Source organism: Pezoporus wallicus, unplaced genomic scaffold, assembly GCF_028554395.1.
Source record: "Pezoporus wallicus isolate ANWC-B61680 ecotype Strahan unplaced genomic scaffold, APGP_CSIRO_Pwel_v1 contig_1739, whole genome shotgun sequence".
Classification (NCBI taxonomy): domain Eukaryota; kingdom Metazoa; phylum Chordata; class Aves; order Psittaciformes; family Psittacidae; genus Pezoporus; species Pezoporus wallicus.
Window position 1 is genome coordinate 1,010,247 of NW_026637351.1, and position 121,896 is coordinate 1,132,142.

The 121,896-nt window shown below is 42.1% G+C and overlaps 1 protein-coding gene across 6 annotated transcripts; it reads left to right on the top strand.

Annotated features, from left to right (window-relative positions):
- Positions 1 to 27,039: 27,039 nt before the first annotated feature.
- AGPAT3 (1-acylglycerol-3-phosphate O-acyltransferase 3) lies at positions 27,040 to 119,726 on the top strand. Of its 6 annotated transcripts, XM_057405040.1 has the most exons (12): positions 27,040 to 27,313; positions 65,043 to 65,107; positions 68,909 to 69,025; positions 71,810 to 71,932; positions 105,452 to 105,679; positions 110,094 to 110,263; positions 110,452 to 110,613; positions 112,975 to 113,128; positions 113,587 to 113,689; positions 115,892 to 115,967; positions 118,030 to 118,228; positions 118,937 to 119,726. In XM_057405040.1, the coding sequence occupies exons 5-12, from the start codon at positions 105,502 to 105,504 to the stop codon at positions 119,023 to 119,025; spliced, it is 1,131 nt and encodes a 376-aa protein (XP_057261023.1). In that variant the 5' UTR covers positions 27,040 to 27,313; positions 65,043 to 65,107; positions 68,909 to 69,025; positions 71,810 to 71,932; positions 105,452 to 105,501; the 3' UTR covers positions 119,026 to 119,726. The 6 variants fall into 6 exon arrangements, with proteins under 6 accessions (XP_057261023.1, XP_057261024.1, XP_057261026.1 ...); XM_057405041.1 differs by lacking the exon at positions 68,909 to 69,025; XM_057405043.1 differs by lacking the exons at positions 68,909 to 69,025; positions 71,810 to 71,932 and having other exon boundaries at positions 105,453 to 105,679.
- The last annotated feature ends 2,170 nt before the right edge of the window (positions 119,727 to 121,896 follow it).

The following is a 121,896-nucleotide window of genomic DNA, read 5'->3' on the forward strand; positions in this document are numbered from 1 at the left end:
ACTTAATTTTAGTGCACATAACTTTACATGCATAGTGGTGGGACCTGAAGAATTACCACTGAGGAAAACTATCTATCTTGGTGTTCAAGAAAGTTTCAGCTAAACCCACAGCAGTTGTTGAAAACATAAATGGGTAATTAAAAGACAGCAGGAAAGAAAAGAGGGAATAAAGTGGGTTGCTTTGCCATTCTGTAGAACCATGGTGTGCTGTCATCTTGAAAGGTTCATGTTGCTCTGCTCATGTCATCACAGGAAAGATGTAGGAAGAACCTGGAAAGACAGAGAAAAAGGTGGCAAAGCTGGCAGGAGTTGTGGAGCAATTGCTAGATGAGTAGAAATGAAAAAGACAGAGACAGTTCAGTCTGATAGAGACAGCTAGTGAGAGAAGATATGACAGGGGTATGTAAAATCAAACACACCACAGAGGAAGTGAATAAGGAGTAATTACTTGCTCTAATCATATTCAGCAGCTGCCAAATCACTCAGATGCTGCTGGCCCTTCACAGAGACATGAGAGGTTGAGACACAGCCTTGTTCAAGACCACACAGTGCAACTGTGGCAGAAACAGCCACTTAATCTGTCTATATGTCATTTCCCACATCCCTAAATTAGGAATTTTGTGTGAAGTACTGAGACTTTTGAGATAATATTGTGACATGCATGCAGATTGTTCAGGAATCCTGAATGATGGTGAGGTTGGACTGGCTTGCAAGTTGGATGAGGAGAAGAGCAATAATCAAAGTGCCTCTTACGCCTCGGCCAGAGTCAAATGCAGTTCTGTATCCTGAATTCAGGGATTGAGTTCTTCCTCTTGCCACTGAATCTGTAGGAAAAATTTTGAATTTGAACTGGCAATTTTGATCTGAAGCTAAACTTTGTGCTTCTCTGATTGCGTGGACATGCACAAATTCAAAACTGGGCAGAAGCAAATGGGTCAGGGGTCATATGCTGCAGAGGGAACCATACTGAACAGGTGACTAAGATGCTTATCAACTTTGTAACAACATTTATTCATAACACTTTTGCTTTGTTACATACATACATAACAAAAATGTTGCTTTAAATATTTTAGAGTGGATGTTCCAGCTGATGCTGGGAGACCTGTGCTTACAAAGTCTGTTCCTCTGCAAAGGACTGTGTGTTGTGTGCCACTTCTCATTGATAGTTCACAGAAAGAGACAGAGAGAGAAAAAAAGAGAAGAAAATAAGGTTCAACTAGTGAGTCTTCACTTCCCACTGCAGTGTCATTTTTGCTGTTTACATTCGACATCATGCTAGCTTAGGGGTTGTGTACTGAAGGAAATCTTGTATTTCCTGTCAGAAAGAAGTACCTGCAAGGAGTGTGATAGACTTAAGGTATATGGATAACTATTCAACTGTATGAAAATCAGTGATGGGAGGGTATCATCAGTATTGAAGTATGATTGATCAGACAGTACTGGAAGAGAAAGGCCTCTGACATCCATACACTCTATGTCCTTTTCTCTCTTACTCTAAAAAAAGCACTTTGCTCTTCAGTACTCTGCTCATTTCAGCATGACTCTGTGGGGAGTGAGACACTCTTCAGCTCATGGAAAGGCGGACTTGAGCCATTCAGTACTGAAAGCATCATTCCTTTGATATGTCCAGGTCCAAACATAAGTTTTCAGGCATTGACTGGTGCTCATGCTTCCTAATGAGGGTAATCTTGGGCATGTAACATGCCAGCATGATGAGAGGAGTAAAGAACAGTCAGAAACAAGAAATCAGTTCCCAAGCTACACTGCAGGTTGTAATTTTGACCAAGTTTGGTTTGAATTCCTACATTTCAGTGCTGCCTCTTAAGAGGTCTGTGACTCCCAGTGTTTCCAGGGTGAAGTTGGCTGTTGAAGTGTGCTTAAAAACTTAATTTGAGAGTGGGCTTTGAAAGATTTGCATCTTTCATTTCATAACAATGCAGAGTTTGGCTCTGAGCAAATAGGGAAAGATGTCTGGGAGAAGGCTAAGGTCATAAGAAGAGGATAACAGCCCCAGGATAGTCATTAAGAGTAAACATACAGCCTATAGCAAGACTGATGGCTTCAGATTAATACAATGCAGAAAGAATAAAAATTGCCAAGAATCAAGCTGGGATAAATGTTGCAAAGGATATTAAAAGAAATTGTAAAAAATCCTAAACAACCAAAACCCATCAAAAACAATGTAAAAAACGTCAGATATCAGGAAAGTAAAGAAGTGGGACTGTCACATGGTGAGGGCAGGATGGAAATTTATACAGTCAGTTTGTCACCAAAATGAAATGGATATTTTCTTTCGTTCTCAGCAAAACCAGTGAGGAATACAAATAAGGAAAAAGCAGAGTGACTAGTGGGAATGGGAGCAGAAGACTATAATTTCTCAGATGAAAGCTGATTAGAAGCTGCTCAGCATGCGTATTTGCACAAAACGTTGGGAACAGTGGTGTCTGAGGCTAGTGAAGAAATGGCACACAAACTCTGAACATCCTGCCTTAGGGCAAAGGCAAAACAAAAAGAAAGGACCCATTGAGCTGATCTTACAGTGCACAAGACTTTAGATGGTTTGTTTTGTTGTAATAGTAAGTATGATGAGAGATATAACAGTATTATAGCAAAGCTAAACACTCCATCACATTTACATGATAGCACACTATCCTGACAGCTGTCTTGGGAAGATGGCTGTTTTCCCCAGCCAAGAGAAATACCCAATTGGAGTGCTGCAGAGTATGATACTGTATTAGATGGAAAACTGTACCTTTGGAGCTGAGTGAGAGTTGCCAGGGCAGCCAGTGACCAGCTGGGAGGAGGAAATGGGCTCGATTGAAAGGGGAACAGGGATGCTTTCCTCATTCCTAGTAATTCCTAGGTGTCCATCCTAAGAATACCAACAAATCTACCCAGGACTGATCTCTGTGATGTTGGTACACACAGAAAAGAGAGAAGTGCTGTGCCTTGCAAGTGAACAAAAGCAAGATGGGACTGTGGAAGTCAAGTCCTGCAGTCACAGGTGACTCCCACATTTAGGCACCTAAGTCTCACCAGCATCTCATTCACATGGTTTTGTTCTCGGACTCTTAGCTGAGGGTTGGCAGAATTTCCATTCAAGGATATTTTAAATCTGCCTTTCTTCCTTTTTCCCATAGAAGTGATTTTAGAAGGCTTTCTTCCAAGTGATAGGTTTTGAGGGCATTGTTCTTCAGGAATCCCTTAAGCAAGAGTCTTAAAACTTTGCAGAAACATTTTACCATTGTTTCACCTTTGACTTCTTTTCATCAGTTTTGAGACAGCTTTGAAGAATAAATAGCTGTCAGAACAGAGTGCACACCACAAAGGCCATCAACAATCCGTAAGAACACTTATAGTGTGGAGCTCTATAGTTTTCATTCACATGTTGGCAAATGTGCTAATACAGTATTTTTCCTTTCCAGAAGGGAGGAAAGCAGTCCTTGCGTTTCGCCCACCTGAATATATAGGACAGCAGAGTGGTTGATCCTGCTGGATCTGAAAGTTCCTGTCTGGTTGTCTCTGTTGCTCAACATTATGCTGCTCAGCAGGATCATGAGGCTTGCAGAAATAGCTCTGGTTTTCCATCATAGGCAGCAATATCGTATAAGATTTGCCTCTGCTCTGTTGTGGTTTTGTGTTTGGTTTTGTGGTTTCTTTTAATCTAAATGATAAGACTAGTCTCCCTGCCCCATGACAAAGATACTTATTTTCTAGGCTTTAATTAATTCCTGATGCAGTTTAAAGACAAAATTATCTTTAATGGAGAAAACACTCTGAGATTATATAATGATTCTGTTCTTTATTTTTCTTACCTGACAACACACTTATCTTCTCTGTGGAGAATATAATTATGCAAAGAATAATTATTTTTCTCTGTTAAGAGAAGACTGAGGTGCCAGTTCTACTGATCACAAATGGAACCCATCTGGTCTAAGGGAAAGTCTCCTGTCTATTGATGGGAGCTGGGGCAGCCAAGTATTTGTTTTCTTCAGAGAAGTGTGAGAGGTCTTGCAGAGATTCTTTCTGGGCAATATTCTAATGTCTTAATGTCCAAACTGTGAACTGGCCAAACTGTATAAGCCAGTGGCTTCAGACCAGCCCACTGGTTGGTCTTAAAACATGTCAGAGTGGTACAAAAAATAATTGAAAGGGTTGAGTTAAACTAAAATAAACCATGCACACATGAATGCGTTCTAGTAAAAATGGGGAAAAGAGAAATAGGTGCATTTTGGTTTTGCTGGAAATGAAAGTCCTTGTAGTAGTGATCCTGTGCAGGTGCTTGCTGGTTTTGGCTTTTCTTCCCAAAGAGGGAAGAAGTCTATTAATTAAAAAATACTGAGCAACACTGCTATGAGTGTCCAATGAGAAAAAATATATGGGTTGCAAAGTTTTGTGGCACAGCCTGTTGTTTGTTGAAGCACATTCATTTTCTGATTCTTCCAAGTCCCTTACCCTCTGCTACATATATTTGCTGTGGACCAGCTGTGATTCCTACAACAGCAAAGCTATCAGCAACTCAGGTGCAGAAAACACTCTGTCCAGACCTCTCCCATTTAGCATCCAAATGTTACTCAGTAGTTAAAAAAATGAAACGGCAATCCTTCACACATAGAAGACATGTCTCTCGCTGTATCAGCAAGCCTACATCATTTCTCTGATATTTTGAATAAGCAACTTCCTCTTGCATGGGTTTGCTACCACATGGTGTAAAGCAGTTGCAAGAAATAATATATCCATCCTATTATTCCAGAATGAGACTGCTGAAAAGATGTTTCTGTCTTTTGTGGCTCAGGAGTTCTCACCTTCTGAAAATCATTGGGGAAGTGCATAGTTATTTTTTTCCTTCCATATAGCATGAATAATATGGGAGGGAGAAAGATCTCAATTTAGCCAGAAGTACAATAGCTACCACAGATGACTGTGTGGTCCAGAGTGCTAATATGGATAATGAGAACTCAGTAACACTACTGCATAGCTGAACTACTCCATAATTTCACAAGCTCAGATAAAAGTAGGTAGAACTGCCTTCAGCTTGTGAAAGCATTAGCTTTAATGCCTTGGCCAAGCTGAGCCCTGGCTGTACTTCTATTTGATATGTATCAACATTTTCGTCTGAGGTGATGCACCATCATGCATACATAAATATTTAAGATGAATTGTGAAATTTGCCATTCCTTCTGGAAGGCCTATCATTATTCTGATAAAAATACTCCACTTTTACTGAGCAGAGAAAGCGATTTTCAAAGCCAGAACTTGTTTCTACAAATGCCCTGGCAAGTAGAACCATAAAGCAATTCTTCTTGCTGACTACTGGGAGCCATAAGTTTGCATTTACACAGCCTGTTCCTTAACCAGACTGCTCACATTTCTGCAAGCCCATGCTGGTTGCAAACCAAATAGCACGGGTATTATTTGTCTCTTCTTACCAGTAGGTAAAGGGAGCAGTGATGGGTTCAAATATACACAGTCACAAAGCAAGTCTTGGAAGAAGGTGGGTTCAAATGGGGAGGCTTTTCACCTGCTACAAGAAGCTGCAGCAGAGATATAAAGCTTAAAATCCCCCAGCAGGCATACAAATAAGGATTAACGTGGGTCATTTTCTGCTTAGAATTTGGCTCAGCTTCTTGCTATAGTACTCCACTGGGCAGCAAGAAAAACCTTTAGCTTAGGTTTACAGGTAAGAGGGCAGGAAACCGTGCAGGGTCTCAAGATGGTTGTGGAGGTCTTCAAAAGGACCGGGAGGAATGGGGAGTCAGTGCACTTCTCTCAACAACAGGAGAGAGGTGGTTAATCCTGGATCACACTAAGGGAGGAAGGGAGAAGCCCTGGAGATCCTGCGTAGCTCTGGGTCACTCTGGTGAGCAGCTGGGCACAGTACGGTAGGTCCTCCATGGGGAGATCTACCGCTTTGTCTCATTCAATGAGCTCAGCTAAATGCCTTTTTCCTGCTCCAGTTATGACATGTCTCTGCTTTAACTGCTTTGTCATAAAAGCCCTTTCATGCCTCACATTAAAAGATGGGAAGATGCCCAACAAGATGGTAGTTGCTCTCGAATTACCCTGAATCTCAACTTCCAAAAGAACAGGGAAGAGCCATTGAATCTAGGATTACTCTGTACCTCAAGTGGAGAAAAATGACTGATAACCCAAGAAATGGGGTTTGTGTCTTGTATATAACTATCATGCGATATTGGAAATTATATTAAGCATTAGGAAGACCTAAGTCAAAACAGAGGAGGCACCGAGCATAAGAGGAGACTCTGCAGGAAGTATCTGTTCCAAAGGACAATTAAAAGAAGATTTCAGAGGGGTTTGGCAGGTCACAGCCTGATGCTTCAGTCATCTTGATGGAAATCTGGCTTCTTGCAGCTCTGTTTTTGCTGCTGTCATCAGATGAAGGCAGAAATGGGAAATGCCTAGGAGAAAAGGATCATTTATCTTGTTGCTGTGACAGTTCCCAAACACAGTGGTCTACAGATGAGATCAGGGTGGGAGAATCAGGATCAGGGGACACAGCCCAGCCCTTCCATTAAAGCAGCAGAAGGAAGAAAAGACCTGGGAAATGGAAGAGATGGACTTGGAAAGCTGTCAACTTTTAAATCCTTTTCATTGCTTCAGATACTCCAGATATAGATATAAATACAGAAATAGATATAGATAAGTGCTAATATAAAAATCAGCTGATAGGTGTAATCATTTAGGAGAGTATAAAGCTATGAGTGAGGGGACTAGCTGGTGAATAGATTGGGTCTCAAGAGTTGTGAACCATTTTATTTGTCTTTATGCTTTCCTTCATGTAGGAAACCAATGCAGCAGAACGCAAAGTGAGGTCTTAGAGAAATGTAAGGGATTTTATATTAAGCAAAACTGATTTCATTCACACTCATTTTTGGCCAGATTTCACCCTCTATGCTCATACCCTGTTACAGTCATGCACAGTGAGGTAGATGTGCATGCGTGCTCAAGTGGTCTGGCTGAGGACCACATGTATGAAATGTGGAGAACAAGAAACACAGGCTTGCAGACCTGGTTCATTAGTGACGCCAAATTGGGTTTGGACAGGCCTTTATACCCATTAGGAGTCAACTGAATCACCCTTTTGCCTCAGAATTTTGCTTACTTCATCTTTCATGAACATTAGCAAAATCTGCTGTGCTTTGCCTGTGCTTCCATTATTGGGGTATCTGAGAAGTACCACCAGGAAGAATGGCCTCTGCAATATCCTGTAGTTTTGTTGCCTTCCTCCTGTGGGATCTGCTGTTGACAAATGGAATCACCTGTAGTTGTGCCTGAGCACAGGCCTTCTGGTGTTGGCATAAACACCTTCACTAGTGCATCATTGCTGTCAGTCTGTCCTTGAGTACTAGCAGAGGCTGTTTTTTAAACCCTAGTTTTGGTGGTTTTGGGTTGTTTTTTTGTTTTTTTTTCTGGTGTTTTCACATACATATTTCCATTTATGCTTCATTCAAATTAGACATCCACAGATGAGTAACTTTTGCTTGGTGGTGGACATGCTGTGTACATTTGGCTTCCCTATCACCTCCCAGTAGATGTTTTAAGAAGTCCCTGGGCTTTTTGTGTTTTTTTTTGTGGGTTTATTGATTGATTTTTTTCACCTGGTTGAGGATAATCACCTCAGTTTTAAGCAGTGATTGCAGTGGCTCTGTAAGTCAGGTTCTCAATTCTGACTGTGTTTATGTGGTTGTTTTGCTGGCTTATATGAGGTGAGTTTGTTTATACTCTGACCTCAGCAATAAGCCTTAAGGTTAAACTCAGTTTCTCAGTTAGGCTTACTTATGTTGGGTGTAACACAATGATGATGAAGGCTCTGCAGCATCTTGTTGTTTGTTTGCCTGTGTACAAAGCCCTGAGTGGAAACAGCCTTTGAAAACAGGCAGGCATGCAGCTGCTTTTCTTTTTCCCTAAGGGATAGTACAGGGTTTGCATTAGGGCCGCTAATGTGCTGAGTTGTCATGTCTTTTCAGTCACTGGGATAAGTTGTTGTTCCTTTGCCTTTGTTAAAGAGAGCTTTGCTATCGTTGCATGTGGAGGGGGCAGATGAGGTATGCCAGCTGCTTCTTGCAGCTAAGGGACTTGTAGGAGTACGGGGATGCCTGCAGCTCAGGGACACTTTCATTATCCTGTCTTATTTGGAGCAAATGACCAATGCCAGTATTTGGTTGGCTTTTACCTCCCTGATCTTGAGGACTGGGCCCCTGCATTTGGGGCATATTTAATAAATGGCTCCATAGCAGTGGGGCTGGCTGCTTAAGTGATTACTGCCACATACTCTGTTGCTCTTGGGCCACTTATGCCTACCCCATTTTGCCTTTCTTTTTAACTTTTTTCTGCAGTCAGATCAGATTCCAGGTTTGGTTCCTCACAGGACTGCACAGACAACTTCTGTCAGCCCTGCCTGAGGGGCTATTACAGGAGGACTGGATTGGTGTTGCCAAAATTCCTATTTGCAAGCTTCTCAGTGATTTAAGCTACATGTTCCGAGGAGAAACACTCCTGCTTAGGGGCTGCAGGGAAGGTTAAGCGAAGTAGGCAGCTGGGTTCTGCTCCCTTTGCTTGTGGGCTGGGACTGTCCAGCAGTAGCCAGAGAAAGGTTGGTTCCACTTGTCAAAGCTCTGCTGAGATACAAGATGGTAAAGGTGGTACGACCATTTTTATATTCAGAGCAGGGGGTGTGAAGCAGGAGGATTTGTCACTCCCCAGGTATCAAATAGCTGTCTGGGATGGCTAATGGTGTTGATGGGCTCTTCTCCAGGTGGTCTACTGGACTTGGAGGGCTGTTACCAGCCTCCTGCCCCCTTTCCCTCTACAGACAACGAACTTTCTCTCAAAGCTCCTCTTGCATAAAGCCACCAGCCTCTACCAAGCCTTGTCCTGGTGATCAGTGCACAGTGTGGTTTCTGAGGGCTGCCCAGGAGTTCTGTTTTTAGGCTGTTTGCTTAGTTGCCAGTTATGGCAACTGCCCCAGTGGGCTGCTGCTCAGCCTGGCATCCAAGTGCATTTGTGCCTGCACCACTGGCTTGGCTCCTGCTATGGTTCTGCCTTGGTTCCCTGGCCTCCCCCTGACACTGCCCACTTCATAGCCCTGTGGCTTTGGCTTCTGACTCACACTGACTCCACTTTTATTCACCCACCATGCATGCATAACCTCTTGGCATTATTCTGCTTGGCTTCTGGTCTGCTTTGTACCTTGTCAAGCTCCTTGACGTCCTGCTCGTTGTTGACTGTAAGCTCCTGGTCTAGTTGCCCTCTTCCTGGGTAGGAAAACCTCTTGAAAGAGTTTTCTAACCACGGTTAACTGTTTACTCCATCAAAGGTCTATATGCGTGGGGGAGTGAGGGCTAGTGCATGTGGAAGGCTTGTAAAGAAGGTGGGAAGAGAGTGAGGGAGTGCAAGTGGGAAGCAGAGGGGCATGGTGTGTGTATCTTTGGAGCTTGTGCCGCCTTCTTGGGGTTTTTTGATGCAAGATTTTTTTTTATTTTATTTTTTAATTAACAAAGTCAAGGGCAGTTTTCATGCTCGATAGCTTACAAGCCTCCTTCTTAACATAGCAGTGTGACAGATACCAGATGAGCTTGTGGGAAGAGTCCACTGTTTTTAGAAGTAGGTCCACATGTACATTAAACAAAACTCAGACTTGTGACCTTCAAGTGAAAGACCAAAAGCCAAGCAAAGGTTTGTTTAAGATTTTGTTCAGTGTGGGATTTGTTGAAATAGTATCTCTGGAAAAGAGGATGCACAAACAATATCGTGCCACTGGATTGCTTTCCCTCCACTCAGCCCCACAGGGTCAGCAGAGGATTATTACAGACTGCTGCGAGGTTGAGGTTTCATGTGGGAAATTTATCCAACTGGTAAGCTCTCTGCAGTAACTAGTAACCCTTAATAAAAAGATACATTCTCTGCCCTTTTTAGAACGTGTATTTTAAAGGTACTTTACGAAGGAGAAAACCAGTGTGCAGCTGTAGCAAAATGGAAGAAAAAATACTCCCAGAAGTGACAACAGTTACATTTTCCAGATTCATTTTCCCTTTTCTCTTGTGTCTGTATTTAAAACACAAAGCAGGGAAATTCTCTGAGGAACCTTGAATAATAGCCAATTTTAATGCAGAATCCTCCATGTGGATCTACTGGGTTGTAGACAGTGCAACCCCTATTATCCTCAGAGGAAATATCAGACCAGCTTCATAGCTGTCTAGCCCTCCAAATTAAGCCCTCTGCAAGAGTATGCATAAGCAGCCTTACACTAGGAATGTTAAATGGTAGTATGTGACTCTGCAATCCAACAACAGACTTACATTAATATTATGAAATTATTGTTTACATTGCAGTAATTCCCAGATACTCCCGTTGAGAGCAGAGCCCCTGTAGTGCAGCTCAGTTGTAAATTAAAGTTCAATTTAGGCCCTGGGAAGCATACTTGCTAAAGCAAAAGAAAAGGGTCCCTGCTGGTGTATAGAAGAAAGTTTAATTGCCTTCTGCATGGATGTGCTGCATTACCTCAGCTGAGGGTACAACCCAAAGGAGCTGAGACAGAAGGGGCAGAAATGCCAAGGGCTTGGGCTGGTTGCACACACAAGCAGTGTGTGCTTTGCCCTCCCTCTTTATATGTCACAGCTAACGTCATCCCACCTCATCCACCATTTCCTTTGAACTTCTCTTCTCCAGCTATCCCACGTAAGTTCATTGATTGGCCTTTCTTTCTCTTGATGCATATGCTCAGCTCCCAAAGGAATGCTTCCCTACCAATGACTTCTCCAAACAAGACTGTCCTTTGCCCACAGTGGGAACCCTCTTCAGCTGACCCCTTTCCCACCAGAGCTCCTTCCAGCAGGGATTTTGTGGCAGCCAGGGTGGGGGTTCCCATATTTGACACACTTGAGAGGTGGGCCAGTGCCAGCCTCCTAAAGCTCAACAAAGAGGAGTGCAAGGTCCTACATGTGGGTTGGGACAATCCCAGGCACAGTTACAGGTTGGGCAGAGAAGGACTTGGGGGTGTTGGCTGATGAGAAACTGAACATGAGCTGGCTTCAGTGTGTGCTTGCAGCCCAGAAAGCCAAATGAATCCTGGGCTGCATCAAGAGGAGCGTGACCAGCAGGTTGAAGGAGGTGATCCTGCCCCTCTACTCTGCTCTCGTGAGACCTCACCTGGAGTATTGTGTGCAGTTCTGGTGTCCTCAACATAAAAAGGACATGGAACTGTTGGAACAAGTCCAGAGGAGGGCCACAAGGATGATCAGGGGACTGGAGCACCTCCTGTATGAAGACAGGCTGAGAAAGTTGGAGCTGTTCAGCCTGGAGAAGAGAAGGCTGCGTGGAGACCTCCTAGCAGCCTTCCAGTATCTGAAGGGGGACTACAGGGATGCTGGGGAGGGACTCTTCATTAGAGACTGTAGTGATAGGACAAGGGGTAACAGGTTAAAACTTAAACAGGGGAAGTTTAGATTGGATATAAGGAAGAAGTTCTTTACTATAAGGGTGGCGAGGCACTGGAATGGGTTGCCCAGGGAGGTTGTGAATGCTCCATCCCTGGCACTGTTCAAGGCCTTGGGCAGTATGGTCTAGGGTGAGCTGTTCCTGCTCATGGCAGGGGTGTTGGAATTAAATGATCTTAAGATCCTTTCTAACAGAAACCATTCTGTGATTCTATATCCCCAGGGAAGTACTGCTCTGAGCCTAACACCAGCATGCTTTAAGGGCTCAGGACCCACGCTCTGCCCCAAGAGACAGGGTTGCTGCTTGGAGAAAGGTTTTGGGCAGTGAGCAGGGAGGAACTCACCCACACCACCACGGATTGCTGCAAATCTTCTATTAATTATGCTGAATGAAAAGCAAATACAATGAAGTATTGTTCAGCAGGCTCTCACCCTGCGAATCATAGCCTTTCTCACTGAGACAGAATAAGGGAAATAAAAGGGGAGTCTGGCTTAATTTTTTTTCCCTATATTACAGAGAGCTCAGACATGACCGCTACACAAGCAGTACCCCACTGTTTAAATGACAAGTTAAAGCCCCAGGGTTCAGGAGCCATGCCTGCTTTAAAGTACCACAGTGCTTGATTTTGTTTTATGTAAGTTTTGCAAACGGAGCTTGTAGAAATGTCTTATTCCCTTTTCTCTCTTTGGCTGCTGATGTGTAATGCTGTAAGATGACTGGTTTCTCATAGTCCTATGAGGGGAGAAAAAAGATTAGTAAGAAAATATTCCAAAATATATCTGACTGTACTAGGGTGGAAATGTTCTTTCTCCGAGTCTGACTGCTATCACATTTTTTGTTGGAATTTGTAAAAAGTACATTATTTTTATCTTCCTAGGTGACACAACATCACCTTTGCTACCATCTCAGCAACCTAGCAAAATCCAAGCTATGTTTTTAGCTCTGCTTCTTACATGCTGTTACTCACGAGAGCTGTTCCACTGGTATTCTTCATTATCAAAGCTAAAAGTAGGTCCCTCTAAAGAAAAAAGATGCTGTCAGATAGGAATTTTTATTAAGCAACGGGAGTTTGGGGTTTTTTGTTTGTTTGCTTGGTTTTATTGTTTAGGAGACTCAGGAACGCAGCTGCTTCTTTTGCACACAGTTTTCCTGGGAGCAGATCACTGCATTTAATTTAGTTTTGAACCTTGCTGCACAATTAATACTGCCTCAAGACTAGAAGCAAATCCCATGGAAAATCAGGATCCCTAAAATTCAAATGTGAAATCCCTTTCCCCAAAAATATTGCTTTTGACCAAATCCATATTAAAAAGAGGGCTGTACATGTTTGTTAGAAGAGGCTAAACTCTGGTACTGTTCTGAAAAGCTGCAATAATAAGGTGTAGAAATAACCTACGGAGTGCACTCCATGTGTTGGTAGTCCTGTGAGGTAGTCTGTTCTCATGTGGATGTACACTTCTTCTGCCAGTGATGATCGTGCCTGTTTGCCCAAATCCTTGGGCTCTAGACTCTAGCAATGTGTTTCCACATTCTCTTTTTATTGGGTCTTTGCCCTGATTTTTTACAAATCAAGGCAGACCCCAGACACATTTGCACTTTGCAAGTCTGGGTAGTGCTATTATTTCATCTTACCTTGTGACATCATCATTTGCATTACTCACTGCAGGAGGCTAAGGATGCATTCACTTATATTGGGATAAGCTACTGGCCAGTCTCTACTAGAATGCTGCTTCTTTTTCTAAGCACCAGTTGCCAGGTTTTCAGCCCTCCTTTTACCCTTTGTCCAATTTCATCTATTCTCTCCTTATATTATGATCTGTTTTAGCCCAGCCTATTTGTGACAGGTGGGAATTTGGGTGCAATTTTTGGTTAAACTACCAGGTTTACATCTATAGATTTGATGATGTGACAGTTAATTTCAACTACAGACCTCCCATTTGTCTTCTGAATTATTTACATTTCTTTCTGTTTAGATATATGTGAGAAAAATCTCTACAGAACATTGTAATTTTACCAGTGATCGTCTGCATATTTCAGTGTCTCTCACACATTTGTGATTTCAAAGAGACCTGTATTTAATGATGATGCCTCAGTAAGGGGCTGCCAATATTTTGACAAGCAGTTCCCACAAACATTTACCCCTTTAACCTGTGACAGATCCTGCAAAGCACCTTGAGCAGATGAGTTAGCACAAAAAAGGGATTTGCAGATTACAAACTGCATGGCGTTTTGATTAATGATGGGTAAGCATCTCTACAATACAATCTGTCTTCCCAAAACTCTTGCTAGAATCATGCCTGTTGGGTGAAAAGCCACTCAAAAAAAAAAAACCAAAACCAAACCAAACACAAAACCCCAACACAGCTTTTGTGTTTTGTTTTTGGTTTTTGGGGTTTTAATTTTAAGATTGTCAGAAGTAGGAAATCTACCATTACTATTGCTACAGCAATATTTCTAACAGCCAGAAATGGGAAATCCAACATTAGGAAGCTTGGTAGTGGTTATCTATCCTCACATTTCAGATTTCACTTGTCATTTGTAGTCTGTATTTATAGCTTCAGCTAATCAATTGGACTTTTTGTCTGGTGGATGGAAAAGCCCTCATTTACCAGATTTCTGTTCCTGTGTAAATAGGTATTTAGAGCCTATGATCTAATTACCATTCCCTCCTTATTAAGCTAAACAGGCTGAGCTACTTGAGAAATCCCAAATCTTATTTCTTGCCCAGTCATCAAGAGCTGATGTATAGCACACTAAAGACATTCTTCCTGTCATGTCTTTGATGCCTTGATTAAATTTGTATTCCAGCATGATTTTGTGCTAAACCAATGTTTATTTGGTGGTTCTTCTTTCCCATTACTTGTTACCATGTTGCTCTCTTGAATAATTCAGCCAAGTTTACTTTCTTTGAGGATAGGTTCTCATTCTGCTGCAATAAGGCAACCCTGAATGTACAGGTTTCTGTGTACATAGAAGTTGGAGCATAAAAACTGAATCCCTCAGTCCGCATCACACTTGCTAGCTGTGTGGTGCTTCCAGAGCCATTGGCTGTCCACCCTCCTTCTAGTAATTCAAAAATTGGTTTCATTCAGTAGCCTCCAAATTCCCAAAAAGTCCTAACATTTCTTCAGTGTCATGTGAGGCTGTGATCCTGATGCTGGTGTGCACCATTACAAATGAAAGGCCTGTTAAGTTTGGAAGGCTCTAGGACCTGGGTTACTCCATGACGCTCAGCCCCAGAAGAGGAAGAGCACTACTTCTGGTCTCTGCGTATGCCTTGGGCAGGATACTGGTTTCCTTTTCTTAGAACGAACATCCCAACAGGCATCACCTCTCTTTCATGGGTAGTCAGATCACTGTTTTGAAAGCGGACTTGACTATTCCTTAGTTTCTGTTGGGCAATCACCAACAATTTTACCCCATACCACTCTCCACTGTCTTTGACCAAGTGTCTCATCAGTTATTATTTGCTTCCTAATGACTTCTAGCTGTGCAGAGCTCCCCAGACCATCTTCCTGCAGCCTGTGGGTCTCCGTTCACCCCCCACCACACAAAATACTACCTTGTCAAAATACATGGCTGGCAAGTTTCACTTAATTCTGTTTCTTGATTTAGGGGAAGAGAAAAAAACATGAACATGACATTCGCTTATTCTTTCTGACAAGGCAATTAGACTGAATTAATCTTTCTTAAGACCTGTCTTAACTGTTTCTGGTTTGCTGCAGTACATTTGTCCGTATTGCTGGATTTGTTTTGTTATTTGGTTTGGTTCTTTTTCTCTGAAAGAAGTTGCCCTTAAACTCCTGACTTAATAATTTCAGACTACTTTGAATGGCAGCTTTTCTAAAACAACAGCTATAAAATTTAATGCTGTAAGGGAACAGTTAGGTATACTATATATTATGATCATAGTAAGCATATATTCTTCAGATAGTGAACACAGAAAACTTTTAATTCAAGACTGTAGATATTTCCTCTTATCTCCATGGCATTTCAAAGCATAACTTAAGCAAAACTCCTCTCTTCTGTGTTATCCCATGCTGATGGCCAGAATCTCCCAACACAGGTACAGCACTTGATAGTCCAGCAGTGCTGGTGAAGCTTTGAAAACTTATTAACAACCCAAACCCAAGCAGCCCAAACCGGCTGCACCTCCTAATAATGGTCAATGCAAAGGTTCCTATTGTTTTAATAGGTGATGAATTGAGCTCACAGGAGCAAGTTTGAGTTAAGGAAACAGCAAGGTAAAAAACATCTCTACAGACATCCACTGTGAGAAGGTGTCTGTATCCCCACTACCCAATAAGCAAGGACTGTCTATATGGGCCAGCAAGTGGGCCAGGGCGATGGAGCACTGCTTGGTGAGACAAGCCAGTCACCAGCAGCTAGAAACACAGCAGGGAAGGGTAGGCTCACGACATCAACAATCCTTGAGTGAATCTACGATTGCACCTCCATTTAACTAGTGAGAGTGCTGCACAGGGGAGGCTTGGGAGAATTTCCTTAGAAGCAGTCAAATGGCAGAGGAGGCATTTTTCAGGCACAGGTATCCCACTTTACTTTATAATCAAATAATTAACACCCACTAAAAACTAGGAAGACCATTCCAATTTAGAGGTAGGTAAATAAACATTGAGATGTTGGTGTGCAACATCCACTGATTTAATAACTGCTATCACAGCAGAACCAAGGAGCAGTTAAACCCAAAGAAAAATTATAGAAAGAAGAGTAGATTTATTTTTAAAGTCTCCAAAGAGTAACTGAAAGCATCCCCTTTGTTAAATATGTCTTAAATTTAAAGCAAGGAAAATAATCCATGCTAGTAACAAACTACCTTGGGATCTTTTTGCCTTATTGTTTCTCCCTCCTGGCAGAATTTGAGCTGATCTCATGCCTTTTAATGAGCCGTCTCTCAGTTGGAAATGACAATTTCTACTGTTTTTCAAAAAAACCCCATGTTCAGACTGTGTAATGAAAGTCTAATCATCAGTACTTGCTCAGTAAACTGCATGGTGGAATATATTGGAAGGAAGTAATGCCTTGTTGATCAGAGAAAAAAAAAATCGGAATACACTCTACCTTCTTTGTACTTTCAACTGGAAAGCTGGTCTGTACACATGTGAAATAAAAACAGGTTGATATAACCTGTTAGGACAACAATTTGTTTTGTTTCAGGACCCAAACCAGAAGGTTTGTTTCTAGAGCATATTTTATTGCCACTTGGGTAAGTTGTGAGAAACCAACGGCATGCCAGCACTGGACTTCTAAGATGACCTTGCAGTGTGTTCCTGGCACACTGCACAGAGAACATTGCTCTGCTTTACTTCAGATTTCTCATCCAGGTGGAAGGCAGAAGAGGTTGTGATCGATGGCTTGTTTTGACTGACTTCTCTCTTGCTTTGTCACCCCTCTTTTTTGCAGGTGTATGGTGCAAACCCAACCACAGCAGGCAGTCCTGGGTGAGACCATGGCTCTGTGCAGCCTGGGCTGCCTGTGAGGTGGGAGATGCAGTTTGCTCATCCCCAGCCTACATAAGTTTTCTGTCTCGAAGAGTAACTGGGGAGCAGGGAGCCAGGAAAATGTATCTGCATATGTTCAGGTACGTGTGTATGCCCAACCTTTAGCATTTCAACAGTTAGCATTTTAAAAGCTCTGCTGCAAGAAATACTGCCGTGTCAAATTCTGTATGAGGGAAAATCCCATTTTTGTAGGTAAAAGTTTTTCATAGGTTAGAAGTTCTGCTACACAATAATTCTAATTTTGATTCCATAGTAATTTCAATCATGATTTAAGGCATCGTTTGATGTTCACTGATTTGTATAATCAATCTTAAGCTTTTTTTGTCCTTCATCTTTACGCTATTTTCATTTTTCATTTGGAAAATTTATTATTGCATTAAAACCATTAGAATAGGTAATTTTGCAATCATATATAGTCTTACAGCACTTCATACTTCTTCCTTGCAAGCAGAATCTGTATATATACTTACTAAAATAATTAACTACTTTAACATACATTTATCCAAATGCTTTTTTTCTGCATTCCTAACGTACTGATTAATACGTCAGTAAGAAAAAGAAAATTAATGTGAACTAATTTGTGCCAAGCACTTTTTAATGAGTTCCACTCTTCCTTAAAAATGGGATAAGTCAGTATTTTATATTTGTGATGTATGTGCTGTAGAACCTTCTCTGGTACCTGTCTGCATTTAAATTATTAAACAAAGGAAGGACTACCCGCTCCTTTCCTCTAACTTAGAAACTTCAGAAAGTATTTTTCTTAAGTAATTGGACTTCTTCACATTTTAAGAATCTGCCAAGAGCTTGTTCAGTCACTGATAAAAAGAATGTTTCAATTACACATATTCCAGTACTGAACAGCTGCTGATGTCAGTATCTTGCATGTATTCCTTTTTTTTTTGTTTCATGTTTTGAGGATACTGTCTTTTTATGAAATTCTGTTGAGATGGCAATGCAATAGAAGCAAAGCCAGAGCATGCTGCTGCTTTTATTCTTTAAGGGTCAGGTAGTCAGTGAGACCAGTTTGGAGATTTTGGCTCTTGGTATCACTGAAGGCAGCAAATTCTAAAGATGCTTTGTTAGAGACTTCTATGCTTTTAGGCTAGGTTTAAATATGATTAATTTCTTGTTAGTTGTTTATCAGTAATTAATGTTCAGGGCTGGAAGGGACCTTTCGAAGATCATCTAGTTCCAATCCCCCTGCCATGGGCAGGGACACCTCACCCTAGACCATGTCTAGGGTCAAATTATCAAGTGATAATTTGATGAATCCTGATTTATAAGTAGGGCTATACAAAAAAGCGCTCTGTTCTTAGACCTTTGTGTGCCCTGTGGGTGTGTTATGGAAGAGAAATATCATTTGCTTCTTACAGTGCCTTTATTGTTCTTACCTGGCAAATGCCAAATGCCATGTCATATCTACAGCTTCCAGCTTCTCTTCTGGAGTGTTAACAAGGAGAGATCTTCTGGAAGATCTGCAAATATCCACTCATCCTTTTTATTAGGTTCACTCTGTAATGTCGAGCTGTTTCCTGGGATGGTTTCAGCTGGCCTTCTGTTCTCTTCTGCTTGTCCTCTTTCTCTCACAGTGATTCACATGGTGTTAGCAGTGAAGTCAACTCTTGGCCATAGTTCTACTCTACCCAAAAATTTTTGGCCCGTATATTGCTTTGGATTTTCTTGTTTTGAGCTCCAGATTATAGATAACAATCATATTAGAAACAAATTATCTGAATGTTGTTGTGGTTTGGTTTTTTTTTTTCCATCTCAACAGGGTAGTTCCCCAAAATCAGACTTTAGTTTACAACAGGAAGTGCTTCTTCCATTAAGCCTGTTATATGATTTCATAGAGGTAGAAGTTTTACTGTGAAGTCAGTCATGGTTCTTGCATTTGGATTAATAGGTATCCTATTTTTAATCAGAAAATGTTTGCATCAAGGAGTGCTTTCTAGTCTAGTCTCCAGATTCAGTCCCATGCTTATTTTGGTACAATGATATCTTAATTCTCAGTGTATATATGGGAGCAAGCACAATCATAATGGGCTTTTGCAGCTCCAGTGTCCCCACTGAAAGTTGGGAAGTACCTGTTGTCCATTTTCTTTGCAGATTTTCTTCTCTGACATTTGATTACTGTGCATTACACTTAACTGGCACTTCATGAATCCCTGGTTCTTTCAAGCACATTTTGTTTTTTTTCATCTGACAGCAGAGACAGTCTGCTTCATATGATGATCCACTTGGATCTGTCTCAGAGGCTCCATATCAGTCATTGCTGCTTTCCTGTTCTGACACAAATGCATCCAAACATTTCTTCCCATCTGCATATATGCTAAAGCACTGCTGATAACGCTGGATCTGCTGTACTTTACTCTCGTTTCCATTTCTGGCAAATCCATTCTGTAACATGCCTGAGGAACTGGTGTTTCTCAGAACTTCTGGTTTTTGAATGTAGGTTTTGAAGCAACCATGCACGAGCCATGGGATTTCTAAGACTGTGTGAATTATAAATGCCCTTATGCTCTCAGAGGGAGGAGAGGGATGTTCACTGGCTTCTTTCTCTTCTCTATTTAGCTTCAGAAATGTGACAATTACATTGAAATCTGCAATAAAAAATTTTATGTATTTGTCCTGGTTTCAGCAGTAGCAGTCATATTTCTCCTTCGTGGTAGCTGGTGCAGCGCTGTGTTTTGACTTCCAGCCTGGGAACAGTGCTGGTGATACCGATGTTTTCGGTTGTTGCTAAGTGATGTTTACCCTGACCAAGGACTTTGTGAGGCTCATGCTTTGCCAGGGAGGAGGGGAAGCCGGGAGGAAGCAGAGACGGGGCGCCTGACCCAGGCTAGCCGGGGAGGTATTCCATACCACAGCACGTCATGCCCGGGGTAGGGGGTAACTGGGAGTTACCCGGAAGGACAGGAGCTTCCGGGTGGGACTCGTTTCTTGGCCGGTGGTATTGTATTCTCTTCCCTTGTTATTTTCTCTTATCATTGTTGTCGTTGGTGGTAGCGGTGGTGATTTGTGTTGTACATTGGTTGCTGGACTGTTCTTGTCTCAACCCATGGGAGCTGCACTCTTTTGATCCTCCTCCCTGTTCCTCTGGGAGCGGGGAAGGGGGAGCCCCGGGGGGGGGGGGGGGGGGGGCTCTATTGCTCTCAGCCCGGCACCACTCACTGGGAGTGAGTGAACAAGCTGTCTGGCTAGGGTTTAAACCAGGACAGTATTCTATGCTGCACAACAATTCACCAGTATTATGTAAACCAGAGCGTCAGTAACAGATGTACAGACCAAACAGATACTGTGACATTTAATTTAATTTTGGTGATGTCTCGGGAAAATTACTCATGTGGAAAGATTAACACATACAGAAAGACTACAAAACCATGCAAATAAGCTTAATGGAAATGTTTCCACAACCTTGCATAGTAGTTCCCACCTGGGTTTGTGGGCTTAATTATATCCTTAGCCTATGGCATTAATTAATGGCACAAATGGGGTTTTATTTTCCTCTTGGATATATTGTTGTAATGCCAGTCTGACCCCACTTGTGTCACCAAACCACACCTGAGAAACCAAGGAGTCACACCTATAGAGCAGAGATTGTATATGATGATGACAGATAATATTGGACAATCTCCTGTGGCTTCATTCATACATTAAAAAATCAACAGAGATTTATTTTATGATACATAGAGTGGTACCACTAAATCTTTGTCCTTTTAGATACATGTTTATTTGTTTCAGGATGGCAAACCCGCAGATTACTCCAGAATAGCATTTTGAAGTATATCGAAATCATAGTGGGAAAGCATTTCCCCTTCCATAGAGCAGCAGCTTACTGAATTGTAAATGCTTTGAAAACCAGGAAAAGCAGGAAAAAGCAACTTCTTCCACACAGAGGTAGGATATCAAGTTTTCATCCGTATTAGTGATCTGGCACATTGCAGTCTTTTATCTTTTTGTGTTTTACATGTTTATATGTAACAGGGCAACTTGCCAGCTGCTCCAGCCAAAACCAGCAGCAATGGCTTAGTTCCAAGTGGGCAGGTTTTTACTGGAGCAGCTCACAAAATAGGTACATTGGTCTGTCAATTTTGGTTCTGAATACTGAGGCACTGCATACAGTGCTGACCGCCACTGGAAACAACAAAACTGAGCGGTATGCCAGTGCCACTAGAGCTAGAAAGCCAGGTACTGCAGTTGACAGAAGCAATCCTAATGCAGGGCCAAAGCTGAGGAATCTCATTTGCCTTCACATTTTGGTCCTCATCCACCATTCTGGCAATGCAAAGGAAAATCAACTGACTAAGCTTCCAGAATTTCTTTAAAAACTCATATAATACCAAATCTGTTTCCTACGTCTATGGCAAAAATCAGAAAATTCAGAATTAAGAAACTCAGCTCTGTCTCCTTGATCCTATGTGTTTAGTAGGGTTTCATTTCCCAATCCTATTTCTTTGTACAGGAGTCTTTTTCACACTGTAGTCTGGGAGCCATGCACAATTCATAACCTTTCAGAAGGTGGAATGGGCCTCTAAAACTCAGTATCAGATATACTTGCATCTTTGTATACATGCAAGCAAGAAAATATGCAAGCTCATTAAAGGAAAGCTAGTAAATAGATACTTAAATACGAACTTAATACTTTCTCTTTGTAAATGAGAACCAGAGTGGGTGCATTACAAGGTCCTTTAGTTTTAAGTGAGGTGGCTATGTAGCCCTTGGACCAGATAAAAAAGCACCAGGGTAGGTGATGTCCAGCCAACACTTATGCAGCCACACAACACAGCATGTGCTGGATTCATTTCACCTGACACTCACGATGTTCACACTGAGCTGGACTCCCTGCATTAGCAGTGGGCAACAGGCCTTGCTAGGAGACCAAGGCTTGCTCAGGCTTTTGAGGTTGAAAATACATCACTAACAGAGAGATTAAGTATATGCTGCTAAGAGGTGTTAACTCGAAGTAGTGTTTATCTGGCACTTCCTCAGATTCAGTTACATGTATGACTGTGATCCTGCTTTTCTTGTACAGAAAAATTGGTATTTTTTCCTTAAGCAGATGTACAAGATACAGCTCTTAGATTACAGGAAAAAGTATGCAATTTCAGTGTAAGTCAAGTTTGGTTCAGCTTTAAGTGCCTTGCAATAAGAAGAGAACTAAAATTCACCTCAAAGCATCCAAAGGTAACAAACGCATTTTCAAGAGAAAGTATAGAAATTTGTAGTTGCAGCAAAAAGTGTACTGTGTCATTGTGTTGTGCAAGGTTTTGGTCTTTGCTGAGCAGCATGACCTGTTTCCCAGCATCGTGATTTTTGCATTGGAAGACTCTTCTCTAAAGAAGTACAATTAATTTTCCAGTGGAAAAGATACAAATCTGATTTTCCTTAATTCTGAAGGATAAAATAGTATTATGTGGTATTTCTTTCCTTTTATTTATTTAAACTTCATAACCCTTTGAAAGATACGTATGTGTAAAGCATATGCACACACTTGTGTCTTGCTGGCAGTAGGTAGTTTCATTAAAGCTTTTATTCAAAAACAATGTACAAGGCATCAGGAAAATCCAAATTAAATTACACTTGGATCTAATATGATGTAAAATCCATCTCCCACCACAATGACAGTTAAGCACTTAGGAGTCTAAAGTGCATGAAGGGAATTTAAGCTGCTTTCTACACCTCCCAAGTTGTGCCTAAGTTTTCTGCCTAGATTTTGCTTAGCTGCCTGACATGTTTTCAGCTAAGCACATGGAGATGGAAACCTAGGGGTGTCATCTCTGCCTGAAATGATCTGGCATCCCTGAAGTAGGAATTCCAGTGTCCCAGTCTCATAAGCAACCCTGTCTATTAGACTTCCTCAGTTCACTCCTAATGGCCAACACTAGAGCGGAGAGAAGAGAGAAAATAAAATAATCAAGCTGTACCGGAGACATCTGGAAGGGAACTGTTTACACAAACTCAACGACTTTTGAAAAGCTGGCCCCTTAAAGCATGCACAGTTAGGCACTCCAGATCAGCAGTCCCTTCTGAAATAACTGCTATATATGTATTTTTAGCTTGTGATTCTTTATTTCTAGGCATATTTCTTCTAACGTACTGGAAGTATTTGTAATTATGGTGATAGGACTTTTTTTAATGCTTATGTAATTCAAAAATGACCAAATGAAAGCTGACTATGCTTTCTGAAAGGGGGGGGGGAATATATTTTATGCATCAGTAAATTTCAGCTCTAACAGAAAATAATTTTCAGGTAACTGTTAGAAAGCTGTGTTCATAGGACAGGTTCATTTGTCAGTATCAACAGCACAATCCTACCGAGAACACAACAAAACAGAGAATACGGTAGTAATGATTATAAAGGCAATGTTGAACATTTGGTAAGATAAGCGGATATTCAGTTAGGTTGGATTTAAAGTATTAACCTCTTCAGGAGATGAATTCTGCTTTTCTCTATCTTCTATATTCCATGCATGTTAATGCATTGTGTCGGCATGTGGTTTTGATTAAGACCTCAAGCTAATTAGAGCTTAAATTTAGGATAGTGTGTGTTAACACAAGCATATAAGTGTTGTTTCTATATCATGCTTTCACTTAGATAACCAATGCTCTGTATCTGCACTTGCCAGAGCACCCCTGAATTTTCAAGTACAGATGAGATTTTCAAGTTCAGGGTTATCTTCAAGTGTCTTTGACCCGCCAGTGGCTGGTGCAGTTCCTGCTGTACAAACCTGCAAACGGTTCCTTGGCTTCTGCTCACTTCAAAAGTTAATCAGGGCTTCACTGCAGCTGACGAGAAGTGAGGAGGAGCTGCCTTTGGACCAAGGTGTTGAACAGAACTCAGACACAGCTCAATATTGAAAACTAATGTGGAAATGTCCTCTGGTGATTTCAAACTAATGGTTTGAGAAAACAGAATGAGATTTGGGGTGGGAGGGGCTACAGCAGGTACAAAAGGGATGATACATCTAAAAAACTAAGAGACTCTTCAGGTAGAGAGAAAATCTGCTTCTTCTACTTGTATTCGTGTTTTCAGAAAAATTGACAAATGATGATCATTGTAAGATTCTTTCCAGCAGACCCTGCAGACCTGTTTGGGTGACTTTAAACAGCTGCTTCCTTGATGCTCTTACATACATTTCAACTGCGTTAATATGTTAAGTGGTTTTTGCTCAACAGAAAAGGCTAATAGTGCTTTATTTGAAATCTTGCTTCATGCACATGGCAAACACTGCTTCTGTGGAAGATTTCATTTTAAGCCTGGGGATGATAATGGATAAATACCAGGACAGCTGATGTCATTCACTCCAGACGTAATGGTCAGCATTTCACAGAGCTCCCTTAGCAGCTGAGAAAGGGGGAATGCAATTTGCCAGTAAGGTGTTAGAACACAGCTGGGCAGGAAAAGTGGAAATTAATTTCTTGGCAAATTTTACAGGTGTTACCTTTTGGGATTTCTTTTTTTCATACTGTTTCCATATTCACCACTTTTATTCCCAAACTTCACATGTATTTTCTCTTTTTCTTCTTTATCTGTCTCACGCTAAAATACCCTGTGCACGAATCATCCTTTCAGATTTTAGTTTTCATCATTTGGTTGTCATATGCATAACACTCTGAGCATTATAAGCACTGTGAAGCAGAAACACCAGTATATTAGAAAAACAGAAAAAACAGGTAATTTATACTTTGCTGTAGTTAAAATTCATGTAGAGCAGAGACACGCCAGGCAAGCTTAACTGTCTTCACATTAGTGATACAATCTGAAAAAACTTCTGACTTAAGATAGTATGTCTTCTCTGTTTCTGCAGTCAAACTGTCAGAAGCTATTTCTATTAGATAATTTCCTTGAAAGAATTATGTCTTATTTAGAAACACACTTGTATGCTTAAAGTTCATACAGATAAAAAAAACACAATTATTTGTGTATTACAGTGTGGAAAATGAAGACAAATGGGAGACACGGCACCAGGCCCCTTAGAGGAATGCCAGTTGCCTTTATTCTGTCACAGTTCTGAGCTACACAAGGGACTGAAATCACCTGTGATGTTCTCCAGGAAGCCACAGAGGCTCCTGTCATTTACAGCAGCCTACTACAAAGCTCTGCCAGCATAGGAAACCAGCCAAAGATTTTGTGATTGGCCAAATCAGTATGGGCTGAGCAGCACTAGATAAGGCTAGTCAGAGCTGCTGGCAAGAGGCTGTGTGGAGGAGATAGAAGAAAAAACAGCATATGCACTTGACCTAAGGGCAGAATCTCTGCCTCATACTGGAACTTATGTAAAACTGGAAACCCGTAGTGAGTTCTGTGATGGCAGAAAAAGCCAGCAATTAAGGATTTTACACCACTTCAAGCAAACACAGAATATAAATATTTAGATATTACTTGTGTGTACTTTCCTAAAGCAGGTCAAGTTATGATGTTCTGAATGCTACATACCACAGGTGAAAGATGAGAACATTTAGAATCTAAATAACTAATAAAAACATTTTACAAGTCTTCCACAACTGCCAAGGGTAGTATTTGCTTTACTGTGATGATCCGGAGAGCACTTGTAACCATTGTCTTTTCATGTTATTGCCTAACAGTGGTCTCCTCGAAATCTCTGTTCTGGAACCGAATTAAACAGACTTTCAGAGGTAATGAACACATGCAATCTTAAACAAAAAGATTCGAGAGTTGCAGGCACTCCCCATTGTGAAATGTAAGCCCAGTTACTTAGTGGCACCAGTAAGGTGTTTGAAAGATAACTCTAGATACCGGTATTTTAAAATGTTGCTCCAATTTTAAAGATTTTTTTTTTTCCTAATAAAAGATTTGTAACTTCCAAACTTTGGCATTCCCACATACTGCACCCAAGAAAGGAGCAGACCTTTCCACCCCTACTCATTATCACCTGTAAAAGCCTCACCAAGTTGGATTTCTCTGGCAAGAAAACGCAGTTGCAACAGCCCTGGCACTCAGTCCCGTCACACCCTGAGAACGAGCAAGATTCCAAACCAACCCCAATATATTTCAACACTTATTGTGAAAAACAGACTAAACTCGTACTCCTTTTGGTATGTTTTGACCTGCTTCTTTAGGATGCACACAACACAAGGATATTGACAGCTTTCTATTGGGTCGAAATCAAATAACCTCGGTGATACCCTGCTCCTTTTGTAAAGGACTTCCACCAGTACAGTCCTTGGCAGGGCACCCGATTTACAGCATGTGGAGCATCACCCCTACAGCTGAGAGGGCTCCCCGACTTTACCACTGCTCCTCACTCGGAGCCGGGATGGAGTCGTTATTTATTAACGCAGTTACACAGCGGTTTCCTGCCCTACTGTTATTGATTCCTCGCGGTGCCACCTTCGCGTTCCTTCCACACAGATCGCCCCGTTCCCCTGCGCGCGCCCGGAGCTCCGCTTGCACCACCCAGCTCCCAGCCCAGCGGGACAGCAGCGCCGGTCTCTACGTGGCAAGGGCAGGCCCCGCACATCCCTGCCGCTGCGGCAGCCGGACGGAGGAGAACACCCCTCTCCTTGAGGGCAGCCGGCGGGGAAAGCGAACCATGGTTCCGGTGAGCGGCTGTGCACCAGCAAAGCGGCTCTCGCTCCGCATGGAGGGACCGGGAGCAGGCACCGCTCCTGAGATGGAGAGTGGGCTTTCACCGACGGGGCTCAGTGTTTCGGCACTCCCCTCCCCGAGCCTTGCGCTCGCCGCGCACCCTCCAGCGGGGAACACCGGCTCCGAGCCTCACACCCGCTCGCCGCCAACGGTGGCCGGAGGAGAGGGGCCTCGGTGAGGGGTTCCTCGAGCGGGAGCGGCGGCGCCTCCTGGCGGCCGCCCAGCAGTGGGGGGCGCTAGGGGCGGCTCCGCGGCATCGCGTCCCTCCGCGGTGCGGCCAGAGCGGTCGGCTGGGGTCCTGCTGCGCTGACCGGGGGTGGAGCAGGTCTGGCCCGTGCGGGAGGAACTGCAAGAGCGGCCGCTGCTGCCAGCGGTATCTGACCCGACCTCCCGCCTCTTCTTCTCCTCCGCCCCACGGCTCCTGCCCCCAGCGGCCCGGGAGGAACTGAACCATCGCCGCACAGGAAGTAGCGGCTGCGGGGAGCAGCGGCGGCGACAGCTGGGGCTGCCGCACTCAATGAGCGAGGCTCCCGCAGCCGCCCGCCCTGCGCGCCCCTTCCCCGCCTCCCGAGGGCAGCGGCGCCGAGCGAGCCCGCCGCCGCCGCCGGGGGGGCACCGCGGGCAGCAGCAGGCGGAGGCGCGCAAGGCCGCCCGCCCCGGGGCTGGAGGCTGAGGCGGGCAGAGGCAGCTCCGGCTGTTCCCGAGGAGGCGGCGGCGAGGACTGCAGGTTGGTGCCGCTCCGCCGAGGAGGCGCGGGTGCCGGGCTGCGGGCGGAAGGCGGGCGGCCGAGCCTGCCCGTGCCGTGCCGGCCCCTCCGTGGCCGGGGTAGCGCCCCCCGCCTCGGCGCTCCCCTTTGCTGGCGACGGTGGCAGCTCCGCCGGGCATCCCCCTCAGAAGGCCCCAGAGCACCGTCCCCCGCTGCGGCGGCACTGGAGGAGCCGAGCCGCGCCGGGCCCGGCTCGGCTCGGTCCATTCCGTTGGCCGCGGTGCCGGTGCCACCGGCACTACAGCCCTTTGTGCGCCGGCTGGGCCCGGCGGCGGCGGGTACCGGGGTGGGGGGGGGCGTGAGGGGGGTGGTGGTGGTGGTGGCGGTGCTGGGATGGGCACAATGGTCCCGCCGGCGCGGCTGGGCCCCGGCTGGAATGTAGCCTACACTGCCGGGGGGAGATGGACAGCCTTCTCGGGGTGCGGAGGGACGGAGGCGCTGGCTGGCGGCTCGCCGCTGGGAGGATGGCAGCTTGGCTCTGCGCCGAGCGTGAGGGGAGGGTGGGAGGGAGGATAGGAGGAAAGTGGGAGAGTGGTTTGAAACGAAAAAGAAAGAAACAAAAATAATAGACGGAAAGCCTGTTTCCGAAGGGCCGGGCTGTACCCGCGTGCGCGGCTTGTGAGCGCAAAATGGAGAAGAGCGATTGATCGGAGAGCAGCAGCCGAGTAGGATGCTGTTGTGAGTGTATTCTGTTCAGATGATGCTGATGGGTTTAATAAGCTGCTAACCTAATGTGTAGGCATCTATATCGATGAACACATTGATTATCCTCTTATATTAAACAGACTGTATACTACGGGGAGTTTTGTGTTGAGACTGTTACTTTTTGATGGCATATATGTACGTGTTTCTTGCTCTTTGTGTTTTGCTCTTTGAATCTTCATCTGCCCCCCTCAATCAGGGAGAGAGCAGGTGTGAAACAGGAAAGCAGAGTTTGCAGTAATACTGCAGCTCCTTTTTCAAAGCAATAATAATCTCATTAGTTCATCATGTCATCAAACTCATTAATTTCAAGTCCAAAATAAACATCATGGCCTTTCCCCCACTTTCCTGCTCTAAGGGAGGTAGGCTGGAGTACAGTAATGCATGTTTGCCATTAGTGAATTGCTGATACGTACAAGCATGTTTGGGAGTGAAGTGGTGAACTCTCCACTTGTCTTGGCAGTGTTTCTTTTGTGGTGACGGTGTTCGCTCAAGGCTCTTTGCTTGAACTGCTGCTCCTTTGAGTGAAGTTCAACATAATCACAGATAGGGACATTAATTTATTTTTTCCCTATGCAAACCCAGGTGGATCCCATTCATTTTTCTGTCAAGACCACAGAGTTGTTTTTTTTTCTGTTGTAACCTGCAGTGAACTTACTTTGCTGCGGTGAGTGTTGGACTGTTAGAGTTCCTTGTTCTGGCCCTTAGAGCTAAATGTAAATGTTCTCATCTTTTTTAACTTTCAGAACAGCCTTGGCTTTTGGTTCCCTTCTGTGTGCTCTGGTCTTCTTCCCCTTCACATCTGTTGTTACTGAATCTTTGCAATTAAAACTATGTGCATTACATTTCAGAATCTTTTAAGGACAGCCTTATGTACTCCAAGAAAGTCTCACTATCTCTTTCTCTCTTAATTCCCACCTTCACCTCTCCACTCTTACGCACACGCTTAATTGGAGAAAGCAGGGTAGAGAACAGTTGGTCTCCAAATATAGCTTGAATTCAACAAGCACAGGAGAAACACCTGACCAGCTTGTCTCTGTTGAGCATGATTGAAATGGCAGGACTGCTTATCAAAACTTTGTGCTGCAGTTCAACAACACATAGCAGATAGCTCAGGTGAGGGTGCGTGCATTGTGCCTAACAAGGACTGAAATCAGAAGGGGCATGAGTTGAGTAATGCTGGGCAGAAGTAAGGATGCTGTTTCTTCTTCCCTGATTTATCGCTGCAGAGATGCATTAACAAACAGGACAAATTCCACTTTACAGGGAACTCTGTTCCAGCACAAGTGTATGTTTTTTTTCCCAGCCTGAGCTAAAGGTTTCTGCTCTGTGTTAATCTTCTTACAAAATGAAACTATTGCATAGCCCTGTGCTAGCTTCTTGGGCTGTTTTTTTTTCTGTTTTTTTTTTTTTCTGCCTCTGTTTGCAGAAAGATGCATTGTTTTCAAATCCTAAATGGTGTTTTGTTTACTTAGAAAACTATTATGGAATAATTGGATTTGGGGCTTATGTTTTGTGGGTGACTGGTGTGAACAAAGTGTTGCTGCTTAATGTAGTAAGTTCATCTATACTAAATTTATGATAGCCATAAATTGTGGTAGGCTGCTTCTAGGCTTTCTGCAAATACAAAAAACCACAAGAATGTTTGCATTCGTAGAATCACGGAATGGTTTGGATTGGAAGGGACCTTAAAAATCATCTAGTTCCAGCCCCCTGCCATGGGCAGGGGCACCTTCCACGAAACCAGGTTGCGCAAAGTGCCATCCAGTTTGGCCTTGAAGACTTCCAGGGATGGGGCAGCAACAGCTTCTCTGGGCAACCTGTGCCAGTGCCTCTTAACCCTCACAGTAAAGAATTTCTTCATTGTATCTAACCTAAATCTGCCCTCCTGTCAGCTTGAAGCCATTCCCTCTTGTTCTGTCTCTACATGCCCTTGTAAAAAGTCCTTCTCTGGATTTCCTATAGGCCCCTTTTAGGTACTGGAAGCTGCTGTAAGATCTCCCTGGAGCCTTCTCTTCTCCAGGCTGAACAACCCCAGCTCTGTCAGCCTGTCTCCATAGCAGAGGTGCTCCAGCCCTCTGAGAATCTTTGTGGCGTTCTCTGGACTTGCTCCAACATATCCTTGTTGTGGGATATGTTGTGCTGGGAGTCCCAGAGCTGAATGCAGTATTGCAGGTGTGGTCTTGCAAAAGCAGAGTAGAGGGGCAGAATCACATCCTTTGACCTGCTGGTCACACTTCTTTTGAAGAAAGAAGTTGCCCAGCATCAGTCTTGCTCCTCTACCTTATGAGAACATAATTATTGATAGGAGTGGCCAAGATACTGACAAAGAAATGTAGCTGTCATCTGTAAAGGCTAAAAATGTTCTGTTCTTTCAGTTTTCTTTATTTTTAGTTTTAATACTGAGTGTTGGTGCATGCGTGTTACTCTGTTTATAGTAAGCGTCCAAACAAAGAACAGGTGACTAGGTAATCACTATCTTGAGTATTGTGAGATATAGAACAGAAGAAATGACGAAAAGCAAAGTGAAACCAGAAAGTACCTGTATCTCGGACTGTTCCATTACCTTCTGGTGATGAGCCACTAGTAATAAAGAGTGTCTGTCTATGCTTGTATTTCAGGCTAATACCAGGGAACTTTTGCTTGTGGGTAGCTCTTAAGAAGGAATTGATACCATCTTTGTAAGCAAGGCTGAATGGAAGGGAATAGAGAGGCATTAGAAGGCATTATCCAAAGTTTTTATTTACCTGTGATACTAACCAACATAAAACGAAAAAAAAAAAAGAAACACTAATCCCAAGGCCTCTGCTGTGTGCTTGGTGAAAATACTCTTAAATGTGTTAAATGTGTTATGTGAAAATCAGTTTGCCATCTGACGCATGATCCATGTTAGGATTCGAGGAGCGAGTTACCACCTAAATTAGGGACCAGTTATCACTAGGACACAGGGTCTTACAGGTATAACCAATATATTCTAGGGAGTGTTTAATTTGCTGGAGCACCAAACTACTAATCTCTGTTTCCTGTTTTGTTTTATTGTAGGAGTCCAAATTTTTTCTCTTTTTTTTAAATTTTTTTTAATTGATGCTGCTAAAATCAGTGGATGCTTACTGTTTATGTGTAAAGTTTCCTTGTGCCTCTGAGCTTTGGCACATTTAGGAGGGTGCAAGACATGATGGTGATGAGAAGCTGGGCATTTAGAACTATTACACACATGTCATAGCAAAAATGAAATAAATGCTTGTCTCTTTTGTAGAGATCAGTCTAGGAGTGTTACTTTTGGATCTGGTTCTTCACAACAATACCTCCTTCTGCTGTGTCTTTATCTGTGCCTGTCTAACCTTCCATGGAACAGACAGCACAACTGAAGTTTAGTAGATGGGACATCTGTCTTGGGAAGCAGGAGGCTTGGGTTCTTGTCCTCTGCCAAATAGGTATTCAGTATTGTAAAAAGGAACCAAGTACCACAGCAGCTTTTCTTTTGTCTGTAAACCCATGCATGCAAAACCAAACAGTTTTAGGAGGAGAGCGTGGTGATTGGCTGTGCCAGGGTACCCTCTTGCTTTACTAAGGAAGTCCTGGGTGGAGGTTATGATACCTGCCAGGGAAAAGACAAGGTAAGCTGTATAGAAACTATGCACAGGTCAAACTATGAGAGGATGCTGCCTGTCAGGCTAATGTTGAAGGGATTCAATCAGTCTTGCCTTTCTGCTTCATGCTGGTGTTTTATGAGGGGGTCAATATAGTCTTGGCATGTTGAACTTTCCCCTAAAGTTGTTGATCTCTGTGAGACATAAACTGAGGAAAAGCTGGGATCTATGGTACATCTTCTTGCTGTGTGCTATTGGCCAAATAGCCTAGGTGCTCATGTTGCTTTTTTGTGCCCCCCCCCCCTCCCCACTCCCTTTGCTTATTCTCAGGCATGCAACATGTTGTATTTTGTAGGGAGAGCAGGACCAAAATTTTGGGCTGCTGCTTCCCCTGGGATTTGGGGAACTTGGGACCTACTCTTTGTGAGGCATGGTACTGCTAAGCTGCATTTTTTGTGCACCCATTGGTTCTAGTTTCTTGGTGGAGACCTAGAGTGAAATAAAGAGAAGAAACTTCCTGTCATGTCTTGGGGAATAAAAGCTGGTGTACTGACTAGTCCTAGTGCTGTTGTTTATCTTGCAGTAGTATCAGTAATGTGGTGTTTGCTTTCCAAACAAAAATATGGTTTGTGTCCCAAAGACTTTAAAGAGCCTTTGAAGCTTTGTGTAGGGGAAATGTTAGTTCTCTCAGCCAGATCCATCTTCACTCGGGGCATATCCTTGTTGCCTAATTGTGACTACTGCTGTAGTTTGAGACTGCTCAGAAAAAAAGAAAATGCTTATCCTTGGAGTAGATGTTGAGCTATTTATGTTTTATGAGAATGAAAAGGCATGTAGATGCCTTATACATTTGGAGTGAAGCGGTTGAAGTTTTCCTTTCAGAAGAGGTAGATCTGAGTGTATAGCAGAACTCCTAGAATCCAGCATCTCCTGTGTACTTGTATATTCATGGGGAAAAAGTAAAAGCAAACCTAATTAAAATCTTTACAATGTTTATGCATCAGTGTTAAGAGCTCTTTAATAGGCAGGCATAAGCAGTATGACATTGGCCTCTTTCTGTGTGTAGCACCTCTTCTCCATGCAGACAGACTTTCTCATTTGCTGTAAAGGAAATGGGATTTCAGTGAAATTTTTAGTTGCTTTTTTTCCCCCCTGTTGTTGTTCTTGTGTGTTAGCATTACTTAGGTAATTACAGTGTGCTGGTTGGGAGCCCTGACAGCTTAAACTGAGTTCTTTGTCAAAAAGGCAATGTTTCCCATAATTAAGAGAGACTAGAAACAACACCTGAATCTATTAATTAAATAGTCAAAGTTGATGGCAATTTAGGATATATTAACAAGCAAAATAAAAGACTTTTCTGAATAAAGTGTTGCCCAGAGCAAATGAGCTATTGGGAGGCTTTTTTTGTGAGGGAAAATAATCTGTTGGTGCTGAAGCTGTCACACATGCACGGTTGTGCAGAATTCATGTGAGAGCCTTCCAAATTCTGTGGTACTCAGAATAACAGCCATTGTTTATTCTTCAAATTTCTTCGGAGATGTTAAATCATACTTGTGACAACCCTATGAAGTGGGTATTGTAATGTTTTACGGATGGCAAAACAATTATTCGGCATTATTTCCAGCTGTACTGTGAAAGCTGGATTTTCAAAGTACCTGCAGTGTGGCCCGCCGCTAGAACTCGGGGCTGTGTGAGTGAGCGGTGGGTGAGTGTGTCCTTCCACCTCTTCTGCTAGCTGTGGTTTGCTGATGAAAACATTTGGCAGATGCACTGGTTGTCACTATGTAAGTGAGTACATCAGGCTGGACCCTATGCATCCTCATAAAGGATGAACTTAGCTTGTTTGAATTGTTCTGCCCATGTTACAGGCATCCCTTCTTGGAGAAGAGAGATGCAGAGCTATTGGCTGTGCTGGTGTCTTCAAAGTCTGTCCACATGTGAAAGTTGGGTTGCTTACACTGACTTCAGAGCACAAGTTTGTTCATTTTTGGGATGAAGTCCTGGTCGAGCTCTTCCAGCTGAGCTCTTTCCCCGCTGGTCTTGCTCAGGGTTACAAGTTGCCTTGAGATTGGGCTCCTAACTCCCTGTGATCTGACAAATCTGCAGACCCAGCTGTTTCCTTCTAACATCAGCACTATCTGCAAGCTGAAGGAGGTCTGGATAACCAGGATGTAAGTTTCTGTTAGGGTCAGACCAGCATCACAGCTTTTCTGAGAAGCCTGGCTTGGGTTTCTGAGGTATGTGTGTCTCTTCTCCTCCACCAGCTCTGCTGGCTGCCCTTCCAGAAGTTATAAATGCCACAGCAGATGGCTTGGGGAGGCAGTGTCTGTAATTACTGTTGCAAGACTTGCCTAAGCTTGACTCTGTACAAAGAAAGCTTTTTTCCCCTAAAGATTTGAAGCTGTCGGTACTTCAAATGCAGATTTGGTCTTTTCAGGAGAATGTGATGGTGGAAATGTGTGCATTATGTACTGGTTCAAAATCAGCCTTTCTTTCCTTTTAACATAATTCATATGATGGTTTAGTGTTACCAGTTTTCAGTCTTCTGCTAGGCTGCTAAAGTAAAGGCTGGTAAAGGCTAGACTGCTTATGGACCCAGATTTTGAGAGCGGCTGCCACGCCATTAAATAACACAGCTATAATCAGCTTATTTGATAAAGGTGGGTTTTTAAATCCGTTAGTCTGACTGGTAGCCTTCCATCGGGTTTCAGTACGAACATTGTTTCTCCTCCCAACTGAGCAGAGATGTGTGGCTATATGGTTGATATATGCAAATTTAATGCCTAATGCAAGCAGTCATCTCCCAGATGCAGTTGTGATTGATTGATCCAATGTTATGTTGCACGCTGTATGCTTTTATGTGGGCATTCTTGCTCCAAATGCCTTGCTGCAGTCTTGGGTTCCCTACCAGTGTGTCTGAGCTAAACTTCTCTTGCCTTCCGTTGGTGCCTGTGGCCTTTGCGTTATTAACGATATAGCCAGCCTGTGCTTTAAGTTTGAGTTGTGAGAGGGCTGAAACCAAAGGGAAAAGAAGGTTTTCATTTCTTGAGGTCAGAGAAGATACCATGACCCAAACCACCCAGGCCTGCTGAGCAGTGGGCTTCTGGTGGTCACAGCAGAGAGAGACACCTTCAAACAGCTTCCTGGGGTTGCTCAGAGGGTTGGAGCCCTTCTCTTCCCAGGCAGGATGAGTCTGCCGTCTGTATTTCAAGGCGCTATTTTTTTTCTAAATTAACTTTTCCTGTAATGTACCTTTAGTTAAAATTACAAGCAGCTGTGGGAATTTGGCCGAGATTCCAGATCCTTACTGATTACTGGCACTCCCCATTTTCAGTGAAATATTCCCATCACTTGGATCATAGGATTGAGTTGGTTCTCTGTATTTTGTGTTTTGAAGTTTTCATCTTGTCTTTTGCTTTACTGACCAACCCGTGGCAGTGGGACAGTGCCATGCCTTTCAGCAGCCTCTGCTCATAACTAACTCTCTGAAACTTGTAAATGTTTTTCATGTTGAGTTTGTGTGTGGTGTCACTGTTATCTGTGGAGAAGACAACTACTTGAATACAGATCTAGCACTGTGGCAAGGATAGTTACATGCCCTCTCTTAAGAATTGAGATGGACTAATCTGAAATATGATGTACTTTGAGTAGTGCAATTTGCTTTTTGTCCTTTCAAGGTGTACTGGTTTTGATGGTGGAAACTAACCTGGCTAGCTTAACTCTCCAGTAGTGTTTTTTCCCAGTATTTTTCTGTGATGATATGAGACCTATCACTGCTGAATGCTGCTTTATTCCTTTCAGGCTTTCCTGTCCAAATACTCACCAGAAAACACTCAACAAGCCCCCTCCCTCTGCCTGCTCTGAAAGGATTGAATTTGCATTCATTTTCTAACATTACGGCAGTGTGTCTTAAGCCGAACTCTAAAGATAGCTGTGCGTCTTGTACCTAGAGAAGTGCCTTGGCTGCAAATTACTAGACGCTGGGAGGTTAGGCACAGTACGCTTGGCCTGGTTCTCTGTTCTTCCCTGGCCATTGTCTCCTTGCTGCTGCCAGGGACGTGTAGTGAGATGGGGGTGGACCTCCTTTCTGACCTGGTACAGATGTGCTTGCTTGCAGCCTGAGTCCTGCTCAGCCCTGAAAAAGCATTCAGTGTTGCACTTGAAATGAAAACTAGTTACAAATGGCATTGCTTCAGCTTGCCTGTTGCAGCTGTAGCTGTGACTGGGAATTGAGGGCCATAGATTAACTAATGGGAAAGGCCTTTGCAGCATATATTCTTAGAATGAAGATATGTCCATTAAACACATATGTATGCTTATGCTGTTAGATGTATACTGCTAGCAAGCTCTCCTGTGTGCATCTGTGCATATAGCAAAGCCCGCTTGATGATACTTTTCTGTTTCTTAATTTATAAGCTTTTGCTAGCAATTTACCAATAAGGAAAACCTTTTCTGGCTGAAAACTTTCATTCCAATTTGTGTACTACAGGTTTTTTATGGTATACTCCGATACACTGCTGGAGTAGTATATTGGCTTTTCAGTAGCAATATCATACTAGAGAAAGAGAGCTGACCAAAGTAGTGGTGATATGAAGGGAATTTTATGTAATAGCTTGGAAAGCAGGTTTTGTAGCTTTCCAGGATCCAAAAGTATCATTAGCTTTACTGGCAAAAAAAGAAGGTTTTTGCTGTTTACCTGAAGAACTGCCATTGACAGTGTCATCTTGGTTATATTTCACAGTAAAAAACAGATAGTGTTCATCATCACTCACCTGCCGCATGCAACCCACTATGAGCCTTACCTCATTCAGGTAATGTATTTTCTATACCTTTCTCTACAGCAAAAGAACGTAACATCCTTTTATTTCCTTTTCTTTGTGTGTTCAGGTTTCTTCCTGAACAGCGTGGGAATTAGTGGAATAGTGGAGTACTCCTCAGTGAGAGCATTTTGTCACAGGGCAGATAAAACTGGCTGCTTACCTCCTATCTAGTTGGCTTCTTGCTCCTCCCCAGTGCAATAGGAATACCAACACTGATAAATGTTGGCAGCATCTTTTCTAGTGGGACTGCAGTTTAGTCTGGAAGGGAGGAGTCTGCTTGCCGGTACTCTTAATCCCTCTCTTTGAGTAAGATTAACCAGATTTTACAGACCAGCCTCAGTTTTTGGTGATATCATTGCCTACGTTAATTTATACCTCTGGATTTATGATGGAGTGTCTTCTTCAATACTACTCATTAGCACAGCTAGTTTGGCAAAACATCTAAAGGAAAAGTTAGCCTTAGGTTTGACTGTATTCCTGCCGAATACCTGTTTTGATAATAACCAAAAATGTAATGCTTCCACTCAGCAGTTTCCAGACTTCAATGTGAGTCAGTCTTAAGTGGTTGCAAAAAAAAAAAAAAACCGAACCAACCAACCAAGCTCCCCCAAAACCCCAACCCCAAACCTTTCTCCTCTCTGACCCCTAAAGTAAAAAGCAAGCTCACTAGGCTGGGATGCACGCACACTAGGCTGGGGTGCATACACACTCCTGCAGAATGGTTCTACTGGGCATGAGCTGGGCTATGGCATGCTACTGAAAGCATCACCTTTTCAGAAACACCTTTTTCTGGGGACAAATCTGTAAGAAAACTTGAGTGAAAAAATTCACATGTATGTCAAGAAAACATTACCAAAAGGAAGGGTTACAGAATGGAAGTTGGTTTACATAGAGGATACCTGAAAGCTTGCTGCAGGAGAAGGGAATCAGCTGCTCTCTGTGCAGCTGTAGAGAGGACAAGAAGTTATGGATTTTAAGATGCCGAAGGAAGAGCTGGAAAGCTGGAAAAAGCTTTCTGTTGCCAAATGGGAGTTGTGAAATTTCTGTTGCTGGAAAGAATTCAAAAAGAAAAGATCCTGGCAGATGCATATGAGAAGGGTTGGGTTTTGGTGCTCCTGCACTGGGAACCAGAGTGCTGGGCTCCTGGTGGGAAATGCACCCTTACAAGATGTGGACAAGGGGCAGGGAGGGTCCAGAGAACAGAAGTTCTGGCTGTCCTGCTCATTCCTTCTGTTGCTGTGTAAAAACTGTGTAGGAAGTGGTTGCGGGGGCAAGTGGTCAAGATGAAAATAAGTTAAAGGTTTTGGAGAAGCTTGGCTGTCAAATGTTGGAGACAGCTGGGTTAGGTGTCCTCTTGAAACGCTCTTCAGCTGCACACACTGCAATTTTATTTTGGTAGAGACTCATGCTCCAAGCCTGCTCCGCTCTGGAAGCCTTGTGTGCTGTGAATTCGAGCACAGGGCAATGCCACTTAATCTGTGTGTCAGACTGACTCCAGCAAGGATATATTGGTATTTTTGCTTTTCTGACAAAGGGTCCTTTTATTTAGTGGCTGCTTCATATCTTCCTCTTTTAAGTGTGTGAAATAACTTGCTTGTGATGAATTCATTTCCATGTGCGTTCCATGCAGAAGGTGGAGCAAAGCCTTGAAGGTGTGTTTACCTTAGAGATCAGGCCCAAAACTGAAGCCTGAACCCAACAACCGGAAAGAGCATGGTGCCAATTTCCTTTGGTTTGCTATTTTTTCATCCATTTGGCTCTTGGTGAATTTCTGTGGCAGAGAACTAATTCCTGATGACGAGCCAAAGTACCTTAGAGTTGCCCTGGCCAGCAGCAGTAACTACCAGCAATGTGTGGAGGGCACTAAACAAAAGCTGAAAGGCTGGCTAAACCCCATTCAGAGGCTAGTTGATGTGTGCCCACAGAATTTAAATGCAAGTGCTGTTTCTTTCTCCAGCAGAGGACCGCTTGCCTTTTTGGTATTGCAGCCATTGCACGAAGCTGGTGGGTGCTGAAGTAGTTTTGCAGAATGATAAGGAATGAATTAAAATCTGAGTCAAGTTCCTGGCTCCCTGTACTGGCGAACGCATCGCTAGCAAGTATTAGAGGCGAAGTACCAGAAAATTTATGGGCTGTGGTGGTCTGTCACTCTGTATGAACAGAAAAGAAATACCATTCAGCTTCCTGAAATGTTTTCTTTTGTGCGCAGTATGCCTAAAATGGTTTGGCAGGGCATACGGGTTTTGCATGTCGGTAAAGCACAGGCGATCTAGGATGCTCCACACAAGGAACTTCTTGTTCTTTGAGTTTTCCCCCCAGCAGTGGACAGTGAGTAAACTTGGCAGTGCTGAGCTGTCATTGTCTTTGTCTGAAAAACTCATCAAAAGTGTGAATAATATAAACGAGATGTAACTTGTTTCCTTATGACCACAGGGAACTTTGGTCTTCCTCTTGCTGTGGTGCGTGTGCCTAGGTAGGAGAGACAGAGCTAAGATAACTTGAGCCTCTATTGAATGACTCAGTAGCTGTTGGTGGAATTTGTAATGCTCTGCTTTTTAAAATGCCATATGCTCTTATGAAAGGGGAGCCCTACCGCGTTTCTTCCTTAGTTCCAGAACAGTGTTAAAGTAGGATTCTTTGTGTTGAAATTATTTTGGATGCTATTGTTTGGTAAATGGCCCTCGTATCTTGGAAGACTCCATCTTTTGTAGTTAATGTGATGTCTGGAGTTCACAGATCTGGTGGAATTACATATACAACAGAGGGTATAAACAGCAGAAAGCCAGTACCTGCGCTTTCAATATGCGTTTGCTCTGGGTAGCCAGTGATTCCTCATGAGCTACGTGCTTCTAAACCAGAGAATAATTGTTATACAAATTAAAAACACACTGCAGTGATACAGATTCTCTCCGCAAGGGTGTCTGACAGCAGCTTTGTTTAACAAGTTCTAGTGGTGCCAAGCACATGCAACTTGGTTACAAAGCAGGAATTTTTTTTCTCCACCGTGTTTTTTGCATTAAACTTCAGCTTGCGGATACTCTCTAGAACAGGGTGGATCTTCTCAGGCAGGTGAATTTGTGCGTCTCCAACTTAATCTTGATCTCTTGGTGCAATTTTCTTTTTCACATCCTCCTCCTCTTCCTCGTTTAATCCCACTCATTGTGTGGTTTGTCAGGGCTCTTTTTAAGCATTTGATTCAGTTGCCAAATTACAGTAACGAGCAGGTAAATTTAATGCTGCGTTGGATGAGAGATGAAGTAATTGTACTAGCAGCACTTAGTCTTCGTGTATTCCGTTTTTGTACTTCCAGTGTAATTAGATCAGGTTTTCTTTATTGTACATCTAACCTTTTTTTTTCTATACTAGATGTACTGGGGAAGGGAGGGGAAAGAGGGGAGGCATGAAGGGCATAAAAAGGGCCTTTAACTGTTCCTAGGTTTCCTTGGATTTACGTTTATGTAAGCACATCTGCCTTGGGTGGGGCCTGTGGGTCTTTACTCCTGAGTGCATTGTGTAGATAGCCAACAGACCTGAATGTAATTGGGTAGATGCTGACATTATTTCAGCTATAAACTAAGCCAGCAGTTTTTTGAAAGGGTTTGGGCTCAAATAGAGGAGTGTGGGGGTGTGCAGGTTCATCTCTTCAACCCACTGATTTTCAGACTCCCTGTTGCCTTCTTGCTCCAAATTCCTGCAGCACATCTCTGCTGGCCTTGCTTACTGCTTCCTGGGATCTGTCTTTCACGTCTTGAATATGCAGTTTGTCAAATTTCTTTATTTCTTCCACCATGATCTTGTGGGGTTATTTTTGCTGCTGACTTCCCCCCATACCCCACCAAGTCGCTCTGTTGCTTTGTCAGAGGGTGAGAGGCTAGGACTGCTCTCTGGAGTGGTCTCTCAGGCATTTAAGAGCTGCTGCCCAATTTTTAGGAGGGTAACAGCTCTTCTTTTTCTCTGGAGTCCTAGTTTCCAGCTTCAGGTCTGGATGCAATCCTAAATTATGTAGGGATCCTATCTGCAGGCTTGTTCAGATGTTAACTCGGCACAGACAGCTTTGCAGTTCTTGAGATGGAAGTGATAGTTTCTGTGTGTGGAGGCAGCTGTGTAAGCTTGCTAAAGACCCTGGTTATATTGGGCAGTTCTTGATGCAGCCTTTCTAGCTGATGAGAGGTTGTTTTGGGAAGAAGAATGTAATCAGGTCAAAAGCCAAACTCTAGCCAAGGCTTATTTATTTTGTATTGAGTGTGTTTTGGTTGCTGGGCATCACTCAGTAGAAGTTGGAAGAATCGAAGTATTTAAACTACTTTACACTTGTGGTCTTTTCTGTTGGCAATGATTGGCTTTCCTGACATGGTTTTATTTCAGATTCCTGAATACTAAATTCTGTTTTGTATTAAATGTACTTTTGACTGTCTAACAGAAATACTGTGGTGAAAATAATAAAGGCCAATGGAGAACAATTTCCTTTTGGCTTAGTGTTTATTTCTGTAGATCAGCTGTGGCTATATTTTGGGTTGACCTATTTCATTCCTAATAATCTGAAATTTGAAGTGCTGCCAGTGGGCAGAGTAGACTTAATAAACATTCAAATTCAGTAAGGTGGAGTACTTTTAGAGTCTTAATGCATGCTTACTTTACCTTTGTGCATGGTGTCATGGTGATCCCCATCAGTAATGGCAGCAGTCGTGGAGAAAAGGGTACTAGCTCTGTGCAGGTAGGAAACGCTTTCCAGAAGTGTGTGTATCAGGTAGTTAATGTATTTGATACCTAAAATCTTGGGTTTTGAGTTTGTAATGTGTGCTCTTCCGTACTGGGGCCTGACTTCGCTTTTTTTTTTATATTTTATTTTATAAATAGAGAAATTGCCATCACAGAGAGATAGTGGGACACAGCGATGTAAATTCCTTGATGCATTGTGGAGGCCTAGTCCTTTCATGCTGCTATCTTCTATCTGCCTTCTGTGCAGCTCAGTTTTTAGTATGCCTCCTTCTCTCATGGTCTCTAGTCCTAGAAGTTTCTTCAGTTATTTGTTGGACCAATACCATGCAAAGTATTCCAGATATTTACTCTGAGAAAGCCGCTTTCTTTTCTTCACATTGAAATCATGTGGCCATCCACCATATGAACTGGCTGGTAGGATGGAGGGACTAAGCTGGTACTAATCCCAGCTGTAGTCTTCTCTGCTTTAATTAAATGCTGTAGACTAGTGGGGCTACTCAGGTATCTGAACATCTAATGTCACTTTAGGCACCCTAGGGTATTTCTCTTAGTCTGGAGCCACCACTCTCAAAAGGTATAGATTTCCCAGTGTTCTGGTGTCAAATCTGTCAGTCCCATGTGGATTATGTGGATCTTAGAAGAGTTTAAAAATGATACTTGGCACCTGTGCTTAGAAACCTACATCTCTTCCTTAAGCCTTGGTAAGAATTTCAAGAACTTTTCTTTGCCTGTTAACCTAAAAACTTTCATAAGAGATAGACATTTCTTCAAACCTCAGTTGTCTTTTCAGCTCCCTGCCTCAGTGTTCGTCTTTGTGTTTGAAGTCTAAACCTTTAAGTGCTAATACAAAAATACACCCATAGGTCAGTGTTAATTCAGTTTGAGATTATTTGACTGTCATGCAGATGTTATTTCAGTGGTGTAAAGCTCTTTAAAATCTCTCTGAAATGAAGATCTTGGAATAATCTATAATTAAGGAATGTTCCATGAATTCAACACTCCAAAAATGCAGGTGTGCCAGTGTATGAGTAGTGTGCCTTCACAGATAGCTACTTATGGGGAGTAAGTGCTGTAAACCTTAATATTTTGTTAGTAGTGGTGATCAAGACTTTTATTATGTATTAAATAGTTTCTGAGCAAAGTAGTGTCTGATTGCTTGCTTTCTTCCCTATTCCTGACCTACACTGTCATATTCGGTTTAATGAAGTAGCATGCCTCTACTATGGTGAAGACAAAACTGTTAAGGTAGTGATTGGTCTGGTGAGAGTTTATTTTTTGTTTCCTTGGTTTCCCACTGGCCTTTAACACAGTACTTCCAAACTAATGAATGCATTGGAACACTATGTGGTAACTTTGTAATAAATTTGATGTTCTGAAGAGACAAAAGAAAACACCTCCAGAGGTTTCCAGCTTTGGAAAAATATTTGTCCTGTGAAGAACAAAATCATTCCCTAGCAAAAATTACCTCTGTCTCAGTGCTTTCTAACCCTGTTATTCACTCAAACACTCAGATTTATGTGTAAGTCCTCTTGATTTCAAGATTCCCATGTGTGCTGAATGAAGCTGCTTTATTATTATCATCAATCATCATCATCGATCATCATCCATGAAGAGCATTTTGGACTTTCATAAAAGGACCATAGTTGCAGAACCGCCTCAGAAATAGTGCTGTGGAAAGAATGGTTAGTGTGGAAAAGAATGGTTAGTTAGGGAAAGTCCAGCCTCTGAAAAGAGTCACATCGATGGTGCAAAGTTGGGTATGATTCAAGGAGTCTCTGAATGTTGTTCTTGGTGTCTGAATGCCTATCAGAAATCTAAAGTGAAGCAAACTACTTGGTCAGTAAGCAGTCTTTAGTAAGACTTCTAGTATGTAGATGCCTGTAAAGGATCTATATACATTCAGCTGTTTAGTATTTGGGGTAAATATTTCATGTTGTAGGAGGAAAGGCATTCAATGAAAAAAAGGGTGGGGTGTTTTTAAGTGTATATTCCTTTTCTGTTGGTTTTGTGGGGTTTTTTGTTTGGTGGGGTTTTTTTTTGTTTTTTTGTTTTTCCATGTCCAAAAGAGAGACACGAGCATAGTTGGCTGTTTTTAAGAATCAAACAATTGGCAGAGCTTTAAGTCTAGTAATTAAGAGCTCCCTCCACCTCAGTAGCTCATGCCCATCTTTGTAGTAACTAGCATTTCAAGTCATGATCCAGGTTATTGCACTGCTGAGAGCAAACATCCTTTCCTTTGGAAGGCATCAAGTGCTGGTTGCAGTTACAGTTAATGCCTTTAATTTCAGAAAGTGTTAACAGTGTGCTTGGTTTTACCTATTTTTCTTTATCTAAAAATCAGCCAGTGCTTTGTATATGGGTGAAAATATATTCTATTCACCAGTATGTACACTGAAAAGCAAAACCTCTTTTGACAGCATGTTATAACATAATAATGGAATGGCTAAATACTACTATAATTCGTGTTTTCTAAATAGTTCAAATTGTGTTTGAGGATTGTAATCAAATGCTGCTTTATGATGTGACAAACCCCTGGCTGTGTTTGCAGGGGTGGATGTAGCTCGGGTAGGAGGCAAGCAGAGCCTACAGTGCTGTGGTTGGGGCTGGGCAGTGGGGCAGGACACTGGACTGAAAAGCCAAGCCTGGCAGCTGGGAAAAATGCCTCCTGAGAAATCGTAACCGTTCCTCCTGACTGTAAAAAGCACGCCAAAAGAGAAACCTGCTCATACTGACTTGTGCTGATTGGTAAAATTAGTTGAAGGCTCTGACAGTATTTCTTAGTGCCAGGGTAGGCCACAGAGATCCAGAGTGCATTTGTATGTTTGCTTTACCTGTGTACTTTACCCTGATTATGTGGCTTTTCCAAATGGTATTTATATTTTAAGCAACATGAGGTTGCGGCTGGACCTTTGGAAGAGGTCAGTGGTGATGTGCACATAAGGGTCAGTATATACTTGCCGTTCTTCTCCAGACATGCTCTGCATATCTCTGCAGGCCCAGGTGGGCTGGGATTTAATATTTTAAGGTGATGATTGTGCTGGGGGGCAATGTTGAAACTGGGAATTCATAAAAGAAAAGCTGTAATGCCCTTAGATGTGTCTTCTGAAGTGTGTGTGAGGTCTTAATCCATTTACCATGGAATGTGCTGTACTTAGGTTATTTTGTCAATGTGGAATTCGATTTTCCATATGCCAGTAAATATTGTGACCTTTACTTATTGTTTTATGGGTTCTGTATTCTTCAAACAGCAATCCTTTCTGTAAAATCATCCACTTAGGAAAAGTTGTTCCCTGTGAGGGTAATGAGACAGTTTTTGCCTCCCATGAATGTGAAAATAGATGAATGTGTTAATGTGGAAAGGCATCTCACCTTTTTTTTAATTAAACTTTTGGTTTCTTAGTAGGGTAGGAAATGCTCTACTGTTCCATTTCAGCCTTTTGTGGCATCTAAGAAATGAGAATGAGAGAAAACATAACCCTATGTTTAGGCTTAAAATGAGGTGTGAAAACAGGCTTCTGACATGTAGGTGCCATTGACTCACTCTTGAAACGTGAAGGCAGACAGTCTGACTGCAGGATCCAGATCTGTCACTTAGAAATAAAATTAAAAGTCTGGTTTCTCAGGATTTGACTGTTAATTTCTTTTTCCTTTGCCCTTCCTTGTGTTTAGAAAAACTCGTACAGAGGAAAAAACAAAACAAAACTGGATTATTTGGTCAATGGTAGTTTCATACAGTCAAATGTTGTGGATTTTTTCCCTTTTAAAATTTTAAAAATCATGCTGTGAAATGAATCTGAAAAGCAGTAGGTAGATGAAAAAAGAATACTCTTTAACATGACTAATGGAGCTCCCAGGAGGAGAGCGACTGGAAGCTGGGCGAAGCACACTCATGAGAAGGAAAAAATCTATGACTATGCTGTTTAAGACTTAGAAGCCTTTCTGTGGGGGGTGTGAGTACACTACCAGCTGTCTGCAGTGTTCAGGAAGAATTACTCTCCTTTCTTTGAGTCATTCTGGAGTCATTCAGCTATATCTAAACATTAGCAGGTTTTTTTTCTGCTTCCTTCTGATACCTCCAGACGAATACTGCTTGGGACCACATAATGCAGTGTGGGGATCACTGAGCTGATCCACAGTTGTACACAGTTACTCAAGTTGTAAAAAGACTATTTGGGATTGATTGGCGGGGTGGGACAGACCTGTCTTTGAATGTCTGTGTTTACTGTGGGGGTTTTTTTTGTCTTTGTCTTTGTTTTTTTGTGTTTTGTTTTTTAAATTTCCAGTGGAAGAAGCCGTGTGGATGAAATATAAATGTAAGTGGAAGTGAAAGGGGACGTACCAACCCCCCCTGTTCCGCAAGACTTTCAGGAGGCTTATTTTCCCAGAGTTCGAGTTTTGCCCATGACTCTTTATGTACTTGTATGATGCTGTGTGTTTTTCTGCTTGCAGTAGTGCTCAGTTGCAGAAAATGCAAGCTTTTGTGCAGTGTTTATCCACTTAAAAGTTTCTGTGTGTGTGTTTTGCTGAATGTGATTTTTAGAGCAAAGACAAGAGTGAACTTGGATCTGATGAGGGAGTTGATCCACCCCCCCACCCCACCCCACCCCCCCAGCAAATTACCATCCCATGCCTAGCAGAGGTGAGAGAAGCCTGTGATGCTGCCCTAAATAAACTTTCTTGCTGTGTTCAGAGCTGATTACTTTCATTGATAGAGCTGTAAGCGAGACAAACCAGCCTGCTTTAAAACCTCCATGGCTAACAAATTAGTCAGTATGTTTTGATCTGTCCTTTATAGTTTGCCACCTCAGCTACTCTTAACTATAAAAATGTGAACTATTATATGGAAAACCCTTTTAATTTGGTTATTGTTATTCAATCCTATACTTGTTTAAAGCCAACAAAAAGAGCCGAGCTAGGTAGTCCTTTCCTTCCTGTGCTTTTGTGTATCCGTACCTGGTGTCTTGGTGTCTCCTTTCTTTTTGCATAGATCACAATGCCTGCACACATCTGATCCCCCATAGAACTGGTATCCAGGTAAAGTTTCACTGCTGTACCTTGTCGTGGACCTTGAAACAAGTAGTAAATGAACACAGCTGTATTGATCAAGGCAGCATGCGGGAATACAGTGACTTTAAAGAGCATCTGCTTCCACATTTCACTTGGACAGGGGATCACTAAGTGTAAGGATTTGTCACCTGGAAGAAGGCTGGCTGTGAGTGTGACTGGGGGCATGTTTTAGCTGTAGCATTTTTCTGGCTTACTGTCATGTGGCACTGTGTACTGCCTACACAATGTGAGAACAGTCAGAGTACTGCATACCAAGCTGGACCTGGGTTTTGCGGTGCAGGGAATTTTGCACTTGGAAGACTCATACTTGAAATACTCGGTGACCTGCGGAAATAAACAAAAAAAGATCTTTTCCCTCCTCTCTAGCCACAGCCTCCTGTTCAGAATTGTTTTTTCTTGTTCTGTTTCTTTCCTTCCTCACACGCATCTTCAATTAAAATAAATGAAATCATTATGTACATCCTTTGTCTAAGTGCTTTTATTCATTCTACATCATTATCAGTATGATTTGTTTCCCTCTATGTCTTTTTTTGTACTTTCTCCTCTTTTCCTGCTCCTTTTTCATTCCTCAACCCCTTCATACACCTACCCCTTGGCTTTTTAGGCCATGAGACAAAGGTTGAGGGTGTAGGAATTATATCAGGGTTAACTGTGTATCTCGTAAATATGTATTCAAACTGTAACTTGCCTCCATGGAAAACTTCCAGGCTTGATTTAGAAACCGATCAGTCATGAAGACTATCCTGGCCCTTGGTAAGTTGTTACAGTGGCTGGTGATCTTTGCCGAAATACGTGGCTTGTGACCTGAATTTTTTGTTTCATTCAGAAGCTGATGGCTTCTGTTTAGCAGGCTTTGGTTCCAGCAGCTGAGGCATAATCTGCTGTAAACCCTGTTTCCATGCAGGGACCTAGACTGTGATTAAGTGTGTGGTGTTTTGTTGTTTATTTGTTTGGTTTTTTGTTCATTTGTTTTATTTTTATTTTTTCCTGAAACTTGAAACAGCTTCTCCTTGTTCAGTCTCCTGCTTGAAGGCTTGTTTTCTGGTGGTTGAAGTTTGTTTGTGAAGCTCTGTCATGCACGCTTATCAGTCTGTAAACATAATCCTTGAACTACTGAAGGCAGAACTAGACATAGCGATGTGAGATGCATGACAACCCCATCTCCTGTTTGTATGAGCTACAGCAAGGCCCTGGGTTGTTTTTTTTTAATTTTCTCTCCTTTTCCATCCTGCTTCCTGACCTCCACCCTGCATCTTCACCATCTTTGTACACTCTTTGTTTCTTCTCTTGCCTTTCCTATGGAATTTCCTTTACCTGCTCTGATTCCCCTTGATCGAGGACTGTCTCGACTTCTGATGATGTGTGATTTTCCTCTTCATCATTTCATTGAATCATAGGATGCTTTGGTTTGGAGGGGACCCTAAAGATCATCTAGTTCCAACTTGCTGCCATAGGCAGGGACATCTTCCACTAGACCAGGCTGCGCCAAGCCCCATCCAACATGGCTTTGAATGCTGCCAGGGATGGGGCAGCCACAGCTTTTCTGGGCAACCTGTGCAGGGGTGAGGACCCCTTGGGACCTAATTTGTGTACATTTTGGATAAAGGAACTGACTGTTTTGAAAGCCGTTGAGCCAATATTGGGAAGACTTACGATGATTCTACTCTTCAGGCTGGCTTCTGGCTTTGGAGGAAGCAATGACCTCAAGTCGTGAGGCTCACCAGGCTCAGGAATGAGCCACAGTGTTTTCAGTGGCTCAGTACCTCTTTGCTTTTCCAAGTGCCTGTCAAGGCTTCTGTGGGAAAACCAGTCCTTTTGGTCACCTGGGAGAAAAAATCGACAGGGCTCATACACAGGACTCTGTATTATTAAAATCTTTATAGGTAGGCAAAATGTAATAATTTTATTTGTACTACAACAGTAAGGCTTCAATTGCTTTAAGCTTTGTAATTTGCAGGGACTGAAACAAATCTTGAAGGCTGCTGATTTCTCAGTTCTCAAAGGTAGCGCTGAAAGGTAATTGAGGAGAGTGAGTGCATTTTTACCAGCCTTCAATTTGACAGTCAGATCAAGCCTGTTCTGAAGAAAACCATTGCTTGCCTTGGAAAGGTCATTCATGTATTCAAATAACAGCACGCAGGAACAGAAGACTCTTTCAGAGCAGGTGTCCAGAGATGCCACAGAAGATAACTTCTTGTCTTTTCTCATACCTGTCACCATGGAAATCTGGTGAAGGAGTCTCCAGTTGCCAGCAGGAGAAAAAAGAAAGTTACAGTGAGCAATAAATAAGAGGCCCACTGGGAGCATCATCTTTCACACAGACTGGAAGCTCTTTTATGCCATGTGGAAAAAGAACAAATAAGTAAACCTTTTGTATGCCGCTGAGGGGACACATGTGAAACATTAGGGAAAATTAAAAGGTCAGGTTACTTGCAGTTCTTGCTGAAGTTAGATCTTTATCTCTGTGCTGCAGAATCGCAAGTAGTATTTCTTTACTTTTCAAAGGAGAGGGTCAGTCAATCCGGTGTAGGAATACAAAACCCACTTTTGTTCCTCAAAGTCTAAAAATTGCTTGGTGGAGTAGTATTGTGTGAAAAGTCCATGAAGCATATGGACATTTGAGGCTGTAATTTTTCATTACATGGTTCTTTGCCTTTGCATGGAGTGTACAACAGTCCTGTAGGTGGGCTGTTATTTGTCACTGAAAATGTTGCAGGTAGGGAGTCTGTAGTAGTCCAGTGGTAAACTAGTGTTTGCTTGAACAAAAATATGAAATACAGTTTTGTTCCATAATATTTATCTGTCCCATTGAGGCAGCTTAATAAAGCTCCTTTCATAAAGGTCTCCAAAGCTGAAGCTAGCTTTTGCTTTTGATTATTGGTCTAATTTAACTGATCTGTGACTCAGCTGGAGTGCGGTAGGATGATGCCAATCAAATCTTTGTAACTGAAAAAAACCATTTAAAGAACAGTGCTTATTTGTCAGACTTCCTCTTACAGGTAATAGTACCTGGGAGCTTTATCTTGTGTGTTGAGAAAAGTTCAAGTTGTGCAGGGTATTTTTTAGTATGGATGGCAGAATTTCATATGAAGTACTGATAATATGTTTAGATAAAGATTGTTCCATATAAGTACTCCTGTGCAGACATGTATTTGCATGAAGTTTTCCATAAAAGTGAAATAATCCAGAACATGTCCACCCAATGGCTTTGACCTACCTCTTTCTCTTATCAGCAAGCTTGCATGGCAGCTTGATTTTGCAGGATTAGCAAGACATGGGCTCTTCACTTACCTGTTGTTTGGTCTCTGGTGTTCACTTCCAGTGTGTCATAGGAAGGTCTTCTAAGGACATAGGCTTCTGCAAGTGCAAGCTCAAATACCAGTTCCCGCAATTCTTCTGTCCTTTGGAGTTTCCATCTTTGTTTCCTGACAGACAGCAAGGCAGGCCCATTGCTTCGTGGCTCAATGCTTTTGCATACGGAAATGAGCATGGCCTGGTTGTGGGAGATCTTTGTGTGGGACAAAGGTAGCTCCTGATGCAGCACAGCCTCTGTGTGCTGAAGCTCAGCTTGGCAGTGCTGGTGCTGGTCCAGGGGAGCTCTGCACAGGAATTTACGGATGTGATAGTCTGTGGCTGCCTGGCTCTCTGCATAGCTATCCCGCCTTGGAGATTATTCATCTACCACTGCTCCTGATCTGTTGCTTCCCAGTGCAGTGTCTACTTCTGATGGAAAGAGCTGCTTGGCAGTATGCTGAAGTGCATTAATACAGCAGTGGCTCCAAGAGTGTCTTGGGGTCACTGATAAAACCATTAGCCTTGAGCATTTCCTTTCCCAACCAAGCTTTCTGATGTGTCAATACAGAATTGGTGCTAAACTTTTTGGAAATTTGCTAACCAGCCATGGCCCATGATGTTAGGATCCTTAAACTCATTCCAGCGTCTTTGTCAATGAGAACTGTAGAGACTTTTCCTATGGTTGCTGTGGGCAGTGGGTTGCTTGCCATTCCCCTGATTCAGTGTTTCCCAAGCAGTGTTTTTTCTAAGGCGGATGGCAATCTCGAGGACTGCAGGGAGAGTGTTCATGGCAAGGCTTGGTGCTGCAGTCTTGAGGGCTGCTTTACAGGTGCTTGAACTGGTCTGTGAGGAGAATGAGAAGGGGGAAAGGTGGAAGCCTCTTTAGCAGAAAAGGTGCAGTAACCTCTGCAATACACTGAAGAGGCAAGAGAACTGCTTCTGAAAATTGCAGCAAGTCCATTGTACTCCATGGTGGCCCTACCTGGGGCTTTGCGCTTCTGTTTTGTTCTGAAGACTTTTACAGTTTTTTTATAAAAGAAGTTTATAGAAAACACTTTAAGTCCATTTTGCATTTAGTCTTACAAAAAGTTACAGAGTGAAGTTAACAGTGCAGACTGTAAGCCAGTGGACCTCAAGTTGATGCAAAAACTATTCTCAAACTAGTATGGGTTTCCTGAAATAAAGAGGTAGATCTGTCACAGATTCATCACTTTTGGATACACGTGATTGATACTATCCTTGAAAGGACAGTATTGATACAGGTTTCCCCTGATGTTTGCCATGTGGTAGACGATGTTTTCTGTCTTGCTGTTACTTCCATGTACAGTAGGAAAAGCCTTGGGTTTTGCTGTTTCAGCATTTTGGAGTTAGAAATCCTGTGGATTTCCAAAGGGAATGTACTTGTTTTTACGTGCTGTAGGATATGCTTGGCTGGGGATGATGATTTTGGCCAAGAACACTGCACCAAAATGTTTTCCACATGACAGACTTCTCCTGCATCAAACTCGGCAGCTGTTTCCTCCTATTGCTGTCTTCTGCAGTACTGTCCTCTGCCAATTCTGTCTTCTCTCTCTAAGGAGAATGCACACTGCTGAGCTGATTCATCCCAGTGATTAGCTGTGCTCAAATTAGTCCTTTCCCCAGGCTTCAGAGTATTGTCCAACCGTGAGCAGAAATGGATGGTACTAAGGTACTAATGTACAACTCTAGTTAGGATTTATCCTTTGCATTTTTGAGCATCCTGTTATCCCATTTGGAGCCATTTCTGTCCCCCTTTGCAGGCAGCTGCCAAATCTGCTTAGTCTGTTACATACATTGACCTTTTTGATTCCTTTTGCCGCTGTCCCTCAATTTGTCTCTTCCCTGTTGTCTGCTACGCAGACCCGTAGAAGAGAAACGAGCTGCCTGATAAAGGGATTTTGTTGGGTTTGTTGTTTGTTTTTTTCCCTTTTGTTCAGGAGCTGTTTCTTCCCTCTTTGGGAAGAAAAAACTGAGGTCCACCAGAAGATTTACATCTAGGTGGTGATAATGTGACTGTGAGATGTGGTATCTCTTGGATTTCAGTGGCTGAGAAATGCTTTTTGTTGGGAGGATAGGTCAGCGCTTCTAGTTTAGGAGCTGGGAAAGCACAGAAATGGAACAAGAAATTATGAAAAAAGTATTTCAGTCTTTAGAAATAATGGTAAAGATTTGGGGTTTCTTCACTTCCCCCTTGGTTAAAATATTTCTCCTCATGTCCCTCAGTTTTGGAGAGCCCTTATAATCATCTTGTGTCACAGTAAGCCCAGATGAGAGGAAACATTCCCTCCATCTCTCAGTATCTCCTTTATGGAGGATATAGGTACCTGTTCAGAATTGCGGAGGATGGGAAAGGTCAAGGCAGTGGACATCTTCCATGCATGTTTGTAGTGGAGCCCTTGGAGGGAGGCTAGTGATAGTTCATGGCAAGCTGGAAAAGGGGTCATGTTTGGGAAGTAGTGGATGCATCAGTAAAGCACTTGGTGGTGTTACTTGCGGGAGTGCTCTGACTTCTGTGGAGTCCGAGAGGGGAATTCTGTAAAAACAGTCCACAAAATCATCCTAAGGACCACAGCCCTTGTCATCCACCCTCCTTAGCTGTTGGCTTGCCCCCTGACTCGTTTTGGACCAGACTCGGCCTTTCTTTTAGCAGCATTGGTCTAGCTGTAGACTAGTGCCTCAGGTAGCAGTGGCTGCATTACCTGGCAGGGTGCATGCCAAAATGGAGTCCTGCCCTTGCCTTAAACTCTTCTTGTGGCTTGTGAATTGGTACAAAATCCACCAAAGAAGAAATAGGCTTCTATAGCAATTTGCCCAGGGACCATTTGGCTCCTGAGAGGCTAATTAATGCTAGCTCTGTGTTTTATAACTTCTGGGGTTCTGCATGTCATGTTTGGAGGAGGAAGGGGACAAATACACCCATGTGAAATGTTCAGACTCAGGATATTGCTCAAACTGGAAATCAAAGGACTATATGGTATGCTTTTCTGTCCTTATCAGTTGTTCAAATAAACACGCTGCTCCCTGTTTTTTCTAGTAGCTAACAAAGGTACACATTTAAGGAAAGGATGATTGAAAAGGTACCTGTCCATCAGATACCTGACGCAGAAGTTTATTAAGACAAACCCCCTAAGCAACAGAGCTCTACTCTGCAGTATGGCACGTAATACTCATAATGCTTTTTAGCGAAAGTTGTCTCTTCCCCACAGTGCTGGTGCTGGTCTTTGGCTGGGATTTTGGAGCTGCTTTCTCTGGATTCTTCTCAATGGTGGAGAGAATCTTTTTACCAGAGGAGTGATGGCTAGCCATGTCTGTGTTAACTGCACGTGCAGGGCAGTCGGAGCAGGCCAGGAGATCACATTTCAGTTTTACTTGCTTTGTCCACTTACTGTTCCTTGAATTTGAGTGAGCCTATTCCCTAGACCAGCCGTCCTCCCTGTGTTTGTGCTGCAGAGTGCTCTGAAGGAAAGCTGTCCCACTAACCTCTGCTCTTTGGACTCTTGCTCCAGGAAGTGTAAAATTGTCCTGTTCCCTGTTTCACAAGGAAGATGCCAGCATGTCATTGCCCTGTTAGCAGTGTCTGTGTAAGCTTCTTGTGGGAACAGACAATCTCTCTTCCTGCTCATCTAAGTGACCTTTGTAACCTGCTGCCTGCATCCCCTCTTGGCTCTTGAGATCAGTGCTGGAGACGGGTGTTTTTCACTATCAGCTGCTCCGGGAACGCACCTAAAAGACCAGACTCTCACCTTCCAACACATCCTGTTGTTTGGGAAAGAAGAACGTTCTCAGAAATTTTGCAGCTACTTTTTCTCTGGTTCTGGTGGAGAAGATTGGTGCAATAGGATGCCGTAGGATGATGACACCAACGTATGTGGTGGAGTCAACATGCTGGAGGGAAGGGGTGCCATCCAGAGGGACCTTGACATGCTAGAGAGGTGACTGCCAACATCATGCAACATCATGAAGTTCAACAAGGACAAGTGTAAGGTCGTGCACCTGGGTCGTGGCAATCTTGGGCACAGCTACAGGTTGGGTAGAAAAGTGATTCAGAGCAGCTCTGCAGAGAAGGGCTTGGGGGTTTTGGTCAATGAGAAAATGAACATGAGCCGGCTTCAGTGTGCGCTTGCAGCCCAGAAAGCCAACCGTATCCTGGTGCGTGACCAGCAGGTCGAAGGAGGTGATCCTGCCCTTCTACTCTGCTCTTGCGAGACCTCACCTGGAGTATTGTGTGCAGTTCTGGTGTCCTCAACATAAAAAGGACATGGAACCGTTGGAACAAGTCCAGAGGAGGGCCATGAGGATGATCAGGGCTGGAGCACCTCCCATATGAAGATAGGCTGAGAAAGTTGGAGCTGTTCAGCCTGGAGAAGGCTGAAGATGGACTCTTCATTAGGGCCTGTAGTGATATAGGACAAGGGGTAATGGCTTCAAACTTAAACAGGGGAGATTTAGATTAGACATATGGAAGAAATTCTCTAAAATGAGGATGGTGAGGCACTGGAGCAGGTTGCCCAGAGAAGCTGTGGCTGCCCCATCCCTGGCAGTGTTCAAAGCCAGGTTGGACAGAGCCTTGGGTGACATGGTTTAGTGTGAGGTGTCCCTGCCCATGGCAGGGGGGTTGGAACTAGATGATCTTAAGGCCCTTTCCAACCTGAAGCATTCTATGATTTTATGATTCTGTGCCATTGCTCTCTAGACATGAAACGACCAGCAGTGTGCACAAAGCTTTCTTGTGTGATGAAGCAGTCAAGGACTTCTGCTGTCAGAGGGAGCAGCATCTCTGCTGTCACCAAATTAAATTTTAGCAGCCCAGACCTTGGACGAAAGAGTGACTGTCATCTGTAAAGCCTCAGGACCCTCAGTTCCCACCCCTAGTGGTGAGCTGATGTGGGGTGAGCAAGTTTGGTCTTGGTGTAGTTGTCGTCAAGGTTTCCAAGGTCATCTTCCTAACCTTTTACCTCCATGTAGCGGAGCTATCGGCAAGATAACCTGGATGTTTGCCTTCTGTGGATCCCCAGGCAGTGTGAGCAGTATTGATTCCAGCCTGGTTTGTGACTCGGCACCGCTGTTAAATAAACAGTAGGGGCAGCCCTTTGTTAGTCCTGCTGGCTACAGACCACGGTAAGGAATTTCCAGGCCATGGCCTTGTATCTTGCTTTACTGAGGTAAAACAGGCTCCCTGGTTCTGCCTACACAGAAGTTGAGACATAAATAAATTCAGTACCCTGCAAGTCACGCAGGTGGCTGCTGTGGACACTGAGGATGTGGGTGAACCTTTTCTGAGGCTGTAATTTCAGTTTCCCATATCCGCTTCAAAAAGTTGGAGCACTTCATGTTACAAAGAGGAAACCCACCGTGATCAGTGGCTGGGAGCAGAGTGGAATGCAGGAATGAAACAATATGCCATGACATTATTAGTGTGTGAAAACGTCTGTGCTGAATAAATAGAGATTCCCAATGGACTCTGGATCTGCTTGACCTGCCCTCCTCATGTTTGCATCTCTGTTCTTGGTGGCACATCACTTTTTGTGTCTTTTTTAATTAGTCTTTTTGCTGGGCTTCCAAGTGTTTGGGTGCCTGCTACAGAAACTTCGGGATAAGATGCCTGGTGTTGGTGAATATGGGCTGTCTTTGAGATCTCTATGTGAGAGGACCTTAAAGGGGAGAGAAAAACAAACTGCAAGAGGAAGGCAGAGAAGCACAGGGGAGCAGTGCAAAAGGGAGAAGCAGAAAAAGGACGGAAAAGGGCTTCCTCAAAAAAGTTGATCTCTTGGGGTCTTTGTTGCTGGTCAGCACTGAAGGGAGAACCAGTTGGGAGTATCTGGTGGCCTTCGAGGGCATCCCGTTGGTAACTGTTGTTACTCTGCTTTATGCCATACAACAGTCCGCCTGGATCAAGGGGTCACTTAGACTCATGTGCTTTGGGGTTGTGCCCCTACACTGAGGAAGGAGGGCACAATAGTCAGGGCCTTTGCAGGCTGAGTTAGCAGAATATGCTTTATGCACGTGTGTGCTTGGTTATCAGGACTGAGTAGGGCTTTTGTACAGGGCACAGAGTGGAGAGATGCTATCTAGTCTAGCTGCTTGCTATGAGCAACAGCGATCTTCTGCCCTTGTGGAGTTGCCTTTAAATCCATGGCAGCCCTCCCAGTCAGACTGCCAATTTGGCTCTCTGCAGACCCAGGAACAGTGCGCTGTAATTCAGCCTCAAGATTTGTGCGTACATCCTTCTTCCCTAGCAACAGCTACAGAAAAGCAATCAACCTAACTAGGTTGGAATCAGAGGTGTTAAACGCAGGAAGTTGCCGATGTTGTCCATCTGCAAATGAGCAAAGGGAAGGGTCCATTCCCTGAACATCAGTGTTCCCTCATAGGAGCTACCTGCAGAGTCTGGGAACAGGAAGCATAGTGACCGTGTTGTCTTAGAGCATATGCTATGCGATGACCCTGGCCCCAGCACAAGCACATCCTGTGGTAGTAGGGGCTAGGGTTGATGATGTGCTGTTTGAAGGTTTCTATTGCAAGGGTTGCCTGCCATGTTGCTCGCATGTTCTGTGGCCTGTAAGAAGGCAACCTTCGCCCCCTTGATCTTTGTGACGTCAACCACCAGTCCTCTTGCACTTGCAAGTAAATGGTCTTTCTCCTTGGCCGGTTATCCTCCTCTTGCTGCTAGAGAAACCTTCTTCCCCTTTCAGCATTGTTTGATGATTGGTGGTGTGCCCATGTGGCTCCAGCTGCTACTGTGCTTCTGTGAGCATGAAAGGGATTGATTTTTTTGCCATGGGAAGGGACATTTTGAAGGAGTACAATACAAAATAAAGCTGAAAGTAGTAGTGGCATTCAGCAATGTTGAGGAAAGCAACAGAAAGCAGGGCAGGTATTGGGGAAAGAGAAATGGCACAGGAGCAAGAGAGGCCTCAGCACAAGGTAAAGGGTTCACAAAGAACTGGGAACTGATGGTTAATGTCAGACACAAAAGTACTTTATGTAACAAAAGCACAAAGGGTACTACTTAGTCCTTTGTTTAGCATGAGGTACTCCAAGTATTCCATAAATTTGTGTCAGTTGAGTCTCCTCATGCTTAGGACATGCTGGAGAACTTTGCGGAGATGCAGTCTGCCTATTGCTTTGGGTGCTTGTGTGTTTAGAGCGATATTCTGAAGTGGATTTTCCTATATGGTTTCGTCAAATGGAAACTGGCTTGTACACACCAAACCCATCTTCTGATCCATGTCACAGAAGCAATAGGGTATTCCCTTCAAAAGTAGACTGGTGCTGTGGATTAATGTGCTATTTTAGATCAACTGGGCCTGTATCTTCCCTTGTGACTTTGATGCTGGCTGTGACTATGGCTCACTGGTGTCCCTTGCTGCTTTTTCTAGCGTCTCATGATAGGGCAGGTGCTGGAGGTCTTGATGTCTTAATTTCTCTGAAAGAAGCTATTTTTGTGGCTCATGTGCCCGTGATTACAGAAATACTGTCCCGAGAGTGACCCCCTCAGTTATTTGGATGTGTCCTTGTGAGTTTTGTTTTCCTGGCTCATATTAAGGAGCCAGCTTGTATCTGCAGGATGTCTGCATGGATCTGCTCAGAGAAGCACATCAGACAGCTCTAGTGCTGAGGAGGGTATGTGTGCAACTCTGTGTCTGTAATTACAAATGGGTTATACCTAGCTGCATGCTGTCTTATCAGCACACAGGTTGTATATGGTCAGTTTGACACCCAGGTACTAACACAAGCCATAAACCAGCCTAATTTGGGCATTGAGTAATGTAACAGAAGGGAAGATTGCCAGAGACAAAACTGATTTCATTCACAGTGCATGTTTCGGACAAACTTTTACTGACATGCTTATTCTGGAATTTAATCCATTTTAAAAGGGGGATTATCTAATTCACAAAAGGTAGATAAATTGTCTAACAAAGAATTGTCATGTGAACTCAATGGCTTTTAAACTAGGATATAAGAATAAATTTGATATGCTGTCACTTCTTTGACAGATGCACTTCTTTTAAGCAAACCCAAACTTGATTTTAGTTAGTGTATGCATTTTCTATTATGTTTTTCATAATCAGAGAGGATATATAGCATTTGATTTCTCTCTAAGGTTTTGGATGCTTCTGTTGTCTTGCTTTGGGGTAGTTTACAATGATAAAGAAACTATTGTTTGGTAGTAGAGGAGGAGCTGGCAACAGTGAAAGAATTTCCTCTTTTTTGTGAATTTGACGTGGCAACGAGGAGAGGATTCTTGAGTTCAAACTAGCTATTTCCTTGTCTTTAGTTTTCTACTGAAGACCGAAATGAAATCACAGCTGCATGGGAAACATTTTAATCAGTAGGGACAAAAGTATTTCAGGACGGGATAGAAGACGTGGGTGGGTTTCCTCAGTTGAAAGCCACCTAGCAGCTTGTTTTAAAATTGTGTAAGATTGACCTGAAGTCTTGCTGATTTCCACAGTGCAACAGTGATGTTTCCACAGTGCAACAGTGATGCAGTGCAAGGTCTTCAAAGGGTCAGTCTGTGATTGAGGTAATTGAGGCACATAGATTTTTAGCTTGAAAAGCCTATAATTTTTTTTAAATACTTCCACCTTGTGGCAAGTTGCAGGCTCAGGTGATTTGCACTGTATGAAAGTAGTAATAACCTGCTCACTTGATATCGGTGTGTGCACTGAGATATTTGTGGTGTAGTTTTGTATTGCTGAGTCCCCCAACTATTTGTTATCTACCCTGTGAATAGAGGTGTCAAAGTGTAGGTAATGCCAGTTGGAAAAATACTTGGAGGGTATGGCTGAGTGATGAGTAGTCTCGTAGTAGGGAGTACCTGGAAGGAAGACAGAGTCCTTCCAAGTCGGAGGAGAGAGAAGTTTCAAGTTTATATACAGAGATATGTATTCTCTTTCTCCACCCCTACCCCGACTTCTGCTGTTTTGATGAGTATGTTAAGAAGTCGAGCTTAACACAAAATCTAAAATAACTGGGGGTAGATAACAGGTATCTTTCTAGAGCAGGAAACTGAAATACTGTCAGCTTCAGAATACAAGTTTTCTTCCCAGTTTTGTGGATATAAACCCTGTCTTAAACTGCTTTGTTTTCTCTTTATTTTTTAATGAAAGTTTATGACAATTAGAAGAAACTTCCTTGACGCAGTTCTGCTTTTCTTGTCTATCAGACCCATCTCTTTCCACACAAATAACCTACACCTTTGATAAGCTGTATCCTGTCCTTGAAAATAAATCTTCAGATGATTTGCATAAGATCAGGGGCATGAGGTTGTTGGAGTAGAATAAATAAGTTAGCAGTTATAGGGCCTGAGTCTTCAGGGCAAGGGGGTGATGGTTATTAGGAAAGAGAATAAGGAAGAGATAAGTAGTTTCTTGTTGCCTGAGGGGTTTATATGGCCTGAGCTGCTGCTATGGCTGCTGACTTAAGTTTTTGTTGAGCTATGGTGTATCCTGCAGTTGGGGTGGTGGATTTGCTTTGTTTTTAAGAGCTAGCCTACAAGGTGTCTTGAGGAGTTTTGGAGGGCTAGCCTATTAGAAATACTTAAAGGGGGCAGGTTTTAAGTATGAGTCTGAAATGTTGCATTTAAGCAGAACGATAAAAAGATGATGCTGAGGAGTTTGCTTTCTGGGTTGGTTGTTTTTTGGTTTTTTTTTAAGCACCTTTTTGAAACTGAGGAAATATTCTTCAGCATACATGTGTAACTCTTAGGTTTGTATGGTTGAATGAGTGGCATGATGTACTTGTTGCAGTGCTCATGGAGCTAGGACTCATAAAGCAGACTTTCCAGTAGAACATATTTTCTGGTAATGCTTCCTCAGAGATCATGCTGCTTATTTTTTTTTTTAGATATAAAGGAATAAATATAGCACAACTCAGGTGCTAAGAATAACCACTTGCATGACGTCTACATTTTTTTCTTTAAAAGAGACCTTTGGATATTTATCAAGATGCTTCATATCTGCTCAGAATCATTTTGGCTGCAATCATTTTGAGAGAGAGACGAGTCAGCTGATCTTAGAAAATAGCTTCTTGCTTTAAGAGTGCAGTGTGGGAATAGAGCAGATGCCGAGGAAGAGACTTGATGTGGATAATGGAATGAGAAGTTGGTTTAATTACTGCAGCTGTAGAAGCTGGGCATTTACAATCTCAGAGACTAGAAGACTGCTCAGCTCTTATCTTTATGGGGAAAAAAAGATATGAAATACCTCGGTCAAAACCTAAGATATATAATGAATCTCACTGAAAAGATGGTCCTTTGATAGGAAAGCTGCTTGTGCTGAATGGCTTCAGTTACAGTCCAGGATATAGTAATTCTGGCATCCTTTCAAGTGTGAGATGAGGGAATGAATAATCTTCCAAAGGTCTCTAATCATAGAAGCTGATATTTTCGTAGCAGGAAAATAATTTACTTGAAAAGGATTTTGAAGTAATTCTCAAATTGCAGATGATCTGCTGTGGACACGATTCCCTGTACATAGTTGGCCACTTGGTTACATTCCAAATAGTCCTTTGAGATCTGTGATGTGAGGATGAACTGCTGAATCAGTTAGACTATTGCTTCAGTGCTCTGTCATGCAGAACTTCACAATTTATTAATTCAGTGCCGCACTCATAGAAACATAGAATGGTTAGGTTGGAAAGGACCTTTAGATTATTTAGTTCCAACCCCCCTGCCATGGGCAGCTGTATCACACAAGGCTTCGTCCAACCAGGTCTTGAACACTGCAACCTATTCCAGTGCCTCACCACCCTAACAGGAAAGAACTTCCTCCTTATATCCAATCTAAACTTCCCCTGTTTAAGTTTTAACCCATTACCCCTTGTCCTATCACTACAGTCCCTAATGAAGAGTCCCTCCCCAGCATCCCTATAGGCCCCCTTCAGATACTGGAAGGCTGCTATGAGGTCTCCACGCAGCCTTCTCTTCTTCAGGCTGAACAGCTCCAACTTTCTCAGCCTGTCTTCATACGGGAGGTGCTCCAGTCCCCTGATCATCCTCGTGGCCCTTCTCTGGACTTGTTCCAACAGTTCCATGTCCTTTTTTATGTTGAGGACACCAGAACTGCACACAATACTCCAAGTGAGGTCTCAGAAGAGCAGCGTAAAGGGGCAGGATCACCTCCTTCAACCATCTGGTCATGCTCCTTTTGATGCAGCCCCGGATATGGTTGGCTTTCTGGGCGGTGAGCACACGCTGAAGCCGGCTCATGTTCATTTTCTCATCAACCAACACCCCCAAGTCCTTCTCCGCAGGGCTGCTCTGAATCTCTTCTTTGCCCAACCTGTAGCTGTGCCTGGCATTGCTCCGACCCAGGTGTAGGACCTGGCACTTGGTATGGTTAAACTTCATGAGGTTGGCATCAGCCCACCTCACAAGCGTGTCAAGGTCCCTCTAGATGGCATTCCTTCCCTCCAGGGTATCAACCGAACCACACAGCTTGGTGTCATCAGCAAACTTGCTGAGGGCGCACTCAATCCCACTGTCTATGTCAGCGACGAAGATGTTAAACAAGACCGGTCCCAACACCGATCCCTGAGGGACACCACTCGTTACTGGTCTCCAGCCGGACATTGAGCCATTGACCACAACTCTTTGTGCCAGTTCTTTATCTACCAAGTGGTCCATCTGTCAAATTGATGTCTCTCCAATTTGGAGACAAGGATGTTGTGTGGGACAGTGTCGAATGCTTTGCACAAGTCCAGGTAGATGACATCAGCTGCTCTACCCTTGTCCATCAGTTCCGTAGCCCCATCGTAGAAGGCCACCAGATTGGTCAGGCAGGATTTCCCCTTAGTGAAGCCATGCTGGCTGTCACCAAGCACCTTGTTGTTTTTCATGTGCCTTAGCATGCCATCCAGGAGAATCTGCTCCAAGATTTTGCCAGGCGCAGAGGTGAGACTGACTGGTCTGTAATTCCCCGGGTCATCCATTTTCCCCTTCTTGAAAATGGGGGTTATATTTCCCTTTTTCCAGTCGTCGGGAACTTCACTGACTGCAATGATTCCTCAAATATGATGGCCAGCGGCTTCGCAACTTCATTTGCCAGCTCCTTCAGGACCCGCGGATGGATCTCATCAGGTCCCATGGACCTGCGCACGTTCAGGTTCTTAAGATGGTCTCGAACCAGATCCTCTCCTACAGTGGTCCAAGGTCTTCATTCTCACAGTCCCTGTGTCTGCCTTCCAAGACTTGGGTGGTTTGGTCAGAGCCTTTGGCAGTGAAGACCGAGGCAAAGAAGTCATTCAGAACCTCAGCCTTCTCCAAATCCTGTGTAGTTAGTTCTCTCGAGAGCTTCCTGAGGGGACCTACGTTGTCCCTAGTCTGTTTCTTTATTTGCTATGTACCTGTAGAATCCCTTCCTGTTATCCTTAGCATCCCTAGCCAAGTTTAATTCTACCTGGTCCCTAGCTTCCCAGACAACATCCCTGTACTCTTCCCAGGCCGCCTGTCCTTGCTTCCACATTTTAGTAGCCTCTTTTTTCAGCTGAATTTTCCTCAGTAGCTCTTTATTCATCCAAGGAGGTCTCCTGGCCCTCCTGCTGCAGTTACTTCTGGTTGGGATGCAACACTCCTGAGCTTGTAGCAGGTGATCCTTGAATATCAACCAACAGTCTTGGGCCCCCCTGCCCTCTAGGGCTATATCCCATGGAACCTTCCAAAGCAGGTTCCTGAAGAGGCCAAAGTCTGCTCTTTTGAAGTCCAGGGCAGTGAGCTTGCTGCACGCTCTTCTCACTGTCCTGAGGATCTCAAATTCGAGCATCTCATGATCACTGCATCCAAGGCTGCCCTGGAGCATCACATTTCCAACGAGCCCTTCCCTGTTGGTGAGCACGAGGTCAAGCATGGCACCTCTCCTTGTCGGCTCCTCTATTACTTGCAGAAGGAAGTTGTCTTCCACACAGTCAAGGAACCTCCTGGATTGCTTGTGCCTGGCCGTACCGTCCTTCCAACAGATGTCAGGGTGGTTGAAGTCACCCATGAGAACAAGGACCTGTGAGTGTGAGGCTTTTCCTATCTGTCTATGGAGTGCTTCATCCGCAGGTTCTCCTTAATCAGGCAGTCTGTAACAGATCCCTACAGTAATGTCTCCCATAGCTGTTCTCCCTTTAACCCTGACCCACAAACTCTCTGTGGACTGCTCACCTGTCCCCAGACAGAGTTCCGTACTCTCCAGCCTATCCCTAACATAATGGGCAACTCCCCCACCCCACCTGCCAGGCCTGTCTTTTCTAAAGAGCCTGTAACCTTCCATTCCAACACTGCAGTCATAGGAGCCATCCCACCATGTGTCTGTGATGCCTATTATATCATACCCCCGTAGACGTGCACACATCTCTACTTCCTCTTGTTTGTTCCCCATGCTACGGGCATTTGTATAGAGGCATCTGAGCCAAGCTCCAACTGAAGCTGGCTCATTGGCTGGAGCAGCTGGAATACATCTACATTGCTCCGAGCAACTGACAGGTTCTGGCAACTGACTGGGTGTGTTGGGATGGAATGATGCCCCCCTTCCCCAGCACATCTAGTTTAAAGCCTCCTTGACCAGTCTGGCAAGCCTCCTATCAAAACTGCTCTTTCCCTTCCTTATCATCAGAAGAATCTCCTTTATATACATTTATGCACACCTTACAGTATTCCGAAACATTAAATTAGCCTAAACAAGCGTGTGCTACCCGCAGTCTGGTGCTGTCAGAAGTGGGTTGTGTAATGCGGGGGGGGGAAAAGGGTCAGGATTCTTGGTTTCTCACAGGTTGTGCAGCTGATTTATGACAGTTGGAGTGTTCCTGCAGACTCTTTTTGCAGGCCACCAAGCATTTGAGGGCCGTGACTGCATTTCCCCGCTCAGCTGTAGCCTGCCCTTCTCCACCTATGAGACAGGAGCACATTGCTTTTCCTGCCCAGTGGTGTTGCTGCAGCGGCTTCTCCCTTTGAACTTAGTAACAGGTCAGATGTAAATTGCAGTTTAGACATAAAAATAGCCAGCACCTGCTGCAGTCATGCTGGGCTGGAGAGAGCCTGTGCCAGCCCTGGGCTGGCATGACCCAGAGTGGTCTGGTGAGGTTTTCTCTCCTTGGTACACGTGGAGCAGCCTCTGGGAGGAGTATGGACAGCACCTTGTCAGGATTGTTGGCTGGACTGCTGCAAAATTAATAAAACTCTAGTGCTGTATTACCCTTTGATCACAAGTATATTTTGTCTCAGCCTGTGCTCTTCTATTTGACTTTTTTTCTCTGCTTTTAATCTCTAACATAGCAATTTCCTCTCTTGCTATGTTTGACCAAGACCAAGTTAGGACAGTGTAAAGATAATTCATCTTCTTAGGAATTACATCATTATTTTAGATTAGAACTAGCTCAAGCTTCATCAGGCTTCTGGAAATCTGTTATTCATGTATATTTCTGATTAAAAAATGCTGTTAAGGTGGTATTAAACTTTTCTTGAAGAAAGACATTAGTTCAAAGGTTCAGTGCACAGGTGCTCCTGGAGAAGATAAACTGGGCCTTTCTGCCTCGGCTGTTAGCTCTGTTGAAGATTGTATTTTATTTCTATGATTTTACTGTTAGCCATTTTACCTTTGAAAGGAGTATGCATATCTAGGGTATGAGTATGCATATTTATGGTGTTTGTTTTGAGATCCTGCAGAGCTGGTGCATCCAAAATTATTGCTTCATTCACCATGAAATGGTTTCACCAATAACAAAGAATTATTTTTTTTCTCGAGATATAGGCGTATTTAACTGTCCTTCCCTTGTTTGCGTTACTCAATGAGCTGTGATAGCAAACGGGGCTAGTTTCACTGTTGTCCAGATTTTATCTGCAGCTGTTCAGAATTTTAAAGCTTTCTTTAAAAGGCTTTTACTTTCTTAATGCAGAATGCTGAGGGTTTTGGACAGGAAGTAAACTTAATTAGTTCAAGTGCTTTATGATACTTTATTTCTAAATCGCTATTCATGTTCATTAAAGTTCTTAACTAGATTGCTAGATCCTTTTAATTTCATTTGTATTTGAATTATGAATAGTGAATAAACAGAAGTGTGTGTAGTTAGTTTAGTCTAACCAGGGGCAGTAAGTTAACTAGTGAGGAGGAGGATCACATGTTTGTGCCCAGTGCCAGCAAGTGGCTGTCTCCCGGGATTTGCTGGTGCTAGCACTGACAGCAGTAGGTGCTTTGCGAACAGTTTAGAAGCTTGAAGGATATCCAGCATCAAGGCAAAGGATGTAGTAGACAACAGTGAGGCACATGAGGGACAGCGTTGGAGAATATTTTTAGCCAAGCCTGTTTGCTCATGACGCTGTTGGCAGTCTCATGCTAAAAAAGGCTTAATGTGGATAGGGAAGCAGTGTGGAAGGAAGTGGGGGAGCTCAGGGGGAAGACATAGGTCTGGTGTGCTGGACACATACAGGTTGCAGGGAATTTGAATCCTGATGTGACTAACACTTCACCTACAAGTTTTCGGTTTGGAACTTTGCAGATTCAAGACCGGTAAAGGAAAGGTACTTCTGCCAAAGACTAGCTGCAGTTCTCAAATCCCTTGAGGTAACTCCTTCCGGTTAACTTCATCTGTGAATTCCCAGGAAAATTGTTAATTTGAAGTAACTGTAAAGCCTGCTTGTGGAAGATCAGAGCATGACAATTAATGATCAATTGTCTCTCATTAGTGGGTAACTAAGAAGAATTGTGTTTGGGGATTATTTTTCTTTGCCCCTGAGTGAAGGCCGTTTAAAAACCTACAGCTCTAAAAACTGTCTATAAATCTGTTGTACACCAAAGAAAACACCAGAGCAATGGGAGAAAAACTCGTGAAGCCCCAGCTGTGCAGTGGAGGCTTCCCCAGAGTGTAGTTCAGGGACCCTCAGCCACAGGGTTTGGAGCTTAGCACAAGGTGGCAGAGGGTCACTGTAGTGAAAGGAATGTGCCTTTATGAAGGTCAGCCAGAGGATATCAGTGGAGGGTGTTTGCAACTGTTTTGTCTGCAAGTGAAGGAAGGGGGGAAATGAGGAAATTAATCTTATCCCTTACCCTGCAGATTATTCCTGTGTATGTTTTCCACACTAACTCCACAGCAGGTCTCTCTATAGTATTGTGGTGCTAGATACAGCAGCTGGCTATCCTTATTTTGGTGAAGGCAGTCCTTTATGTAGCTCTGTGGTAGGCAAAACTGTGTTCTGTTATTGCCATAAACATTTTATACTGGGCATATTCTAAGCAAAAGAATATTACAGTGTTTAAAAGAAAAGAAATATCCCTGGGATTACTCTGAACACGGCAGGCTTACGTTATGTATTGTGCTAGGAACAAAACAGGTTTATAAGTAATAGCCATTTAGAAAAATAATTTAGGCCCTTTTTTCAGAGCCTGCTCCTTCCCAGAAGCCAATTTATGCAATTTTTTATAAAGCACATTTAAGATTTATTCACAATTCAAATTTCATTAATAAACCCAAGTGAAACCCAAGCATTCTTAAACATGAAGAAATACAGAACCCTTGTCTGAGCCTACTCAACTTCCCCTCTTACTCATTTATGCTGTTTTTTTTTTTTTATTTAGGCATTTAATCAGGGATAAGTCATGGCAAAACCTTAGAGATAACTGCTCTCTAAGAAATTGCAGATAAATTACTAATTTGCTTGGGTATAAACCTGTCTGGACTGTAACCGGGGTAACATATCCCAGGACAGTGCACACTTGGTTCAAAGATGTTCTGCCTTAGTTGTTTAGGGCAGCTCTGGCTTTCACAGCTTATGTCATTTTAACTGGCCATGGTTTCCTTTTCTATAAGTCACATTTGAAGCTAGAAGTGAGATGAAAGCTTTCCGACTAAGCACCATAGTGCTACACAGACACCTGAATTAACTTGCTGAGGTCTTACGCTTTTTCTGGTCTCAAGTATGAGGAGAGTTATATCCTCTTTAACCAAGAATAATTCAATCTCCTTAACTAGGATCAGGATTGTTTAGCAGATCTTGCTGCAGTGATCTCAGAATTTGGTTGTTCCTTCAGATGTTAGCAACCACTGGCACCACAGAAAGGGCCATGTGCAGGTGCTTCAGCCACCAGAGTACACAGCTGGAAAATTCTGGTGGAGTTTGCTGTCTTTACTTAAAAACAAAATAAAAATAGAGAGTCATGGCAAGAACCCACCTTCATCAGGGGTATAAACCAACACACTGAGTTCTGAATTAAGGCAGCTAAGGTGCAGGCTATGAAGATGTTCCAGCTATGAAGCAGTGGTCCTTAGCAGAAGGCTGGGATGGACAAGAGGGGGCAGTAATGTTTTAGGCTGCCACAGCTGAACCTGATGGAGGATGTTTATCCTTCAGAGCCCTGGCTCCGCAGAAGGCTGTGTGCAGGGTTAGGTGTAACTGGTCTTCTGCCGTGCTCAAGCTCTCTTCTGATAAATAAACAGAAAATTTTACAGAGTCATGAGGTCACAGGTACATTCTTGCTCTTCATTCTTGCTTATTTGCTCCCCACCTTACAGAGGGAAGCTCAAAACTGAAGGGTTTGGTTGCAAAAGTGCTTTGTTGCTGCAGAAGTCTTGAAAAGGGAGAGAGACTGTCATTGGTCCATCTAGGTCAGCAGTCTGGCTTACAATGGATGTCTTACAAAAGGATTTGCAGTCAGCACAATGACTTGTATTTCCTCCGTCATATCCTCCTAATTTCCATTTCATTAATAATTCCAGTTCCTCTCTTTACAGTCTACTTATGCCACCTTTAATAGCCACAACAAGAAGGTTCACACTTCAGGCATGCATTATGGGGGTGTGGGGAAATGCTTCTGATTGTTTGTTGTGTACTCTTTATAATTTATTGGCATTCTTCTAGTTTTTCCTGCTATGAGTGAAGACTTATTTTTCTCAGTCAATCATTTCCAATTATCATTAGGGAAGCATTTAGTTTTTAGGGTCTCTAAGAGACAATAGCCACAGTAGTTGGGGGATGGTAGGAAGTAATTTCCTGAAGCTGTTATATTAATATCTCTTTGATTCCATAAAACATTGACAGAGGTTTATAATGAAATCAGTTTTACCATCTAAGGAGTAAGTTAACTTGTGATTAAAAACATATTATCAAGCTTTTTCCCTGAGTGCATTCCTTTATCAACATTGGGATATTATAATATGCAAGATGGTCTTTACAGAATGGACTGAGCTGTGGTTCAAGGAAATAATCAGAAGATTCAAAGATACTGATATTTTCTCTGGTGAGGAAGAAAACTGGCCAGAAAATGGTTTCAGTAATTTTAATAAATTATTTTTAAAAGGGGGGTGAAGGGGTGGAGAGAGGATTAAAAAACAGAATGAAGTGTTCCCCTTGTGAGATGATGCTGAAGGCAGAGTTGTATGTATCCACTTCTGAGTCTTGTGTGTCCTAAATGTTGGAGCACTGAGAATATTTTCAAAGCTGTGCTATCAAAGTAGCTAATGGAAACATGGGTTTGAAGGTTATCATATTGAGTTCAATGCAAGGCACTTACGCAAGAAAGAAACCACTTAAGTGTTCAAGTGTGTGCATATGCATTTATATTTAATTGACTTTTTTAATGGAAAAGTATGTCTGTATTTAAATGTGACTCCTTTTCCTCAGTGTACTACCTAAATCTGTTTGTTCAGTCTTAGAAGACATCAGAAAGCAGTTTGATACAATTTGAAGTTTCTAGTTCATGTTTATAAATATATTTGCATGTGTATATATATATATATATAATTTTTTTTTTTTTTTTAAATGAGGAAGATGAGGATCTTAATGAGAGCTTCTCTCTCTTTAGGGCTCAAGTACCTTTTATGCAGGCACCGGTGCAAAACCAGTGTCAGATCAAAACTTGCTCTTTTGGGTTAACACTGCTGTGCTTCAGTATTGAACTAGTATTTATTCTACCAGCTGTAGTCTTTCTGGAAACTTTGGCCTCACTTTTATCAGTTTTAGTAAAATGTTACAGGCAATGAAAAGGCAGACATCCCTTTGATAGTCCATAAAGGCAGTATTCCAGAATCCCTTCAAGACCAGTGAAAGTTCTTGTTCCTGGGAGCAGCTCAGTTTGAGTGATACAGTTTATTGAACGGTGGCATGCTCTGTTGCATCGGTTCTACAGACCTCTTTCTTGTGGGAAGTGGGAAGCGAGATGAGATACTGGTCATGCCTTGCTGATCTTTTTTAATGGACGGTTTTTGTTGCCATAGTTGTATGTGAGGATTTTAATGTAAAAAGAATGCCTAACATTATTATTTTAAATTAGGAGATACATATTTGCCTTTTAGGTATGCAGGAATGTTATGGTAACTATTTACACTTTCCTCTATAACTTACCTTCCATCCCTTGCCCTTTAACTCACAGACCTTCCTCCACCAGCACTGAGAACTGAATCAGCTGCTTTTGGTGATAGTTCAACAGACCCTTAAATGAATGTTTAGATGGGGCAGCTACAAAAATGGTGGGAGCTATAGGAAATGGGTAATGTGTCATAATGTCCTTTTCATAACAAGGGCCTTCTTAAGCATGTAGGTTTATTGTTACCAAAAGCCTATCCCAGAGCCTTGTTCTGATAGTCTCCAACCTAAACTTAGTTCTGGCCAGTTGATACCTGTTTGTTCTGGTAACAGCAACCTTTTTTTGGCTTAAATGGTTTATTTCCCTTCCTAGCAGTTAACTTTGCTGTCTTACAGTGAGCAATTACAACCCCTGTAAATCCCCCTGCATCCCTCTGCTGAGTGTGCCCATCACTGTGCATGCTGTCAGTGCTGGAAATTCTCATTCAGCCTCCTGTGTTTCTAATGCTTCATTTTTGGACATGGGCAGCCTCTCTTGCACAGTATTCCAGATGAGATCTGAGGAGTGCTTCTTACGTACTTCCCTGTACTTCCTGTCTCTGTTGGAAAGGTTTCTGTGGATACATCCCAGGATTGCATGTGTGCTTTTCGCAGCTGCATCTCAACAGTGACACACAGCTACTTTATGCTAGGATGGGCTAGTGCATCCAGGCCCTTCTGCTCCAGGCACTGGTCAGCCTCCCTCTACCTGGGGCTTGTTTATTTTATTTATGTGATTGTGCATTGAATGTTAGTGACTTTCATCCCACTCTTACGGCTCCAGTCTTGAAGGCTGTGGTGCCTGTTGTAGAATGACTCAATACACCCTTATGTTCAAATTGCTTCCCAGCTTTGCCATCGGCTGCCATAATTACTTTTTTCTATGCAAGCCATTAAGCAGTGAAAAATGAAGCAGAAGGCAGATCATTTGGTTTTGTTTAGTGTTTTCATTACGGATGTCCAAGATGTCTAGTTTTTCCTTCCTATGTTGTCTGCCATGGTTTCTTTTGGGCAGGATCTTTGCTGCTATGAGTTCCTCTGCTAGTTTCCAACTTCACATTTTCAGTGTGATACTACATGGAAAAGTATTAAATAATGTTTGTTGAAAAGCCAGGTAACCGAGACTTACTTATATTTATTTTGAGTAAACTCCCTGAAGCAAACATGTTGTGTCCTGATCTCTTTGTAGCTTCATGTTCTTATTTTTCTTTGTCAGTCTTTGGTGAAATTTTATGCACTTCAGGTGAGTTCTGTAGCCTTTCTTCTGTGCTAAATCAAACTGGCTCATAAAAATACTGGCACTAAATTCTTGAAATGAATCTACATCTTCCACATTTATAGAGGTAGTTCTGTATTTGTTTGAATGCAGTTGGCTTTTGAGTGTTGAGCAGTTGCATGTGTTTGGCTTTGCTGGACAATTTTGAAGACAGTTGCAAAAAGTGGTGTGTGTTTCTGAAATGCTTCCCAGTCATGTTTGCCTTCTCTCTAATGGCAGCAGTGGAAGATGGTACCCTTTGTTCCAAAAACCAGCAAATATGGTTGGACATAAAACTGGCCTTGGGCAGTGTGCCAGCCCAGATGGACTGGCTGCCAGTGTTGCCATTAACTGTATACAGACCTAAGGCTGAGCTAAATGGATAGCTAAATAGCTAGCTGAATAACTAACTAGCATTCCCTAGCATGGTTTGGTTTCAACAACATGTTTACACAAATTTGTCTGAAGTAGATTGGAATTGAGCAGTTTTGGAATGGTATGATAATCAGGGTAAATATGTACAGTATAAACATACCTAGTCTTTTTCTCTGTTCCTCTGATAGCACTTTCACAGATGTGTTTAACTGAATGATTCAGTACTGGTTACATCCCATGGCAGACACCTGCTGGGCATCCTAATAGACACATACATTTTCCTGTAGACCTGCTTGGCATCCTAATAAGCACATACATTTTCCTGTAGACCTTACATCCTGGTTAAAATAAGTTGTAAATGAAGTGATTTGTTGTGAGAAAAGCATTTTTTTTTTTTTTTTTTTTTTTTTCTTATGGCTTTAAACTTTACTAAAGGTAGTGGTGGATTAAAGAAATGCTTTATATTAGCTTTTGTGATACATTTGACTTGTTGAGCAGATGTTTAAAGACTGTTTTTCTTCAGTTTTTTATTTTTATGGATAAACAGGTTTGCAGCCTGGTAAATCTGAGTTTCTTTGTGGGTTTTCGTTTTTTGAAGTTTGGTTTGTAGATTTCATGGCATAAGGCTTGTGAAATTAGATAACATGCTTTAAACAAGCCACCTCTGGGTAAAGTACATTTCTAATTACTGACACTAAATTATGTGGAGAGAGAGCTTGTGTCTGAAGTAAATCTCCAGTTCAGCAATCTAAAATTAAATAATGATTAACTTAATTGCGTCAGGATCATTAAAAAACACTCTTAATATAAGGATTAATTGTGTGTGTTGAGAGTGAATAATTGCTTCTGCTTCATTTTCAAGAACTTACATAGAGACAAGGTTTGTAGGTAAAAGAAATACCTTTTGTTATGCTGATTAGTAAAGCTAGGAAAAGTAGGCTAGTTCTTGAGTATGGAAGCTCTTTCTCTCTTCTGAATAGAAGCTGCAATTTTACTGCTAAATATAAGTTGAGAACAGTTGCTTTTAATTTCATAGGTATGTGCCAGTTAGACCCTCTAAAAGCAATACTGGTTGGTACCTGTGGAGCAGAGTGTAGTATTAGTACATGGGAAGGACAATTAAACAGGGTTGGTTTTTTTTTTTTCCCCAAAGAAAAGTGAGAAATGGATAAATTTAATAAGAATTTTAGTTACTGATTTTGACCTGGGTTAGCAGCTGCATGTTGCTTGCATTGTGGTTTGCTTCTAAACAAAATACTTTTACCTTCATTCATTCAAGAATGTCTTTTTTGCTTCTAGGCAAATGAGAAAGCGAATCTCTTGAAACATAAACAGTAGTACTTCCCTGGAGGGAGGAGATAGGGATTCTCCTGTTGCTCTGAGTGTTTCCAGGTGCCAGAAGTGGTCCCCAGTGGTGGTGGTAAGAAAGAAATCTTCCCCCACATTTCTGTATTTGCGTTTTGTCTGTAGCAATAAGCTGCTTTTAGAAAAAAATGGGGGTGCAAATCCTGTTCTTTTCATAGAATTTAGGAGTTGCTGGGGGAGGCGTCAAAAGTCTCCCACTCTGAGAATTTTAATCTGGGGACAGAATCAGCACTTTAGCTTGTTGCTTCCTCTAGTGTTTGCTCCTGCTCTCTCGTGTATGCTGTATCTGTTGGTAATCATTGCACCAAAGATTTAACCACAAAAAACCCTGCAGATGACTCTAGAAATACTTAACTATCGTCTCGTCCCTTAAATGTAGAAGGAGAACTGTGGCCTTACAGCACTTTGAGGATTATCATTTAAAGAATTCTTAGAAATCTCTTGAATGCTGACTCTGGGATCATCTTAGGCTGTCTGTAGCCCAAAACACCCTTTAATTTTGTCCAGCAATCAGGCATGGAAATGTTAAGCTACAGGAGCAAAGTTCCTTTTTCTTTTCCTTTTTTTTTTTTTTCTGTAGTTTGTCCTGCAGTGACAGCAAAAGTGGAAAGCTGATGAGACCCCATCAACACAGCATTAGGACAAGGTTTTTCCAGGACAGGATCTTAAAATCCCAGAGTGGTTAATGTCAGATGTAGATATTTTAATGATCTCTGATACCCTGCCCCTTCTTGGGCTGTTAGTAGCTTTTTTTAATAGGAAAGTCATCCGATCTTGATGCTTTTGCAAAGACCCAGAGTTTTGATTTAGTATTCAATAGCGTTTCAAGGTCTATTATAGGGCAAGTAGACTCCAAGAAACTTTCATTTCTGTGAAATGTTTCTCAAAGCTCTGATTCACAGGGTAGTACACCCACCATCTGTGATCAGAGCACGTATTCTGACCTCATGCAAAGTTACATCCCTTTTGAATTCATACATTTTCCTGCTACAGGGGAAGTTAAAGCATTTATCCCAGATCGCATTAGGTGGGCAAATAACCACTCTGTGAACCCCATATATTCTTGGATCAAAGAGGGGTCTCCTCCTGGGTGTCCCTCAACCCCGAAAATTAGTTACTGCAGCAGAATCTGGGTAATGCTGACCAACTGCAGCTTTATTGGGTAGAGGGAGACCCAGCAGGCTGATTGCTGAATGTAGCCTTGTTACAGTGTCATGGTGATCAGCCACTTTCAAAACCAGTTCTGCCAAATGCTTGTGCCTGGGCTCATTGCCATTGGTGTGAGAGCAATGCCCCAGAATACACAAAAGCCTGTTTTTATGCGTTTGTTGGTTTGTGGCATATTTTGCAGTTTACACGGCTGCAATTTTTTGCCTTTTTTTGCATGTGAGGCCTGAAAAGGCCATCAGTGTGAGTGTTACTGAGAAGCTAAGATATGCTTGGGGGGCAGGTTTTTATGAATTATGTACAGCTCTTGAATTTTTAAGCTCTGCTTCTGTTTGGAGAAGAGAGAACCTGGGCTTCTCAGATCCAGCCCTGCAGGCTGCCAAGGCTGGTGCCTGTGCTCCTTTTGTAGTGGGTGGCTGCGTGTCTTGTCTCAGATTGCTAGAACCCGCAAAGAGGAATAATCTGGATATTAAATATTCTGAATGTGAAGTGGATGGCCATGCTGGAAGCTGCATGGGTTGAATAATCCCATGACTAATTCTTTCAGCCTTTACCTTCTTGATTGCTCAGATAAATCCTGAGATAGGTATTAATATGGATTACAGAAATTGCATAGAGAGCTTTTCAGTGTCCCAGTGCATGCTTCTTTTTGTGGAACAAATCCCCACTTGACGATCCAAAGCACAGCTGGTACCAGCAGGCACACAGGGGAAGGAGGTGAGGGACTGAATTACGGGAAAGCCAAATTATGGTAACATTTGCCATAGCAGCCGTCCCCTCCCGCTGGGGTTTACACATAGGCAGAGGACCTATGGGTATCATCTGCTGCTCCTGTCCTCATTGTGTGTCTTTGTGAGGGGATTTCTCTTACAAAATTTCTCAGACTTGCCGGTGTTACAATTTTTAACAATTTGGATGAAGATTTGGTTTTCATATAAACTTAGTTGAGGACCACAGAGAGATTAAAAGAAAACACCAACTAAACCCCAGAAAAACAAACCAAACAACAAAAAAACCCTAACCCAACAAAAAAACACTGATCTTTGCAAGGCGTCTGTGAACGTAAAGGTGCAGCAGGCAGGACCACAAAGCAGCTCACAAAAGCAGTCACAGCAGCCACAATTTAAAGTTTTCCATAGTTCAAGCAAGGAGAAATGTGAAGTACATTGGAAGCAGAATTACATTCTGCTTTCATAGTCGATTTACCAATGTGGAGTCTACAGTAACAGGCTGTTTCAAAGCCTGTAAAACAGAGGTCTCTTCTCTGGCAGACAGGTGTTCTGAAAAGCTGCTACCGGAGATAAAATCCCTGATGTTATTCTGGTGTGGTACAGTCTTTAAACTTGGTCAGGTTTGCACAACATGCAAAGGTAATGTTCTCTCCTATTTTGTTTTGTTTTGTTTTTTCAATAGATAGCATGCTGAGTTGAGAGACTATGAAAATCAGAAAGGAGTAGTTTTCCTTGGCAGTCTTAGGGAGCACTCAAGAAGATCTGGGTGTGTTAAGTGCATTATATCACGAAGCACTCTTTTGCAGAGCGGAAAAGTTTGTTCTAAATTCTTTCAGGACAGGGCAAATACTGTGTGTATGTCCTTCACTTGAGTATGTCTCCTCTAACTACTGAGTGTGTGGTAAGAGGCAGGCACCAGAAGACCAGCTCCTTGTGGCATTTATTTGGAAGAACCAAGCATGTCATCTGTATTTTGTGAAACACTGTTCTCTCACTCTTTGAAAGCACTCGGACTGCTTCACACTAAGCTTTACTCCCCAGAAAGCTTAGGGAAAGAGCAGCCTTGTTGGACAGTGCTGGCTGTGCTTCTGTCCAGAACCCAGTGCTGTTCAGCCCTGCAAGGGTGGTCTGTGCTCTGGGCCAGCAAAGGGACCACTTCTAACTTGGGAAACCAGCTGGTGAAAATCAAAGGCCAAGTACCTCTACGCTGGATATTCTAGTGATGTTTATTTTGAGAAGAAAAAATAAAACTAAAAGCTTCTTTATAAGAAGCTAGAATCATAGAATGGGCTGGGCTGGGCTGGACCTTGAAGATCATCTAGTTCCAACCCCCCTGCCATGGGCAGGGACACCTTCTACTGGACCAGGTTTCTCAAAGCCTCATGCAGCCTGAGGCACCCACTTTTCTGGGCGACCTGTTCCAGTGTCTCACCACCTTCATAGTGAAGAATTTCTTCCTAATATCTAATCTAAATCTCCCCTCTTCCAATTTAAAATCATTCCTCTCTTGTCCCTTTACCACATGGAAGTCCCCCTCAGCTTTCCTGTAGGTCCCCTTTAGGTACTGGAAGGCTTCTCTAAGGTCTTCCTGGAACCTTCCCTAGGCTGAACAGCCCCAGCCCTCTCAGCTCTTACTCTTTTCTAATTGTTTTGGAAATGTCACTGGTGCTGTGGAATAGTTGTTTTTACGTCATTTTTTAAGTTGTGAAGGCCACGAGTAGATGCTCTTTGTACTGGCTTTGTCAGCTTTAGCCTTGCTCAGTAAGAAATCATCTGGGTACTTGTGGTCTCTATTGCAAGATGGGAGCAAAAGACCTAAGCATCTCCTTGTGTGGTTCTTTTTCCTTAACTGAAGGTATATCAATGCCACTTGTTATTGTCATGTGTACGTCAGAAGGAAAACGTCTTCATTGTTTATGACCATGGGCCAGCGTGGTGTCCCAATGCTGGGACATTTGGTAACATAAACTTACAGCCCAGTTGTGTGTGCTGCTCTGCTAAGGCTGATCTTTGTGTCTACCACTACCGATTTCTCAGCTTTACTAGGTTAACTTCAGTAATGTCTAGCAGAATTATCTATTTGCTGAAAATGGTAAACGGATATTAAAAAACCCAACCAAACATAAATCCCCAAACAACCCCAAAAACCACTGCCAACCCGTGCAAAAGAAAATTTTGCATAAAATATATCTTATTACCACAGACCTGGAATGAGTAATAACTGTAAAAACAGTTACACAGACAAACCCCAGGGTAACACTGACCTTAAGCGTAAGTTAAGACCGAGCCCATAGCAGTGACTTGTGAGCAGTCAGTCAAACCAGGCATAGGATAAGCTCCCAGTTGCCTGAAAGTAATGAACTTAGTTAGAGAAAAATACTTCTTATTAATGGAGTGAAGTTTCAATTATTACAGGTGTTTACAAAATCTGGTTTATTATAATAAAGGTAAAAGGAATTTAAATAGAATGAATCAGGTGAAGTAGTTCATGTTAATGGGCTTGAAAGTGAACAGCACAAAGCACAGACAGCAGACTGAAGAGGCAGTTATACATTCCTGAGTAAATAGCACAAAGGTTCTTGTTATATGTCTTGACTGGAGAAATACTGATTCTTCTAGATTAGTTCTGGCAATTACACCAGTGTCCTTGTTTGTTTATTTTAAACGAAGGTAGCCTGGTTTGCTAGAATCATTGTCTAGAAGTGTGTCCTGTATTAACGCATTGTGTGGAACTGCAGGCACTTTTTAATATCCTTGAATATCTGATGTTTTTGGCATACTGGCAGATAAGAATGAATCATAACAACATAAATGGTGCTTCTCAAACCAATACTCTGCCTGACTGAGGAGCTTGTGAAGAGCAGTGACAAGCTAGAAGTGGTGACATCCAGAATTGGAGTATGGCACACAGGCTTTATTCAGCATGAGGCTTTGATACAATAAACACCTCTGTTTACTAATTAGATTCTGATTTTTCAGATGATGGGGAGCAGTTTTTGACTTGGCATTCAAACTGTTCTGAAATGCTGCAAGCTCCAAGGAAAATGGGTGCTCACTTTTATACTAGTAATTTCACATCTCTTTCAGTGCTTTATAACTGTGCCAGGTAGCAGAAAACATCTTTCCTGTGATGTTGTACATATTTGACAGAAGTGGGAATGATATAGTGGAATGTACAGAGATGTAGAAATTTCCATGCAGGCAGCTGGGAAATGTCCTGTGGTTGGGTTAGTATCAGTACTGTGGCACTTGTAGGACTGAAAAAGTACTCGCAACATCCGAACTTTTTAATGTCCTTTTTTCCAGTTCAGTCATAGCTAGCTTACATGAGACAATGATAAAAAGAGCAGAGAGCATCTGTGAAGACTCCTGTGCTTTTGCTGTTGGTTGTGGAGCAGCCCTCATGCAAAGTAGATGTCTGAATTTTGCTGGTGCAGGGCAGGCACACATTTCCAGTGGGGTAGTCATTTGAAGGATCCCTGCAGCCTTCACTAAAAGGATATTTAGGTCACCTCCCTCTCAAACACTGTGTTAAAAGGCTAGTGTCCAGAAGAAGCTGAACAAGTGAAACTGAATCATGACAATACTACCCTGTGCTGGTTTTCTAACCTTTGCTGGCGGCATCTTTCAGAGACCAAAGACTATGTGTTAACCACAGAAGGGTCCCCTGCACTGCAGAATTCATAATGGTTTGAATTAACCATATGTGCTACAAGAGGCCTGTTTAGCAGTAGGATGCCAAACTACCAGGAGATGGAAGATCTTAATGAACAGGGAAAGATGTAGATGTTTCTTTTCATGTTTTCCTCTTGCATGGATTTTAAGATAGGTGAGCTGTTTGCAGAGTGGCTGCTGCTCAGTTTCCCAGGTGAATGGCCAACAACATTTTAACCGAGTACAGACTTTCCACTTCTACATTAATGTTTTTGGATGAAAAAGTGTTCTGGTTGTAATTCATAAAGATTTCACCATATCTGTAAGTGCACATTCCTGTGCAGGCAGTTCAGCTTTATGCTCAAAATGTGGTCTTCGGATTTGAATTTGAGTTGGGGAGAACTTTTTTTTTTTTATTTCTCATGCTGTTTTGTTTTGTTGTTTTTGTTTGTTTGTTTGGTTGGTTTTGGTTTTGTGGTTTTTTTGTGGGATTTTTTGGTTGGTTGGTTTGCTGGGGAGAGCGTGTGTGTTAATGTTCCATTTACACTGAAGAGATTGTGTGGCATGTGGCTGCTGCCGGTACTGGTATTCAGACCAGAAGGGGCTGGTTGTGTGATCTTGTCTGACAAAGAAGATTAAAAAACTTTGTCCAGCATGTATTTGTTTTTACTATCAGTCTGCTTGATAGTCTGCGCTTACCTTTTTAGAAAGATACCTGCTTTTGCGTACATGCAGAAAGAGATCTGACCACAAGGATAATACGAATCTAGACTGGTAACAGCTTCGTGAAACATTTGTCAGTGAAATAATCCAAAAGGAGTGTAGCCATTGTGTTCAGGTAGAAACATGCTGCTGATGGCAGCACAGGTGAAGGAGAAGAGGATGCAAGTTGGAACCCATACAAGGAAGAAGGGGGATGATGTGGGCTTCTGCCCAGATACAGCTCTACCTTTCTTGCTTTCTTCCCCTTTGGGTTGTGAATAGCAGGCTGCACACAGCACTGTATGAAGCAGTATTGCACCAAACATCCTCTTCTTCCTCTGCAGGATCAAGCTCCCTGGTGCAATTCAGTCAACTTACATGAGCTGACTGAGAAACCGTTTGGGTTGTGTACCTGTTGGTTTTCCAAACCACATTTTTCACCTATTAGTCCTTCCTGATTGCAAAACAATAGGGTTCTATTATAAGCTGTTGTAAACTCAGTAACAGCTAGTCACCTAGCACTTATTGCTTCTGGTTTTAGTATTTTTACGTCTCTCCCTGTCTCCCCCGTGTTGGAAATCTTCCACATCCAGATACTTCAGAACAGTGGCTTCCACCTTCCCTCCCTCGTCATGTGGCCCCCACCTCCTTCTTCTGTCGACCTACAGAAAATCTGATGGTGGAAGCATAGACTTCCTATAAAGAAATGTCTAAAGGAGGCATCCTTGTCCATGTGAGAAATGTCAGTCTGGTGATAGAAGGCTGGTTGGTCTTTCTCGCTTGGCACAAATCTGTCAGGAAGTATAGGGACCATAAAGTTACAGTTGTGTGACATATTCTGCTTCTCGGCTATCTTCTAGAGTATCCTTTCTCCTTGCTGGTATGCTGTGAGAAGTTACCAGCTTGGAGGTACATTGGTAGGGTGAAATAATGCAAATGCTCTTATGGGAAATTTGTGGATTTAGTATAGCACAGGGGAAAACATTCCTGCTGTCTCTCCTCAGTTTTGCAGCTGTGATTCTTACAGCATATGGGTAGCTCTAATGTTATCTGGGCGCTTTGCTTTACTGGGTTATTCATTTACTTATTTAATAATCATGATAATAAATTAATTGTATTTCTTTAAGCTTTTCCATCTTTGCAGTTACAGATTGTGGTAGAAAATACTGGAGCAGAAGCATGAGGCATAAGTGAACAAAGCAGACAGGCTGAGTCTTGTGTCTGTCTCCTAGCCCTGCTCTCGGGAGAGGGTAGTAAGGGGAGGTGATGGATTTGCTGCTGGCCAGCCCCTGCCTGCTCCTGACTGTTCACTTGCACCAGTGATCATGTGTTATTGTGGATGCAGTCATAGGATAAATCATATTGCTCCGCTAGTATTTTATACCTAAAATTTAAAGCAGCTCAGCACATCTTGAAAGACACACTTCCAGTTTCTTCCCAATTAGTATGCAGTAATTCAAAGAAAAGCTTTGAACTTGGGTAGAGGCTTGTAGGCCCACACATGGTGTTTGCTGAAACTTCGTTTAGCAGCAATCAGAAGCTTCTCCTTGTTCAGCCACAGCACATTTGCATGTTGACAGATATGTCGTGGTTGGCTGTTTCTTATGTTTGAAGGTTGATTTTTTTGTTTTTGCATAATTTTCCATCCAGAAAGCAAAGTGTATCGTTCATCTTATAACACTTATCTCAGATGATTGCAGATGAGATGGCTTTTGTTTATCCTTTATTTTGCATCCCTGCTTTAACAAGTAAGGAAACTGTGTCACAAAGCAATTTTCAGATTGACACAATCTCTCTAGAAGGAAATGGGTCCCTAGGTTTCACAGCTTGGTGTGCAGATGCACTTACACTGCTGAAATTTCTCCTGTAGTTTATTTTTGTCTGAATACAAAGGATGAATTCCCACTTGCCTCAAAAATTCAACCACTTGGAGTGAAGAGGAGCATTTTGCATAGTTGTAGGGATGAGTAGACACTACTGAGGTTTTTCTTAATCATCACAGATTAAGATTGGCAACATTATATAATTACATAACATTGATCTATTTTATATGATACAAGACACCTATTACTGAAATCATTTTGCACTAATAAGACTTCTGTTAGATAACTCCTTTTCTGTTTGTTATATAAGGGCTTGTATTACAGAGTCACTGTTTGAATGGCAGCACTATAATTTTAGAATTGCTTTTATAATAGAAATACCAAGTAAGCCTTGCTCCCAAATATAGGCAATTATTGCACTATCCTAATTATTATTGTTTTTTTTCTTTTTTCTTTTCTTTTCCCAAATGAGGCCTCTTGATAACTGCTACTTTGGGTTTGTTTCTTATTTATAAAATTCTAAGTCTGTCCTTTGCCCAGTCATATTCCATTATATGCATTTTCTGTAATGAAAAAGTATTGATCAGCTATCTTGGAAACTGATGATTGAGCTTCACCTACAAAAACATTGCAAGTGCTACTTTACAGACTCTGCATGCCTGGAACCCTACTGTCACTTTGAACTACGTGTGTGTTTCTCTTGTGGTTTTGGCATTTCTTTTAATGTAATTTTATTTCTGTAATTGAGAAAGAAAACAGTGTGAGAAGTCTCAAAGGGAGATTGGGGAACCCAGTCGGTAAAAGTTCGTTTGGAGCCCACAGAAACTGACTGTTCCTAAGCAAGGGGTTTAGTTGCAAGCTATCTCCTTCACTCACAAATATATAGATAGTAGTAAGACTTTTATCTGTGCAGTCACTTGAGAAGTGTGGTTGAGCTATAGGTGAGGTTGAAAAAGATCTTACAATAGACCTGGACTTTGCACAGGGTTTAAGAGGGCAGGAGGACCTGTAGACAGTGCATAGAGACCACCCAAATTTTTCCTTTAATTCATGAATACTTGTGATCCTTCTGTCCTGATTGAGAAATTGTTTTCCACTGGACCCTGTTCACCATATTTTCTGGAGTATGTCGTATTTTTTTGGTGTGTGCTTTTAAACTCAGAGGTGGCAGCTTATATTCTTTTTTGGTTTTGGCCAAATAATTTCAGGTATTGTATGTTTCTCTTATTGTTAAAACTTTCCGTTTGTTGTATCTTAAGTGGTTTTGTACTCTTTTCTCTTTATTGAAACCTCCCAAAATCTCTCTGACTCCAGTTACAAGGCAGCCAAGGGTTAAAGAGGGGCTGACAGCATATTGTAGCTTTCTTTGGTGCTGCTGCTACAGTTTGATTAGAAATGGGAGCATCAGGGTGCTGCAACTACCACTTTAATCTTTCTTTAGCACTTAAGGTAGATTTCGTTTGGATTTTGTTTCTTATAGAGGCTTAACTCCTCAGGTGAGGATCAGTTACACCAGCGAAAACCGTATCTGCACAAAGGGCTGTGTTGGTGCAGTGTTAGGTGAATAGGAATCACACTCTTGTGTCCAACTGTTGGTATCCCGGTGTGGACATTGCATCAAGTCTCTCTTTATCGGGACTGTTCAGATTGTGATGCAGAACAGCCAGACAGGCCCTATAGCCTTAATGGCACCAGTGGTACTGTGTTCCTGCCACCTGGGTAGGGTATAGCTGCTACCACCTTATTTCTTTGCTCTCTAGGCTCTTGTATCTCCTTTTTGCTAACCGGGCTCCTGGAGTGTGCCTGCTGTGGCTCAGGTCTCCCAAAAGCCCTGAATTTGGAGCAGGGAGAAGAAAGAGAAAATACTGTTATTTAGTTGGGTAGAGGTCTCCTCAGAGACCTGCAGAGAAAGGCGAAGAAAGGGCAGTGGTGTCCCAGGTCCCCCTTCAAACAAAGCACCCCACAAGCCTGCTCCCCTGGTGGCTGCAGGGTCCCTTTCTTTAGTCTGTGCAGTTCAAAGATGTCCCTTCATCATGCCACAAAGGCAAGTGGTCCTTCTGCCCTGCAAGGACTGTACTGTGGATGCAGACCAAATTCTTTCTTTGCCGTGGTGTTCTCTCAAGCCCGGTGTTAGCTCTTCATGGAGAAAAGACAGGTTTTGGTTGGGGGGAAGGAGGTTTCTTTGTGTTAAAATCTAGATTTTGTTCAAGTCGTTTTGTCAGCTGTTAATAAAAGAAGTGTCAAGCAGCAGTGCTGAGAATACATACCTCACCACACGAGCGAATCCAGTTGATTGTAGCCTGGTAATTTGCTGTAAGAAGATTATTGGATTACCGTAAAAGCTTGGTTTGTCAGCAACGCCACCTGACAGTAATATTTATTGAGGAGTATTACCTATTCTAAATATTAGTCCACTTATGCCTCAGTCATACCTTCGTTCTTGAGGTAAGAGGGGCTTTTTTACTAGGTTATTCTATGAAGCCGTGTAGCAGAGAGGGCACCCAGCTTTTCTTTGCCTGCTGCTGAGCAGGCTGTTTTAGTAGCTGCAGCGCTTCCAGATTTACCTCAATGTGCTTTTGTCATCATAATCCCTCCTACATGTCAAGACTGATTTGCGTTCCTAGGCAAGATTCACGTCGTCCATTTTTGCCGTTCCATTTCTCCTCTTCCTTTTTTTTTTTTTTTTTTGTTGTTTTATTAAGCAATAACAAATTGGGAAGATGTTGGTAAGCCAGTCAGGTATATGCTTGCTAGCCGGAATCTGCGCTACGCTCATCGCCCTGGCTTTAGCCTATTACTTGTATTGGTAAGTTGGGTTTTTGTGTTGCGACGGTAAGTTGGGTTTTTGTGTTGCGACTGCAGTGGTGGCTTGTTCTTTAAAATGCTTTCTTGGAGTTGGCTTAGAGAGTGGTGGTCCTTTTGAAGTGCTCTAGAAGGCTGATGTAATGTGGGATACCTTCCCCGATTTGTGCTGGTACCCTCTTGTTTTGTCATGGTACTTGGTTTTGCTGTTGTTTGAGGATTTTATGTTTTTATTCAGCTGAGAGTGTAGTAGCTAAGGATGCAATAGCACACATTAGGTAAGATGACGATTTTGCCTTCCCAGTTTGTTTTGAGAGCCTTTTTAAACTACTTTTGCACTTACATTATGTTCGTGCTTTGCGTTCGCATGACTGTTTCTCTGGGCATGCAACTTCGGAATTAGGCTGCAATAGGCTCACAATGCATTAGGGTGTTTGCGGGGCAACCTGTGTCCTTAGTACTTTATAATAAACGTTTCAGGCAGGTGCAAATTAAGGACTGCCATAGGTTTTCCCACCACCAGGAGCTCAGCAGGTTGCTTCCCCTTGAGAGTGAGCTGGGGCCCAGAAAAGTGGTGGTACGGAGTGGTGGGAGTATTCACCATGGTTGAGGAGCATGTGGTGATGGACCTTTGTGGGTTTGGGGGAGGTAAGAGCAGTGCAGGGCTGCCCTAGATTTCTCAGCTGGGTCTGTTTCTATGCACCTCTGTGTATGTCCAAGACTTTCAACCTAAAGAAACCTCAGAACTTCTTAGAACTCCATCTGGAGCAAATAGCAACTTACAGAAGAAATCTGAGTGCAATCTGTGGATTAGTTTTAATGAAAGAAATACATGTCGCTTCAATTGTAAAAAGAAAAGCCTGCTGGAGTTGTAATTAGTATGCTTACAATTGGAAACCTTTGCATGGGGTGTGATGTTGCTAAGAACAAGTCTCCAGCGTAATATGTGGGTTCTTTTACTTGTTTTGTAAGTCAATGAAGAGGCAAATAAATGAAAATGGTGGTGTGATCTAGGCTTTGTTTTTGCCAGGCGGTTATGCTATTTACAAGCCTCCAATCCTCTCTGTGTGTATGCACACACTTCTAATATTCATTAGTTTATTTCCATTTAAGCTTTACAGTGAATCTCTGCAGGTATGTAGGCTTTCAGCTATACAGTGTAGCAGCTCAAATTAAAATGTGTGTGATTACTGGCCTCTAGTCCTCAAAATGTCCAAGAAAACAGGATGTATATAAGGGATGTAGTAGCTTTAATGTCAAAAACCGGGAAGAGCAGAGATTAAGGATGTTAAGGGTTGTCCTGCTAAATGTTTGTTGGTTTTTTTATGGTTTGGTTTTGTTTTTTTTTTACTGAAGAAAGTACATGTGGTAGGTGTGTGTATATATATATATGCGAACACTGTAGTTTTTAATTAATTCTGCATGTCTTGACTCAATATTGGCATGTAGTATATGCATCACATACCTGATATATTATGCTTTTGTATTGACACAAATATAAATTTGAGTGCATGTTCACATAGGCATAGTGTATACATTTCTTATAATTTTTTTTTTGTCTTTTCCCCTATTTTGCTCACTCTTCAAATTCCTGACTTGAATCCAGGTCAGATCTGGTTTGTAGGAGAGATTACAACTCTGCACACAGCAGGAATTAACCGCTATTAGGTCAGATCCTCTTCTTCAACAGCCTCAAGGTTCAGGGAGATAATTAATGACATCATCTATTTGTCTGTGAACAGAAAGCTCATTCAGACCTCTCTGATTAGATATGGATGAGACCTAATGCGAGTACCTTAGAATGCTTTTTTGGCTATGTTGGTTTGGGTATTTTTAACTCTTGAATTTGATGCTTGAAGAAAGCTAATTTTGATAAGTATTTTAGTTTATTAATATTTTAACATAAGTCTGCTCTGTAGGAAGTAACTAGAAAGAGTATTTTTTAATTATTTTTTTTTCCTTCGTCTTAAATGTGTTAGTTTGGCTGCTGCAATTTTCTTAGAATATCTTCAGACAGAGCTAGGGTGTTAAGATCAGAGATCACCAGTTCAGCAGGGATCAGTTTTGCATATTGAGAGATTAACCCATTTTTTCTGTAATTCCATCTGTGATCTTTGGCTTCTCCTGGATTGGATCACCCTTATTAGCGTGCTGGACAGGATGGATTTTGGTCACTTTCTGGGGTAGATCTAGTTTGTACGTTCTAAGGAACTTGGCTTTGTTCTTCTGCAATTTATGTGGCACCCATATGCAGGCCTGGGGTTGGCTCCCGTGCTGTGTGTCTGATGTAAGAACACCAACAACCTCAGAAACAACCTAGGAAATCCAGCATAACATCTTTCCATCACCCCCCCACCCCCCTCCCAAAGAAAAAAAAGGAAAAAGAAGTATTTTTTGAGAAAAGAAAATTAAAAAATGCACTGCTCAGATCCGTGAAGGCTGGTGTTCAGGCAGCAATGAAAGATGTGCAAGGGGCCACCACAGTAATGCTCTCCTGAAGTTACAGGAAATAGTGCAGAGGGCTCATATTTGTATACTCTGTATGTGTCTCTTTACGTAGGCTTGTTCTGATATCAGGCATGAATGTTTCACGAGATACACTGCAGCAACCCATTGTATAACCCACAGTGCAAACTGAAGTCCACAGAAATTACAAGAGTATGAGACATCACATTTTCTTTGGTCAGTCATCACTTCCTCAGGAGTTTGTTTGGTTAAAGTGTCCCCACAACATGAGACCCTAAAAGAATTGTCCTTTTTCACCAGTCAACAAGTTGCTTATGCATAAATAATGGATTTATCATTCTGTGTGTGCTTGTCATCGCTTAATAAACAGGGTAAGCTGACAGGAATCTTCTGCTCTAATTTTTTGTGGCTTTTAATTGTCCCATTTGAAGGTACAAAATGTTTGGAACAAATGGCTTTTTCCTCTGTTGCAAAATCCGCCCTCTAAGTTTCATCTTCTGGCCACCACAGGAGCCCAAAATACCAGTGTTTAATTTGATTAATTGGTGTACTTTCCATTAGAACTTAAGGCAATTTAACTCTATCTCACCATGTTCCTAGCCCTGCCTTGTAGCTTGAGTGATCTGTTGAAACACCTGAACTTGCATAAATGTTTTGATGTCATTAATGCACTTTGAGTTAAGAGCAAATTAATTCAGATCACACTTTCGGCTACTGTTGTATTTTGTACTGCAATGGTTTATCATTTTTTGAGACAGATTGAGAGAGGGGAGGCCTGTGCTAGGCTTTCGCTTATATTCAGGCAGTTTTAATGAGCTGTTTAATTTCACTGCCATTTATTTTATTTGCTTATTGACTGTAATTGTGCTTTGTTATCTCAATTTCAAGTGTTTGAAGCAATAGTTTAGCACATGATCTCCATCTTCACTTGGATGTTATTAATATTCCCTATCATTGTATTTTTGGAGTGAATGTGTTGTCTGTTACTTTAGGCAGAATAACCTGGTGGTTCCTCATTTGTATGTACTGGTGGGGGTGACTTGCGCACACGGGGGTTGGGGGGGGCAGGTCGTTTCCACGTTGATGGGCAGCCCAGTGCTGCTGGCCCTGGGGATGGTTAAGCACTGTAGGAAGTGTTGCTGTGTAAATGGTAAACTGGTGAAACAGGTGAGCTTTGAGCCCTGCTCCTGTTAAGGTTGGTGCTTGGTTTGTGTTTTAATCCAGAGTAGCACAGCAAAAGACTGCACAGTGACTGCCTGTTAAAATTCTGTGTTAAAGGAAGATTAACTTCTGAAGGAGATAAATAAGCAAAAACTTGTAGCCAGGTCATTTGTTAGTGTGGCTGCACCAGTTCCCCAGCCTTGAGGGGAGGACCAGAGCAATGAAGAGCACTGGTCTGCTGTGGGCCCTGCCGTCCACATTGGCTGAAGGGAGAGCACCCTCATGGATGGGGAACTCTTGGGACGGAGATTTAAAAGATACGTCCCATCTATCCTTAGTTTATTATTCCCGTATCTAAATGCTAGTCTACTTCACTGATGGTTTCTTGTAATGGTGGGGCAGAGGATTATTATGCATTGGCTAGCACACCCTTTATCAAGCCTGTCTGCACCACCATTAAGGGAGGCTGAGGAAGAAGGAGCCTGAGCCTGGTAGAGGAGCAGTTAGTTTTTTCCAGGGGCACCTGTACCGATTATCACTTGACACACAAAATGCAGCATGATCTATTTCTATATAATGTCTGTTAGCTGTGGGCAGTGTGCCCATTATCTATGGCTGCTGTGCTTGAAATACCACCATGTTTGTGTAAAAGTCACTGTATACTCTCCTGCTTTGTTTAGGCAGCTTAAACTGAAGCACTGAGAAGATAGGTGTCCTACACTGACTGGGTAGTTGTCTGTGAGGTAAGTGGCTAGAGATTAAAGTAGCCAATATCTTTCTAATACACCCATAGCACCAAACTATGGAATTTTAAGAGCTTAGATTATTCAAATAAATCAGGAGTTTGCGGAGAAGTTGAAGCTTTAAGCACTGTTATCAATGTGGATTTTGGGGATTTGTTTCTGTGCTGTAGCTGCTGCTCGTGGATCTGCAAACCAGTAAAGATCAACAGCCTGTAGGGGTTCAGCTTGACAGATTTTCAGCCTGCTTCAGCTGTGGAAATCAAACTTCGTATCATGCCCTTGAAATATATTTATCTGTGTCCCTCTCCTTGGCAATATGTTTTGAACCCACTGAGGGGTTTCCAGACATGCTTGGCTGGCAGGGGGCAACAAGTTATCCCGAAAATAACTGGAATACTGCAAGTTTCATGGAAGTAGCTAGGGAGAGGAGAAAGGAGCTGCTAAGAGCCTTAGGGACCTTAGGGAAATGTCATGACATAGGGTTGGGTGTTCTTTGATACCCAGGTCTCCACATGGATATGAGTTTGTAAAAGTGTCAGTCAACATTAAAATACAATTTTGTAGGGAACCAGGCTCCTGGGGCTTCTTGTTAAATTCCCTTTGTCAGCAGGCTGCTGTCTCATGATGTGTAGCTGGCTACTCAAGCTCTTCTCAGCAAACAGAGCAATTGTTACACGTGAACAAAACAGAGACTCCTATATATTGGTCAGAGTTGAAGCATAAGAGGAAGGTGAGATAGTAAAGACTGGGGGAGCAGCTGTCAACACTTTTTTTTACTCTTGAACACAAACCAAGTCGACCTTGGGCACTTTGACGATCACACCCCTTGTGGTTGCTCTACCACAGACTCTAGCCCGGAGAGGCAGGCACTGTTCCCATTTCACTGGGGATGTTGCAACAGTGCGGTTCCCCAGGCACTTCGTCCCCAGTGGGCAATTTGGATGCCCTTTGTAAACAAATTATATCAGACTGTGGGATGAATGTGATGTGACTTAACACATGGGAATTTGGAAGGTAGTGAGGGAGACCCATCATTTTAATGCTAGCAAAGAGATTAAGAGTAGCAAAACAAATGCTTTAAGTAATACTTAAACTTGCATCTGCCTTAAGAAGGATGAACTTGCTTTAAATCCAATCTTAGATTTGCAGAGCTGGTACAGGGAAAAAAATGAATCTGCAGCTGAGTTACCTGATAGGGCATGTCTGTACTGCAGCTGTGATGTGATTAGTTTTAAAGGAGAGGTAAAATGCTTGCAAGAGTAGCCATGGTAACATAAAGCTCACTGCAGGCTGCAAAAAACACCTGGGAAGTGGAGTGAAAACTCAGGCAGTTTGGACTAATTATTGTTGCTCAAAGTGCATTGCTTGCCTTCCTGTAGAGCTCACTTGGTGACATTTCGTGGAGGAAAAGAGGTCTCAGAATGGTTTCCCATGGTCAAATATGAGGTCTCGGCATCCTTTCTTTCTATGGAGATTGCAATTGCAGGCTTGTAATTTTACAAGTATTCATTATGCTGTTGGAACAAGTCCAGAGGAGGGCCACAAGGATGATCAGGGGACTGGAGCACCTCCAGTATGAAGACAGGCTTAGAAAGTTGGGGCTGCTCAGCCTGGAGAAGAGAAGGCTGTGTGGAGACCTCATAGCAGCCTTCCAGTATCTGAAAGGGGCCTATAGGGATGCTGGGGAGGGACTCTTCATTAGAGACTGTAGTGACAGGACAAGGGGTAACAGGTTAAAACTTAAAAAGGGGAAGTTTAGATTGGATATAAGGAAGAAGTTCTTTACTGTAAGGGTGGTGAGGCACTGGAATGGGTTGCCCAAAGAAGCCGTGAATGCTCCAACCCTGGCGATGTTCAAGATCAGGTTGGACAGAGCCTTGGGTGACATGGTTTAGTGTGAGGTGTCCCTGCCCATGGCAGGGGGGTTGGAACTAGATGATCTTAAGGTCCTTTCCAACCCAAACCATTCAATGATTCTAAAAAATAATAAAAATATAGAAGAATATAGGTGGGTGGGAACTCTGGAGTGTGCCATTTGAGATTGATGTGGCTTTCAGCAGGGCTTATTTGACAAATAGGTTGGGTTGCTCAGGGCTTTGTCCTGTTCAGTTTTGAAAATGTCCAAGGATGGAGTTTCCTCAGCCTCTCTGGACAACTTGTTCCAGCACTGAACCACTGTTTGTTTGTATGTTGCTAATACACCTAGCAGTAGCACAAATTGGTGTCATCTTTTAATGGCTGCAGAGAGAGAAAGGAAGCCGTGGTGAGGACTGGACTTTGCTGTTAATTCCTTTTGGAAGAAGTTCTGGGAATGTGAAGGGCTATTGTAAGCAAGAAGTTTTTGATGTTCCCAATGTTTGTGTTTGGGCTTTTTGAGTTAGACCCTTGTGAGCTGTCACAGGGGGAGTGTCAGGGCTTGGGCCCCTAATACAGAGTTGTGGCTGTCACCCCAACATGATGACTGCAGGGTGGATCCAGTACTGTCTCTCTTTGCACTGGCCATGTTTGTTTAGTGCAGACAGACAGATGGTGAATGGGAAAGCATTGTCAGCTTGAGAATGGGAACCTGTGTCAGTGGTTGGGCTTTGTGACTTGGCATCCCAAGATGACTTCATACGTATCCAGAATTTTGGCAACTGAGATGTCTTCTTATTAGTGTATGTCCAAAAGTAAATGATAGTTCCCATTTTCTGGAGGCTGCTTCTTGAGAGATGCCTGTTCCCAAGACAAAGCAAACATCTGAAGTTTGGTGGCCTTGAAACCAAAGCAGACCTGGAAGCATGCTGTGGGTATTCTTTATTGGCAGCCTTTGTGCCTGGAAGGAGAGGATCAAACCCAATGCAGGTATCCACAGTTTGGCCTTGTCTATGTGTAGAGCTGATCTGTCATCCTGCATTAGGAGTCTGAGGGAAATGGATGCTATCAGTAGCTGGGGTTGTTCTCTTTCTCCTGCTTCTCCTATAGGCTGAAATACGCGTTCATCGGTCATTGTTCAAGGGTGGTTTCCCCTGCATCACTGTCATGCATGTATTCTGTATGCTTTCACGTGGTCTAATTTGTTTATAAAGCTAGAAGCTGAAAGCAGAATTTTGAGATGTGCAGGAAAGACCAGAAAGTGCTCATAGGAACTGTCATCCAGGGCAAGGTAGAGGAGACTAATTGGCTGTATATATGGGAGTAGGTAAGATAACAAAGAAGTGTGGATGTCAAGAATTCGTTAACACAGAGAAGAGGATGAAGCTTTGCAAAGAAAATTAGCTAGAAATTATAGTATGAACCAAAATGTCAGAAAAAAAAAGTTGCTCTTGAAATACAGTAACCCTTGTTCAAAAATTTTTTGGCAGAAAACACAACTGAGGAAGTGGCTTGTAATGACAGAAAATTGGTGGGGACTTGAGTTCTTGGGAAATGACCATAAAAATAAAACTTGCAAACCATTGGGGTATTGTTTTGTATCTTGTGTACAGAAATAGCATCAAATGCACTGTACTAAATAGACAGTCTTGCTACTTGGTACATGTATTGCCGTGGCAAGGGGAGAATTAGAAAACCTTTGTTGTTCTCAAGAGATCAATAATAGAAGCTACACTTCTGAAAATAGATGTTTACATGGAGAAGGAGACAAGATAAGTAAGGAATATTTTAGGTTTACTATCCTCTTGACACGTCTGAGAACTTTTTTGATTGACCAGCGATTGCTTTGCTTGTCCCCTGGGAATGGATCTGGTGGAAGGAAGCTGATGCATGGGGCAGAGCTGAAGCAAGCTGCAATGGTGTGATGTGTGAGCATGCAGATGCAGCTTCCTTTAAATGCCCAGTGAGTTAGGAAAAAAAATAGCCCCAGTTTATAGTATTTTCTGGCAACTGGTAAGCTCCTCCTGCCTGACTAAATCAGAGTGTCATAGTGGTGACATTAACTATGTCTCTGTGCCATGGCAGTAGCTAGCTATCAAATTGATATCAGAATACCAGATTGTTATTTTACTCTGGATTCAGCAAGTAGGGGGAAAGTGAAAGTAATGAGTATTTCTTCTGACATATAAATAACTCCTGTAGTTGCATGTAGTGAGAGAAGGGAAATAACATACTAAATATACTGGCATGGAGGTGGAGAGTGATGGATGGAAGACTTGATCACATTCTGAATTCAGACATACAAGTTGCAGGGGGGAGCATGGTCTGGTAGCGATGTCTGCTACCCTGTGCTGCTTTGTTCCTGTATTCCACCTTCGTTTCTCAGCTCTTCCGCCATTGGCATTTCAAGGCTGCTATCTTACCCTTCCTCTTAGCTGCCTGAGCACTTGCAAATCATGTTTGGACATCCTCCCTGACCTTAGCTCCATCAGGATGTGGGAGAGATGCTGTTCAGAGGGAGGTGTGTGCTGTCCCTGTGCATTTTTTGACTGAACTTACTGTTGAACTCAGTAGTGTTGGTCCCATGTGTCAGGTTTTCTGTTTTGCAGTTCTGTGGCTCACTTTAGGAAATGTCCCTCCATCCAGGGGAAGATGGCTAACTACTTTGTTTGCCACTTCAGCTAGCACCTAGCTGGCTAGGGCTCTGACCCCTTGCTGCTTTCTCTTCCACAAGGGTGGGGGCACTCTGGATTTTTTAGCAATTTAGGAATTGCACACATTAGAGCAGGTAGTTAAGGAAAGGGTGCTCCAACAAGTCTTCTGTCAAATTGTAAATCCCTACGTCGAAATACAGAAATACTAAAGTTTCTTATTCAAATAGTTGTATATTAACCTGCTTTTAAAAAACAAACAAAACACAAACTTTTTAAAACTTATTAAACTTCAGAATTAAGGACCTAATTCTTCATTACCAGATATGAAGCAAATCTTAATCTCAAGTTAAAAGATAGGGGACAAGGTGATGACAAACTACCTAAGTCTTATTACTCTTTAAATACCTGTTAGTGTTTTCCCTATAGCATTTATTTAATGCTTTAAAAGTGCTGCAGTCAGCATCTAGACATAAATCTGACCAAATCCTATTTTATGGTACCAGCTGTAATTGTAGTAGCTTCAGATTTTTTGTATTCATAAAATTACATTTTCATCTGTGCAGGCAAACTGTCGTCTTAATAACTTCAGAAAGAATGAAGGGCTTTGGAGGGGTATTGAATTACTCTGAAAATCCATTCTGGACAGTATTCTTCTCCTCACTAAAGAGAAGCCAGAGCCAGAACATGTTCACTTTGAGAAGAACAGAAGCCTACTATAAGTGAAAAAAGCAAGGTATAAGTACTAAGGACACTCTGGCCCCATTTAAAATAGAGACCTCATATTCTCCCACCTATTTCTTCTTCAGGGATTGCAAGAGGCGCTTTCCTTTTCCAGCTCCCCGTTGGGTTTTCAACTTGGAATGAACTAGCTGCAATGAAGAAAATAGTCTCACTACACCTTCTATCTCTGTTGAAACCAGAAGTAATTAAGGCAAGAAGTCCTTTCTTTGCAAGAGAAATTGAAAGTGCTTACATTTGAGAGGAAAATGTTGGTATTAGCATTTGCCCCATAGGAAAGGCTGAAAATAATAGAGCTCTGCTAGATGCAGAATGTGATTTCCTGATGGTGAAATCCTGACTTGACCTCCAGTTAGGTGGGACAAAAGTCCTGAGCTCTTCAGAATAATAAAAAATGCCCATTTTCAGCTCTGTTGAAAAGAACTCACTGAAGCAACTTAAAGCTTCAACTATTTCTGTGGTTAATTACATGTTTGTAATAGATTATATAGTAAGTTTTGGCCTCAGTCCTCTTTCATCATGGTGAGCAACTGGAGTGGTTTGTTTTTTTTTTGTGTGGTTTTTTTTTTTTTCTTTTTTAAATCAAACTAAAAAAAAACCAGGATTGTGTTTCTGTCTTCCAATAGTTGTTGATTTTGCCCACCTTCACATAAAGAGGAGAAAGAGTTTGTAAGAATGAGTCTGAGGCCAGCTCAGGTGCACGGTGTGTTACTGTGCTTCAACCCCTGCTCTTTTTGCTTTTCCTGGCCCGTCACAGCCTTGAGAATTGCATCATTCCTTGGGCTGATGAGTGCAACAGTGCCCCCTGATATTCGATGTGTTTGTAAAGCAACCACACTAACCTTCAGAGAGAACAAGAAGTAGAAGAAACCAAAGATCTACCACATAAAGAATTTCTTTAGCATTTGTGAAGTTACTACACGCAAAACAAGAATCTGTTCCAAGCCAGTTAAGAACTGGGAAGAATTACTTCTTTTTGTGTGTCCTATTTGAGAAGAGTATATCTAAAATGTTCATTTTAGCTTTCTTATTACTGAGTATTGAATAATCTGTGTGTTGATGCAACAGAAAAAATTCAACTGGCATCAGTTACTTTGTGGAGAGGGAAGAGATTTTATATTCTTGCCACGTTGCCTGAATAAAAGCAAGATTCCTGCTTGTCAAAATGCAAATTTTATCTCAGTTTTGTGGGATTGCAGTTACTGTGTAACAGTTGCATAGGTGTGTAAACTACAGTGGGATGGAATAAATAATGAGCTGGTTTGAGAACGCTGATTATGGCCAGCCAGCCTCGTGGCATTACTTGTAAGTCTTGAAGTCTGTGCTCTTCTGGCTTCCACTTCCTACTTTTTCTCTGAATACAATGCTAATTTTCTGCAGACCATTACTTCCCAAATACTAGTACAACTACTGGGTTAAAATCAGTTCCTTTAGGCCTACAACTGCTATCCTGGAAATACCTCATGCATGTTATATATATGTATAGATATGTTTGTGTTTATAAATATATGTGCATATGTCTAAATAAGCAAACTGATTTTCAAAAACATGTCTATGTGGAATTCTGCCCTACTGTACTGAGACCTGCTGTTGGCTGAGGGGTGTTGTTTGGGGGTGAATGTATGGTGCTACCCACCAAATCTACAAGACTGCCAGAGTATCCACATTGTTGTACTAAACCTGACTGAAATGGGTCATCCCTTCCAGAATTCTTCTAGGGAGAAGCATGTTGCTTCCTGCTCCCTTCGCTAGAGATCTAGAGTTCTCTATCACGGGCAAAATAGGGATGTTCCCAGTCCTGGGCACAGGAGTGGGCAAGCATGTTTTCATGGCAATGTTTGTTGTTTTTTTTTCTCCAGGCACCTGTGAGACAAGGAGGCACAAAAGCACAAAATGTAATCAGGTCTAAGCAATGTTAAGTGTGATGGCTTTGTAATGGAAAATAACTGTGGTGCTTGGAGGTAGCTGACACAGTTTCAGGTCCTCAGACCTTAGTACAAAAGGTATAAGAAAAGCAGAATAAAAAACCAGGACCTGGGGATGGGGAGTATCTGGGACTAACAGATGTCCAGGGTGGGCACAGTTAAACTAACTGATAAGTAGAAGGACAGGATGATTGCTATGTCTGTAATGTTAATTAAGCTGGTTATGAAAATTGTTGGGAAAAATAAATGACCCTTAAAGACCACCACATTTTTGTATGCATGGCGGAAACTTTATGGAAAATGATGTAATATGCCCACCCTATAAGGGTGGCCTGCATGGCAATACGGTGACACACGTTGGGAGGAGCTATCCCCCGTGTCTCCTGGCGCCGCAATAAAGAATACCTGCTTGTCAACTTGAAACTCTGTTGGCGAGTTTGTTCTGGAGTTTTCTCCGAATCACCTGCTGCTGCATAGTGGAGAAGTATTTTGTATCTTTTTCTCTCTGTGATAGAGGGAGGTCCCTCAGCAAGCTCTTTCTGAGGCTTAAGGAAGAGATGGGAGATATTGGAGCAGATCTGTGTGGACACTTGCAGGCTGTTGCCCCACTGTCCTTTCCCCAGCTTTGACCAGCTGAGACCCAAAAACCTTAAAGCCACATCATTGTGGTGCTACACACAAACTGGTAGTTCATGGCTTAGCAGCAGAGAGTATGCGCAACACAAGTGAGTGGGCAATCGACAGGTGCCTGTGGGGATGTATGCACTTTACATCTGCAGTATCCTAAAGCTGTGTGTTGTCATTAAAGAAGAGATCTCCCATGCCTGCAGTGCAACTTTGGGAGTAAGAAGTATGCAGATGCTGTGGTTATTAGAGGTTTTTTGGCTTATTTTTCATGATAAGCATTCAAAACTGTTTAAAAGTCTTGTGGTGCTGGTGGCGATTTCATTCATTACGAGTGCAGTGGTTAAATGATGCGTGAGCTGCTGCTGGGCTATGCAGTAAGCTCCATCAAGTTGTTGGCTCACACATGTATCCATTCCCTTGTGTAGAAAAAGATGCGCGATGTTTACAGAAGGCTAACCTGGCTGGGAGAAAACAAAAGGTAGTATTTAGCACTAAGAGCATCCCAGTACTGCTTGGCAGATATTGCATCCAGTATTGTCCATCATCTGCCACACTTGAAATTTCAAAGGGCACCCTGCTGTTGCACTTAGGGTGAAATTGCAGAGCAGTGAGTAGGACAGAAAAAACTGACTCTTCTTCAGAGGCCTGGAGTGGACCTGTTAGATATGTTGGAGTGTGTAGAGTTCTCCAAGAGCTTCTCCCAGTCTGCTTTGCTCTCAAAGCCTGTGCAAGCCAGAAGCTTCTTTTCAGAGCTTGGGATTGATGTGCAAACTGAATACCAAATGGGTAGGCAATGCCTGTAATGCTGTGCGCAATGACAGACATACATAACCCTAAACCTGATGTGGCAGGCAGCAGGCTTCTTGCACCAGCCTGTGAGAAGAAGGGGAGAGTATAACATGAGGGAAGGAATAGGGAGCTGGGGAGCTAGTAAAGATTAGGATCCTGTTTCTCCCTTGAAGGAGTTCTATTTAAAGGGGTAGAGGAGGAGAACAGCTGCCCCCAAACAAACAAAAAGGGCCAGAGGGGGGGTTAAAAGCTCCCAAGAGAAGGACCAGGACATGCAGAAGGTGTGTGGGCACATTTCTGAGTGGGGCACACTTAATTGTCTGTCTGGACCTGTAAAGAATTTGCAAAACTGGGTAATTGTTCCTATTTATTTCTTAAAATATACAGAACATGACAGTGTTCTAGCTCATGCATTTCAGCGTGGGCTGTGGGTTGGTATTTTCCCCTGGGCTTATCCCCTTTTTCTTCTAAATTGCAGCCTCTCTGTCTTCACCCCTCTGTGTAGGAGCCAGATCTGTTTCTGCTGTGTCTTGCTATGCCAAGAGGCTGTTGGGAGCAAGGCGAGAATCCCCTCACCCTAGATCAATGGCTTATGTCCCTGTGTGTTGCTGTTACAGGGAAGCTGGCTTCTGTAGTGCTGCAAAGAAAGGCAAACGCGCAGTCCTATGCAGCCCCCAGAAGAGCAGTCAGCTCTGGGGAGTGTCTGGGACCCTTACTGTGCTCTTGGATGGCTTGTATTCTTTTATTGGGGAAGCTGGTGCATTACAACATGCATGTTAGCTTACAGTTTAGCTTAGCCCTGCTGCAGTAAGGCTTCCCTCAAGTACAATTTCTTTTAGGTTCAGGAGACGGGAATTGAAAAGCTCTTGCTTATTTGCTGCAACTGTTGAATTTTCCATTAAAGATGAAACCAGGAGTAAAGCGTGTCTACCAGCCATTGGGTTTAAAAATGAGGCTAATTCTGTAAATATGCAATATACAAAAACCCTATCCATATCTTATGAGATGAGGCAAACTTGTGAAATTATTATCTAATCTAAATTTAATATGCAATTAAGGTTTTGTAATTATAACTTTAGGAAGAATTAACTTTGTAGTGTTTATACTGAAGCAAAAGTGCCAGACTGGAGACTGAACCATGACAAATGGGGGGAAAAACAGCATGCAAACACCTGCAAGCAGTTGCAAATGGCATACTATGATAGAAACTATCCTCAGGTTACTAAACCAGAAGGCAGTGTTTGTCTTCCTGAAATAAAATCAAGTTACATGCGTGTACAACCAGGTTTTGAAGTAGTGGGACACCTTCACTGGAAAAATCAATGAAGAATCCTGCGGTGTCTTACAAGTACAGTGAGACTGTTCTATGGAAAACATGGTATCAGCCCAGTTCAGTGATACTCAGCCATGACACTGAAGTTATCTGGGCTGGTTTTACTCAGAAAACTCATGACAGCATCTCTCTGGTTTCCGTCTTGTAAACAGAAAATCCATTGTTTTCTTCAGCAATAGAGATGCTTCCAATGAGAGAAGTTTCTTAAGCAGTTCTCCTACTTCCTTTTGTTGGTTGTCTTGCAGCCAGAAGATTTCTAAGCAAGTCAGGATTCATGTCAGTTATTTGATCCACTTGTTTAAATAGGGGCTGAGTTAACTGAATTTATATGCTGAGGAGAAATTGATATTGTGCACACTTGCTCTGGAGTTATTTTGTATGTTCTGAGTATGCCAACAAGAAATAGTTGAAATTAAATTTAGAAAATAGCTATTTAAATATTGCTTTTGGTTTTATCTGTAATATTGTAGCAACGAGTTAGAAAAACACAGTTTCATCTCTAGCAGAGGCATAAGCACAGTGCTCTCCACAGCTGGGGAGGAGTCTTAATCATGTCAGTAACACTTTCTGTAGGGTGGGGAAGTGGGAAAACTGCCTCTCAAGTGCAGTGATGTGTGGTATCCAGAGCTGATTTATCCCCTTCTGGTTCCATTGAGTTGTTTGAATGTTTTTCTTTGCTTTGTTTACACATTCTGTGGTCTTTATCTACAAAATGTAAGTTAAACAACTCGTTATCTTGACCTTTTTTTTTTATATATATATCTATTATTATTATTTTAGAGCAACCCATATCTTGTTAAGAAGCTGCCCCTCATTTTAGAAGCAGGAATGAGTGCTGGGGCTAAAGTCCCAGTAGGGTGTGGACCTCTTCAGGATGTTCTCTGTGGGGTGGGCAGCTGTTCTGTGGGAGGAGGTTCTCCAAGCACATAAAGGCCTTCCCACAGGGGGGCCGTGCCCCAACGTGGCATTTGTGGAGTGATGGGGTTGCTCGTTGTGGTCACTCCCCAATGTAGTTCGCTGGTACGCAGAAACTATTCACGTATGCATTGCATTTTAATGTTCCATTTTATTTAATTGCTCCTAAAGTTTAATTGGTAAACTTATAGTCTTTTAATGGTAAAATTAAAGGTTTAGAGTGAAGGAATCATGAAGAGGGACTAATGTTTCTGTTGAGGGTGTGTGCTCCTCACGTGGTTGGCATTGTTCTAAGTGGCCATCACATAATGCCTCCTGGAGTTAATGCCTACGCTTTACCTACAGCAGAATTCCTTATGCCTATTACATGATGGTGAATGTCAGCAATGTGCACAGCTTTTTTTTAACCTTAAAGTGTTAGCATCTCACTAAGAGAACAAGTCAAGCAAGCCATGTAGTGACAGGACGAGGGGGAATGGTTTTAAGTTGAAAGAGTATAGATTTAGATTAGATACAAGGAAGAAATTCTTTACCGTGAGGATACTGAGGCACTGGAACAGGCTGTCCAGGCAAGTCATGGCTGCCCCATCCCTGGCAGTGTTCAAGGCCAAGTTGCACAGGGCTTTGAACAACCTGGTCTAATGGAAGATGTTCCTGCCCATGACAGGGGGGTTGGAACTAAATGATCTTTAAGGTCCCTTCCAGCCCAAACCATTCCATGATTCTAAAAAACTATTTGATGAAAATAGACTAACCTCATCAAAAATCTCTACAGATAATGGAGCCAAATCTGTTGACACTAGTGGAAGTTTCTTTGATCTGGTGGACTTCAAAGTAAGACCAAAGTAATGAATATATTTTGGTCAGATGATGGGGAGAATCTTTTACTTTTGACCTTTCCTAGAAACTGGCTGTGGTGCTGTGTCAAAGACAAGTTTAACAACATTTTAGGTGTAAATTCTCATCTAATTTCATGACAGTAACTCAGTAACATTTTTTTCCTTTTGAGATCTTATTCCTTGTTCTCACTACTTGAAAGCAAAGTTGCATTGTTGTGACCTGAGTTTGGCTTAAGGTGCTCTTCCATACACTTTAACTAAATTCATGAGAAGCAGGATTTTTTATGAACCCTGAATCAGCCTTGCTTTTCACTGAGGGATGTGCAGGGTAATTAGACCAATATATTATGCGAGAAACTAAGATAATCTTCCTGTCATGCTTAGGCTTAAAAGGCTAGATCTGTAGTAGACAGTTTGTAACACTGCGTAGGATGTGATCAAATAGTTGTCTATTTTTACAGCATATCTGGAGAATCCCTACCACAGGCTGTTCAAATGTATACCAAAACTGTTGTTGCACCTTATTTCCTTTAATTTGCTTTACTGACTCACTGCTGTTGTTCTAAGCCATGTTTTCTAGACTACTTAGCTGTGGTTGACGGTGTTTCTTCTAAAACTGTGCTTCTAAAATAAATCAGGCCTGACCGGAGACTGCTTTTATTTGTGCAGTGACAGAGTGGAAAGGAGCCTTGGGTTGCTTTTTTGAAGTCTGGGGCAAAACCCTGGGTAAATACTCCATCTGTTGGTTTTGTATGGCTTCTGCATCTCGTGGGTCAGGTTCCCAAATTCCTCATCTCAGAAAGAGATGTGACACAGTGAAGGAAGTGGAAGACTATCAGATACCTGCTTTCTTCCCGAATATTTTCCTATATCGGGGTATTTGCTATGAATACATATATCATTACATTTTCAAAAGCTGGTAGCCACTGCTCTTTTGTATTTTATCTAGAAAAGTATTGCATATTCTGCAAGAAAAAAAAGTATTTTAGAGATAACTGAGGTAATCACTTCTAAGCATTGAATGCATCTCATAAGACGATCAACACATTTTTGTGTGATATGTTTCAGAAATGTCCAGGAAAATAATCTGTTGCCCCTGTGACAATGTAATACTTCTGAGGGATGCTAGAATAACCAAACTGGGACCTGTACTTTTATTTATCAACCAAACAGGTATAAGCAGTGGCATTGAAAGCTCTCGTTTACATCTCTGCCTCAACTGTTGGGTAGCTGGTTAGTATTTTGGAGTTTTCTGATCTTGTAAGGAGAGGTGAGGGGAAAGATGCTGATGCCAGTGATTTTCATAGCTGGTTTTAAAAGAGGAGTAGGCTGAGACAGGTCATGAGAGAAATCTGGAGTGTAGAAAGTATACTGAGAGGAGTTTTCATCAGCTCCTAGCTACCGCTATTAGTGCCTGTCCTCCTTATACACATGAAGCAGCTCGTAGAACAAATGGTTCTCATTTTGAATAAAAAATAGGTTTTAATTTTCCATGTGTGTTTTCAGTGAGCAGAGTTTGTAGAATTCTAAAAAATGGTGAGGAAATTCTTGATGAGGACACGGCCAACTAAATGCCTTTGTGTACTGCTTTTGACTTCCAACATTATTAGCCTTTCTTCATAGGCAGGGCTTGACAAGTTTATACAGACTTCAAGGAGACTTACAAAGCTCAGTCTGAAAAATACAGTATTTTAAAACACGATGGTAAAAGGTAGAATTCAGTATTGTAAGGGTTTCACTCAATTCCTCAACTAGCAAAAACAAGGTAAGTAAAATACCAGAATTCAGGGTAAGAGCAACACATTCAGAATAAAAGATGTCTGTAATTAGTTTCATAAATGGAGATGAATATGGCATGGTAGGGTGGAAACAGCTGGAAAATGGCAGCAGCATGCTCAGAACAACTGAAGGCAAAAGGCTAGAGATGTAAGTATTGGCTACCACAGTTTTTGTCAGACACATTAGTTCTCACTGAGTTGGAATGTGAGGATCAGTGGACAAATTTCTAATTTCATGCTCAGATTCCTGCAAACCTCATGAACTTCAGAGGAACTGTACACCCATGGCAGCAATAAATTAATTAAAACCTGGAGTTCAAGCTGTAAATACTGTATTATAGAATGATTAATGGCTTAATTTTTAATTTTGAGTTCATAAATACCTACGTGTTTCATGCAGTGGATGATGTTTCATCAGTGCTTCGTGCACGTTGTGCATCTGAGTTTTTTTAACCTGTTTTTTTTAATGAAATGTGACTGATGCAGTCATGCTGTCTGTATCATTCTCACTTATAGCGGCTTTTGAACTTGGTGGCACATTTTAGCAACATTTAACAGAGAGATAGAAATCTCAAAGCAGCTTAATCATTAGAACTTTCATGTATGTAGAAAGCTAGGTAAAGGAAAAAGATTGTATTCCTCCTTCTGCTGAGAGGCACATAGTGTCTTTTGCATACCAAAGAATCCATATGAACACGGAGCCTTAAGACACAAGTCTGTACCTGACTGTGTTGGGTTTGCATGGTAAGGTTTTGGTAGTGGGCGATGCTACAGGGGTGGCTTTTGTGAGAAGCTGCCCGAAGCTTCCCCCATGTCCAATAAAGCCAATGCCAGCCGTCTCCAAGAGGGGCCTGCTGCTGGCCAAGGCCAAGTAAGGCACTAAAAGGCAATGGAAGTGTGCTGTTTGGTTTGAGCTGGGGTTTACACTAGTGCTGTTCTACAGCATGGCTGTGAAATGCAAGCATTGGGCAAGGATGTGAAAGCAGGGAAGAGTACTAAAATTGCCTGCAGTTCTCAGTGTGGCTGCACAAGAGGAATTGGAGGTTTTGTGGTGAAAGTTCAATACTGTGAAGTTACAATGCCTTTCAGGAAAAGAAGGGAGAAACAAAAGATTTTATCACCAGGTCCTTGAATATGCACAAGATATGGGTATACTTTAAAAAAAGAAAAAAAGAATAATGTTGAGACTTGCTGTCTTCAACTAAGGCAGATGTTTACTTCCTAGACACTTCCCTTAACTGATCTTAATATATGTGTTAGATGCAGAAAAGTTGCTTCTCCTCTTTCCAGCAAATACGGATTTCCCCATCCTCTCTCCAGCCTGACCATGGGATTCAACAAAACAGCTGCTGACTACCCTTTGCCTGTTGGCCTGCCCCTGAATTGCCTGGCTGCCCTACATGGGCAGGAATGCAGAAAAGTAAAGAATTCCTGGTTTAAGGTTAACTTCTAATTATCTTAAAAGTCAAATACAATTAAGTGAGGGATTGGCAAAAGGGAGACTGTCAGGTTCTGTATCCAGCATTGAAGCTGGAGGGGTCAGACAGCAAGACTAACCCATTTTTCAGTTGATCCCTGTCTGTTTTAAGAGGAAGTACAAGTAAAGCAGCTGTGCTTTAGGAAGCAATTGGGCAAATGCTGTCCTTGGAAGGTGCTGGAGAGGAGCCAGCTATGCTTTAGCTGCTGTTTCCTTTACCCTGTAGCAGTACTGGTAAGACCTGCAGTGCCTGGATGCAGAGGGGTGCAGTGAGCCCAGGTGCAGGCGTATGAGGCGACTGAATCACAGCTCTGGAGTCCCATCAGGGTGAGGTGGTGCCCAGCCTGTGGGGCAGGACACGGGCACGAGAGTGAGAAGTCCTGTTTTTCCACATGTAATGAAGCTGGAGAAGCACCATGCTGCAGTGTCTCCAGCTTTCTGCCTGGTAAAAAGGTATGTATCCTTTTGTATCTGTAATACAGCAATGTCCTGAATGTAAGGGACAAATACTAGAGTGCTCCAGACTTCACTTAAAGCGAATAGGCTATGGAAGTGGAGCCATTTTGTCTGAGGATAATACTTGACATTTCTCTTTTTCCTCATGGCATTTGTGTGTGCTCTGGGCCCTTGTCTGGGAGGGGCTAAACTGTGCGTTAAAAGGCAGTAAGTACTGGTCTAACAACCGAGATAGAGGCAAGTAGATTAAAAAAAAAGGAAGGGGGGAATTTGTTCTTTTCTGGTTTGTTTGAAAACAAACTTTGAGAGAGACCAGATGAAGAGAATAACTGATCTTGGAAGAAGAACATGTTGTTGAATGTTTGGCAATACTTAATAGAATGTGGCAGTGGAACAGATAAATGAGCCCATTGCTGTGTTAGGGACTCAAGCACCGAATACCATGGCTGCCTCCCCATACGGTACATGTGAATGATGGCACAGTGTTTTGGCTGTATGACACAGCTATAACCTCCAAGCTTTTGGGAGGGGAGAGGAAGGAGGGCTCCACTTGTTTATTTTTAAACACAAGTCTCTGCTTCCCAACAGTTGTTCTTAAAATAATTTATTAGTGGAAGAAATGTTTCTTCCATTATTAATTATAGAATCATAGAATAGTTACAGTTGGAAAGGACCTTAAGATCATCAAGTTCCAACCCCTCTGCCATGGGCAGGGACACCTCACACTAAACCATGTCGCCCAAGGCTTTGTCCAGCCTGGCCTTGAACACCACCAGAGATGGAGCATTCACAACTTCCTTGGGCAACCCATTCCAGTGCCTCACCACCCTCACAGTAAATAACTTCCTCCTTATATCCAATCTCAACTTCTCCTGTTTAAGTTTTAACCACTACAGTCCCTAATGAAGTCCCTCCACGGCATCCTATCACTGAAGTCCCTCCACGGCATCCTATCACTGCAGTCCCTAATGAAGAGTCCATCCCCAGCATCCCTATAGATCCCCTTCAGATACTGGAAGGCTGCTATGAGGTCTCCACGCAGCCTTCTCTTCTCCAGGCTGAACAGCCCCAACTTCCTCAGCCTGTCTTCATACAGGAGGTGCTCCAGTCCCGTGATCATCCTCGTGGCCCTCCTCTGGACTTGTTCCAACAGTTCCATGTCCTTCATATATTGAGGTACACCAGAACTGTACCCAGTACTCCAAGTGAGGTCTCATAAGAGCAAAAGGGCAGGATCACCTCTTACAGGAAAACATTTGCAGAATTCAGACTATTAATCACAAACTCCAATATTGGCTTATTCAACTTGCTTTGCTTTCTGTGGTAGGCATAGTACTGGCTATATTGAAACAGACCTTTTCTTTCCCCTCCATAATGTGCTTCTGAAGAGGGTAGATTACTAATGATACAAATAGATTTTAATTGTGCAAAAGTGAGACACTCTGTGCCTTGAAAGGCAATATCTGATTTGTAGACAAGACAGTAGAAAATAAGCTTTCACAAGTAAAATTGTTGTTGAGTTTTATAAATAATACCATACTGCAAGCAGGTGGCAAATGGAAATGGTTTGGTTTCTCACTTCTGGCAGGTGCTTTATTTTCGGGCATTGGGAACTTCTGTATCACCTTCAAATGTCTGGCTTGTCAAAAGTATTTGTTACTACCATCTACTGGTTGGTCTGGTCTTTTGCAACGCTTGTAAAAGCTGAGCCTAAACACTTGTTAGCAAACTTTTGCTTTGGCAGAAAATCGGGGTCATACTTTTATTTTTGGGATGAGGCATTGAGTCTATGGTTTGGGTGAGACATTGAGGTTATGGTTTGGCAGCCTGGTTGGCCTAGTTGCAGGGATTCTTGTACCCAGAAGGTCAAAATGACCAATGCCAGATAACATGAGGTTTGTAATGAACTCAGTCTGGTGGTTTGGTAAATAGACTTTATTGGGCTGACTTTGTACTGGCAGGATTTATATTGGATGTGGCTTGTCTGTCTAAACGACTGTCACTTTCTGCTGGTTCAGACATTGCCTGTCTTTCTGCACCTGGTATAAATATGACACATGCTCAGAGCTGATATGGGGGAATCAAGTTTCTGCACATAAGCTCTTTACAGATCAAATTTGTACTGCTACATAGCCTAAGGTTTTTCTATTACTTTACTTTTCCCCCCATGCTATCTGGTATATTTGATCATGGAACTGTGGCTTGACAAAATGAGAAGTTACTAAACTTGCTTCATCATGGTTTTGGATGTAGGAATACCGAATTTCCATTTCCATGCCTAAGTGTTTGCCAGAGTGACACTCTTTGTGAGCAGCCGTGTTCTTTTCATCCCCAAATTCACTTTAGGATGAAAAGCCTGCTCCCCAGATGGACTGTTGTACTCTTCTAGTCAAAGCAAAGTCTCTGTAGCCCTCAGCAGCAGTCTCTCGGTGCTTATTTGAGAGAAGTATTTACAAAGTGGTTGCTTTGAAGGCAGGTCAGGAAAGCTTTTGTCAGTTTATGCTGCTCCAGAGGCTCAGCATGCCATTTACTGGGAAAGGGGGCAGCAACCTCAGAAAGCACAGCAATCACTGTGTGTAGCTTGTTCACCCATCGCAGCTCAACTCCTTCACTGCAAGTGCAGGGCTCTGTGTTCCTCCCAGCATTAAGTCCAATTATATGACCTTTGTTTGAAGAGTGGTGTGAGATTCATCTTCAGCAAAAAATAATCTTCTTAGTGGGCTGTAAATTGAAAATAATGATTCCTTCCTATTTTTGGAAGTGACTTGCACAATCAACAGTTTATTGTGTGAAGACCTGAATGAGGCAGGCTTGGAGAGCAGAGTGCTTATTGGGTTGGGTTCCTGTTGTTGAAGTTGCACGGACTGTTTCGGGGCTCTCTCTTTGCCCTTTCTTAGGGTTTGTAAATCCAGTCTCCATTTGATTCTTCTCTTTCTCTTTTAGGACAATTATTCTGAGTGACGGCCCTTGCAAACGCTTCTGAGTGGTTATCATGGGCTTCATTGCCTTTCTGAAGACCCAGTTCATAGTTCACCTCCTCATTGGGTTCGTCTTTGTTGTGAGTGGACTGATCATTAACTTCATTCAACTATGCACACTAGTCCTCTGGCCCATAAACAAGCAGTTTTATCGACGAGTAAACTGTCGCCTTGCTTATTCACTTTGGAGCCGTGAGTATGCTTGAAAGGGATGTGAACACTGGGGGTGGAGAGGGGAGTGGGTTTTGTTTCTATTTTTGTAAAGAAAAATGTGTGTATACATATGTATATGTATATACACAATGACACAGGGGAGAAAGAAGTGGTAAGTAGACTCTTTCAGAGCAGTTCAAAGCAGCCACCTTTTCTGAAATACTGGGAAAACATGCAGAAGTCAAGGGACTGGTGCATATTGTCACTCTTATTAAAAAAAGTGGGAGATAAAACTCTTCCCCAACACTGTCTTGACTGATAGAAATTGCTGTCTCAATATCATCTTCATCCAGCATCAGACCCTTTGCTCAGTGATGGGGAAGGGGGAATTCACAGAGACTGCTTCAGGAATTAAGCATACGTGCCATATTGACCACTTACTTATGAGCCCAAATCAGCTGTATGGTCTGCAGATTGAGATGTCTGTCTTAAAGTATCTAGTGAGTCGCCTCTATAGCTGAACTGCGTGACAACTTCAGAGTCCTCTTATACCCTACAGTGTCCTCCTCTGATGCCAGTATCTTCTCTTGTGAGCAATTTGTCACTCTTCCCCATTTGCCTGTGGGATGGCTCTACAGTGAGTGCAGCTGCTTTGCTCTTTTTTTTTTTCAGGCCTTTGCAAAACTTCCCTGTGGATGCCCTTTTTTCTTACGCAACTTAACAGGGGATTGGTTTTCTGAAATGGATGTTTAGAAGGCTCCGTAGTCCAAATGTCACCTCCTGTTTCAGCAGTGAATCATCTAATCCATTTCCGTTCTCCATCTCCTCCCAGTATGCATGGCTACTTAGTGGTCAGCATCCAACTCCCACTTTGGGTAAATGAGTCACCTAAATGAGTATTTAAATTACAGTTGAGCAGTCCACTGACAGGCACCCACATTTCTTAAATCATGGATGTGAAGCACTATCAATGCAAACTCTCCAAATACCTAGTTCAGTTTATTTTTAAGCTTGTTCTCCTTGTCCTTTCTGTTCTTTTTGTCTTACCTATTGAGAATGTTGTGAGAAGCACAGGAGAAAGGAAATTAAATAGAGAGTGACAGGCAAACAGTCAGGAGAAGGAAGTATTGTGATGGAAGAACTTATAGGTATGTGATTTACTTTTTATTTGCTTGTAAAAATTTCTTAATGTGATTTTAAATAACTTAGAATCTGATCTCATTTTGAAAACTATTGTCGCATTGATAGTTCGGCTTTTCTGAGAAACTGAGCTGCTTGTGCCTGTAAGGTTTATAGGTTCATACACTTGATTTCTACAAGTTAGAATTGTGCATGGAAAAAAAACATGTTTTAAATGCTGTTGTATCTTCTACACACAGGAAGTAACTTATACCACTGTTCAAAAAGGTTTGGAGAAGCTGAGTAGATTACTGGGTTGTACCTAGGGTAACCCCTCGTGTATAGCCTATTATAAATTAAATTATTGAGAAATTAAACTGTGAAAATTGCTGTAATAAATGTAATAGGGGATTGTAGAGTGCTGATGCTCTGTAATGGAAGAACTGACAGAATATGTGCTTCAATTGTGATTTATAATGAATTAAGCTGTGTAAATGCAGCAGTTCAAATGTTGCCATTCATAATGAAATATATTTCACTATGTGGAAGCTTTTTGGCAACGAACCTGTAGATTGGTGTTCTGTTCTAGATGCTGTGTTTTGCTCGTTTACCCCAAGCTGTCTAGTTTTCAGCTGAAGGTGTTCACATCAGAGCTGTCTGTAATGGAAGCTGCTCTGCCTGTCCACCATGGGATTGATGTGCAGGGGTAGATATGCAGGTAATCGTCTATGTGGCTGTGTACTATAGCCAGCTGAAAACCAGGTTTTATTCTTACTGTCTCTCTTCTCAAATACATGAAGCACATCTTCAGAAGGAGGAGGAGATACTCTAGCCAGTGTTAGTGACAGATGTTTGTGGAGAAAAGTGTCAGGCTCTGGCCTCAGTGTCAATAAACCCTTTGCAGCGCATGTAGTTCGTAATGGGTAGTCTGTACTTCAAGCTCCCCTAGATCAGCTCTTTAAAGGTGACTCATACCTTTGGAGAGTGCAATGCATTGGGTTTTGTCTGATTGCAAAAATAATCTCGCAAATGTTAGTTAGTACTTTAAACCGCAAGGTGCACTGTGCCTCTTTGCTTTATTTCTGGGTGGCATGTGGGATCCCTGGGTGAAGGACAAGGTTAGCTATAGCAAGGTGTTGTTTGTCTCCTACAGGAGGTATCCCAAGCAATGCAAGTGTTCCCTTTGTTCAGAAGGATGGGCTTGCTGTAGCAAGGATTGCTGCCACACAAAATAGCTGTAACTCACACACTAAAAAAAAAGGAAATAAGCCTGCTCCTGGTTATAATTACATCATTTATCAGTACACTTGTAAAGGACAATCTGTTTCCTCTTATTAATTCTCTGGCTTATCAAGTCTCCTCTCTCAGTATGGACTCTGGCAAATCTCTCAGCAAAGCTTCCTCTGTTATTTTAAAGTGAATGGTACTAGAAATGCTCTGCAGAAAATCATCCACACCTGCAGGTTTTTTTTTCTGATTTTGAAGAAACACACCCATTTTATTTTATAATAAATAAAATAAATTATATTATAATATAAGAAAATGCAGCAACTATAGTAGGTACTGGAGATGTTTCTCCTTAGTACATGGACAGCAATGGAAAGGGAAAATTGCTGAGTACGACACCGTGTTTGGTACCACTATTCCATCCTCCTGGCCACCAACTTGGTGGAAGAGCATACCTCTCAACTGAGGACACTCTTACTGTCCTGTTTCCCTTTTTATTGAGCCAGGATAACCAGAGCAAGGAAAGGTAAGTGATGACGTCATTTGCAAAGGAGTCAAAGCTGGAAAGCAATGATAGAAACCTCTAGTTTGGTATAAACCCTGATACTGTCTTTCCTCAGCTGTATTCCCAGTTGACTGGAGTTACACTCTCTTGATCATCAAGTTGCATAACTCTGTCATGCCCCCAAAAGAGTGAGTTGTGAAAATGATACAGGGGCTAACCTGGTAAATAAGTGGCCACACAGGGAATACAAGTGAAAAAAAGTAATGCTAGAGAAGCTATGTATCTTTGTCAGACCAGGATTTGTTTTCCCTATCGTTCACCTAAATATTGCGTTTGCCTTCTCCCTGATGTGGTGCAAAATTGGACCTGCTCTTGTTTAGTAGTATGGCTAGATTACCCTGCTGTGATCCTGCTCATCAGAAGCTCAGAAGCTGTTGTGTAGGGAGGCACTTCCTTATTTTGCAAAACCAGGGCCTCCCAACACGAAGTTGATATACCGCATGGCAGAACCTGACATAGAAAACGGAGCAGCGTTTTCCCTGCAAGTTTGTCGTAGTAATGAGACAAGATTTGGAACTTTTTAGCTCCATAATTGTGCAGCCATATCTTGATTGCATCCATATATCACTGTAATGAGAAAATGCCAATGACTACAGTTTGCATGGAAGCAAATCTTCCTACTGGAAGAATGAACTATTCTCATACTTTTTATAGTTGTCCCATGATAAAAGCAATGCCTTCCATCTGCCTCGTTGTGCTGAAATGAGAGAAATAGGCTAACCATAGCAACTACATTCAGTAGTGCTTGCTGAATTTAAGTGAAGGAGTTTTTAAGATGAAAAAGGGGAGATGGAAAATTAGAAGAGTGGGTAACAAGGGAAATATTCAGGGTAGAGTAAGAGAGATGCTGGGGTATTGAAAAGCTGGAGAAGACAGAGATGAAAGGGCTAATTCTTTCTCTGCAGTAAAAGAAAGACACAATTTACCATTCCTGTCTTTGCCCAGGTATTTTGATAAATTAGCTCAATTCTCTGGTGCTTCTGACTCTGTGTTGATGACCATAATACAGAATGATTAGAATCCTCTGTTCTAATGTTAAAATCTGTTGCAGAAGATCTGTGGCACTGTATCCCTTTAAAAGGCCTTTATTAGTCTGTTTACCTCCATAGAACTTGTTTCATGTTGAGTAAAAGCATTAGGCTGCATCTATGCATAGTTTATATTCCACCTGGGAGAAACTGTACTCATTTAGTGGAGCAATCGACAGCTCAGCTGTCAGTTTTCAGGCACAAAGTTCAGGGTTTTTTTCCAATGATGATGAAATTTCACATTCATAATGCCCAAACTTGTCCCTGTTAAAAACTTGCTAAATTATCCGTAATGTATATATCTAGTGCCCTAAATACTGCTTAAGGATGGTGATGTGATTTGGTCTATACCTATCCAAGCTTTCACTTTGTGTCTGCTGGGTTGGATTGAAAAGGTGATAGTGTTGTTGGGAATTAGAGACTAGGCACTGAATGGGGCTGGAGAGGAAACACTGAATAGGTTTTTGTAAGCAGCACCCCTCACTCCTCTCTCCATCTTTGTCATGTTTGTTAGAGTTGGTAATGCTGCTAGAATGGTGGTCGGGCACAGAGTGCACCCTGTTCTCAGACGAGGCCACGGTGAACACCTTTGGGAAGGAACATGTCATCATTATCTTGAATCACAACTTTGAAATTGACTTCTTGTGCGGCTGGACTATGACAGAGCGCTTTGGAGTGCTAGGGGTATGTTGGGCCCTGAGCTTTCTCTTCATCTGGAATCAATTTAAAACTCCGCTCTATACAGTTTCTTTGCATTTAAATTTCCAGATATAATTCTATCAACTCTTTATCATCTTAACTTTAATGTCCTTGATCTCATTGTACAAATCAGCAAATGACATTTTTGGATTGTTGTTTTGTTTCTTTCCAAGAGTTCTAAAGTCCTTGCTAAGAGAGAGCTACTATATGTGCCCCTAATTGGCTGGACATGGTACTTCCTTGAGATTGTTTTCTGCAAAAGGAAATGGGAAGAAGACAGAGATACAGTTATTGAAGGATTAAAACGCTTGGCTGATTATCCTGAATATATGTGGGTAAGTGTTGAGTTCCTCCTCTAGTATCAATTGCTAGAAGTGAAACGGTGATGGAGGTACTCAGTGGTACTGTAGCCATATGTATCAGGAGAAGATCTGCTCACTGCTTTCTTCAAGTGTTGCCAAGGAAAACCCATGCTCTGAGGTCTTTTGGATGTGCTGGTAAAGTGTTACTCCTTTTTCCTGTTGGTAAGGGAAGTCATTTGGGAAACAGTTCAGAAGATTGCATAGATGTTTAGAAATTTGATGATAACTTATAAATCAGGCCTGTGTAATACTTGTTAATTTTATCTGAATTTATTTTTATGTTTAAAACAAAATAACAGTCCATATTTGACTAGTAAATCTATATGGCTTTAAGCTACATTTTCTGAGGTAGGCTAAAAAAACACGAAAATGAAACCATCTTTTCTGGAGAAGTGGGGGTGATGCAAGACCATGGATTTTGATAGGAGTTTTGTTAGCATGTTCATTGATCTGTGAAATTACAGGTTTCCCAAAACGTCTTTATGAGAACACATGGCAAGGTTACATCTGCTTTTGCAGTGATGCTTTTCCTTTTTATTTTGACTTATTTGAGTCAAGGATGAAACATCTATGTTTCATTATATGCTATGTTAGCTTTTACTGCAGCTACACAGTGGTATAATCAACCTATTAACTTTTATTTTTGCTTTGAATGAAAACATGTTGATAAATTTACTGGTTTGCTTTTATAGTAGTGCTTGTACAGTTATTTGGCTCATAAAACATTTTAAGATGCTTTTTCTGTTCATTTTAAGTGATTTTTCAATATCCAGTACAGCTTGTTAAAATGAATAGTGAAATAGTAAGCCTAACTAGCACGTTGTGAATGTGTCATTTGTGATCTTTTTCTATCATTACAAAGATATAAAAAAGATACAAAAAAATAACAATCTGGAGGATGTATTTTAAACTACTTAATTGCTTGAATATACAGATATGAACTACATTTAATGTATCCTTCTGATTAGGGCTGAAAAAAAGAAGTAAGAACCCAGCCAATTGAAAAATCTTAAGACTGAACTTTAGTTGCAAACCTATACATTTTAATGATTCTGTGATTGAAAACCATGGACAAGTCTCTAGGGAAAGCAACTAGAAAATGTAAATGCAAAATGTTAGTTAGCATTGATTATTTAAATCAAGACTTCCTGCTTGGCAATTTAAATAATGAATAAAATTGGCTTGAGTGGATCAATTTCATCATTTTTGTGCATTCTAAATGCCATAATTAGGGCTGTCTGTGCAGCCTGCATTGGGGAGGTCTTTCTCACACATGCACTGCCGTGCATAGTCTGGACTTCTCTTGCTTATTTGGTCCAAAAGGATCACTGCACCATTGAGTAGAAGAGGGTGAGAACTCGGTATAGAGGAAAGAGCTTGCACTGCAGACTGCAGTTGAGATTGTGGTGTTGCTACCTTGTGCTGTCCTCACCACTTGGTGGTTGTTGGTCGGGTTTTCATGAGGAACTTGGCCTGAAGGGCCACATGAAGATTGCAGGGCCAGTTATTGTTCTCTCACTGTGCTTCAGCAGGTCTAGCTCTTTTGTCTATGGCTTCATGGTTCTAATGGTGCAATGGGGGCGATGTCCACTTTTCAGAAAGACCAGGGATAAACAGAAATTCACGCTAGGGCCCTCAGAAGAGCTTTGTTTGACTGCTCTTGGCTTTGCCTTGCTTCTGGTCTCACTCTCAACTAGAGCAGAGGCCATATAAAGGCTGGAGGACAGATGGATATATTCTGCTACTTGAAGTCCGTATGGGAGAGTTTAAGTCTTTAGTAGTTACTCAGGGTACTGCAATCAGAATAGTGTCCCATAGAACAAGGTAAAGATTTTGGAGAATAGCACCATTTTTCATGAACACAACTAGTACAAATGAAAAAAAAAAAAAGAGAAAAGCTTTCAAACAAGTCTTGTTTTCAGGTGAGTAATTCTGGTTGTACAGTACAAATTTTAAATGAGGTAGCTAGTGATTAATATGTTTTTTCCTAAAGTGGTCGTGTACTGATATTTGGATTGCTTTTTCTGATTTGTAGAGTAGTCCATCACCAGCCAGCCAAAGCCTTCAGGGATTTTTCTTTTTTTAAGTAAAAGTTTCAGGTATAGCCATATTAAGACTTTTTGTCGCCTTAAATTTGGTACCAGTGTTGTTAAATAAAGTTGTAAATGAGTTGCGAGGTGGTGCTTATGCCTAATAATTGGTGATCAGATGAGACAACTGAAGTGTGTGTGCGTGCATGGGTGTATGTTTATCTTACACAGATTTTCAGTATTCTGCTCAGTTTCTTTTGATCTCAAGATGTCCTTGCTTTTGCCTTTTGTCTCCTTGTACTAGTTTCTCCTGTACTGTGAAGGAACCCGTTTTACAGAGACCAAGCATCGGATCAGTATGGAGGTAGCTGAATCCAAGGGGTTGCCTAAACTGAAATACCACCTGTTGCCCAGAACCAAAGGTTTCACCACTGCTGTCCAGTGTCTCAGGGGAACAGGTACTGGCAAGCTACTACTTGGTCTTTGCAGTAATTGTAACGTGTTGCTTAGTATGTTCTGTGTAGCGCAGTGTAGTATACTCTTACTGTTCATTAGATCCATTGCAATTAGTGAGTTGGCAGTGATAAGCATTCAGCATATCAACCATTAATTTCTGATTTGCCACATAACTCTCAGATACCAGTCATAAAAAAAATTTAATCCTTTCATGTATGTCATTGTTGCTTAGTTTGTCAAGTCTGTCTTGTGTTTTGATAACTTACGTGCTAAGGAGATGGGAATGTCAAGTGTGTGATACACATAAATATGACATGAAAACACGAAGTAGCGAAGGGCATTGCTACCTTACATCATTAGTGCAAGGCTTGCACAAGGCTCTTTTGCTTTCTCATGCAAGGATACCAGCAGCGTGGTTGCTAGAATTGCTATAACAGCCATGTTTTCTTTTTTACAACAGTTTCAGCAGTATATGATGTAACACTAAATTTCAGAGGAAACAAGAACCCATCTTTATTAGGAATTCTTTATGGGAAGAAATATGAAGCAGACATGTGTGTAAGGTGAGCATGTAATGATGGAGGTGAGCCCTAAGATGCATGCTTTATCATGTTGATGTGCATTCAGGTTTACAAGAAATGTCCTTTCCTGTTTTAGCGGTGAAAGACTTTGTAGAAAATGGCACTGATTATCCATTGTGCTGAGGTACAGCAGGAACAGTTTTATGAAAGAAATGCTACCTCAGGGGAGGCAGAGTGCTGCAGCCCTAATGGAGAAGGAAGGAAATGTGTTCCAGTTACCAAATACTGCAACGTTTTAACCTTTCAGTTGGGAAGAAGGCTGCAGAGGTGATGGGCAGAGCTGGGATCACTCATTTGAAAATGATCTAATTTTAACTATTTACATTTGCCAGACATATTCCTGATGAGGAAAGTGAGCAGACGGCTTAGCAGCTAGCAAAACGGCTGGTCTCGCCATTGTCACCTGTAATCCTGTACTGATGGCAGATGCGTGTAGCATGTCTAGCTAGATCTGGGGCGCACATGCATGCATCTACCTTTCTGTAATCAGACATAGAAGAGCAGCTGCATTCAATTAAGTATTTTATGGCTTGCTAATAGAGATGCGAGTTGGTTTTATTTATTGGTGAGGTAGTGGGAGGAAAGAAGAGAAATGCAGTTTTCAGTAGTTATCTAGAAGAGGTTTGGATTCAAGATGAGGATGATATTGCCAGGTACAATTACTAATTGTACACCACCAAAGAAACAAACTGCTATGTTCATATAACTTTGAATTAAAATATATTTGTATACTGAGTCAACATGCTCAAAGTCATTTTCTACACTTGAAGTTTTTCTCCATTTTGGAGAGGAAGCAGTGAGAATAAGGAAATTATTTTTATAGTCTTTTTGCTGAAAATTGGATTTGTCCATAATGTGCCAATAGACTCAGTTTATCTCAGACAGAGGAAGCGTGTAAGCTCTGGTTCTTGGCGTATGTGTGTGCAGTTACCTGTGCAGAGATAAGAAACTTAGCTGGCTGCAGAGGATCCGGTCTTTCTCCTGACTGGCTGTAGAGAAAATCAGCTGAATTACCAGATGATATTGCTGTGAGTACCCTCTAGTGGTGATAGCGATACAGTGACAACTTTACTGCAGAGCTTTCAGCGAATTACTTTCTACTGAGTTTTCACTAAGCATTATTTATATGAATTGAGCAGCTCCTCCTGTTAGAGCTAATGAAAGAAAATCTGTAAAATCTGGTGTCTGATTGGTTTATGGGATACAGAAATGATGAGAAATGTATTAGAATATCTTCCCTCAGTGCTGGAGACTTCAAGGCTTTAGTACATACTATGAAAATATATTCCCTGATTGAACAGCAGCAAGTAAGTGGTATCTGGGATCACTGTGTCTAGAGCCCTCCTAGATGTCAGCCTGCTATAAAAGGGCCTTGATACAGTCCAGGTACTGCCAAAGTACGCTTGAGCTGTGAGTGAGATGTGTGGCTGCCCTCTAAAAAACAAGCAACCTCTTTCTGAATTGATCCAGGACTAAGATGTATGCCACTGAGAAAGGAGACAATACATTTCTGTGTGTTAGTGGCTTATCTTTGAAAATAAAAGAATGCAAGAAAATGGTTGGCTTTTCACCACTGGAAAGAGGCTCTTACAAGATGCTTGTTTTCACTGAGGTCAGGTAATTTTTGTATGCACCCAGAAGTGCATGCCTCAATCTGTAGGGCTGGAGATGTGAGGAAAGCCAAGTGCAGCAGCTGTAGAAGATGTTTTCCATAGAGTGGTACAGAGTGAATTTTTAACCACCCCTCCATCCATCCAAAATGTGGTTTCACTAACAAAATGTAACAAACAATTATCCTGGGGTTTGCCACTCTTTTGTCTTTTTCCAAGCTCTGGGTGCCTCAGTCTAAGCTCATTGGGAATCAGCTGGTGGCAGCTCCAGTGAAAGAAGAACACTGAATGAGAAAGGGTTGTTTCACTTTGCTCTGAAGTTGGTAGGAACTTACACAGTTTCTTTTGTCTTAGGAACCTGAGGTTTTAGGATGGAGAATCAGGTGTTAAAAAATTTAAGTCTCAGTTCTTTTCTGCTTTTAAGACCCCTGCCATCAGTGACAATACCTGTAGCTTATCCCCATCATTGAGTAGAAGATCTTCCCTAGTAGAGATGAAAAGTCAAATACCTAGATTTTCCCTTAATTCCTTTTTTTTCTTTTTTTTTTCTTTTTTAATCTCTCTACTAAACTAGGAGGTTTCCTCTAGAAGATATCCCTCAAGATGAAAAGGAAGCTGCAAACTGGCTTCATAAGCTTTACCAGGAAAAGGTAAACAGCTTTGCTTTTTCTTCTCTTTTGGGAGTTTCATGAGGTAGTGTATTAAGACACTGAGTAATGCACACTGTTCCACTGTATGGAGAGAAGAGATGGAAATACTCTGTGTAATTAGGCAGCCATCCCTCAAACTGCTGGAAGGAGCAGTACAGACGAGTCCCTTGGCCACAGAAGGCTGGCTGGTGAGTAGGTATCAAATTGCCAGGAAGCACAATGGGATTCAGAGATATGCCTGAGTTGCAGAAGACTAATAGCAATCCACTGTCTTTTTATATTCTCCAGCTCTTGGGTCTCTGTCATACATTTGTAAAAGCTTCATTCTCCCTGTGGGTGTTTTTAGATACTTAAGAAGAGTGATAGCTGTCTATCAGGGACAGGCGGTCTCGGCTCTTAGTTGCAATTGTCCTTTGCTTTCATGTTTTATCCGTTGTTTCTTTCCTTCTGCCTCCTGTTAACGCCTCTGTAGTGGTGTGTGACATGGTATGGACAGTCCCTGGCTTCTGCTGACAGGGACTGGTGTAGCACATAGCCAGCATGCGTTCAAACAGCCAAAAGCTTTTCTTCATCCCTTTCCTTTCCCTTGTAGTTAATTTCTTGACAGATTTAACAGTTCTGTGGGGAGGAGGAGTGAACTGTAATTCATGTTGCCCAGCCCTGATTGGTGGATTGTTGAACTTGAAATGTGTATCTTGATTTTTGTGTTGCCTGTCTTTGTGGAAAAAAAAGAGGAGCACGGAAGCTTTAACTATCTTGGGCTTCCTTCTGCTGTGATGACCTGTGCTGCAGCATTTCCAAGCTCATATTTAGTGTGTAGGTAGGCAGCAGATTGTTCTGAGTTTCACTTTGTTCATTTCAACCTAATTTGTTTAAATATCTAAGCTTTAATTAAGAGGAGAGAAATTATCTCACAAAGAGTAGCTATCATCTCACCACCTCCCATTAGCAGGCATATCAAACTAGTTTGTAGGTTTCTGATGTTGCTGGGCTGGAACATTAAGGTGTATGTTACAGAGGTGGCCTTCCTCTGCCTGGCTCCTGCTTTGTAACCAGTAAATGCAGAGCACTAAATGCAGATGTGGCACAGAGCATTCACTCCTCTTGGTGCTATTCCTTAGGCAGAATGCTCTGCTTTGCTTCCAGATGGAGGGCTTCCAGATGGAGGGCTTTGTGTTCTTGCTGGTGTTGACTGTACTTCTGCTCAACTTTGGTGTGAGCTGTTGCTGTGGAGATGTTACTTACATATGTGGATATTTATATGTTGATCTTACGGTGGTACCAACATGTTGTAACTGGAATTCTTGAAATACTCTTCCTGCACAGAGGGTCTGTCCTCAAAACAGATGTGTTATTGGCAAGGAACACCTTGTGCTTCTTAGGCCTTTTAAGGGATGCTAAAAAGTAGAACAGCTTAAGTGGGAAAAAAAGAGAAATAGTCAAACTCGAGCCACCCTTAATAACGGCTTGGAAACTTTACCGAACATTCTTACAAACTGAGGGAAGACTGTGGGCACTCTGCTCCTCTGAGTGGTGCATTTCATGATTGCATCTCTCCGCAGGCTCAGCTCAGTATGCAGCTACTCTGTTGAAGACTTCGGGTTATGGCTAGCACAGTGTTGTCTCTGCTGGTTAGCTTGTGCTTTGTCTCCTGCTGTACATACAGCACTTTGCTGTGCTTTGCTAACCTTTCTGGAAGTAAAAACAGGAAGAAAAAGCACTCAGCAAATAGGCAGGTAGTGTCTGAATTAGCCTCTGGCCTGACACTGCCCTAAATTCCCCTGCAATTAAGAGAAGAGATGAAGGTTTTGTAATGGAGAGGCTGATACAATGTCAGTTTCTGATGGTGGCTAAGATTGCCTTCAGAGAGCTTATACAGTGGCCTCAGCGATCAGCGGAAATGCCCAAATAAATGACAGCAGATGGAAATGGATGCTGTGTACTCTGTATGGGTATTTACCACAGATACTGTCCTTGATGTTGTCCTACAGTGGACTAGTCTTGGATCACTTGGTGTGCAAACATTACAAACCTGTTTTCTCCTATCTTCTCTTTGTTCCAGGATGCTTTGCAAGAGATGTATAATCAGGAAGGCATATTTCCTGGCCAGCAGTTTAAACCTCGTAGGAGACCATGGACGCTCCTAAACTTTCTTTTTTGGGCCACAGTTCTTCTCTCTCCTCTCTTCACATTTGGCTTCGGAGTTTTTGCAAGTGGATCACCTCTTCTCATCCTTGCATTCCTGGGATTTGTTGGAGCAGGTAATAAAAGCAGAGACAAAACTAAGCCCAGAGTGACACGTAACAGGATCCATTACCTCCAATAAGTTCTGTGTATTAATTAATCTGGATGGGGCTTGCAGATGAGTATTTGGCACTCACTCTGTAGTCTTTATATTGTATAGCATTTTTATTATTTCGAACGCTTTAATCCAGGCAGGCTTGCCTTCATATCTTGGGCAATATCTACAGCAATCAATAGCAAGTGAGTCTTACAGCCCATTATTACGGTTCCTGAAGGAGGAAATACTTTTAATGGATACCTTGCCTGTGAATGAAAAACCCCCACAACCAACCAACAAAACAAACAAACAAACAAAAGCAAGAAACAGAAAAAAAAAAACAAACTCTCCCCAACAAAAAACCCTAAGGAAAAAAAAACAAGCCCATAACCAAATACCAAAACCAAATGGGGGCTGGGGAAGGGAATATACCTCAGTGTTCACACTACATGTTCTGTTAATCAACATAGAAGCATTAATTATATTTTTAAATATAGATTGTCCTCCTCTTCTAGTGATGCCTGACCTGTGATCCGTATGCAGCCTCATACAACGCACTGTTGGTCTGTAGTCAGCTACTGTCTTCAGGATTAGGTTAACTCATGTTGGTTATGCCTGTGTGTTTGTTACTTCCTGAATCCTTGAACTGGTTTTAATACGCTCCCTATTTCTCTGTTATATTTTAAAGCTTCCTTTGGAGTTCGTAGACTGATAGGAGTAACCGAAATAGAAAAAGGCTCCAGCTATGGCAACCAGGAATTCAAGAAAAAGAAATAACTGACAGCTGCAGTTCAGCACATATAACCAGACTATGGTGTCCAATTAACTTCAGTTAAAAAAAACAATGAACACTTAGAAACTGTATTTTCTTAATAACTGATGACTAATATTAATGAATAAAACTTGAGCCAAGAATGAAGAAGTTGGAGGCATCAACTGAAGAGAACGCATCAACTTTCTGCCTGTTTAAGGATTACTGTAGTCAAACTGTGGGAGAAAATCTGGGGTGGGATGAAAGAAGCAGCTAATTTTTCTTGCTTTGTTAGGGGACTTGGGAGTGGGGGAAGAAAAGAGGGCATTGGCCGTGGCCACATGCATCTTCAGATGACTGAATACACTTGTTTCTGTCAAGAGCACTACACTTACTTTTACAACAGGAGCCATTGAATGTTTCCTCTTGCTAAAGCCAACATGTTTGTTGATTTCCAACTTTTTTTTATTAATGAGCCAGGAAAATCAACCCTTCTTAAATTAATTGCAGATGTTTATTTGGTTAGAGTAATTCTGGAAAGGCTGTGTTGACATGGCTGCAGATGAAATCCTATTTGTCTGTTACAATGATACTTTTTATTTTTAGGCAACATCTTAAAACTTCTTTAATGTGAGGGAATGGGTAGTGGAGTTTGGAAGCAGTGCGTTATTGATCAGCACATCCCGTAAAACAGATCCACTAGTATTAAAACAGTTTAAAATTCTCATCATACCTCCTGCTAATTGCTCAAGGCTGTTTAATTTCAAAGTATTACTTCAGTCTCGAGTGTTGTTTCCCTGTTTCACATCCTACATGTATGATGATCTTGTTTCTCTTTAAGGGCTTGTTATGTTTTCTGAATTAATGGTGACTGAGGAATTTAGAGTTGTGTGAAGAAGGAAATTAATTCGGTTTTTCTGATGTTTTCTCCTATTATTTCTATTTGAATCTCTTATTGCCAAAGTCCATTTCAGCCAACCTCTCTCAGTAAACTGGGAAGCAGCAGCAGAAATCAGCACAATAGTTTTCAAAATGTCATCTTTTACAAAAATCTGAAAAGGAGAGAGGTCTATAGCAATCAGATTTCAAATACTGTCATTTCTTGAACTTTTAATGAGAGTTTTGACATTGATTCAGATGGGGCCAGGTTCTTACTGGCCTTGTGTACTGCAGTGATAGGGTGTGCTGCATTTTCTACTTGGACATGCTTTAGATGTTAGTCTGAAGTATATTGCAAGGTGAGCTGTGCTGTTTAGAAAGAGTATAGGGTCTCTTCAGGGATTTTAAATATCTTTAGTTTTGCTTGTTGACTTTTGACACTGAAAATTAGAGATTAGAATCATGCTGTACCTGTGCTTTTTTCCAGACACACATACTGAGATTTTTGTAGATTGCTGCTGTATGGGTAGCAAACAGATGTGTTATCTAACCGGTGTACCTGTATACTCAAGTCTGAAGGCCACAATCTGCATTTGGCTATGCTCAGAAGTTGGTGAAGTGGGTTGCAGATCTAAAGCTGAGGGCAGAAGCTGACTCTCGGGGTCTGTATTTTTAACCCAGCTGCCACTACTTATCTGACTTTTGTAAAGAGCAGATCTTATCAAAGCAGTGGTCATTATTTTCATCTTTGCTCTAGTAGCCAAGATAAGAGAGTAATAATTTACCTTCTTTTCATATTTACTGTAACTGTTGGAATGTAACCTCTTACCCCACAGGTTTTTCTGTTTTCAAACACTGGAAAAGCAATTTTGTAACTTAGAAAAATATTTTACTTGGGGTCATTAATCAGTGTTCTGTCAGGCACTTGATTTTTATTTGTGGTCTTTTCAACAAGAGGTTTTGAAAGATGACCTACTTTGTCTGTATCCTATTAGACTCATCCTCACTGAATCACTGTACCTGTAGCCCCAGCATTCATATGTCATCTTTGTCCCCTCAATAAATCTTTACTAAGATAGGGATGCAAAACTGTTGTTAATCTTAGTGGAATTTGGAATATGCTTTTGAAATTGAGGAGAACAGAGCTTAGCCAGGACTCTGTTTTCCTTGCTGAATGTTTGTGTAATTTGTCTTTAAATACGGTTAGACTTCCAAATGCTGATGAAGATAACTCTGATTTTTCCCCTGTGTTTTAACCAGAGGACTAAAAGCAGTGGGCTTTTTGTTCTTTTCTTTAGTCTTTCATTTCTTTTTCCTTAAGTAATTCAGTAATGGATATAATTCCTGCTGCTTAGAGAGGTTACAAATGCTGTACACTTGCTTCCTGAAGATGATACTGAGTTTATATAAATTGTACTGGCTTAGCAGAGTGAGTCTTGCAAAGCAGTCTGACCACTGACATGTTTTATACTTACATTTTGAGCAGTATATTAATGGGCATGAAAAGAATTTCACAAAATAAATCCCCTCTTAATACTGAGAAGAGGGGAGATGGTTAAAGGAGAGGGGAATTAATAACCTTTCTCTTTACGGGATTCTTTTCTCCTCTTAGTGCATGTAGCTCCCTATTCTGAATCATGGGATTAGTGCATGTACATCAAGGGGAGAATAATCAAGATTTCATATTTTCTTATGATAACTTATTGGTCATGCTTTCTTTTTGAAAATATAATACATCATCACTTACTTAACTTTTGCTCTTCTAAACAGACATATCAGTACTCATTTTGAAAACTGAAATATATAGCAATGCACAAAACAGTACAAAACCAACACAAGTCTCTTCATTTTGAATTTTATCTCTTCAATAGGGTTTTTTTATACACATGCACGTGCACATGTACACAGAGTATGTATAAATTAAAATGACTGGAAATAGCTGAAATTAATGTCACTAATGAAGATTAGCAGGTGGCTTGGATTGGAAAAATGAGCATAGATTTTATATCTTATTTTCT

Excerpts from the sequence above, each read along its gene's own strand:
- AGPAT3 (XM_057405040.1), top strand. The coding sequence starts at position 105,502 with ATGGGCTTCATTGCCTTTCTGAAGACCCAGTTCATAGTTCACCTCCTC. Across the intron at positions 110,264-110,451 it reads AGCGCTTTGGAGTGCTAGGG|AGTTCTAAAGTCCTTGCTAA; the intron begins GTATGTTGGGCC and ends TTTCTTTCCAAG. Across the intron at positions 115,968-118,029 it reads ATAAGCTTTACCAGGAAAAG|GATGCTTTGCAAGAGATGTA; the intron begins GTAAACAGCTTT and ends TCTTTGTTCCAG.